Source organism: Rhopalosiphum maidis, chromosome 2 (genome assembly GCF_003676215.2).
Source record: "Rhopalosiphum maidis isolate BTI-1 chromosome 2, ASM367621v3, whole genome shotgun sequence".
NCBI lineage: Eukaryota > Metazoa > Arthropoda > Insecta > Hemiptera > Aphididae > Rhopalosiphum > Rhopalosiphum maidis.
In genome coordinates this window covers 54,805,219-54,926,049 of record NC_040878.1, presented here as the reverse complement: position 1 = coordinate 54,926,049, position 120,831 = coordinate 54,805,219, and the positions used below count along the sequence as shown (strand labels likewise).

Here is a 120,831-nt window from a genome sequence, read left to right as displayed (position 1 = left end):
CGGAGATTATCGGATTATTCGCACCCGTAAAACACTCAGGTACTGCTGAATCTATAAATAAAGGTATTATTATTATATAGTATACACCTATAATGGTATACTTATATTATTATATGTTCACCAAACATACTCATCCCTATTTTTTCTTTAATAATGAATTCGTTTAAACTATTAACTATTTTGTGAACGTTGACGTATTTATTGTACATTGAAATTAAAACACGTAGTTTTTGAATCGTTTAACTTTAAGTTCTAGAGATATTAGATTCATGGTAATAAGGAGGTTGGAAGGTACATCATATTTCGTTTATTCGATTATTCTTAAATCTATGATGAATTTGAACACGTCACTAATGAATACAGTATTTATTTTTTAATTTACCTATCTCCTTTCAGGGTATTGCTAGGTAGGCATTTAATATTAGTAATTACAATTTAGATTATTATTATTATTTTTTTAATTTAGATTTATACTGATGTAAAATTTTAGACTAAAATAATTCACAAATCTTTGATAAAAAAAAGTATTAGTATAATTAACTTAATACACGATACACCCTACTCTACCTATTTTTTTCAATTATCTATTCATTGTCAGTTTAATAATCTCCAAATAATTGCATATTTTTACGCTAATTGATTTTATGGACATAATCTCGAGTTCAGTACAGTTTTGTAACATATATTCTTCTAAAATATATCTTTTTTGACATGTCCAAAATTTAAAAATTATAAATTTATTAAAATATTATGATTTATAAAAATTGCCTGAGTACCTATAAATTATAATAATAAGTACTAGAGTACTAAATATTTAAATGAAATACTATACATTTTTTGTATTCTGGTAAAATCATTTTTAAGGATAATTATCTATAGTACCTACATATATAATTTTTAATATAATAAACTCCTAATTCAAGTATTCATTGATATACATTAACATTAAAAAAAAAAAATCATTTGCTGAATAATATATTGTACTAAAAAAAAAAATTGTTTTCATTTGGAAATAAGAAGTTTGTAACACTACAGAATATTCCTTAAATTATATAAAACAATCTAAGTATTAGAAAATATTGGTCCTTAAGTGCATTTAAAAATATAAATTTTATAAAGGTTAATGTGTTTTAAATATACTATATTAGATATATACTAACGATTTGTACTAAATTGTTGAAGGTTTTTTAATTGTCAAAAAGAATTTTTCAACACAGCAAACATCTTTATACATAACAATATGCATAATATAAAACTATAAATACTATCAGTGGAAATATTCTGAATAAATATAAATTAAATATATGTAAGACAGTGTTAGTGTCTCATTGTAATTTTTTAATAATAATTCATTTTTATCCTCAATGCAGAATATTTAATTTTTTTAAATTAAAAAAATCAATTTAGGTAACTATCTCCTGTGATATATCATTAATATACCGGTGCTCCAATTATTATTATGTAGTCAGCTATCTCCCTTCGTCTCACAACAGGTAAATCATCTTAACAATCCACTAAATACAATTAATTATTAAACGTGATGTATGTAACACATTTTGACATGATTAGTATAAACTGCTGAAGGCTTTAAGTTTCAAAATCACTAATAGTTGTAATAATAATACTGGATATTATGATTAAATTGTGTTAAATATGTCTCAAATTAAATTTTTTATCTTTAAAAGTGTTTTACAATACCAATTAAATCATTTTATTTTGTAAACCATAAATTGCAATACGTATCATAGATTCATTAATATTATGTCATATAAATTAATTACAACCAAAATGCTTTAATAATTGATACTTGGAAACAATCATACTGAAATAAGTACAAACAGAAAAAAAAGTTCTTAACTAAAAAACAGTTTTTGCTTTTAACTAATTATATTGACTAAAAATAGGAAACAATAAATATTTGAGACTTATAGGTAAATTTAAAAAATATTTTGTTGTAGCTGTAATCTGTAGTCATATTGTATATTTCAGTATAAATTATAATGCCGTTGACTCACCCTAGAGACAATATTTAACTGAAATTGAATTCATAAATGTTGCAATTAGTTTTAAAAATTCCTATTTTTCAAGTATAGTTATGACATTTTTAATTCCTATGAGGTTATTTTTATAAATGTTCTTTAGAAATTATAACGTTTTTATTTTTAATTTTTATGTTGTGCACTTAATTTTATAATTTTAAATATTTCTTAAAATTAATGACTACTGATTACCAGAGCCGTGCCGTTAAGATTTGGCGCCCAGGGCAAAATTAAAAATATTCGCCCCCTATTTTATTTATTATTATGTATTTCAATTTTTTTGGCGCTCCCTTTAAACCATGCGCCCGGGGCGCTTGCCCCCTAGGCCCCCCACGGCACGGCTCTGCTGAATACATATCCACTTTTAAATAAAACAATGTCGGTTCGTATAATTTATAGTATTAAAAATTGTATAGTTCAGTATATAATAGGTATAATATCCATATAGGTTATATAACCATATAGGTAGGTATATAATGTATATTGTTATTATTTATACGCAATTTAAATTTTATTTTTACTACATCAAAATATATTATTTACTTTACCGTAAGTTTTAAAAACCATTTAGATTGATTGTCATAAACGCTAAATGTATTAATTAAGTTCGATGACAATGTGAGCCTGTGACTGGAAAATATTCATATTAACCCCTTTAAAATTTCATGAATCATATTATGCAACTTTAATATCTAAAAACAACAATAATTTATAATTTTGATCAATATAAAAACGTTTTGTTATTATTAAAATTATATCATAGTTTGGACCACGGTAGATTATAGTTTACCGTGGTTTAGAAATACCATAACAAAACAAACCTATTTAAATTTTAAACAATGATTGTAGAATACAAATTTATAAAATTATTATAAACTTAAATGTATAAATAAGTTATTTTAATAATTATATTGTGTAACTTAATAATTTATATATCCTCAAAAGTCAGGTTAAAATGCATAAATGATAGACAATTGTTTTATAATAATTTGGCTAAATATGATATTTTTTAAGTATTAATTTCAATTTCTAAGATCGATAAGTTCGTTGTTCAAAAAACATGTTTTTGTAATTATAGTTGAAAACAAATCTGAAATACGGCACTTGGTCTAATAATATATGTCCTATTATACTTTTAACAATCAACACCCACTTATTTCTTTAAGTATACGAACATACAGTTACAGTATACATCGGTGGGCAGACGATAGACTGTTATTGGCATTTAATTCACTATGTGTACGTCACTTGGGTAAATCTAGCAGGATTATTTAAATGCAATTAATGCCTAAAGAAGAACCCAAAAGCGATGTCGGTTCCTTAGTAGTGTTCAATTCTGTGGTACACCATACAATGGCTGTAATCCATTTGCCTTTTAAATCCGGATTAATCTTACAGAATCATTCAAGTAATCAGATAACTAAAAGTGCTTAATAATATTACGTATAACTAATTACTTGGTCACATCTTTTCTATATAATAACAAATCACTTCTAGCCAAACCGTGCGAGTTAGTGGCTAAAAACTATTTAGAAGCCATTGGTGTAACTGATGAGGGTTTGATGAAGTTAACTACAAATTATAATTGTTCTACGACCTTTATTCGTAGGATGGCTCTTTTATATGGCTTTACCTATTTGAATTTTATTCAATAATGTTTGATAATATATTTTAATAATTAGAAATTAGATTCATTTAGTCCCATAGTCCTATAACTTAAACCAGCATTGTAAATATTAGCATAATAGTCATAATACATAAAAAAAAAAAATTTTACTTACTACTAAAAGATCGTTTTTTTGTTATTTAATAATGTTGTCAATCGTTATACTCGCATAAGAGTATAAGACCAACAACGTATTATATTTCAATATGACAATATGCGTATATTTTTATGAAAAAATTAATGCATCAACGTAGGTACAATAATAAGTTTTGAAAAAATGAACTCGTTGAAAAACAATAAAATAACTTTACAGGAATTTATTAATTAGTAAGACCATAAATTTAAAAAATATTTCTTCGTTAATTTTTAATTAAATTGTTATCATAAAAAAATGTGTTAGTTAACTGTAACTAATTCGTCGGTACATATGCACGTATACTAGTTAATTCATAATATAATATTATTGGTATAGGTAATGTTTTTTTTAATTTAATTGAATAATAAATTCAAAAACAATGTTAATAATGCATTATTATTTAAATATGTTTTTAAACTTTATAATTTTTTAATAATTATGCTACGACGACGATGGTATAATTTTGAATACAAATTAAATATAAAAAGTGTATAACCTATTTACTTTGTAGGCACACATAACGTAAACACGTTAAAATTTGAAGATAGTGCAGACTATACAAAAGAATAAACATAAAATACACAGGTGTAATATACATGGGATATATTATAATAATTTCCCGTTCCATAAACCCAATTGTACGCAATGACAATTCATAATACTGCAATATTCCTACATACCCGACAGCTAAACAAACACGGAAAATCAAATTGTTCAGAAAAAAATTGAAAACCAAAAAAAAAAAAAAATCACTTTGTTCAAGATTTACGAATGTGATGTAGTGTTATCAACAAAGTAATTAAACATGATATCATTTGGAATAATGACGGTAAGTAAAAATCTTATATTTATAGTTTGGAACTTTGTCACTTTGACTTGTACTATTGAAATTAATATACGACGAACCTTAATACTTATTTTGGAACCACTGCGTCATTTTAGTTAAACATGGTCAGAATGTCATGTAGATAAAAACACATGTTATTAGGCCTACTATACCGCGCGTGGCGTGTCTATAGAAATTAGAAAAGTATAATAGGCAGTTACTTTTAATTGATTATTAATTGTTTTTATTTAGTTCATCGACAATTTTTACCGACAACTTTATATTTATACCTTGTCATTTTTATTTTACATTAAATAATATTAATATAAAAAGTATTTAAAATGTCGTAAAATAATAAATAATATATTAATTATATTATTGCAAACAGTAAGACATAGTTTTATATATATATATTATTGCAAAGTATATAATTATTTTATATTGGTAACAGTAATAAACCTTATAATTCCATTTCCAAAATATGGAATCAATATTTTAAAAAATTGTTTTCAAAAAATAATAATATGTAAAAGTCGTAATTTCAAATATTTGAACCAATATTGGAATACTGTGGGTTGATTTTTTAATAATAATGTTTGTCGTTGTTTTAAAAATAAAAACATTATTAGTGTGAATGATTGATTACAAGAAAACTGTTTTCAGATTATGCACAGTGTAATTGAAATAAAAATTACGTTTTTAATGTTTTTGTGTTTTTATAAAATCATACGCCTAAAATATTATATGTCAATATAGCCTAAGCTAAAAGTTTCATTTCGGTTTTAAAAATAATTATGTAGTCACTCGTCAAAGTTAAAGTATATAATATAAGCTAAATGTTACATTTATTTAATGTTTTATATTTGTGTTTTCTGCATGTGACCTCACTTCCCCTTTCTTTACCAAGGTTCTGATAAATTATTAACACAGTAGTTATGATATAACATATAACTATAAGTAATATAAATGTATGTGTGTGTGTGTGTGTGTGTGTGTGTGTTACCGTCAATAATGTAATCTAATTAATAACGTAAATGCCTAGAAATTATATAATAGACAATACAGATAATGTTGTAAAAAATCAAGTATTTTTTTTTTACAAATTAACTATGGTTAGTAAATTACTTCAATGTTAACTACCTACTATTTGTCAATGTTGATAATTTTTTTAAGCAATTAGGTTTTAATTAAAATTAGGTTAGAAATTTAAAATATCGTTGTACAGTGCATAGAAAAATCGATCATTTATAGGTATGTCTTAACAGAATATAGATAGATACTAAATTATGTTAATATGTTATACTATATAGTACACGTGCGTATCTATAAATAATATTATAACTAGGGCTTGGATATAATTGCCCTAAAAATACTGAAAAATGAATTATTTATTAAATGAATTTAAATCATTGTGTAAAAAAATAAAATTTAAAAAAATGAGTAAAAAATTGAATTACATTTGACTAACTGGATAGTGTAACACAAAGATATATTTCAGCCTGGTCTAATTTAAAACCCGATTACCTGATGTTAAATTCAAAATTAAAATAATTTAAATTGAGCAATATTATGTAGTTCTTATATTTCAATGAAGTCAATTGTTTTAATCGTAATACGAAAAATCAGTCAAAAATGTCCTAAAAATTTAAAAAATGCATCCAAAAAAATGTTGTAGTTAGAACACGGAGTACTTGAAACAAATTTATAGCTTATAAAGTATCATGTAAGAGATTCTGAAAAAAAGATGCAAATGCATTAAAATTCGAGCCTTAATTATAATATATGAGATATCCGTTATAGTTATTTATATTACATATCTATAGATGATGTAGCTAACAGAACAATACAGAAGGCTATATTTTACTTAATACTGAGTAATCATCGATATATTACTTAGCCCAAAACATTTTTGTTACTAGTATTAATAAGATAAATCGATTATAAAACACATCTTTATCTAATATGACTAAAAAAGGTCATGGTTACCAATATAAAATATTTCTAAATGCATCATTACCTGAAAAAATTGACATAAAGATTATTTTCCATACAATATATTGTATGCAGTCTAATTTGATCGGAAATATTGTTATTGGTTAATTATCGTTAACGCGTTAAAATCCCTTAATTTACGTCTTTGACAACGGTAATACAAACATACACTACACACACGCTTATGTATAATTAATTTATCCGATGTAAGTAGTTAAGTATAGTAAGTAGGTACATAATACAACCAACTGTAGTCAATTTGCACCAAAATTGACAATTGACCTTAAATATTTACAACATGTGTAATTTGCACCATCTTAGGAAGTAAGAAATATAGGAATTTTCACCAAAATCAAAATCGATTATTATAAGATAGGTACTATCAGAGTTTTGATATTTGAGTATAATATATTAAATATTAGATTCTGAGTAGTCATGTCACTCGCCAATTAACTATTTACACCGTTTTACGTCAGTATTGACGTACAATCTATACCAAGGTATATTGCTTCACTTTTACATAAAAAAAATCAATATTTGTTTGGCAAGAAAATATAATTATGTTTTTATCAGAATTATTGTATAAAATAAATGATTCCGCTTTATGTGTTTTAATATTTATAGCCAACAACAATGTATGAACTTTATTCAGTGATAGATACTGGATATTTTGGCAATATATTCCTCTTACTATTATATTTTATATCATAAATGTGTTTGGTGGTGCAAACTGCAAACATTAGAAACTGACAATTGTTAAGCTTTGTATTGCATTTCTTATAAATTTGGCTGATTTTTCATATGCTATTTCTTTGGTTTTTATCTTACATAATTAGTTCAATTTATAAATGTATAATTTTTTCTCATCGTAGTTGATGTGTGAACTTTCATGACGGGTCAATCGAATTAAATTACTATTCGATAGTGTGAAGTAGTCGATAGTATCCATTACTAATAGATATTCATTTTGGGGTAAATTACATACACTATTTTCGGCTACCTGCAGTGGTGCAAATTATATATCTTTATTTTGATATACAAATTACGAACTCCCATACAACCAATATCAAAACTAATGATAAATTAATTAAATTGTATTTTAAAAAATGTCAGAAATATTGATTACCTCAATAAACATTTTTGATATTCAACAATTAGATTTTTTTTAACAATTTTTTTCACATACTTTATTACATTATATCACTAATATATTATAAGATTTATGTACATAAAATATTAAACTATCTACAGACTAACATTATATCACTAGCTGTGATACGATTATTATCAGTATTGTAAGCTGTAACAAAATAAATAATAAATAAAATAAAATAACATCAGTATTTGGTACTAGGCGTCAACTATTATAATTAAACCAGAACAAAATAATAACTTTAGAAGTAAAGAACTTCATACTATATATATGTAATATGTATTAGTTATATTTTCTCTTAGGTGAATGTTATATTTTCGGAAACACAATAGGCACCTGCATGGTTGCATATATGATATATGATATTATAGTTTATATACATAGTGTATAATGTGATATACTGATACACAATATATTATTATTATACCTATATGGCTATATATATAACATAGAGTATGATCTTAATGCCCTCATTGAAATGTTACAATATACAATACGTTTACAGCGTTTATGACGTAGAACGTGTTCTATATATTATTATAAATTATTATTGTAATGGGTAAATGCCAAATGGAAATACATGTAATTAAGTCTACTTAAATAAAATATTTATTAAATCCGTTGTAATATAATGGTATGGGATAACTATAATGCCTAAAATGACTAAGATCTTTACAATTTATGTTCACATCAAGCACGAACATAAGTCAAAATAATAATATAATAAACCTCTCATCCACCACTATCTGTAACAATTCAATCATTTTTTATTTAAGTAAAATATTCAACAATTTTAATTAAATATGGAAAGTCTCTCTACTATAATATAGTGTATAGACATAATATGTTACGAGGTACTTATCTTGTCATTGACTATAGGCCACTGTAATGGATGTGCCAACTGTTAAGTTTGAATACAATGATAGATCATTGCATTCGAAAAACGATTCTGGGTGGAGAGATGTGTCAACCTCTATTTCTGAGTATGCATTATAATGTATCTATACTATTATATAATTAATTAATTATTTTATTCTATTAACTATTAGACTAGTGTGTAATTATTATTAATTAATATGGGAATGTTGAACTATTTTTTGTCAACAATAATGCATGTAATAAAATAAGTATTAAAAAAATAATTATACCTTATTGTTATCTAAAAAATAAATATTTCATTAAAATTGCAACCGATTAGATTCAATTTTCTACCAAAAGTCATCAAAGTTGAATATTGAAATATTTTTGTCACTCTAAAAGACGATGACTGGTAAGCATAAACAAAAACACACAAATCATTGTAAAACTAATATATTTATCGCTATACTCTATATCTACAGTATTAGAAATACGGGTTAATTTTATAAGTTGGAAGTTAATTTAGTTTTCATTTGAGTACTTATTGGAAAAGATATATAAAATATAAAGTAAAACATATAGAAAAAAAAATTTTAAAGTAAAAAAAAAAACGAATGTTGGTTATTTCATAAAAATATCCTTGAAGTATAGTATATCAGTTTGGACAACCCATTCAATCACGTATAAATCAGCCTTTTTATTAATTGTATTATATTAACACAGAATGTAAATATAAATTATATAATATTATAATATTATAAATCGCCAAATTTTATAAAATTAGTTTTTTCATAATTATTTATTTTAAGTAGTTTTAAATTTCAAAGTTCTTCTTTAAAATAGTTTAAATAATAAACTAATAAATGAAGCCATTACATTTTTAACATTAAATATTTAATTTTAAAATTAATATACACCAACTATTTTACTTGAATTCGATTCATTGTAAATTGCGATTATTATAATAATATTTCATAATAATTATGTGATAAATATATTTATAATTAAAATCATTGATTTAGAAATGGAATGCACCCCAATCAACAGGCTGGTAATTACGTAATTATTCATATAAAATAATATACGTTAATTAATTTTCAATTTATATTTATATACACAATATACGTACTTATCCATTAGATATATACCTATAGGAACATAATAACATATTAACTTGGGTCATAAATGTTTACCTACCGTATATGTATATTTATATAAATTATATTTAATTGAATTATCTTAAATCTCATTCTATTTTTGTAACTTTGTTATGAATTATTGTAGGTAGTTATGAAAAATAAAGTGTTGGAGTCTTTATACGTAGTTGATACTTTATTTTAAATCGTGCAATTTGTGCGTAGAATACAGGCACATCAGACTTCAAGTGTTCACTGTGTTATTCTACATCCTACAAATTATTTCGTAGTATACAATTAATAATATTTTAAAAATTGTAGCTTAAGATTTTAAAGTTGTAAGTGTGATTTATTTCATAATATTAAAAAAACCTAAACTTTTAGGGGAGGAGTTGACTGTTTTCCCTTGTACACAGGCTTATTCTGAGTATCCACTTATTACTTTTTAAAAGTTCAATAATGACTTGAATAACATTATTGGAGATTAAATATAACTATTTTACATATTATATTTATATAATACATATTTGTACATTTTATTCACAATTTACAAAATAATAACATTAATAAGACTATGTAAACACAGGTTATAAATTGAGTGAAAAATCACTTTTAATAATCCAATAAATTCGTTTTTCTAATTTTGGTACCTTTTAATGGGTCGATCGTTTATAAAGCCCGTTGATTGTATAATATATATAGGTATATATTATACATTAATATAAATTATAACAATAGTATTATAATATACAATATACACAGTGTTTTTAAATAAAAATATAATTTTTAAATAAATATTTAAATCTTACCTTTATTCAACTATTCTTTAAAACGAAATTAAAGTATGATTCGGAAATTTTGAAAACAATATATTATAATAAACTATATACATTGTGCGTTTATAAAGCTAAAAATAAAATATTCTTCCGCCATATTATAACCGATGAAATCGGTACTACAACAAAGGAAATAAAACGGGGGGTAAACTATCAAAGAAATATAATATTATATAGAGTGCTGAGTGATACATTTAATGGATATCTGCAACATTAATTTTCTTCGTTATGAATTTGTATAGTTTTTTTTTTTTTTTTTAAACGGCAATCAATATTAATTTCATATTATTTTGGAGCTGAATACTTTTCTAAGAACTTTGAAGTATGAATATCGAACATTAATTGAAATCCATAGGAAATGGGTAAATTGGAACTTGAGGATTATCGTGACTTCCAAAAATATAATTCAGATGGTAATACGTAGTTGAATCATATCATGTATTATGGCAGAACAGTTTATTTATTTTCACTAAAAGGTTGACAAGATTATTTTACTACCAATGTTTAATTGTTAATATTATTTTTAGATTCTGAGCTGAGCAATGAATGTATTGATTTTATAATAATATATTTTGTGTTTGGTGTGTGTGTATATACATAATAATTACATACACTTATCTGTAGTCGTCAAAAAAACTCATCGATTTTCAACTTTGAAAGTTATTTCAGATAGATAATTGAACATAAATGTTACGAGTATATAACAATAAAAATAAAAAATTCATAGTATTTTCTATTTATTATAATTGGGAAAAACACAAACAAAGAATTAAAGGAAAACGGGAATTTTACGCAAAATGGTTTTTTTTGTGTGTGTGTATTTAGGTAACTCCCGAATGCGTCCCAAAATGTCCCTTATTTAATGTTCCAAATGCGTCCGGAATAAGGTCTCGCCCGAGTTCGTCCCAAGAGAAAAAGGTCACTACATTGACGTAGCCCAAGTGCGTCCCAGTTCATTTAGAGTTACCCAGGGTGCATCACGAGGAGGTGAACTTGCTTACACCCCTATTTGGTTATTTAATTATAATATTATATTTATTATTAAAGTTTATTATTATATAAGATCATTTAATTATTTAGGCTTACATCTATTTTTAAAATGTTGGGTTAATATTTAAATTATTTTTTTGGTTGACTTTTCAATGCCATGATTTTCACATAATCATATCTAGAGATTTGTTCAGTTTTGTATTTTTGTATATTTTCTTCAATTAATTTAATATTTTTTTCATTGACTGATCCAATTTTTTTAAGTATGTGATTGGAAGTTTGTATCAAAATATTTGTGTCTATTTGAATTTTTGTTTATATTTCTAAGAAGGAATATATTATGTCCGGATGGGGTGTGTAAAAACATGAATTAAATTTGAAATGAAAGCTTTCGCACGCATTTGTTGTTCGTTCACTGCTACTGCTCATTTCTGCCCATGTGTGAGGAGGGAAGTCTGACTGTGGATCAATATAGTTTTCTATGAGATAATCCATAAACTGATTTAGTTTTTCATCATCAGGCTTGATAGACATAAAATCCTCTGTAAAACTTATTTACATTTATTTATATGTTTCTACGTATGGATTATAGTGTAAATGCAAATTAACACAGTGTAAAATTATTAATTATCAATGGATTTTATCCATAAAGATAAATATTGATAACAATTATATCGCGGACGCACATCACCCATGAGATATACCAACATTTTTAGCGATATTACCGCAGACGCAGTTGGGCTATAAAAAAGGTACGATATGATTAACACTCATATGTGATGGGACACACTCGAGCGATGCCCGTATATTTAACTCAGAAACGAATAAACATAGATATTTAATATTTTCACATGTATTTTTATGTTCAAATTTCCTACATGAATTAAAGTTTTCAAAATATTTTGACTCTTTTTTAGACACCAAAAATGTTTGTTTTTTTTAGATTTTTTTATAAATTCCAATAATATTTTTTTGCTAGGCAATTATGACTAAAATTTTGATGCAAGGTTCTTCATAAGTTATTAATTTACTAATTTACTAAAAATCAATAGTATTTTAAGGGTTAAAATTTAGAATTTTGAAGAATATTTCAACACTTGTAAAAGTAATTAAGAAAAACAAAATTATAAAAAATGAAAATATTTACACAAAACCAATTTTCGACAAATTGATTTTTTATTTCAAGAACTTAAAGTTTAATATATATAGTACACTTTTTTTATAAGAATTAAATTGTGAATTCTTTATAAACATATTATGTGACTTTCGACCAACCATTAACGCTAAGAATCGCTATTTCGTATTTCATACAAAAAGATTTATCATATCATTTATATTTAACATATCTTGTACAGTAACCACAATGACTTAAGAACGAAGTACACTCGAGTTTTGGTGCCTAATAAACAGCGGAGCGATTTTCCAGATTGTTAAAAACAATAATTTTTTGTAAATCGAATACATCATGCCTACATATTATTTTATACCTCTATATACAATATATACCCATGTATTAACTAGGAACAAATCAATTTTTTTTAAATAAATAAATAATTAGAATTAAATTCTGTAAGTCGATAGTTTCTAATATTTAACTTAGAGAAATAGATAAATAACGAGCTATTACAATAAAAATGCTTTATTTGTTTTAGTAATGAATTAATCCGGATTTGAACGTTAATAATCAAATTTTGGATCACATCTTGATCCTTGTTACAAAAAAATTACAACGCAATATGCTCATAGTTGACATAAACATATTAACTCGTGCATATTTTTATGTTCCATAGGTATTACTCATGGCAATGACATGCGTAGTTCACTATGACCTATTGGGCTTGTTTCGGATTCATCCATACCGACAGCGCATCGTGTACACTGACAACGAACGACACCAACACCGGCCCACGTCCGAGTTCGACCACCTGTGGATACCGAGACCCGGCACGGACCCGACCATATCCTATTCGCTGCTGCAGCCGATCATCGTGTACGATCATGGTAGCGACGGCGATGGCTATTGGACAGACTCGGACGACAATAATTATGACGACGGCACCCATAGTAATCGTGGAACCACCGGTAATAGGCGTTCCGACGACCAGGTCCATCGACACTGGCCTGCACCAGATACCGAAGTTGCAGAAAGCATTCTCGCGACTAGCACGACCGAGGTACCGAATGTCCTCGAGGACGACGACGAAAACGACGACAACGATTACGTCGCTCCCGGACAAGAGTGGGACGATGACATTTTTTGACGTATTTCCACAGCGTATGTGAGAAATATTCATGATTCACACTGACGTTCCTATACATCGCTATAATTTATTAATATCGATCCAGTAGTTTTTAATACATATAGGTGAGCTGTACAACATATATTTGTGATCCCCATAGAAGATACGATATTGATCTTAAAGAATTTTCCGCAAATTTTGTATTTTATGTACACATATTATATTATAATAATTGTATATTGTCTACTTGTGCCGCTTATTTTTATAATACTCATTAATAATAATAAAATACATAGGTATAGGTATAAAATATTAAGTAAGACCAGTATAGGTTATTAGGCGAGTTATTATATTTATAAACGTATTCAATCTTTATATATGTATTTATTGACTATTGAGTTCTGCTTAATATGATCACTGGTTTATAAAATCAACCGTTTATTTGAATCAAAATTAAAATTCCCAAATCAGATCTTATTATAATATTACTAATGTTAAATTAACCTTTTATTAAAATCACCAAGTACTGGATATTTGAATCATTTTTAAGAACATTCTTATCGTTTTAATGGTATTTAAAACTTTCACTAAAAAGAAACAAGAATTGTTTTGAAAAAGTTAAAAGGAGTTATTCAAAAATATAGCCATTTAAATAACGATAATTTTCAGTTGTTTCAAAAGTTATACTTTATTATTTATTTAATTTTAAATAATTAAAAATCATGTATAAATTATATTAATTAAACATGAATTTTTAATTTCAGGCTAAAATGAAAATGAAATTAGTGGATTCTCAAGCACAATCAAAAATAGATAGTTTCTTTACTTTATTTAAAATGTATTTTATTTTAATTTAATTTTAAACATTCATTTAAATATAAACTCATCAATAAAAAAAAAAATGTTTTATGGAATCAACCGGTTAATAGAATCAGAATAATCTGAACCAATGTGATCACATAAAGCGGAACTCACTGTATAATAATATTTTCATTCATTCAATACTGAATTGTCTATTGAAATTTTATTTGCATGTTCTTGTACTTATGTTGTTCATATAATATATATAAATATATAATAAATTATTATATATTGATAATTATAACCTATATCATTATTAGGTTGTAGTTTATAAATTTATGAATATTATAATTAAATAATAAATACATCGCAAAAGACTGTATTGTTTTAAGTGATTTCAATGGTTGATTCTTAAATCAATTGCATGATAAAATATTATAATAATTATTATTTTCTAGTTTTATATAAGTTATTATATTTATCATTACATATATAAGTATGTTTGTGAACTTATAGTGGCACACGTGTAACTGTAAATATTATTGAAACTTATCAAACAAAATTGTTATTACGTTGTTAGAAAACAATTTCAATTTGTTTGACTTGCGTTAAAAAGATATTAATATGTTTGGTATATATACCTAAGAACGCCAACAGCCAATATTTCAAAAAAATCGAACTAAATTATCCAACAATATGTACTAGGGGTTTAAACGTCGTTAAAAAGGTCTCATAATTGATTTGAATTAGATGTTGAGATTTAAAGTGGAGTGATGATAAATGTATTGTATTTTACAATGATGTATATTTTTTTCTGTCTATCTTATATGTTAATAGTTAATACCACTGAAAAAATACTCAATAATCAACATTTTTTATTTACTTTTTTTTATTATTTTTAGTAGTTGTTCAAAATCTTTTTTTAATGTGCTAACTGTTTCCAATTACTATTTAGTTATCCTATTGTTCGGATAGGGGAGGGATACAAATAATAATCGATCTTATCGAATAATGATAAAAAATGATTATATATTTTAAATAATGCCATATAATTAAGGCTTTACTTCATATGACATTGATAATATTATGTTTCAGATAAACAACGTTAATAAAAAATCGAATAGAAGAAAAGTATCATAAATAAATCCTATATATTTATTATATCATACCAGTCAAATTAGATAATATAAACACACATCATCCAACATAAATATTTTTTCTACTTGCCCTAGGCAGGCGGGTAACACAATTCCGCACAACATATCTTTTTATCTATAAAAAAGTGAAGTTTGATGAAAATTGATTGAAATAAATAATCAAATTTGTGCTTAAATGGCTAAAATTATTTTTAAAATACAATCGGCAACATCGTAAATTTATATGCACTTAACATAACTAGGCATATATATAATATTTAGAATGCACCTGCCACCTACCACTGTGATTCACGATTCCGCTACCTATATCTTTTATTCATTCACGCGATTTCGCTCAAAATTAATTTTCGACGTTGCCGCTTGTAATTTTTAAATAAAATAATTTTAGATATTGAAAGGTTTTACCCAAAATTCATGTTTATATGAATAGTCTACAGTGTTGTTTATAAGAAGTAGGTTCTAAATATCAAGGGAAAAAATGTAATGAACTTTAATTTAATTATATATTTTAATCAATATTCACTAATTTTTACCATTTTTTTATTATATTTATTTTATTTTTGCGTTTGGAAACAAATAATCATGTAAATGGACAAAAAGGTATATTGTGCGGAATCGTATATCACCAACAATACGTAATCAAATACATAAATATATTCGTATATGCACGATGGCTGTGAAGGAAATCGCTTACTATATAAGCTATTCTAATGTATTCGTATGATAAGAGTACTTAACAATAATACGTTTTCGAAAACATAATGACTATACTATAGGCCCGTGTTTAATACAGGTTATAATAATTTATGCTAATTTATTCCATCACGCTAACGAATGGTGCGTCTGTGTTAAAAATGGTTCAGGTGTGTTAAAATGGTATGGAATGCATTAAATGGTGCGGGGGTGTGTCCTTTGAATGGACTTTTTTTGTCCTACTGAAATATTTATACGAAACGTTTACGTCTTGATGAACCATGAGCAGACAAAGCAACAACCGTAGTATAAACACATCATGAAATATAACGGATATATCTCCTTCACGGCTTTTCTCACCAAATATGCTCCAGTGGCGGCGCCAGATATTTTTTAATCGGGTGAGGGGGGGGGCGATACTGCGCAATCATTTTTTCTGGTGGGGCATTTATGTATGGCAACTCGATCACCCATTCATTTGTTTATACCATATTTTCAGAAAAGTATTGCTAAAAATGTTTTGGGTAGGTATGATATGGTATATTTCTAAATAAATAATCAAAAAGTATACCTAGTTTATTATAATTATCACAAATTTATTACAGTAAAACTTCAAATTTCCTCCATTTGCTTTTATTTATAAGTTACAATACATAATTTTTTGTTTTATAATGTATGAGATTTTAGAAAAATGTGTCGTTAGTATTAACTTAATTAAGTATATTTATTTCTAAATGTGCAAAAAAAGCATTTATATTTTTAAACAATTGGCTCAACTAGGTCTAAAATATTAAAAACTTAAGGATATATCTGTTCGGGCCGGGAGCATGTAGCGGTACACCGCCCGGACATCAATTAATTCTGCGCATCAATAGATAAACAAACATTGCAAATTATGAACAATTATTCAAAATTAAAGGAACAAACGACAAAATATACTATTAATATGATAATCATATTTGAATTTGTTAAATCTTTATTACTTAAGTTTTCACCAAGAACATAATATTATTAAAACCACATATATATTAATTTATACCATTTATACAATATTTATACCATAATTAATTATAAAATTTGACGTACTATATTTAATGTACCTACTAATATTTTTTCCAGGACTCAATTTACCAATCCCGCTAAAATATTGTTCCTGACCTATATCACCCATTTCGTTAAATAGTTCAAATACCATATGTAATATGCCACGGAGACCAGAGGATTAACATTAAAAATTATCTGGCTATAGATCCTATCACACAAATCTAACAAGTAAACGATTGTAAGGTTTCATTGCGGGGTAAACGGCGGATCCAGAAATTTTCCAAGTTCGGGGGTGCATATAACAAAAAGTATAATATACCTAGATATCCATTGGCTATTAATGACTACAGAACCCCTATATTCACATTTCATTTGGGGAACACACGAAAAATATATTATAAATAGAAATTTAAATATATAATAAAATATACTTAGAAATATGGATAGACAGATCGTATCCGGGCGTCTCCTCTCGGGATCGTTTTCGTATGCAATTATTTATGATAGGTAAAAAAATGGGTTTAGAACATCAAAACAGACAACGTATAAGTACTCACCCATAATAATAGTTTATTAATTTCATTAGGTATTAATCGTTTTTATTAATTGGCCAATAGTATAACGCGTTTTAGTGTTTAATCAATAATGATACTAAGACAAATAAATTGAAAACCACCGTCGTTGTGAAAATAACTATTATCAAACTAATTTTTTAAAACTTTTTTAACACTATTAACCAACAGGATCACGGAATTCAACCATAAAAGTGCAACTCACCATTATACACACATCTAAATATACATATTATTATATAATATAGACACCTCTACATACACGCCAACAATCTGACAAGGCGACGTAATCTTCGCAATGAGCCGCAGCCGGTCGAATTCCAGGTCCACGAAAGACGTACTGGTCGCAATGTCGACGGAAGCAAAAAGCGAAAAGTCGTCGAAAACCTGCAACCCATTCGAGGGTAAGCGGCCGCCGGTGGACTATAGCTCCGTCACCGACGACAGGCACGCGGTGGACGCGAAGCCGAAGTGCGTGCAGCCACCTGGATGCTTGCCCAACGGGTGCATCAAGACGGAACAGCATTTCGCGTGCGACCGCCAGCTGGTGAAAACGCTGGCGCAGTATGTGTCGCCGGACGAGCGGAGGAAGGTGTTCATGTGGCTGGACGTCCTCGGTGAGATGACGGTGGACGACGACGAGCTGTCCGACCGGTCCATGTACGTTACGTGCCTGATGCTGCTGCTCCAGTCCGGCCAACTGGTACCTCCGTTTACTAGGGTGCCGCCACCGCGTCCGCTCAAGACGCTCCGGGACGTGATCGACAAGCGGCTGTTCAAGAAGGTCCAAATCGAGTGCCGGAAGCGCAGGCTGTACGAGCGCGTACAATACGAACATCCGGACCGCAGCATCGTACAAAGGCCGTCCGACTTTTACGACCACATGCCGACGCCCAAGGAAGGCATTTTTTGCTACGGGGCTGCATTTAGTACACTGCAATAAATTTTAGATTTTCGAAGTATAGTAACTATATGCAACGTAACAATAAAAATAATATAATGATTTTTACATTATCGTTTTCGTTATATTTATGAGATTGAGATCATCATAATTTTTAGTTATCTATTCCCTATATTATTTAATGTATCTATGCGATTTGTTTTTGGCAAAAATTAATTCAACCTCCATAAGTAGGAGTGCACTTGGTTAGGAAGTCAGAATTTTTGACGACACAGTCCATATTTAATTATTATTCTATATTTAATATAATAATTTATAAATATCATTCATAATTTAGAATTGTTTTACGTAAATTAAATACCTATAGTTTATCATTAAATATTTAGATTCATATTTTAACACCTATTACGGAGACTTATATTTAGGTCTTAGATCTATATTCAATGGTGACTGGTGAGGTACTGCCGGTACCAGCAACTAGACATTTTTAAGTATGTGGGAAGAAGATCAAAAAACTACAAATTTATAAATAAATATTATCGTAATTATAAAATATAAGCTACTTGTATAATTTTAATTGTGATGGTTATAGTATAGGATGCGCTATACTGTCCGAGTTTACACAAAAGAATGGTTTATATACTTATATAAAAAAAAAGTGGACGTATTTTTTAAGTGACGAAATTAAAATCATTTAGTCAAAATGTTTTAATTAAATTGTATTATCTAGTTAAGACATTTTAATAGTAGGCACATATATTTTCTCAAATTTGAATAAGTTAGTTCTTTCATTTATGCTTTGCAAATATAAAAATTATCTACGTCGAATATTCCTGCCTCCATTTATTGGATTCACAAAACTTTCTAAATGGTACGCAACATCGTGCACAAGACTTTACCTGATCCGTTGTAGCCTACTCATCCACCAAAAAGAACTATTGAATCTTTTAAGTACATAATATACATTTTTTAAATACTCCCTACAATTTTAATTTATAAACTAAAATAATTAAAATATAGTATTGCATTACTAACCTCATTTTTAATAATATTGTGCAATGTGTAATGTTTCTTTTTTGTTGGCAATGAAAAATCTCTACTTAAGTAGATACCTAGTTATCATAATAAACCTAAGGATAATATTCATCTACGATTTCATTTGGACATTTCAATTGAAAATAAAAAACTATGTATATTTATAAACATGAAAATTATATAAGCATTTAAAAATGTATTTTATTTTTTTTATCTATACACAAAATCACTTTTATTTTTATACTTCTCAATAAAATAACTTTTTGTTTAAAAAACAATTTTAATAGTATACGTTATTTTTACATTTAAATAATAGTTTTACTTAACATAGTCAATGAAAAATATCCATTTATAAATTTATTTAAAAAGTAGCATTTACTACCTACTATTAATTTTTTATAGTATATGTTATTTTTTATATATACTATATGTTATTTTTTGGTCCTTATAAATAAGTTTGTTAATAATTTTTATATTTATTATTATGTTAATTAATTTGTTTTAGTTTTTGAAGTACATTAGCTTCTTGTTCTTCTACCAACTTTTTTTACATACCCATATCAAACACTAGTTAATTTTTTGTATACATTTTTTTACTTTAACCAGCTATCCTAAAGTAATATTCTATATAATTATACATTAATGAACTAAAACCCAATTTGTATTGTACAGTGTTACTATTAACTTTTTAAAGTTAAACATTAATATAGTGCATTATTATTTTAAGAACAAAAACTCTAATACATCTTTTTTTGACTATATAGTATTTTTATACATATTATTTACTTATTGCATACTGTATATGGCTGTGGTAAATCAAGAGACTATATAAACATTTAATAAAATTATTTAATATATTCTATTATAGATATGCTATAGTTGTATAATAAGGTATTTATCTAAATTTTTAATCATTATATTTTTATGTTAATAAAATAGTTACAATGATACACACTTTCCAAGCTTCTGATATTGATAATTATAAATAATAGCATAAATATTATAACATTATAAATGTCAAAATATAATGATTAAAAATAGTATAAAATACCAAATTTACAAATATCTAATGATAGCATAATTAGCAACATATAATTTTAAGTCACATATATTGTATATATTATATTAATTTAAAGTTAAAATAAATAACAAATACAATATATCGAATGCGTCTAAACACTGTATTTTTATAATAATATGGTCTTTTTAATCATACATTATACATTTAAGATATATCACAATAAAATAGATTAGATTGGGTCTTATAAATATAGTTGTAAAAATAATAATTATGTTAATGTCAACAAAAACCAGAAACATTTTTTTCATCTTCGGTAAACATACAATTACATATTACATTTTATATTAGAACAAATTAAGAAACAATAAAACTTAACCAAACTAAAATTGTATTTGTTAAGACTTGCATTATTGTTACAACCCTTTGCGTTAAAAAATAAACTTACATATATAATTATAAGACACACACTCACCCACTCTCATACACATTAAATATTGTTCTTGGTAAGAAAAAAAATTGTATTCTTTAAAATGTTTGTTCAACATAAGTTCACTAAGTTTTTATTTATTTACTTCATGATTTTTACAATTTATAAATATATAGGTAATAATTTATCAAAATATGATGGACTTGGAGCACGCATAGTTAAAGCGGGATAATAGTTTGTAGCACAATAGCGGTTTACAGAGCATTTCAGTTACCAGCCATTGTAGCTAAGTGTGTGCAACCTATAACAATATAGTTGAAATGGCAATTGGGCATAAGGGGCCTGGGGGTAAATGCAACTTGATAAAATCAATCAAAAGATTTTCATTGTTGTACATTGGAGGTTTTTTAAACATTTATATAATTATATTCATATTATTGGTTATACCATATTTCATACAACATACTTCAAGTTTAAAAACAAATTTACATAAATAATACGAAAATATTAAATAAATTGTAAAAAGAGCAGCCCCGACTAAGTTACAAAAACTATCCATGATCAGTTATAAAATTTGAAAAAAAAATAATAATAAAACAAAACAAAACAAAGTTACAATGCACCGTATGTAAATTAAAAATAACGACAAAACGCTTAAGTATATTTAAATTTTCATACAATTGAGTAAAATTAAAATAAATGATACATTTTACTGACCATCAACAATATGAAATCAGAAAAAAATAATATAAAACATAAAATTAAAACTCTGGAATAGCTATATATATATAAGTATATATATTTGCTGATTTATTCGGAACATTTATAAAATATACAATAACAACTTTATTTATGATCAGTTTACATAATATACAAAACATTAATTTAAAACTCAATCTATATAGAAAAGTTAAGGTAGAAGTTAAAACATTTATGTTATGATTTAGTAGTAATTTTTACTTCAAGACATGTAAATGTACCGATAAAAAATTGAGAGAACAAATCTAAAAAAACAAAAAAACATAAAATGATATGTACAGTTTTTTGTATTATGTAACACGTCAACTATATAATTATGTAGTATAAATAAAGTTTAAAAAAAAAATATTTTTTATTATATTTAATAATTTATCTCAACCGAATATTGCTCAACTTTATACATCTTATAAAGCATTAAACAATAAATAAACATTTTGTATGAAAAAAAAATTTCACAATCAAGAATAACATTTTAAGAGTGGTTTTGTAAGTTAAAGTATCATTTTTATAATCAATAAATAAAAAAGATCGAGCAAAATCTGACAATTAACGGTAATATCAGCCTTTGTACACAACCGAATAGCAAAATATTGAAAGCATATTATAGACATAATTTTGACGTTATTTATTTGTTTTTCGTGCACATAATTTTAAATTAATTTATATGTATATATTTTAATATTGATAATGGTAAATGGTAATAGTATATAGTTCGGTATTAATGTTTCAAACTTCTCGTTCTCGTAGTCGTTAAAAAAATTAAAATAATTAATAACCATAATATAATCATTATTAATAATTATTATCATAATAATCATTATTTATAATATATATAGCTGCGCAACAATTATTTGTTACATGTATTATCTTATATTCCCTTTTTCAAATTTTGTTCGAAGTCTGTGTATAAACGGTTCAATCTCCGGGATGCTCAGGACACGATCTGTTCACTTCAAACCACCGATCTATACATCTGAAAAAAAAACAAACAGAAATAATTATTTAAACGTGTCGCACTACAGTATAATTGACGCAAACCGTTCCGTGTTAATACTTAATACATACAAAAAATCCTGCATTAAAAAGTGTTTATAAAATAGATTACAATTCAAAATCAAAAAAAATAAAATTTTTATATTTAATACAAATTTTTATAAAGATAAACAATTATAAACAAGGATTTGTTTGTCTTTTTCTTTCTACTGTTTTCTTTATACTAAAAAAAATAAATTTCTGTCTAGCCATGCAACAGCTCAATTTACGTTAAATCCAATCTATTATACTCGCCACAATATCAAAAATATTGGCCGGCCATTGAAAGACACCGGTGCCGCGAAGTCTTGTATAGTTACATCTAACTAACTACAAACAATAATAAATGTTATCTATTATCCCTCAGCGACCAGAGTTATCATTAATTCTTGTAATAAATGTGACTGTAACCAAATAAAAATGACATGTTTTCTTGTATTGATTAAATCGTACTAGAGCCGCTACCAAACTTCTAAACATGTTATCTAAATATATTGTACGAAAATAAAAAAACCTTGAAACTCTGAACACTTAACATTACATGTACAAACAATATAATATCTTCCCCCAGTTAAAATTACTGCGTATTAAGCTCATAATGAACCGAGCACTTCCTAGGTCAACAGTCTTTTAATTTAATTCAAACTACTACTTAATACCTGTAGGTAGGTACGCAAAGTAATCAAAAAAACAACAGAGACGACATCGTCATACCTTATAAAATATGATAGACACAAACATAAGAATCACAAGTTAAAATGTGTAAAACCTTGTCTCTTTTGTATTATACGAGTACTATAGAAAAAGTTAGTGTACCTAAAACTTTCGACAGATAAACAAAAAAATAATAATAATTTATTAAAAAATGTATAGGGAGATGAGAAGGGAAACGAATGATTTTCAAGAGACATGTAGAAAATTTGTTAAATTGAGTTTGATGAAATTATTTTTTATTATATTGTTAAGATTTTCATTTATTGTAATAAAATTGTATTTTAGTTGTATTTCGTTAGTCAACGAAATATCTGTGTGTGGCTATATTATTTTTAATAGTAAATTGAAGTAGCACCTATATGTGAGTTGTACTTGTACATATATGTACATTCTTAGAAATTTTACTTACAATATTAGGTATATATTTTTACGAATTGTGTTGTTTAAAATTGTGAGTGAAGTGATGCATGTATTGATTTTATAATGATGTGTGTAATTTGTGCATGTATGTGTGCGTGTATATACACTGTACACGCGCGATAAGTAGTTGATAAAATGTTTAGATCTTCAATACATTTTGAGAAAGTTTTCTGATAGAAAATTTTATCCACTGTGTATTTTTAGGGGTAAAAAATAATAATTGAAAAATATAAATGTTTACGCAAAATTAGTTTTTGACTAAATTGATTTAGTGTTTTGTGTAACTTATAAATGAATAACATTAAATTTTTGAAATTTTCTTCAAATGTTATGTCAGAGTTTCCTATACAGTACAATCTACATATTCGACTTTTTTTGAAATACTTATAGAGATTACAAATTCGCAATTAATTTAAGTTTTTTTTCTATAAATCGATAAAAAATGTAACGCAAAGTAAATATGTTTGAAAATTAAATTTGTAGTTTTTCATGAGTTGTTCATAAACTAATTAAAAATATCAAAAATTTGTAGTTGCAATATTTTTTTTGCTTGGTCAAAATTCTTAAAAATTTAATAAAAGATTCCACATACATTGTTTCTATATTTGTATAAAAATAATAATATACATAGCCACAATTGTTTTTATACACATTTGAAATTCAAATTCTTACAAAATTGGCGTGTATTTTATAGTATAAGATTTATAAAATATTCAATTTTTATAGTTTAGGTTTGAAAATGTAATAAAATGTTTCTTAATCTTCATAAGCAATTTAAAATGGAACTAAAAACCTAAATAATGAACAATCAGACCTATTTTTTGTAGACACTTGAAATTCAAATTTGGACGAGATTATATATTTTAATGATGATGAATGACGATACTAATTATTTTGCTTATAATTTAAAAAAAAAATGTTTGTTGGAACTTAAAAAATGTACGTACATTATGCATTTTATTATAGGTATACGTAATTAAATTTTCGAAATATATTTATTAATTCTAATATATTATCTATTTATACTATAGCCTTATTCACACTATTTTACGGTATTTACAGTTAAGTATAATTAATTCAAAAGTTAAAAACAATAAAACAATAAATATAATACCAATAGTAAAATGAATTACATTAATAGAAATATCATAAAAACATATAAAATTAGCTGTGATATAGGCAAAAAACGATTCTGAGCAAAGACTGACAGACTGTCTTCGTTCAAAATCCTTTTATATATACAATGATATATCATTGAATTCAAATTTAACACATCCATTACAAAAGACCTACTCGACACCTGATGTACAGCAGAGCGTTACTCACTTGACCGCCTTATTGTTTTAAAAATTATTAATTTTATAGGGGCACACTGACCAAAAAGAATCAATCATAATATTTATTTGACAAGCAGAAACAAAAGGTTAGCCACCCTAGATTATCGTATCAAAAAAAACATTATTTTTAATATTATGAACAATCAATTCTGTGTAATAATGTTGTTTCTAAAAAATTGTTTCCATTTATTGTTTAAATAATTTTTTTTTATTTTGACAAAACGTAGATTACCCATTTTATTAATTATATCTCATTGATTATATATTTATTATTTTTAATCTAGTATTAATCATAAGTCACAATACTTAAACCTGATATAAAGATAATATTTCAGTCATTTCAGATAAAAAGTATGTAATGATTGGAGTATTCTTCCTATCAAAAAACAGAGTCAAGCATACACATACTTTTCTGCTTTTCTCAGGACCAAAAATATTTAATTAATATTATTTAAATTAGGTAATAACTTTTATTGAATAATATAAAATATAATTGTTAGAGTATACATATACGATACACAATAAATTCAGCATTTTAATTTAACTTGTGTATACTCTATTGATTTTATATAAATGCGTCTCATTTATAAGTTGTGGTTTAAGATTTTCACATTTCATTTTCTACTAATTTACATATTATTATGTCAATTTGCCTTTATTTAAGTGGTCCTCATAAAATAATGTAGTAAAAGTCATATATTTTAATGATTAATTTATTCTTCTCAGGTTCGTTTTAATTATTCTTAGTCAACTTAATTTAAGTCAAAGTCCAAAAATAATACAAACATTACATGCGGTTAGATAATTATAAGTATTTCATTATCGTCTTCTGAAATTTGAATTTACTAAGCCAACTAAACAACAAAAATAATTATTAACCATCATTACATCTATGTGAAATTGTAATTTAAAACATTTACTATTATTCTTCAACAAACGTTATGAAAATTTTAAACAATAATATATATATATATAATTTATATTTAATGTTTTGACAAAAATACAATAATACTAAGTACCAAATAGTTCATAGACCCTATAAGTATACACATAACAAAATTTATGGATGAAAAAATTAATACCAACGAAAAAAAAACATAAACAAAATATAAGCGGACACAGTTTTAAAGGACATTTTCCCCATTTTTAGAGAAATTTGCTTAAAATCGTTTAACAAAATGATAAATATTATCATTACAAAAAATAAGTTACACATCACGTTAAAAAAAAATCACGGAAAGTTTCGTTCTCAGTAGCCCAGACAAATTCTGTATTTTATTTTTTATTCGTGTACAGCTTTAAATACACATTTAATCGAGTTATTGACTTAAGTTATAATTATAGTATTATACCAAAAATTAATTTTATAATAAAAAAAATATAAACAGAGATGATTACATATTAAGATGAGTTTAATGACCCGGAAACTGAATCCCTGTTTTATTTAACCTTGACTTAAGAATGTCAAAAATTTTAAATGAAAGGAACTCGCTGTACTAGATTTTGGAACATTCATTGAGTTTAAGCCAAAACCAAAAATATCCTTAAATTTTAAGAGTTAAAGAGTAGGGTTAGGGCATCGATCCAAAATAAAATAATTGTTTTTATTTACTTTACTGTTTTCTTCAAACATCTGTAATACATCGTTTATATTTTATTGCAGTAAAATTATTACGTCATTCAACTTTTATTATCAATGAAGCTTTTACATAGATTGACAAATAAAGTAGGAAAATATGTTTTAAAATTATAATAGTCAATTTAGAAAAATCAATAAAAATAATTATTAAAATGAAGCAGTGGTGTACACCTTGGATGCAGTCTCCTCGACTATAAGAAAATTTAAAAATGCTTTCAATATTTTGTGAACCTATTATACATAATATGTTACTATGTATTAATTGTAATTTGCTTTAAGGTTGCATCAAAAATCTAAACATAACTAGAACATCAGTATACCAAACTTATGAAGGATAGTTAAGCCTTCCAAATGTCTCCCCTGCCTACAAAAAAATCAAAATTCTGACTAGGCGACTGAAATGTGGATATATTATTAAAATGCTATATACACCACAGTTTTAAACGGACTCTTGGGATAGGAGTTATTGTAGTCGTAAATAAATTGTGTAAATTTTAAATATTGTATATTATGTAATTATGTTTTTTAAACATAACCAAATCAAATAAATAATCGAACAAAGATGAACAACGATTGTGAGCAGATATTGGAAGCTATAATAAATGTGTTTGGAACTATTTCGTCAAAATTAATTTTCTTGGGAAGTTTTTAAATTAAATCAATAAAAAAAAAAGTACTCAATTTAAATTTATAGTCCTGGAAAATTGCTAGACACCTAGTTTTGCGCGTATTAATTATAATTCGTGATTAAGAGAACGCCATACCCACATGTATTGTCTTTGTCTTACTAACGTACATCATAACAAATTTTCGTTCAGCAGAATACATTTTGTGACGTTAGCTTTCATATTAGAGAAAATTTACCAATTATTAAATTTAAAGGTAAGAATATTATCTAGACAATGACACATGCTTTTAATGATAATATTATTTTAAAGTGATAGTTACAGCTAAATAGAATATAATAACTTTAAAATGTCCATATAATAGGTAAATTTACTCTAATATTAAAGCCAACGTCACAAAATGTATTCTGCTGAACGAAATTTTGTTATGATGTACGTTAGTAAGACAAAGACAACACATGTGGGTATGGCGTTCTCTTAAAGAATAATGTTATATAATATAACATAATAATACCTAATATATAGGTAAGTTGAATTCTAACGTGATTTCAAGTGTTTGTAAGAAAAAACCAGTTATAAAGGTAACGATAATCTAATGTTTTAAAATAAAAACTATTCAAATCTTAATAGGTAATACATAAAATTATGAATTCTATAGAAAAACATAAACTACGTAGTTTCTTGACATATTTAAAATGGTATAAATAACATAAATAAATATAAATTGTAATTATGCTTACGTTTTGTGGTATACGCAAAGACAAGGAAGCCTGGCTATGGTATCGCCTTGTATCAGTTCTTCCAGACATATGACACATTCACCTTTATCGTCTTTTAAAACATCTTCTGCAAAATAACATAACTTTATCATTAACAAACTCTCATGAATAGTATTATCAAAAAGATAACGCCACATATAAATTATATTCAATTGTAATAAAATTATTAAAACACGCACTATTTATTTGTTAATAATATTTTATTTTATAAATATAACAATATTAACTAATAAACATTTCACGACTTACCGTTGTAAATCAGTCTAGGTTTGGTCAAGCACATAACCAGATGAACTTCTATCTCGTCTGGTAAAACAAACTTTGAACATACTGGACACTTAATTCCTAGACAAATAAATAATAAATTATATTATGTGATAAAAATTACCTATAAATACTTATTATTGTCCAATTATAATATATTTTTTTTTTATTGTAATAAACGATCTACACATTTATTTTTATTTTTTATACTATAGGCATTTGGCATGCATATTTATAGGAGTATTAAAATTTATATTATACATTATTATTATATTTATTATAATATTATAAAAACTTGAGTTAAATTAATATAAACATAATTAAATATGATAAGAAAACATTTTTTACTGTCACTAAGCTAAATAATAAATATATAATGTATATTAGGTAAGTACTTAACTATTAATTATAAGTTTTAATTACTTTATAAAAGAACTACCTAATCAAATGTGTTGTAATAATTTCTAAATATGAATTTCAAATTGGAAGTAGAATAATTATAAAACAACTTTTGTAAAATATTAAGTACAATACATAATATTTGATCCAGCCGTATTTGATAATATAAATTTAATTATATTTTATACCAATAGTTTTTATCAATAACTTACAGTCAGATTAAAGTGATTTATTAAATATTAACCTTAACGTTCATAAACTAAGAATGATTATCGAATCCAAAATTGTTATTTGATTTTTATGAAATGTAATTAATATCGATATAAAAACTTAATATAATATAAAAAAAATATATTATTAGATTTATCTTCACACGCCCCTAAACAAGCATGCTTGGTAGAGCTCATTAATCTGTAGAAATAAATTAGAATAATATTAAAAAAATTAAAACATTTAATTTATACATTGTATTCATTTAGCAATATAAAAAAACAACAAATTATTATAATTGAATAATTATTATTATCTTTTAAATATAATTATAATTTTTCTTTCAATTTTCAATCTATTAAACAATTTAAAGACATTTATACATTATATAATTTAATAATAATTGGAATGAGTGAAAATGTTCTAAAAATGTTCTATTAAAATTATAGTACGCAAATACTAAAATACTAAATTCATACAAAATAAATACTGATTTTTTTGTGTAAATAATATAAAAAAAAAATTGTTATAGTAAAAAGTAAATTCTAAAAATATATTTCAGTTGAAGTTTTAAACATAATTTAGGTATGTAAATCTAACATTATTATTATATAAAAATTAAAAAAAGAGTTTTATAATACTACGATAGACGATGAACTTATGAAGATCGTCTATAGTCTATAATTCTATACAATAATACATATGAATGTTGTTTGCAATAAGTAGGTATATTATAATATTTGAGAAACATTTTAGTAACCTATATAAATATAACTTAAATAACTATTGGTGTGTTATTACTCAACAACAGTCTGGTAAAGGTTGTATAGACTAACCAAATTATAATCAAACATTATTTAATAATTTAGTTTCAAGACAAAATATAGAATAAAAATTAAAAATAAAAATAATTAAATAATATTCCAAAAATGAAAACAGACATTTAATCGATCATAAACATAAAATATTATATGAGATTTATCTTAACATAACACTTTTGAGATTAACCATTTCTAATCAAACAATAAAAAAATAAAATAATAAACTAAAAAATATTTTATTTGAAATTTATTAATTGGCTGATTAAAGAGTATAACACTTTTAACCACAAGAACTACCAAACTATACCAATGAATTTGACTTCAGAAATATTTTTATGTCTCGACAAAGCTACAGCCTAAATTTAAGAATGTGTACGGTACTATGGTATACGATGCGTGTGTTACTAATCAATAGACAGCAATCACTAAATAGATGCATTAAAATACTTAATTATTTTGTATACCCAGTTGCTGTAATATAAAGTATCGCTATTCGCCAATACAACTGTTGGAGGACGAAGGAAAAGACGATTTTGAGTATATTATAATTTATAAACAACAAAGAAATCATATTTTTGATTGGTTCACAGCTAACTAGACGTCCTTGTTTCCCCTGTACACGAAGCGTAGTGATCATTCTTGAAAATATAATGGCTTATCGATTCGCCTTTCAAGGCCTCGGCGACTAATAAAAATTAATTCAATATCGCTAAATAGGAAATATTTAGGTATATGTACCTACATTTAATAATAACAACATGTGATGTTTTTAACAGTATAATAACATTGAGAAATTATTATGGGCGAAAATACAGACTTATAGTTGTTTAAAGTGCACAACCACCCGTTGATAGTGGCCACATACTTATTTACATTAGAAAATAATATAACCGCCACTTAGAAAAATGCAATATTGTCTGTTCTGAACCCGAAAACACTACATAATATTATATAATGTATAATGCATATTAACTATCATATTAGTATACACAATACACGTTTAGATTATACACGTGTTACCCATTATCACAGAACGTGTGAAACGATATAGAGTAGTGAGTTATTTTTGACACAATTAGAAGTTAGAACAATTATTATTATTGTTTGCGATTTATTAATTAGGTACCAACGAAAATTAAAAAGTACGTTCAACTATAAACAGAAATACTCGTACATGGAAAATATCATAAAAGTTAAAACAAAAATTTTGAGTAATAACTTAAATCATATTTCAAAAAGCATTTTAATATAGTTTACAATTTAATTATCATTACAGAAGAATTGTGGTAATATTATACTAAAGAAAGCTGCAAAAATAGGAAGTTAATTTTTTGTCATTATACAGCTTATTATTCATGCTATTTTTCTAAACTATTTTATATTCATAATTCTATACATACAGTAGATTACGAGCATAATTTAAATAACGATCTAATTATTAAGTAGCAATTTTATAATTTATTTATATAACTGACCACCTACTAGAGTTAATATATTTTAAACCTTCATTACAAGTATTGAAAGTAATAACTGGTCCAAAGTTCGTTAATTCAATTTTGTTTATAAATTAAAGATAATAATAATAAAAAAATGATAAATATCAACACGCAGTATTCAAACTAATTTATGTAATTAATAAATTATATATTGCACAAAAGTCAAAATAAAAGTAACAGCTAGGTTGTATATAAGTGGTTGATTATATGTAAAATATTTATTTTATTCATTTATCTTCAATAAAAAAATTAATAAAACTCTACAATAAAGTAAAGAAAAAAGTGTATTATTGGGCTACACAACTATTTTCCAACAGCAATTTTTACACGATTTTCCACTCTATTGTTATGTGTGTATGCGTAGTACCTATGAGTTATTTTTGAATATTAAATACTAAAAATTAGTATTACTGCAATATTAGGAGAACGTCAACCCATGTGTTATATGTGTCTTATTATCATATAACACACTAAAACTTACGCTCGGTAGTTTTCATTTTTTGTTGTTACCTTAAATACTAAGTAAATTGACCTTTTAACTGTTAAGCAAGATGTGTAAAAAAATTTAAGCTTGAATATTTTCATAACTTGATTAAAAATTAAAATATTATTAAAAACCAACAAAATAACACAGATAATTGTATTACCTTTAAGTTTGATAATAAAAGTTGGTTCACATTGATATTAAATCTAATAACACGAAATTGGAACTGTTGAAAGCAAATGTACTGTTATCCATGTGTAAAAAAGAGACAACATATAGTAGGACTGACATTCTTTTCAAAAATAACATTGACTAATTATCACCATTAATTAATTTGTAAACAGTAAACCTAAAAATACCGTACAAACCACAATGTTTACATAACACTTCTTCTTTCTTTGCTAACTTCGCTAAAAGAAAGTGGATCATTATTACTTAAAAGGTAAAATGAAGTATATCACTAGATATTTTTTTTTATTTTAATAAAACTTTTGAATAAAATTGAAAATTTACTTTGAAATTTGATCTTCGATAAAAGTAATTAAATTTAAAAAAAAATAGAAATAGTTATCACCCGTTAACTATAAAAATAGTCACTACATAAACTTTAAAACTAGCATAACTATTTAAATATTTAATGAAAATTAATAATTAAACTTTAAAATAGTCACATACATTGTTAAAATTTACTATATTATAAATTCGCTCCGAGATTTAAAATATATTAGAAAACATTTCATTTTTAGATTCTAAGCGGAGCCATGAATGTATTGATTTTATTGTGAGTCTTTATTTTTGTATACGTAATTAGTAGTCGAAAAAATGTTTCGATTTTCAAATTGAGGGTTGTTTTGGATATCAAATTGGATCTAGTTTCTACATTTGAAGTGTTAAATTGTCTAATATTTTTGAAAATAATCTAAAAAATTAATGAAAAAAGGGAATTTTACAAAACTAGTTTTTGACAGGATTGATTACCACGGATAATTGAAATTTGATAACATTATAGCATTGACTATTTTTGAGTTATTTATAAACTTTTGAAATTTTCATTTTTTTTCTCGATAAAATTTTTCGCTTGGTCAAAAAAGCTTGGTAATTTAATACAACGTTGTTATAAGCATTTAAAATTCAAATTTAGACAAACATCGTTAAAATTACCAAAATTTGAAGATTATTCTATAGTTAACAATTTATAAAATGTTAAATTTGTATAGTTAAGACTTAGGAATATAATAAAAGGTTGCTCATAAGTAGTTTATTTAATATTTATTATAAATAACAGAGCTCAAAAGACACATTTTGAAACATACTTAATAATAAAACCTAAACAAATTGTCTCAATTTAAAATCGTTTTTTAGATACAATTATTCAATAATTATTATTGGTATATCATTAAATTCAAATTTAATATATCCATTATAGTGAATCGCTCAACACCTACTGTACAGCAGAACTGTACTCACTTGCATACCTTTTTTTTATTTTGAATAAAGGTAAACCAAAAAATATAACAATTTATAACTAAAGTGAAATCGTTAATAAATTTCCAACAAGAATGTGAAAAATTCCTCTATTCTGCTATCATTAAGTATCTATATTCAAACTAGGTACTGAAATTCATCAAAATAGCTAATATCTACTTATATACATGGTATATAAAAGAATAATTATTTATCTAATTTTAAGCTTATCTTTAAATTTATTTTTTTTCAAAATTATAATTAAAAAACAAAAAAATATTATTGACTGACATAAACATAGTGAAGCATTCTGAATAATAAACATATTAAGTACCTATGTATAATTAGTATTTATATATCGTTGTAAAAAAATTTCTACATTTAAAATCGTAACGATTAAAATTCAAAAGACATCTCAAGAAAAGTAAATTAATCTAATACTATTTTAATATAAATATTAAGTAAAATATATTATGTCATATGAAAATTATAGTTGTTTTAGACTGTAAACGAGGCAATTAATGTATAATATTAATTTCTAATACAACAAAAATATATTATTTTACAGATTGGTTTATTGGTTTATTTAATTATAAATAATTTCACAATATTAGTGATATTTATTCTAAAACTAAAATCTTTCCGAAGTATTGCATGTGCTAAATTTATGACCTAGTATGTAATTTAACTTTTTAAGTTATTGAATTATTTGAGTAGGGGACATAAATAAAAATTAAAAGTACACGTCACTCTTAAACTAATAAATACAATTGTATCTGTGACTCTGCGAGTACTTAACCAAACGCAGGTTTGAAATCTAAAACAATAATGATGAAATACGTCAATGTAATTACGCAAATAAAGTAATATTAATTACGAATACTAGCAGCACTTGTATTGATAAGTGTAATATGATATAAATGGTATATATTCACATTTTAGTTTAAGGTAGTAATATTTTAAATCATTTAAATTTATCAAGAATTCATTAGCACAATGATAAATTGTTATCAGAATTTGTTATGGATGCAATATGACAATATTGATTTTTTCGTTACTGTTTTCATAAAAAGATAATTTTGCTATGGAAAAAAATACAGGGTGTTTAGGTTGTTCATACAAATTTTTATGATCAAAGTCAGAAAGTGGAATTGAAAATCTAACGTCCTGCGAATGCGGTATTTATTAGGATACTTACTATATTCATCTTGTTCAATTAATTTATTGCAACAATAATTAATATAATACAAGAATTTTCGTCTTCTAAAACCACTTTTTTGATATATCACTCAATTTTAGATAATTTTAGCCATCACTCAGTTCTTGTGAACAACAATTATCGTGATAAAATTATTATTGCAATAATGGGTTTAATTGAATGTAATAGTAATTAGTTACTAGTAATAACCTATGCTTAAAATTCTACATTCGCAAAATTCTAAATACGTTTTCGAATCTACGCACTGATATGAAATCATTTTCCAAGTTTTTACAGAACTATTTAAAACAATATAATAAAACAATTACCTATAACCTATATAAGGGTATAAAGCAATATTGTAAATTTAATAGTAACATAATAAGCAATAATCTCACCAAGTATCTATTTTCATATTTATTTACCAATATAAATTACAAATTGTTAGACATTTGAAATTCATCATCAAATCATCAAACAAATAATCAAATACAATTTATGTTCACTATATATTTAACTATTTTACTTGTTTACAAAATAACTATTATTACTGACCTAATTAATTTAAAGTTATTTTTGATGTTGATAAATTATTTTAATGATTTTCAGTTTTTCAAAAATATTTGAGCCAAATTTTTAATAATAAATCTAAGTTTATTGTATACTTAAATAAATGTGATTAGTATTACCATTCATCAATGGTATTACTTACTAAATAGCAAAATACTAAAAAGCAAAGCACAAGAACTTTAAATAGTATAACTCATAGTAAAAGTACATTGGTTTTATTCTATGTTCAAGTTGGAAATCTCAATATTATATTTTACTTTTTTTAAACAAATGTAAATAAATATAATTGTTTACAACGCTTAGAATTGAGTTTTTAATAGATTAATGAACAAATAATTACCACTAAATATTTAAACTGCTGTTCATATCTTAATTTATAATTAGTAAATAAGTGACATACACAATATTAACTATTCAACTATAATCTAGATAAATACATTTATGTATAATAAGTTAAACAATAACTACCTATAGCAGTATTATTAAAGTTATATATAGGTAGCTATTATATAATTTCAAAAAATCAATACCTACTTTTAATTTTTATGAAAAGTCAACATGTTAGTGAATAAATTTCTTTTTAGTTTTTACCAATGTTTATTTTATATACAATAGACATGTATAATGTTATAAATTAATAATACTATTTAATATATAATTATTAATTTATAACATATACATATTACATTGTCATAATTTATAATCAATAATTAATAACATAACAAAATTAAACAAGTGTAAAATATTAAAAAAAAAAAAAAAAACATTAAATATTTTATTTTTACTTTTAATCAGTGGTGGATCTAGGATTTTTTTATGGTGGGTGCTATGGGTACTATTTTGTTAATAATAATTGTACTAAAGTACTTATTTTGTATAATTTGGGGGAAAAAAATTAATAATTTGGTATTTAAACATAATTAAGCATTATAAAAATTTTAAACAATTTAACATACATTATTTTTTTTAAATTGGCGAATTATTAGTATTTTTTAAAAAATAGATCCTAAGCACCTCCCTCTCCTAAATCTACCACTGCTTTTAATTGAATCAAAGTCAGTCACCGATATTTTTAGGATTAATATTATTTTAAATTTGATATATTTTACTCGGGTAATATTACTTAAAATATTGTGGTAAATATGAGATACTCTAAGTGCATTAGATTAATTAGTAATTTAAGTTGTAACCACAGTTGTAGCTAAATATTTGGCTAGTTTGGTGAACTTGTGGGTTATATAAAAATCAAAAGAAATAATAAATTGAATATAGATTACACTTTTTTAAAAACAAATTACATGATTGTTAAAAGCTAATCTACCATCTAAATTTTAATTGAAAACTTTAAAACATTAATGATGACCCAAATCTAGGTATAAATATCATAACATTGAGTATAATAAAGTATTTAATATTAATAGGTAGTTACTATTATTATTTTTTATACACTTCCAGATCCCATCACGAACTACAGTTTATAAACAAAAAAAAAATAAAATACAAAGCTGGTGATTTTAATTAAGAAAGACTGTGATAGTAAAATTAATATTTTTTGTTAATATTATTAATAATGTATTTATAATTATAAATTATTATAAAAACAAGTGGGCATTTTACATTTCATTAAAATCTAGTAATTATAACCAATTACCATTGGTACATAATACATTATACTGCTCATAAAACACAACTTTGTTCTTTTTTTGATGAATTTTTAAGACATATAATATCATATGATATACATTAAGGAAACAATGTAATGTATTTTAGATATTTATAACATTAAATATGAAACAAAAATTATGTTATAATACCCATAAGTACATAACTAATACATATATATTTACATCACATAATGTATAATAACATAATTTTAAACTAAGACAACATAGGTACATTGAAAATACAATTAGTTAGATATCATAACTTAAAATAAGGTAAAACAAATGGTAGCTATTAAAAATTCAATGCCCAGTTTTATTAATAGTGATGTTTTAAATAAAATTCTCATGATATTTTATAACACACTAATAATTATAATAAAATATAAATTTTAATTTAACATAGATAATCAATTAGAAAAATGTTTGTAAAAAATAGTAAATTATTATATTGTTTAATATAATTATTAAATCAGATTATACTCACATATATATATATATATATATATATATATATATATATATATATATATATATATTATAAGTACCTATCTACAAAAACAAAATCTAAACTTGTATTACCAAGGTAATAGATTTATACATATTAAGGGTAGTATGAGAAACTTCTTGCCAATTTTTTTCCTGACTTCAATGAAAAAATTGAAGTAAATATTTTATAAATTACAAGGTATAGTGTTATTCAAATTTAAGATAGTGAGCAAAATTAATAATGCATAGTTTTTAAAATAATTTTCTAATTTAAACATGCACTATTTTTTGAAAAAAAAGTGCTTACATTTTTATGTATTCAAAACAATAAAAAATTGAAAGAAATTACTATAAATTATCAACATTTATCTTGAAGAAATTAATCACATAAAACTAAACTCTTAAATATTTATATTAAATGAAATAATGATATAAATATATAACAAGTGTACATATATCACAAGTGGCAAGTTACTATAAATATAAATACTACTCCTCTGGTAAGTTAATAAAAATTATTCAATAATATATAATATAATAAATGTTTGCTATAAAGAAATTCTCAAGGAAATTCTAAAAAATATTTAAATTAGTGGGAAAATGATACAGTAGAACCTCGATTATTCGTGTTTGCGATTAACTGTGCTCACTCTTCCAAAAATTTAAAAATAAGTATGGACTGTAGATGTATAACATTAATGTATATATTTATAATTATAATTAAACAAAACATTTCAAAATTTCATTATTATAAAAAGTCTCAATTAACCATGGTTTTCATTTATCCGTGTGATCCCCTCCCCGTCATTACCCCGGATAATCGAGGATCCACTGTAATCATTGATCATTGGTAATTTGGTAAAATTTCATAAGAATTCATTATGTAGTAACAATTATTTTATATAGTCAAGAAATCAAGAAACGTGAGAAATTAGATAGAGGTACCTAATATACTAAACATTTTTTATTCAAAATAATTCTCATTTAGGATATGCAAATGTTTAGCTTAATTTAGAATACATTTATTTTAAAAGAAAGCAGATAAGTGGGTATCACTCTATTGTACATTAGTTATTGAGTTAATTACTATAATAGATTTTGTTAAATTTGAATTCAGTGATAACTTATTTTATAAGATGAAAAACAATTCTAAATAACTGTCTAAATTTTCAAAACCATGGATACAAAACAATTATTACCTAATAATTATATTGAATTTGTGTAAGAATTCCTGTTTTTCTAAATAATAAAAAAAAAAGTACTGCAGATTTTTAATTTTGATCTCTTTAACCAGAGTACTAACTAGATTTAATTTACTGTTCAAAACCACTTTCAAAGTAAAAATTGAAGCATTTTATCAATTACTTATCATGTACACAGATATTAAGAAAAACACATATCATTGTAAAATCAATATACCTATTTCTCTGCTTAGTATCTAAAAATATGCATATTCATTAAAATTAATCTAATTAGCATCACAGTTAATATAAGGTGATTAGATGTCCCATTAAAACAGGATTGTCTCTTTTTGATCATCATATCTCGTCCCGACAAACTTCAAATGGAATCCTTTTTATCCCATTTCTAGATTCTAGAAGATGGTCTCTTTTTAATCTCGTTTTTACGTTTTATTACATTGTATTTTTAAAAGAAACCAATCTAGGAAACAAATTTAAAACAGTTTCATAACCAAAGTTATAAATAACAGATAACAGTTTTTGTGGGCCGATGCTAATGAACAACTAAATTAGCGATATAGTTTAATAATAAAAAGAAAATTTTCTTAAGTGTTTAAAAAAATTGTATTAATTTTAGGAATTTCCTAAACATTTGAATACTTTTATTATTTAGGTTAGGTTAGTTAATTCTAAAAGTGGTCACTCTAAGTTAAGATACTATATTTTACTACTTAGTAGCTTAAACTTAAGTGTTTATTAAAAGTTAATTTTAAACTAAAATTTCAAAAAGATAACTTAACAGATATTTTTTAATGCAATTTATAGGTACACCTAGAACTACCTGTAACTGGTCAACTAATAAATTAATCAACAATAGAAATTGAATGTTTCCAATTGTTAAAAACCAATACCATAACAATAATCTATAATCAATGCTAATCAAGCACAAAAATTGTGTATCTTATTATGTAATAATAAAAAAAAGTTAATCAAATAAGTATACACATTTTTTCTATTTAATTTGATAATAGAATTGTACTACTTAAAATGTAATGGTGCTTTTCCATTATCTTGAATAAAATCAACTTCAATTCTGTTACCAATACCTGATGCCAGATGCCAAGACCCAAGACTACTTGGTCGATAATAGTCAATTGTCTTTTTAAAATACATTAAGTTTTATGTTTTGATAGATTGCAGAAGTGATGTCTATTAAAAAATGTTGTGAAAATATTTAAATATGAATCATGGTACAGTAATAGATTAGAATATTTACATATGAAAAGTATACACAGTAGCTGTGATAAAAAATAAAAATGTAAAAAAAATGTAGACCTTAGACTCAATTTGTTTTCAAAGAGAAAAAAAATAATACTGGAAGAACATTATTACAATAATGGTCATGTAGAGATATTTGTCGCGAGTCATTTGTTTTGCAAGTGAATAAAAATTATAATTAAGTCAAGTGATAGTCAAAATAACGAAAAAGTACCACTTTAATGATTAAAGTCTAAGTAAGAAGATACCTTGAAGATACTAATAGGACATAGGTAATCTAAATTGTTTATATCAACAGTAGGTATCTAATGGTTGTACTAAATGAGTATTCAAATTTATAACATATTTTATTAAACAAAAAATTAATAAATAAATAAACTGTTAAAAAATTGTCATTGTAACAGTTTTTATTTGAATCCAATATCAACCCTATGTAAGATTGTTCAATGTTTTCTTTTTTCTTTTTTTATTTGTACAGTATGCATTTTTAAAACATAATATATCATAAAAATGTCTATAAAAATTATCAATTAGGTATTATATAGGACTAGAAAATTTATATAGTGAAAAATGAAAATTCTCTATAACAAATTTGAAGGAACCAAGAGATTTCTTTTGTTATAAAGTTTTCATAATAGAGAGGATATACAAATTATATAATAGATTATAAACTAAATCAATAGTTATAATGTAATATTTATGTTATATAGAGTTTTCTGTTGTAACCAGTTTTGTTATAAAGAGTTGTACTGTACCTACTTTGTTTCATAAAAATGTTAATAATCTAAGTCATATGATTCAGGGTTCTGGGTAAGTAGGAAATTTAAAAAGGATAACAATTAAATAAAAATAGTTGTAAACACATCTTTTGTAAGTCTAATATAGTTATATATGGTTAATATTGTATTGTATAAAATGTAGGCTAGGTACTATTTACCAAGTAGTTTTTTACCTTCATTTGATTTTATTCAAATGGATGTTCATGATAGGCTATGTTTATTTTATTTGAATGTAAGAATATTAAAATTAAAAATTCTATAGAATATATAATTACATAATATTGTATTACAACTTCAAACAACCAATATATGTGGTATGCAAATCAATTATTAAAAGTTCTTATGTTTATGATTGTGTTGGGAAGCAAAATAATAAGATTAATTTTGATTTATAAGAACTTAATTAAAAGAAGTTGCATAACAGGAGCAAGAGCACTTGTCATTCCCCCTCAAAAAATAAAAAAATAATCGGGTGCTAGGTATGTGTGTATGATTCTTAATAATTGGTAGGGGTTATGTACTTATAAAATTATATTTTAAATGTAATATTATACCTATAATTAATTAATAAAGTTGTAAATATGTTTAAACTTTTGATGATTAATGATGGTAAGGGTGGATGTAGGCTAGTAAATTTCTAGGTTTGATCTCCGTAAAAAAAAGTAATTTGTCTCAATGCTTGGAAAAATAGCAAGTACATAGGTTAGGTACTTAAATTATTCAAATACGCCATAAGCGCAATTTTAAGGGGGCTTAGGGGGCTAAGCCCCCACAAAATGGTTTGTATATATCCCCTTTCACCTTTATATATCTCGGGGAGTATAAACACAGTACACACAGTATATGCATGCAAATTATAATAGCCCCTTCAAATTTAAAACTCAAATTGCGCCGATAGAATACACTAAACCACAAGTTTTTCCGAGTAAACATCTACTACAAATATATGTATTACTATTATTCCTTAGAAATATCATATTGATCATTGTAAAAAAAAAAATAAGAAAACATACATACCATTGAATGGCCAAATATGTGCAGGTAACGAATGAGCCGAATAAACGCGTCCAAGACTAATATTAGCAGTAACTGTAGGACTGTCCAAGTTCTGGTCATCATTTGAGCTGCTGTCAGCCTCCAAGACATCTGTAATATCGAACCGTGGACTCGTCGAGTTGCTGTTGTTGTCGTGACCATTGGGCACACCGGACAAAGACCTGGCACGCTGTCTGTCGTTAGCTACAGCGCTAGGCAGGGAACGCAGAATGCTGAACCCAGGATTGCTGGCTGTCTGCACAGAATCCGGCCCATTGCCGTTAGAGAACGACCTGTGATCGCCATGACTGGCACCGCCGTCATCACCGTTGGCCGTGCTGGCCTTCGCTCCCATTTCGCATGCAACGAACGTTCACGCGAACACCGCCTCAGGACGACGCGGACGAACACGGACGGCGGAAGTCTGTTTTTGGTTTATCGCGCGCGTTGTACTATAAGCGAACGATCACCGAAAGAAGACGTTCCGTCACGCGGACGACGACGTCCGGAACATCAGACATCGATCGCAGCACCAAAAAACAACTGCGGACATGTACTGCTGTTGGCGCACTTCAAGTTGCAGCAGACGACGAGAATCCACTTAGAATTGCGCACAGAGAACAAAACTCGACCGTTCCGATGGTATGAGAACGAAAACAAAGAAAATTAATAATAATGATATGATAATAATAAATAATAATAACAATATCACGAAAAATACGACGATGACGATTGTCTTAACGTAATTACTATGATAATATCGATTAATTATTTATTTGTTTGATCATTATTTTTTTATATATATTGTATTATATTTTATTTCTTCTGTCCTAGCTTTTAGTCCGTCGTCTCCGATAGTAGTCTGGTCTAATGTCGTCGCGCAGTTACAAATTGGTAGTTCTGATAATGATGATAACATGGTCAACTGGTGAAGAAAAAAAATAACAAGTCCAGACGTATATCACTATAACATAACGACGAGGGAAGGGATTTCCTGATCAGCTGTTCATCGACGTAATAATAATAAAAATATTATTTAACGTGTCGAAGTGTGTGGCGAGTGTGATGGTCGTCTCCGTCGTATATTTATTACATAAAAGTATAAAGGCCAAAGTCCTGATTACGACCGTACAGACACACGACTACATAGAATAAAATGAATAGATAATAGATATTATGAATTATGATGATATTATGACAAACATGAAATAACTCACCTCGTCTATTGCAATGCCGATTATGATTGCGATACCTACCTATTATATTATAATAAACGTAATTTCACGAATCGCAGTTACGTTTTGCAATTCGACACATCCACATGCACATGCACATATTAAGCATATGCGTATGTCTATACTCAATAGGCTCCGAATAAACAACGGGAATAGTGCCCAATGTCCATTGTATTTGTTTCCACAAGACAGCGCGTCTATTTAAGTTTATTATACTTTTTTAATTTTAAAAAAATATTTCTTACACTTACAATAAAAAAATCATATTTTACCTGATCAAATACTAAACGTATGACAAAATTAATCAATTATCTACCTACATTTTTTTGAAATGTTTTATTTTATTTTTCACTCAAAACTATTTTAATTTATTATGAATAGAAAGGTTTTCAATATTTTACATCTAATGTTATTTTATAAATTTTATGTTATTATTGTAAGTACCTACCTATCCACATATTTTCTGATTTGTTTTAAGAGAACTTTTAAATGCAGTATCCGTGATTGATCAACGAAAAATTTAAAAAAAATTAGAAAAACCATCGTCTAGATAACATTACTAAATATTACGTATGGTTTTAACATCTATTAGATTAGAATAAATAGCAGGAATATTTACTACATAAATTGTTATTACGATTGAATAATTTGTATAATTAAATCATATTATTTTTATAAATTATATTGTCTGCTGATTATAGCCATTATAATGAATTTACAGCGTCATGTTTTTATAGAAATACTATTATAAAATGTAATATATCCATGTTAATTGTATGATATAAGTAGGGATATTTAGATTTATTTTTAGGAGAGGGGACTTGAGATTTATTTATTTATCAAGACCAGAAAGATGTTGTTTTAAGCTTCAGCAACTACTAACAAAGTAATAAAATTATATTACTGATATCTTACTAACAAAAAGTATCAACTAAAGATTTAAATTCTATCTTTAGAAAATAATTTTAAATTACTTATTATGTATACATACATACTACATAAGTATATATATATTTATGAAAGTTTATGAATAGATAATTTAAACTATCTGCATATTAAAAGACAACCAAATACAATATAAATATAATAATTTAACTGTTATCAGTAATTTTAGTTACCTAATAGTAATATTTATTAGTTAGTACCTATGTATAATATGTAATAAAAAAGAAGTTTAAGACATAAAAATATAGAAACGTGTAGAAAACCAAAATATTTTTTTAAAAAGCTACAAGGTTTGTGGGGAACTTTACTCAGAAGTGGAACTACAATGAAATCCTAGATTTATATTAACTATTGGCTATTTTATACTTAAAACCATCTTAATATATTCGTTAGATTATACAACTATAGTAGTATATACATTAAAAAAAGAAATATAACATTATCTCAAAAATATTCTCTTCTGCAGTCTACAGATTTTGTTATAGTAGATTTTTAAAAATTTCAAATAACAACCCAGATGCTAAAACTTTGATTTGGTAAAGTAAAATTTTGCTAAATTGTAAAATATCTTTTTTTTCACATGTATGCTATATTTTTAAGACAAGATAACCTAATAAACAATAATTTTTTTACGCGCTATATATATTATAGAAAATTAAAGTTTTTTACGATATCTTTTCATATTTTTTAATAAGTTATTTATATACCTATATTATTAAATTGTATTATTGTACAAGGCTAAATACCATATACTCATAACTCACTTAAAAACGTACGAACACTAATAATAATTTTTTACTTTTAAATTACTATAATCAAATGAGTGAAATTAGATCTAAATAGGACGAGGGACCATTTTAAATGAATGACCTTTGATACTTGGCCAACTATCGGATCTATCATCTATGGATTGAGATAGAGCACTGGACACTGAATAATTGTCGCTCTGTGTATTACGTCAAAACATCCAGGCGATAACTGCATCACCATCAACCAGTTTGATTATGAACTTTGGTGAACGGACATAGCAAACCACCACTCACTTTTATCGCTAGATGATGGTGTAGTATACGTAATTTTTAATTTTTTGGGAAACTAGCCAAGTTTAAACGATCTAAGCATAAATTATAGTACAATATAGTATATAATTTGTAATAAAAGATTAATAGTTTTAATGAATATTTTAAATTTGAATAAGAAATATAAAATATTTAATAAAGCGTTCGTTCAAATTTAGGTTTTTTTGACTCCACTCAGAAAAAATAAGTGAATTACTTATACATTTTATTGTATGGTTATAAATTATTATACTATACATAATACAACTATGTATTTACAGATAAATAACTTTTAAAAATTTGAACCCATTGTTAACTAAATGTGCAACATTTATTAATAATAAAGATTTAAGTTAACATCATATTTATAACATGACTATAAATTAATTGTATTCAAAGTTTCAATGTCTATTTAAAGAAATGCCATTTAAAATTAAAAATAGACAAAAATATATTTTCAAACTTCCCACTTTCTATTATTTTATTTTGTTCTTGTGATCACATTATTTTAGTGGAATAGTGGTCCAAAATCTTATGGTTAAAAATTAGTTTTTATTTAGTCCAATGTATAAATAAAAGTATTGGATAGGCTGTGATATTAAAAAATTTGCCTAAAGGCAATGATTTTTTTGTTGCAAATATGAAATTTAATTATGGTTGAATAAATCTAGTTATTATTTTATGTTTTAGATCTCATTTAAACAAAAAACTATTTATACATTTTGCATATAAATATAATCTCTATTATTTACCCTGATACCAGCCCAAATATAGTAGCCTAAATCTTAACAATATAAGACTATTTTTTAAATATTAAGTAGAATTAAAACTAGTTGTTTATATTTTTGAGATATAAACATTACCCACAATCTAACTTAGAATTACATTAAACACATCTTAACATTCGAATAATAAAATCACCACTAGTAATTCAATTTTTATAAGATATAAAGAGTATCATGGCAGATAACAGCTAACAACTAGGCTTAACATAATATTTTTTTGTTAACAATAAAAATAAAAGTATATTTTCTAGTAGTTAAAATTGTATATTAATTTATTGTTCTAAAATATATTTACAACAAAATATAAGAATTAATTTAAAATAACTGTATACACAAATTATTTAAGAACATAATATAAATATAGTAAATGACTTGTAATTTGTCGAAGAAATAAACTAAAAAATAAAAATAAACCACGAGTCTGAATAAAATATTATTCACATAATTAACTGGACCATAATTATCCTATTAGAATTGAATATTGATAAAATTTGGTAAAATTACTCAACCTTATGCACAAAATGTATCCTGTAAAAAAAAAATATATATATATAATACAATAAATAATTTGTAGACTAAATATTATAAATTATAATGCTAAGAATTTTAATTAACACAATCATTCGAGATTTTAAAAATCCAACATAGTATAATTTTTTAATTATGTGACACACAAATTTTATCATCCTGTTTAAATAAAATTGAATATTCAATTACAATTTAGTTAACGTTTATTACTAATTATTGGAAATTATTATTGCGATACATTAATGCTTATTACTTAGTATTAAAAAAAAATTCAAATTCAAATTTTATTTTATAATGAAATTCTTACCTATTAAAAAAATATAAATGCCTCAGTCCATATAATGATCAAAAAAATTCTCCTTTAATTTAATGCGTCAAATCAATAATGAAGTTGGACAGTTATCTTAATGTAATTGATGCTAAAAAAAAACCTGTAGATAAAATTACTTTAGTTTGTTTTTATATTTTATAGATTACACACTTACTTACAAATAATATTTTCAACAAATCACTATGAATTGTACAGTCATATTGAATTATCCTTGAATGAAGAATCACATTATACTATTAAATGTATTTTTTATATGCCAATGCAAATGCAATGATCATATTAATATGAATTGAGTAATTAAATATAAGAAAAAAATATTTGGACTAAATGTTTTGTATGTTGATGTTACACACAAAACAAATGTATGGTTAATTGATATGAATTTTCCAGTTGGTTCTTTTTAAAATTGATCCACATTGAATTGGTGTCTGCTATACTTTCTTCCATGATACATAGGTAGGATTTTCACAAAATTCAGCAACAGAGCACCTACTTACCTAACTCAAGTTTTGGCACAAGTGACCGCATACTTTCATTGAGCAAGTATTTTTTTCTCAATTGCAAGACAATTGAATTTTCATGTAGTATTTGGGACATCTCTTACTTACTCATGATTTAACAAACAATTGGGTGTAGATACAAAAATATCAGTGATTTCTTCATAACATTTTGTAGCCATCAGAAAAATGAAGGCCAAAGACAATCGACAAAAAGAAAAAAGAAAAAAAAAGAGAGATGGACGTAGAAAACAAAGCTGAATTGCGCAAAAATATGGTTAACATTTTTGTGCAAAGTGATCCATTCGAATAAATCGTGTTGAAAAACATATGTTAGTCTCCATGACTAACATACCTAATTTATTTCTGAGTCATAAAATAATTTTATAGATGTAGTTAGATTTATAAATAGAAGTAGAATTTTAAATTGTGGCCCATCGTGGTTCTTTTCTATGACGACAAATCAACGAAGACTTTCATATATTAGATATATACATATATATATGTGATTACGTAGATATGAGAACGAAACCATCTGAAAGTCAAGCTTCGGCCGAACCGCAGCTTGCTTTGCAGTCGATGTTTTCGTTATTGGAAGTAAATACAGCGCCTGCAGCCTTAAGAAAAGCCAAACAATCCTCACGCTTATCGAATGCCATTTGATCTTGAATGGTCGAGATTGGAATAGTTGGACGGTAACTGTTATATCATAATAAAATTGTCTTTAAAAAAAATTATACACTAAAAAAAGGAATATTAATCTAAATACATATATATAAAACTAGAACTGAACTTGAATTGAATACATATTCTAACAAGAACATGATTTCAAAACAAGGACATCCATAATTTTAATTAAATTATCAAAACAAAAATTTTTTATCAAAATAATAAATAAATATCAGTTTTTGAAATTTAATTTATAAGTATAATTATTATTAATTAATAATATTTAAAAATACTATAATATTATTTATGTGGTTTAAAAATATATATATTGCCACTATCTTAACCCAGAAAATATAAAGAGTATAAAAGTTATTCAAATTTATTATTGAAATAACAATGTACTGTTAAGAAGACGAAAAATTAATACCTGTACAAATTATGTAACACCCTGAAAAATGTTATTATAAATGATAAATTGTTTGTATACATACGACTTGGCAATAGCCAAATAGAAGTTATTGCGCTCTCTAGCCAGAAACATATCCATTAAGTATGAAGCCATTTTAGGAGCTACTTTGTACAAAGAAAATAGCTGAATATGGTTTCCTAACCACCACGCATCTTTGATTTTCAATGCAAAATCTACACTTTTATCTTTGATTTTTGATTCCTTAATACACAATACAATATTGTTTAACTCTGCGAGATAAAAATTATTTTCGTTAATTTAGTTATGATGCTAATAGGTACTAAAAATGTATATAATTAAATTTACCACATAAAGCTCTTGTATATATACAATATAATATACTATAACAGAGAAATTCATTTCTGTTTTTTTGAGCGGTAGGATTATCTTTCAATTCCTCATATAAATCACACAATTGAGTCTGACATTGATTGAATTCTCCCATATCACTTTTTTCTAAAGCTATTCTAGCATGTGTTTCATATACTTCAACTGTAAATGGATCCCTAATACCTTGCACCTACATTCAATAATAACTTGTTAATTAGAAAAAAAACAACAAAAACTATAATATTAAGTTTCTTACTGTTAAGTCTTGTCGAATTGACTTCAATTGATCACATGCAAAAACATAGTCGCTATTATTCATCCATTTGGACTTGACATGTTGTAATGAATTTACCAAAACCCTTAGTGGTCTTACAGCTTCAGCATCTGGTGCCTATTTAATTTTTAATTATAATTATTAATTAATATTAATGATTATTGATATAATGACACCTCACTGGTCAGGTAATTTTTTTTTACTTTTGGTTGCGCGAGGAATGATTTCTCATAGTATGAAATATATTTAAAATATTACTTTTAGTTGGTACTTTGTAAGTAACAATATTTATAATCAATTTACACAAATAATTTAAATTATATAATCATCCATGTATTTTTTAAAATGAGAATCAAGAAAAAATGAAATTGAAAAAATGTAAAATAAAAAATTACTTTTCAATTGCGCAGGGGTAAATATTCTCCAAGGGGAGAAATTGTTCTCGATATGCATGTACCAACAAACTAAAATAGATTTGATGAAGTAAATATCATTATAGAATTATTATTATTATGTGATTTTGATAAGCTAATCGGAATTACAAATCCATATTTCAGATAATTACAAAAAAACACATATTTATAAATATGCTGGGAGATTGCATGACCAGTTGCTGGTTAATAAAATAAATATAATATAAACTAACTGCAGTCAATCTTAAATATTTTTTTTCTAAATCAATGCATGTTCCGACAATATGGCAAGAATCTATATGAAATTCATCATCGTCTATAGAGGATAACTTTTGTGTATGATAATCATTTTTGATCATTTGACGAGGCTTTTTTTTTGGACTTCCTTGGGATGAAAAACGTGCAGCACGTTTGGTCAATACTTGTTTATCATAATTTGGTTTATTATTTATTGAACCATACTGTTGATATATATGAGCATCTTCATTATACAATCTAGAAAAAAAAAATACCAGTTAAAGAAAAAAAAACTATTAATATAAATCATTAATCTAACGAAATAAAAATAAAATTAATAGTTGTTTACTTTTTATTTTTACTAGTACATTTACTCTTTTTGCTATTACTTTCATCACTATTGACATTAAGGGGAATAAAATCATCACTATTTTGTCTTTTATTTTCGCGTAATGGACTGTTTTTCTTTTTAATGGCATCAGTATTAGATCTAAAAATAAAAAATATACACTTAAAATAATATTATAAATTACTGTTTATCATGAAGAACATTTAATATGATACAAACAAAAAATATATTAATTAATATTGTATTGACTGTAGTATACACATTTTGATTTTTTATACAAATATTTCAGAAATACTTACTCATTAGAACTATTTGATGAAGGAGACAAACAAGATTTGAATTTAGAAGTAAAGTAGCAGTTGACATAGTTATTTGTAGATTTTTTGAATGCAATTTTGATTATCGAATTTTTATTTTTACTATTTTCTTGATTTTGGTTAATTGTAATATTTTCACTTAATAACCTTTAAATAGAAAATATATTTCAATCCACATAAATTATTTATAATATAAAAATCAATCATTTTTATTTTTTTTTAATATACACAAGACAATTGCTTAATAATTTTATAATTTTCAAAAATAAATAAATATAAAACTTTTTAACTATAAAAAAATAATATCTTAAAAATATATACATTGGCATTGGTTCTTTAGCCCAGTCTTTAATCCATAGTGATCCATCATGATTTGCATTGGTTAATTTTCCTTTTAAAATTATATCCATTCTATCTCTGTCAATTTTATTTATACATTTATCTTGGCATTTTTTTATATAATCTCTGAAAAATATAATTCATTTTCAATAAATTTAGTTGTACTAAAAAAAATGTTTCTAATTACCTCAAACTAGATGGACAATTATCAGGCAAATCAAATGTATTTTGTTTTTTTTGAATAGATTGAATTTCTTTAGGTGGTGCTGGTTGTTGAGGTGGTGGTGGTTTGCTGGGAACTATAGGAGTAAATGAAAATAAAGAATTTGGTACAGTTTGTTTTGGAGTAGGAGGGGGTTGTGAAATAGGAACAGGAGGAACAAAATTTATTATGGGATATGTAGGAGGGGTAATTTGTGCCGACTGGTTAGCCATAGCTGCTTCCATTAAGTTCCTTTGTTTTTTTCTCCATTTTTTTCTACCATTCTTAGTTTGAGGCATGGGAGGTAAGGATGATATATTTGGTTGAGGTGCTAAAAACATATAATTAATAATTTAATTTAATAAGATCGAGAATTTTTTATTGTTGATATGAAAATATTTGAAATAAATTTAAATGATAAAAATATCTTTAAATAACTCAAAATGAGCTAAAAAATATTCTGAAAATTATACTAGTTTAATACTGATATAAAAATGTAATGAAAATATTAATTTAATTCAATTACAATAAAATAAGAAAATTATTTTTATACAAAACTAGTTTTGAATAAAAATTGATATTTTCCCAAGTATTAAGAAAAGTACTAGGATATTTTTATTTTTTACCCTTAAAGTTAGATTAAAAACTACAAACTAGATTTTCTTACCTCTGAAAAAAATATGCTTAAGTTTAATATTAAATTATATTTTCTAATAAAAAAGTTTTTATTACATCCACATAAAACAAAATTGATTACATGGATTCCAGCTATAGTTATAAAATATCAACAGATTAAATAATATACTTATATATTTTATAGATAGATGGGTAATACAAAAAATAGTTGTAGGTATTATGCATATTGTAATATAGCCAATAAAATTGTTTATTATTTAATTTAGTGCTTTCATTATATAACACAAAACATTTTGTTTGTGACATCAGCTATATAATACGACAGATATATGATGAATTGCTACTTATGTATTAAATAAAATATACTTAATAGAGAATTTGAATAAACATAGCACTGCACGTAGAAGATGTATTTTGCTGCATAAATACGTTTTTACAGCAATTATATTACAATGGCTTAATGAAATTTAAAATAAAATTATGTTGTAAAAACCAGTAATAAATTAAACTCAAACTTACGTAGAGGCACATCACATATTCCAGAAACTGGCGGTGGAGAACCAGGTGGTAAAGGTGGAAGTTTATCTAAATCATCACTATCGAATTGAGGTGGAGGTGGTTGTGAAGGAGCTGGTCCATTTGGTAGAGGAGGAGAATTTTCATGTGAAACAGATGCAGTTTCTAGTGTGCCTAAAAATATATTAAAAAATAGTAATATATAAACTTATAGTAAAATTAATACTTTACCTCCATGAACAAATGGTTTAAAATTAAAATTTAAAGATTGACTGGGAAAACTTTGAAATCCTTGCTAAAAAAAATATAAACAAAATGATGTACCTATGTAAAAATAAGAAAAAAAAGAAAATAATGGTTTTTAATTAATTCAAATCATACCGGATTATAACATTGTGCTCCATAAAACGCATTCATATTATACATTTGAGATCCCGTATAACTACAAAAACAAAAACATCATTAATATTTAATACAGTACATATCATAATAAATAAATAATTCATTTAATACTGCTGGTTTTTATAGTTATGATCATAGGTATATAAAAATACCAATACTATTATTTATTTATCTATGGTTATGGATAATTATTAATTTTTATTTGATTTAACTCATTTATTTTATTTTAATTAGTGAAAAATCAAAAAATTTTAATAAGAGTATACTTTGATCATAAAAGACACTTACTTTCCGTAAGACCAGTTCATTGGCTGAGGCCAGTTTGGATATTGATTACTAGTACTAGGTGTTCCAGGATTTTGACTCTGATTGGCCATAACTAGAATTAATATAATTAATTTAATCAAAAATAAAATATTTATATATAATGTACATATAATTTAAATTTTACTTTTCGGTTAATGTATGTTAGTGACAAACTGGCTATTGAATTCTGTTATAATCAGAATTAATTAGTACCAATTTATTTCAATTACAAACATAATTTTGCCTTACACTAAATAAAAAAAATTGAAAACTTAATATATGTATATGTGTGAATTTCTTTGGTGTTAAAAATATAAAAATAATAACTAAGTATTTAATCATATAATAAATATAAGTTTTGAATTAATGTGTTTTTTTTTAAAATAAGTTTGTTCCTAGGAACTTAAATGTTTACGTGTTATATTCATAAAAACATTAAATTCTAAATTTACAGAATAGTATGTATCATATAATATATACCTATATACATAATTAAATACTATATCATACATTTCATAAGGTATGGCGACACAATTAAGCAATTAATAGCACAAGTATGCTGAGATCAGGGTGAATAGTGTAGTTAACATTGTACTAATCTTGATACTATTTTAATCAAAGTATTAAAGTATTGTCTCACGTCTCTTCTCAATGTCCATGGATAAGAATACAAATCAACCAGAATACTAAATTATGTTAGAAGACCTCAATATTAGCATTGTACAGAAAAGTTGCCATCGCCACCACCATTCTTAATGGTAACATCACATATAAAGGAGACCATCACAAAAATTCAACTGATGGTTTGGGTTTTAGGGATATTCAAGATGTTCAGAAGCAGGTTATAATACCTCACATAGTCTTAAATATAATTATTTAACATTCGTAACACTGCTCGCTACTTTTAGCTTACTATTGTAGATTAAGTATAAGTTCAATAGACTTTATTCATCACATTTTCGTTCCTGTATTGATACATGATCAATGACTTAGTATTTAACAATAATATAAATGTATAATATTATTGAGAATTAAAGATAAATCAAAAATTAACATTGTTTTGTGTATAAATAATATAGGTACTTAGGTAAGTATTCTTCGATATTTTAACACAAATAATAAATGCACGGTCAACAAAAAAACTATAAACTTTTATTAAGTAGGTCATTGACAAAATTAATATTTTTTATTTTAAAATCTATAGTTTTTCTACATTCATAATATGTATGATTATATTTAGACCGTTAAATGTTAAAACTAATATCACAAACTACTTAAAATATTTCGGAAAAATATGTACAAACCTCTGTAGCGGTAAAATGTTTGATTTCGTTAGTGGTTGTTTTAAAAAAACCGATAGAGTTTAAAACAAATAACCACAAAAATGATATTTGGGTCGTTTAAAAATCTGTTAACAATGACGAACTGAATTAAAAAAAACTATAGACATTGATAGATCGTAAAATATTAAACAATAATACAATATTATGGCGATTTGTAATACTGTTAGTGTAATAAAATTATTTTCAATACGCGAAAGTATTAGTAATGCAAATAATGCGACGCACTGTAATGTTGTAGTTTGTGGAGGAGAATAACGTTCAGTAGTCCCTAGACAATGAATCAGATTTCAGGCGACCTGACAAGTGACGGCCACCCTATCGACGATATTCACCAAAAGCCAAAAGGTAAAAAGTAAAAACCCAATAGGCGCAATAATAGTAAAGCACTAAACACTGAGAATTAAGAAATCGGACATTCCAACAATCAGTACACACAGTTCACTCAACACCACCACAATCTACCAATGAACTCGTAGGCCGACTAGGCAACGTTGCAAAGCGGTGTTGCCAATTATATTATGTGTTGTGCTGTAGCCATGAGCGAGTTCTTTATCGTTGGTTAGGAACGCACGTGTACCTCCAACCCTTAATAATCGGCGTGCTCCGACCGGTTGTATATGGTGATAACATCGTGTTGCGTCGGTCTACCCATACGGCAAACAGACAACAATACCCTACCCATTACTCAGTACCTAGGCGTACGATGTACCCTTCATGATATTATCTATTTATTTATGTTTGGTTTATAGTATTTAATGTGTTTATACAAATTGTTCGATTAAAAATATAGCTGCGCTTTAATCAAACTATAATTGTATTCTATATTCTACTCAAGCACTAAATACAGTTTCATTAATTTACAATTTTCCAACAATATTCTTTGCCATCAATGCCATCCAGTTGCCACAGCGTCTAAACGCTTTACGATGTCATAAGAACAAATACTGAATAATAATTTAATTCATTCTTTGTGTAATAGAGTTAACATAACTTGTTTATCACCGTCAAAATGTTACGCACCACAAGATTCTTGAGTATTTTAGAAAAGTTTAACGCTGATTACCCTGAAGATAAAAACGTTCAAATCAATGATGAATTTCTAAGAGTAAGTTGCAATTGTCAAAATTTTTCAAAAAATCAAAACATTTTATCTAATAAAAACAAAATTAATCGCCATTTGAGGGTATATTGTACAATAAAATACATCTAATATCATATGTCTGTTTTATTTAATGTGTTTTTACTGCAGCATATGTCCTTAACTTAATAATTTTGAGCTAAAATATTTTTTATAGCCTATTTAATTTCAATGTAATTTTTTTTTGTTTAATAGTACTTAGATGATAAATAGATAAAAAAAATAAATAAACATACTATTAAAAATATTGGTAAATTATATTGACTTAATTATGTTGATTATTTCAGGTAATAGAAGAAATATGTGATGGATTACTTAATGTAGAGATTATATATACCTGTTTGACTTTAAATTCACACATGTGTCAAATTTTAAAAAATTTATCTTCAGTGTTGAAACATTTTCTGTATGCTGATATTGCTGAACCTGTGAGTTAAATAGTTAAATACCTAATACTTATGTATATAATATGATATATACATGTTTTGTTCAGCAGTATAATATATTTTTTTTTCAATTTCTTGTTACTTTATTATAAATGTAAAGTAAGTCCTTATTTAACGTTGAGGTTAGGTTCCTGAATGTTAACCAAAAAAATGTTAAGTAAAATACTATTTACATACACTCTATTATAATGGGTTCCTGCCAATAAAGAACAATGTATGTATGTATTATATATTTATTATATATATAATATATATTTATATATTTATGGTATAACAAGACTACTTAACAAACTTCCATTACAAATGTAACTTGGGTGTTTTGTTGCTAAATTTTAATTTATAAATTAACAAATACTATGTAATAGTACAAACATCAAAAGTGTTGTTGAACAACTGACTATGAATAAAATGAAAAACGATTACAAAGTACATATTACCTAAGATAAATAAAAATAGTATCTACGTATGATAGGTATGTCAATAACAGTAACAGCATCATTTGAAAAAGGTCAACAAAATTAAATTACTTATATATAATATATATATAAATATAACAAAAATTTGATGAAAACATGTATTACAAATAATGTTTTACTGAAACTGTTATAGTGTTTAACAAAACCTAAAGACTTGAACCTCTATGACGCAATAGTAAAATAATGCTAAAATGTTAAACAAGGATTTATTGTATTTTACTTCACATATTTTAAATGTCAAGTGGACTAGTTTAAAATTTAAAATAATTTAAAATATGATTTAACAATTTTTTTTTCTCAATTGTTAAATATATAGTGTTAGTACAACATACTTTAAACAGTTAAAATCCATATCAATATGATATCTGTACAATCGTATCTCTTATTTATTGAAACACTAGCAACCAGACTTTTAATTTTTTGGTGTAAATAAAATAATCTGATTATTGTTTTAAAATTATTTGTTTAATTATACAATTATATTGCTTACAAAAAAATATAAACATAATAAACGTTTGGTAGACTTAATTTATTTTAATTATTATTATAACAAGAGTAGTACTTAATGTACAAACCATGTTCACTATTTTTAGCTTTGATAAAATAATATAAAATATATATATATAATATTATTTTGTAACAAAAAAATGTTCTAGCTTGATGTCAAAAATTTCATTTTATTTACAAAATTAAGTGAACTTACTACAAGATTTAAAATTTTAGTAGCATCAGAATTAAATGATGACAATTTGGTATTACAAAATGATGATAATTTGTTTAATTGTGAAAAGGAAGAGTGTATTTGCAATACTTATAAATCAAAACTAAAAAACTTTAAAACTAACTCTGATAAATCAGAAATATATGAGATAAATGAGTATTTTGTAAGTAATCAAAATTTGTATATCCTTATAAGTAAAGAAAATATATTACGTTTTCTAATTTATAATATTTTTTTTTATTCATTTTCAGACTTGTTTTCTAATTGAATATTTGCTATTGCTATCAGAATTAAAAACCAAAGATGTTCTATTAGAAAAAAATATTAAGCTCTTATTAGATGTTGCTAATGACGAGATGTTAGCTAAAAAATTCCATATTATTTCAGATGTTCTTCCTCAAACAACAAAATTAATTATTTTGCAAAGAATTACAAATTGTATCATCAAACCAGAATTTAATTTAGAAGATTGTGAATTCCTACAGTCTAAAAATAAGGATTACAAGTAAAAGCTTATATTGCTATTGATTACAATTCATTATGTATAATATATTTATTCTAATTCTATCATCAAGCCCCAAATGGTTGTGTAGTGATTATAATGTTCAATTAAAATTGTAAATAGTTTGTAAAATTAATTTATAAATATAAATTAAATATTAAAAACATATTTTTACAAAGAGCTATGAATAAGAGCATTGAATTGTTCATAAGCTTTAGGCACTGTATGTCTTAATCATGTATTATTCATATGTATGTCTTAATCTTGTTTCATTCATATGTTAAAAAATGTTTATCTCAAAATTTGTAATGTACTTAAAGTGATATTTTTATTTTTATATCTTTAAATACTATAAGACTATACAACTTTTATAAGTTCTATATTTAACTTAAAATTTGTAAGAACATTTTACTAAAATGTTGTCCTATAATATAATACCTAATATTAAAAGATAATTTATTACATTTATGTTTTTACAGGTTAGAAATATGTGCAGTAACTTTTTTTACGCTTCAAAATATTTGTGAACATTTAGAAAATGAAAAAATCAATCAATCATCACTAATTTTATCCAAGTTTAATGTTGAAAGTATTATTTCTTTAATTGATTCACCTCCTGATCTTTCTTTTGAAAATACTTTTGAAGAATCTACAAATTGTATTACTTTTAAAAAATACAAAAAAGTTGTAGAAGTACCTTCAAATAAAATCAAAAGGTATGTTATTCTATTTAGTTTTTAATGATAAATTAAATTTAGGGTACTCATTTAGTATGTTACCTACCCAGGACCCCGATTCATTTTGACCACTATCCATTCCTGTTTTGTATCTATATGCTCCATCACTTATCATCAGAAATGTTGCTTACACAAAATTTAATTTTGTTTACTATTATTAAAATCAATTATATTAAACAATTCTTAATTTAGAAAAAGTAGACAAATTAGTACTGCTGTGCATAAGATCTTGAGTTGGTCACTATTATGGTTGTGTTAAACAGTTTCCATTTGAGTGTAAACAGTCTGTAAGATTATATCATTTGATGTATTTCATGATAAGGTTTTTTATATCATATATTAAAGTCACTTTTTTTATTTTCAATATTACTGTAGATTGATATAATTTTTTTTGGACAATTATTATAATAATATACATTTATACCATATTATAAGAGTTTATATAATTCAAACTTCAATTTCTAATGTTATTTTAAAATAAATCAAAAATATCATTGCGTGTAGTAACATTCATAACAATATAGTATACGTAAAAATTTTAAGTTTCCACAAGCAATGTTATGCGTTGCCCAGCCAAAATTCACCTCAGGTGAAAACCGGAGATTTTTTACATTATATTATTAATAGCTGACCCGGCAAACATTGTTTTGCCATATTAATTATAAATTTGATCTCTAAGGGGTTAAAGCTATAGATATATGTATTTTTATTTGTTTCATAATGTTTGTTATTTCTTCTAAGTGGTTGCTAGGATACTAAAAATATATCTAATTAATTTTGTTAGGTTTGACGAATTTCATAAAAATTCTAACTTCAAATGTATATATAAAAAAAAAATATCATTATACATTTATAATGGTACCATGAAAAAATAACCCCAGAAATTTAGTCCCCAAATAAAAAAAACCTTGAAAAACTAATCCTACATGATATTTTGTATAAAATTTTGCAAATTTATCTAAATATTAGTATTGTATCATTGCGTATAATACAATTTGTAACATATGTACGTATAATTTTTATGCCCCCTCAAATAATGTTAAATTTGGATTCAATGATAAATTATTATACAGGATGATTCTTTTATCATAAAACACTCATTATTTCAAAAAGTATTCATGTTTTTGAAAATATTTTTTTAAGTTTTTACTTTTTTAAATGACATCAAAAGTGTTTTAATTTCATATTCCAAAGCAGAATAATTTTCTGAGTATTTTGATACATAAAAATTGAATTTAGGACGAGTAGTTTATGAGTTATATGTATTTAAAATTTTGATGCGTGGTGTGGAGTGATATGGGTTTACTCCGCAAAATCTTTGTCCACTACTCCACTTGTCTAAAATTTAAATATGTATAACTCATATAGTCATAAACTACTCATCCTAAATTCGATTTTTATGTATCAAAATACTCAGAAAATTATTCTGCTTTGGAATATGAAATTAAAACACTTTTGATGTCATTCAAAAAAGTAAAAATATGTTTAAAAAATATTTAAAAATATAATTGTTTTAATAAAAACGTTTTATAACAACTTGAAAAGATGTAAAAAAAATGTTTTCAAAAACATGAATACTTTTTGAAATAACGAGTGTTTTATGATAAAAGAATCACCCTGTATACGAAAAAACGATTTGGAGCATGGTACCACAATCTGTTTGTCGTATCGATCAGATATATATTAATTACAGTCTTTTACTGTGATTGAAAATATTGACTATTTGTTTTATATTTATAAATTATTCACATTGTATTACACATTCATAATTAGGTATAATAGAAACAATCATTTTTACTATAGGGTTATAGTTTCGGGGTTATTTATTAGGCAAATCATTTATAATATTTTTATACAAATACAAGAAATCTTGTATTACATTTAAAGAATTTTGACCCGGCTAATAATTTTTTATTAACATTTATAAAAAGAAAATTATACTGATACTATAAATCCATAGTAAAAATTACAAGTTTTTGTGTATTGGTTTTTGAATTATAACTAAATTAAGGGGATTTGATGCCGATTTTTTCTGTTTATATCTTATATTCATGGGAATTAGAAATTTAGTTATTTTCTTTGTCAAATGTTCCGATTGATCAATTAAAGTGATAATTAATCTGAAAACTTTGATCTGATATACTTTTATTGTTACAAAAAATATACAATCTATACAAGGAACACAATAGTTATATGAGATGAGGGTTATAATAGCTGATATATTAGGATTAAAAATTCACCTATTAGTAACATTGTGCTATCTTAAATCTAAAAAAAAATTATATTAAAAAGTAGAAATTAAAAATTGTTATATTTAAAATTTTGAAGAAGTTACATACAAAGAAATGTGAGAAAGTTGATCTCAAGTAGATTTAACAACTAATTCAAATCAGTTATTTGCTTATCTATTTTTGATCAATTGGTTCATTTGGCCAAACCATGTCTAAATTTCTATATTCTGTGTGTATTAGGCAAAGACAAAAATGGTCAGTATCAAATCCCTTTAAGTAATCAACGTAGTCAACATTTTATATAATATATAGTATAAAAATTTTTGTTTTTCCAACGAAAAAGATATTGAAAAATAATTTTTATCTCTTAAGTACAAACTAGATCCAATGGCTATCCAAAATCACCCTCAAAGTTGAAAATTGAAGCATTTTATCAACAGCTTATTATGTACTCAAAAAAACACTCCATTGAAAAGTCAGTAAATATTTTTCTTCGCTCAGAATCTAAAACAAAGATTAGTTAAATTAATGTTATACTAATATGTCTCTAAACACAACCTGCTAACAGCCACAACTCTTATTTTTTTTAACTATATGTTTGACAAGTTAATTTCTTAATTTAAGATATGGGATAAAGGAGTTAACAGTTATAAGATTTATAATTAATTTCACATAGCCATCACAATTTTTTTTTTTTTTTGTAAATATTGGTATATGCTTTGGTTTCCAGGTCATCTTTTAACATTTCAGTAATAACCAACACACCCAGAAGTATCTATAGTTTTATAAATTGAAATTAGTTTAGATTTATAATATTATTAAACTAATAAATATAATTTTTTTTTCCAATTGTTCCAGATGTTTAAAAGTCTTAAAATTATTAAATATTTCATTAAGAGGGCATCAAACACAAATTAATAATAGTCCATTTTCATTGGTACTGCTATCCATTTTTTCAGAGTTTGTTATGGCTACTAATCTTGATAATGTCAGTATCACAAAGTTGATTACAATTATTATTGGTAATTATATTTAAAATAGTTTCAACATTTTAATATTTTAATCTTGATTATTTTTATTATGTAGACTTTTTAAAAATCTGTGGACTTCCTATGCATTTCCTTGCGGTATCTTATGCATTCAATATTTATCAAAAATTGAAATCTGACGATGAGCTAGAATCTAAATCAATAAACTTATTTAAAAGTATTTCAATCAGAATACATAAAAATACTTTACATAAACAATATATTACAAAGGATTTGGAAAAAATCATAAATGATGAAAAAAATTGGGTTGATACAGCAATTATAATGTCATGTTTCTTGGGTGATATTTCGGTGAGTTTTTTACATTTCTTGTGCTAATTACTTTTCTTTAATTGCTCTTTTGTAATTTGTATTTTCTTAAACAATATATTATCTATTTAGTTGTATAATATTTTTGAACGATATTATAAGTTTATTTAAAAATTAAAAATATATTATTAATAACAAAATTTTTATATTTTAGGAAACGCAATTGATTGCAAATACACGTTTTATTGATTTGTATTATGCTCTTAATGAATATGTAGTACTTTCTTCCAACTATATGTGCTCACAAAATCATCTATTAGTTTACCCTTACTGTGTATCGTTGAATTTTTCAATAGTAAATAAAAATAATGATTGTTTATTCAATAATCTAGCTATACTTGATGATTACATAACTATTTTAGTAAGGATATTTTAAATACTTATTAAATAATTATTGTATATATAATGATATTCTACCTGTATTATCTTATTTATGTTTTTAGTTCAATGAAGATTTAAAAGTGCGATTAGAAGATAAAAAATTTCTTTTAAATACCATTTTTGAACATTATGATGTTATTGCTCACTGTATACCAAAAAAGTTCTTATTAAAATGTTGGAAATATGTATTAAACCCTATAAACATGGATGATAATATTTCTAAAAAATTATTGGATTTGTGTTCTTCTAATGATTTAATACAGTTCATAAGTATTTTGAAAATTGAAACAGTAAGATATTAGATAATTTATAATTAATGCTGATGATGTCTACATCTTTTGTCTTTTCTTTTAGTAGCCTAATAATTTTTTTAACTATTTTTTTTGTTTTAGAAGTTTTAAAATATTGAATTTCTTATATTTCATATACCTAATGTGTTAATTTTAAAGAAAAATATTTTTTAAATTATTTTATTGATGTTACAATATCTAAACTTTTTATATAATGACATAAATTTATTATTATTATTATTATTTATACCTAAATTAAAATTAAACAACTTTTTATTAGATGAAAATCATTGAAGGAAATGAACAAGCTATAAATCAAGATTACTATAAATATATACATGAACTATGGTCTTTTTTACTAAATGTTTCATTGTTTAATCAGAAGAAAAAAATTCGCAAGGATAATATAAATCATTTTTGTTTTGTTTTGAATAGAACTTTCTTATTTAACACAAAAAATATTCAAACAGAACAAGGTTTGATTTTATTATTAAAACTAGTTTGTTCGTTACTTCAAATACACTGGGTAAGATTAATCAATTAGTTTATTAATACATACTAAAATAGTTAATATGTGCATTTATTATTTATTCAAAGTATATGTACTATACAAAGCATATTTATTTTATATCTTTATCACTTAATAATCTTTGGTTTTACTTACATTACTGAGTGTGCAGTTTTCTAAGAATAAAAAAATATGGAAAAATTAATATTTTTGAATAAAATATAAATAATCATTTTTATAATTTATAGTATTTATAATCAATGATGAAAACTCACTATAACATGGATAATGAACTTAATTTTACATTTTCATAGTTAATTTATAAATTCTAATATTTATTTATTTAAAGAGAAAAGGTAACAATTCTTGTGTATTTTATTATTAAAAGTATTAAGCATTGTTATTTGATCTTTTTATAATATCCAAGATTTATATAAATATAAAATATAATTGTGATTTTCCAAAAATATATAATCTATGGTTGGTTTTTAACTCCCAAAAAACAATTTAAGGTTTTCTTTGTAAATTATTTTATGTTGCATTTAACATTGATCTCTATTTATTTATACAATAATATTATGTGTAATATTTTATGTTTAATATAGATAAACAAAACTACAATGATAAATTGTTCATTGAGAATAATGACTTTTGTTGAAAAAAGTACAAGCAAAGCAGCACAATTACTGATAGAAGCTTCTGAACTATTAATAGTTCTTTATAAATGTCCAAATAATTCTATAAAACCCTATTTAGGACTATACGCTACTACATTTGCCAACTTTTTAAAAAAATGTTTGTCATCTGTATGTCCAATGGACACATCAATAGTTGATAAAAATTATTATATACCTTTCCACAAACTTGAAAAGTAATGAATACATAACACAATTAATTTCTATAAAATAATTAAATTTCTAATATTTATTTTATTGTTTAGATGTTCCAGTTTATTCAAACAAAATAAAAGCGATTTTGATATTATATGTCGTTATATAATAGAAGACTTAATTGAACTTGTTTCTACAGAAGTAAATTTTGTGGGAGTAATTATGGTAAGAAAAAAGATGTTCTACTGTAAATCATATTAATATTATATTAAAAATTTACAGAGACATTTTTTTAATGTAATCTTCAATATGATGGATGTTTGTTCGCCTGATGAAATGAAAAAATTAATGTTGAATATTCATGGTCCCTCTTTGCTGATGTTAAGAAAAGCATACATAGAATACAGATCAAATGTTAGATTTACTGGAAGACTTTAAATTGTTTATTGTTTATTATCTTTTAAATTTAAAGTTTTTGTATCATTTAAATATTGAGTAAATATTTGTTATATATGTGTTCAATAAATAAAATACCTTTTAATATATATTTTATACTTTAAATTTATTGCCTTTTATATTATTCAATTTATAATTATATAGAAGTTTTTACATTACTATAATAAGATAATATTGCATAATTTTAACATACCTAATATAGTAATATTATTAAATTACATATTTTCAGATTTTGAACGAAGTGAGGAATGTATTGATTTTACAGTGATGTTGGTTTTTTTATTGTGTCTGGTATCACGTTTTGGAGTAGAAATAATACTTTGATTGTTTACTTCAGCTCCTCTTTGAAAAGTAATATTTATCTATTTGGTACTTTGGGGATCAAAAGTAAAAGATTTTCAGTAGTTTTCAAAAGCGTTAGGAAAAACCCTATAAAAGTGACGGAAAACGGGAATTTTTATGCATTATCAGTTTTTGACAAAATCAATTTTTTTATTTTTTAGTAACTCGAAAACGAATTATTGTAAATACTTGAAATGTTCATATTAGCGTTATCTAATTACGTTTAGACTTTTTAAGCTATTTATAGACAATTAAAATTTTCGATTTTTCTAAGTTAGTTTTTTTAAAATTACTATAAAAAAAATATCAAAAATCGTCATAATTTTTGTTTTTTAATCATTTAAAGTTCAAATGTTTACAAAATATATTAAAATCACAAAAATTTTATGAATTTTCAACTTCATTGCAAATTTTTGTGATTTATACCTAAAGTTATAAACAAAACCAATACAAGGTTATCCATAATTTTTCCTTCAAGTAATTAAAAAAAATTTAATTATTTACGAAATCACATAAAATAACAATATATTACAATTTTAATATTTTAATATGACCCGTAGCTCATGGCTACCACTGAATTATACAAATATACTTTACAATGTTATGTGGGCTCAAATTACCTATATGATAGATTATATCTATTTTATGGACAATGGATAGTATAGATAAATTAATTAAAAATTGATCATAAGTAAATAAAAAAAATCATGCTCAGAAGTCGGAAATAGATAATAGATAACACAGTTAATTTTTATTTTATACACAGATATATAAAATAAATTATATTTATTTGTTATAAAATTATAAATTATAATATTTATATTTATTTGTTTATTTTATGTATCTGTAGTTTTATATATTATCAAATAAATCAAATATATATGATAATATAAACTGAAGTGATATCTATTGATAACATATTAACATTAAATATAATTTTGCAAATATGTACACATCATTAGAAATGTATTATATTATATTATTTTCTTAGTAACTTATTTGGTTATTTATCATAATTTTTATTTATATTTAGATGTTTATTAATTTATATGTTGTATTTTATTGTAATGAACTAGATAGAATGTCTCATAAAATCACCTTTTAACAGACAGACATTTAGCAACAAAATATGAGTTGGTTTAATCAGTTTGATGCATCTGGGTTTGCAAGTCTTGCAAAAACGGCTCTTAAAGAAGCGCAAAAGACTATTGACAAAGCTTTGGACATTAAAGACGAAGATGAGAGTGATGAAGTATCCCAAGACCAAGAGTCTGAAACTCCAAGAGAAACGGATAATCAAGATTCTCAACAAAAAATTTCAAAATTAGGTTCAAGTTTATGGAATTCATTTACCAACTCAGTATTTGAAAATGAAGATGAGGTGGTTGATAAACAAAGTGGTGTGTATTTAATATATTAATAATAATTATTATTAATCAACTATGAATATTAAGTAAATTATCTATGAAATTTATTCATTGATGATCCTTTAAATGAGGTATCTACCTGCTTTTTATTTATGTTACCTAATACATTAGATAATTGTTAATAGGTATTATAATAATTTAGCTGTAATATGAATAAATTATTTTAAAATGTATTTATAAAATCTATATTTTTAATATTAATGTTCTTTAATTTTTCAATATTACAGAAATGAGGCAAAGCATGTCGTTAGATTTATCTAAATCATCTGCAGATAATGATTTAATTGTGGCAAATCAACCAGCTAGATCTACAGGACAATCGCCATCTACACAAGATGAACAATTTAATGTCATTGAAATTGATTCAGAATCAAATATTGATGTAGTTCGAAGGACGAAGAGTACAAGTTTTAACAATACTAATCGTCTTTCTGCTGTCAGTTGTGATAGTGATCGTAAATCTACAATATCTACTGATAGTGTTGAAATACTTGGATCAACATCAACTACAACACCCGAGTCATCATCTATAGAAGTCATAACATCAAGTTCAGTAGAAGTTTTGGCTGTTATCACTGAACCAAATAGGTTATTATTTTATTAATTTTTGGAATAAAGTACACAGGAGAAAGCCTAATGAATCAAAATTAATAAATTTGGTTGATAAACTCTACTGTTCTTTCAATAAATAGTAATTTAAATTTATTTAATAAAATAGGCTCAAATGTCAGCCTATAAAAGAGAGGAATTGGGAATAAAATATAAAATTCTTCCTTGTTGATAATTTTTATTAAACTTATCGTGCATTTTTCATTTTTTTAAATTACTTTAAAAGTTATTAAACATATTTATCTTTTTAATAATATAATTTTTAGAGCAAATGATGTACAATATTCACCAGATACAATAGAACCAATTCCAGAATTAATCGAGGACGATGATAGTCTTACTTGCTCAATATCAGATAATGTAACATGTATGGCTAATGAAGATACTTTAACACCACATCATGGAGGAATGTTACTGCTAAAATCTACTACCTCATCTTTAGATACTTCTTTTACAGAATTATCATCACCTCATGAGGTAATTATCTATAAATAAAATTATAAAACATTATAATTTTAAATTCTGAATGGGTCTGATGAATATATTGATTTTACTATGTATGATTTTTTTTCTAAGTTAAAATTAGCAAATTGGATATCTGTGCATAAATTAATGTTTTTAGTTTTTTTGTTGTACCTCAAAAAATATAAACCGTGGAAACTTGAAACACTCAACTATAACTTTAAGCTATTTATAGGCGTTTACAAATTTCAAATGATTTTTGTATTGATAAAAAATTGTAGACTCAGTTAAACCTATAGAAATAATATAAGATCCCACATAATAAATTTTTTTAGTAATTTAATAATATTTAAAATGGATGTACAGGACTTTTTTTTATCAATGTATGAAATTTAAATTTTAACAAAATTTGTCAAAATTATGAAAATTTGCAAATAATTTGGTAACTAAAGATGTAGTTAATGTTCAATTTGTATAGTTAAGGCTTCAAAAATAACTCAAATGTTTCTCATAAGTAGTTCTTACAAAAACTCAAAGATCTTTAAAAAAAAAAAAAAAAAATGCATGCACAATTTTTTTTTTGTAGATATTTGAAGATCAAATTTGGCCAAAATAAGATATTTAAATGAAAAATATGCTGTATAGTAGTAATTTAAAATATTATTTATGGATACTACTTGAAACTTTTACACATTTTATATTTTGTACACAATGAAATTTTTAAAATATTTAGAATTTAGATTAATTTTAAGCTATTGCTTATTTATACCATAAATAATTTATTTAATGTTGTTTTACGCTAAGTTCATATTAGCCCAATAAATAAAAATTATTTTATTTAATTAATAAATAAATTGCTATAATAGCTAATATAAATATATCATAGAATTTACTTAATAAATAATTATAGGCTGATTAACATACTGTTTTTGCTCATTTTGTTTTTTTTATATTTATACAATGAGTTATCATTGAATTCAAATTTAATACATACATTACAATGACTTGCTCAATGACAAAGTACATTATGTACAATAAAGTTGTTATCTATTTCCTCCCTCTTTTAATAATATGATTAAGAATTATTTTTATTTTTAGAATTCCGGAGGATTAGATATACTAGAAGAAGAGTCTATTGAACCAAGTTCTAATAGAAATAGTGTTATATTACAAACTGATTACATAGAAACATTTGACAATTTAAAGAATGTCCAAAATAGTATGAATATTATAAATACATTAAACACGAGTAACTCATCAATAGATTTGTTAAAAGTATCTGATACTACTTTAGGAAGCAGTAGTTGTGATGATGGTAAATATTATTTTATTAAATATACTTAAGAACTGAAATCTAGTTGGTATTGAATTATAATATGACATAATTATAGAATATGTGTTAATATTTTGTTTTGTTATAGAAACCATGGTTGGTAGCACAATAGATGTAACATCTGTGAATGAACAACGTGAACCATCACCACAAGCTTCTACAGATAAGTAAGTTAGTTATTAATAAATACGTAATCTCTTAAAAACTAATATCATTTTGAATTAACTATTAACATTAATTTTAAATTTTAAACTGTATAAAATAAAAAATATCTGTACTATAAATTAAAATTTTAGCGAATTTCATTATATAGTAATTAATAATATGTTTTAATAGTATAAAAGCTTAAAACTATTACAGTATTGTTTTAATTTTATTAATTTGAATAATGTTTGTTGGAAATTAGACAATTAATTTATATTAAAACCTATAAAATTTAAATAATATTAGCATAAACATAATTTTTGTTTTCAGCAAATTAATATTACAATTATAATATTCTATTTTATTTAGTCATTCAGATTTCGTAAAAATTGGTTCAAGCGAAACAAATTCTTGTGATGAACTTGAAACATGGACCTCATCTGATATTGAAGTAATATCTAGTCCTGCTACTAATGATGACAGTGAAAGTAATGCATCTCATCGACATAGCCCAGTAAAATATCATCCTGACCATATACCATCATTTTTATCTGGTTTGAATATTATTATTTTATCATAATTATAATTATAATAATAATATCTACTACAGTATTAAATATGTCATGTATTGTATTATTATTACTATTTCACTATAATATATCTACCATGATTAAAATCAAAATAAAAGCAATTTTTTTTATTTAAAATTAAAATTATATAAAAATGCATTTTTATTTTTATTTATACAGGACAACAATATGGACCAAAAGACTTTGAAGATCTTCTAAAAGTATTTAAATAGAAATAAAATGTATTTTCTAATCAGTATTTAATAATAGTCATAATTTTCAGAAAATTGTTGAATTAAACTCTACAGTTAAATCAAGAGAATCAAAATTAATTGATTTAAGTAAAAAAAATGCCGAATTAGCAGCCAATAATTCAGAAATGAAAAGGTAATATTTATTAAGTTTTTAAAAAATAAATTCTATGATTTATTTTTTAGCCAATTAGATTATTTAAACTCAAGTAATTTAAATGAAGAATATACTCAAAGATTAGCAACAATGGAGAAAAAGTTTCAACAAGCTATTAGAGAAAAAGATCAATTACAAAAACAACTAGATGTAAGAATTTAAAAACTTATATTGAAATAAGTATATATATTAAAAGCTAAAGAAGCTAAATTTTTAAACCAGTAACAAATGTAAAATATTGCTATTTAAAAATGTTGTATCTCATTTAAGATAAAAAAATATTATAAAAATCAATATACATGCATGAGTAATGTTTTTATCTTTTAAGTTTGATATAATAGGTTAATTCAAAACTAACAACACAAAATTAGTTCTCCTGAACACAAATTTGATATGTTGTAATTTTAAGATAGAAACTATACTAAAAGCCTTGTAATGCATTGGATGAAATTTCATGACTTATAACTTTCCTTTATCTTATTAAATAAAATAATTTATAATTTCTAATACAAGCAATACACATTAATAATTATAGTTTTAACATTTTTGTGTTATGTTCTTCTTGAAGTTCTTATATTTTATTTATTATTTATAGCAAAATAAAAATTCTGCACAATTTAAAGTTCTTATTGAAGATAAAGACTCTCTAATTAAAGAACTGAGAGACGAAGGAGAAAAATTGAGTAAACAGCATCTTACATTAAATAATATAATAAAAAAACTACGAGTAGCTGAAAAAGAATCATTGAAAACTATAAATAAGTATAAGTTAGTATTTTTAAAAAAATAATAATCAATTACCATGAATGTTTCAAAATCTTATTGATACAATCATCATTATTAGAGATCAACAAGAAAAATTATCTCAAGAAGTAGAAAGAATAAAAAAATCATTAGCTGCAAAAGAAGAGATGGAAAGAAGTCAAATTGAAGCTATTCATCAGTTAACAAAATCTAATCAACATTTTGAAAAAGAAAATATAAATTTACTGAGCCAAGTTGATAATTTAACATCGACTCTAATATCACTTCAAAAGTAATTATATTTAATTTATTATTATTTTTTCAGCCTAATTGTTAATTGTGTAATCAATTTGTATTTGATTGTAATTTTAGAACAAATTAATTTCTCTGCGCTAATCTTTTAAAATATTTATTTTTTTAACCATAATCTTAATTGAATAATTAAAATATATTCACTTTTAATGTTTTTTAACAATTTCATTTAAATAAATAATATTATTGTTTGTTTCACTATTATTAAAGTTATAAAAAGAATTAGTTTTAATTCATATGATATTATTATATACTATTTTATTAAAATTTACTTTTTAATTAATAGAGAAATTCAAGGTAAAGAAACTGCTGTGCTAGAATTAAAAAAAGATTCCAATGAACTTAAGCTAATAGAAAAAGACAAACAAGATTTAGAAGAAAAATTATTAAATAAAAATAAACATTGTGAAGAAATGAAGATTGTAATAAGTAACTTAAAATCAAATCTTTGCAAAGTTGAAGAAAATAATTATGTGTAAGTTATAGTTATTTTATAATAAATTCGTATGGAAATTATCATAACAATGCAAAAACAGTAGTAAAAAAAAATACTATTGTTAATTTAAAAAACCTACCTTTGCTTTATTTAAGTACTGTTTAAAAAAGTAAGATTTTTTACAGATATTCCTAATTTACTGAAAAACTATTCATAACATTATTATTATTTATAAATAATTATTTTCATGTATTAATAATTTATATAGATTGATGAATGAATTAAAACAAGAAAATCTTTCACTTATTAGAAGATTAGAAGAATCTGAGAGAAGAAGAGAAAACTCATTACAAGAAACTTTAAAAGCTACACAACCTTTAGTTAAAGAACTCGAAGAAAAATCTGCCTTAGTAAATACATTAGAACATGAATTTGAAAAACGTGAACTGTTAAATTTAAAAACAATCGGTAAAAACAATTAAATTATTAGTTGCAGTTGTGCTATTAAATAAATTATTTTGCTTATTATTTTATTATTGTAAATTTTATAAAATGTCTAGATGAACTACAAACTTCATTAAATAATGCAGAAAGTAAAATAAAATTAATCGACTCTAAAATACACGAAAGTAATATTTTTGAAAAAAAATGTAGAGAGCAAATTGATAGTCTGTTACAAAATGAAAATGATTTAAAAGTTAAATTAGAAAATTTAAAAGAAGAAAATGATGCATTAAAATTAAACTCAAATAAGTATGGAATTAAATTATAAAAATAAAAAATGAAAACCAAATTATAATTTTTTTTTTTTTTTTACTTTAGTCTAGTAAAACTTGAAAATGAACTTGCAGGAAGTAAAAAATTACTTGCCGATGCTACATTAAAAATTAATACTCTTGAAAATGAGTTGAAATTTGAAAAAGATAAACTAAATGTAGAAATTGAAAAAAGAAAAAAATTACAAGTACGTTGCTTATCGATTTAATAAATTTAAATTAATCATTTAATCATATTTCTGAATAATTTTCACTCTCAACAGCATAATACATCTCATCAATCATCTCCAACTACAAGTGTAGGAGTTCCCTCAGAAGAATCTTCGTTTTGGCCATCAGTATGACTTTTTATTTACATTTTTATTTTTTTCTTGTTAAAAGTATACAATAAAATAAAAGATAAATTTAAAAGCTACTTATTTAATTACAGTTTGCAGATGATGATAGAAGCTCAGTTACAGAAAGGGCTTGTAGTATTTATGATCCAATGAGAACATCATTTAGTAACACAACTACAATTTTAGAAAATTTACAGTCACAAATAAAATTGAAAGAAGGTAGAGATAGAGAAAAAATGTTTTGTTCTTAGATTTTGTAATACTGTATTATTATGTACTCATAGGAGAAGCACTCCAATTGCAGTGGGAATTATCAAGAAGAGATCATGAAAGGGATCAATTGACAACTGGATTAGCTGCACTTACTGCTAAAGTAGAAGAACAATCCATTTCACTAGTGGAACTTTCTGACCTTCAAAAACGATATGATGCATTATTACAACTATATGGTGAAAAACTAGAAGAAAGTGAAGAATTAAAACTTGATCTTCAAGATGTAAAAGACATGTATAAAGCTCAGGTAAATATGAAACATATTTAAGTTATTTAATAATTAATTATTTATAAACTATTATTCTGGTTTTATATTCAATTTATAGATCGATGAACTACTTAAAAGAGATAAAACAGGATAAAATATCTTATTAAATATTATAAATTATTTCTTAAAAAAATTGTAATAATTTTTTATCCTTCAATTATTATTTTTATATTTGTATATAATTTAATTAACACTTATATGTGTGATTAAAATATATGTAAAAAACACGAATAACATTATTCTATACTTAAAATGTTAAGAACTATTATTTCTGTAATCAATATTATTAATTTTCTGTCAAGCAACTATTGTATCTTTATATTTAAATTATTATAACTGTTACCAATTTTTTTTTTTTATTGTTTAATACAAATTCTGAAAAGTATTATCTGTAGGTATTTTTATTTTCTAGTGCAATTTGTTCTTTATAATATAATGATATTATTTATTACTGTATGTTATGTATGTCTGTGATAATAAATATTATTTTTATTGTTAGCATTATATATTTATTATGTTCAAGAAATTATTGATGTTTAAACAAATTTGAGTTTTTTGTAAGCATTTATTTAATAAATTTATTATATTGTGCAATTTTTATTTTTATTAACTTATAATACTAGATTTAGTCATTCAAACACTAAAAAATATGAATAACCTTATCCCTAATCGCTAGAAAAGCTTAACTCAGTAGTTGACACACATTACCATGTGTTAAATCAGATTCCCCTAATAAATAACTACATAATAAAAATGTTATGAAATTAGTACAATTAGTCAATATTTAATATTTTAATAAACAATAGTATCTAAGCTCATAACAACAGACATAACAGATAAGATTGGTAATTATAACTTTATTTTTTACCAAGTCACTTATTTAAACTTAGCCTAAATAATCTTCCACTCTGTATACTTCATTTAAATTTATGTGTATGTGATCTTTCCTATATTTTATTTAATTGGCCTGCACTGCTGAACGCCAAATTTTAATAAACTCGCTTAAAACTCTCAATATTTCTTTTAATCTTTACTTCATAGTTTCATACTCATAACTAAATCCATAATTATTATTAAAATTTTAATTTCTTTTATATTAGATGCTGACTTTATTATATAATATCACAGAATATAAATATAAAATATTACATACCTATATAATATAAATATACTGTAATTAATATTTTTTGTTTTCACTTTTTTTAATTGTTGAGCTATAATAGTTTTAATACTCATAGCTATAACCTATAAATAATCTTAATAAAAAATTATTTTAATTTTATGATGCTAAATGCTAATCTTAATACATAAAATCGAAAATTGAAACCTTCGATGCTAATGTTGGTTCTCGAAAACTACTGTACCGATTGTCTTAATTTTTTTTAATAGAAGATTATATCACGGAGAAGGTTCCTATCGCAATATCATTTGTTTAAGTTAATAAACAATTGAGTTATCTATTAATTAATAAAACGTGTAAATTGTATACCTATGTACATAATTGTGCAGCCCTCGGGTTTCCAGCTACCTGTAACCTGACCTTTTTATCAGTGTATAGATATGAATTGTTCTGAGAAGTTCATTGATAAAAATAATCTTGGACATCACGCGTACACTAACATGTTGTATGTATTCCGAATATTCGTATAATAGCATTTGCCTGTTACGCACCAGAGGCGACAGACTTGATTCAGTGTTGGTGGCTTCTACATTATACTCACACAAACACAGTGATATTTTGCCAAATTAACAATTCATAAATTAAAATGATATATATATATATTATTTCATTATAATACCCCAATTGTGTCGTTTGTCAATAATATTCAATAAAAATTATAAATACTTTTAATATAATTTTATTGTTAATATAAGTAGAAACAACTAACTCAGAGTACCTTAAAGCGGTGGCTGAATGGAAACCCACAGGAAAAAGACCAAGAGGACATCCAAAGAAGCGATGGATAAATGGAGTAAAGCAGGATTTAGAGAAACTAGGGATACTAAATTGGGAAGAAAAAATACAAAATCGAGAGGACTGGAAGGCGTTGTCGGTGGCGGCAAAAACTCTTGAAGAGTTGTAATGCCAATGAAGAAGAAGATAAGTAGAATTATTTTATATTTCCTCTATTCACAAATTATAATTCATTTGTTATTTTTAATTTATTATATTAAATATTTAAATATGGTATGTATATAAATATTTAAATATATAAAGAGAATGAATTACTAAAAAGTATAATTTAAAAATACCTAACTAAGATATTTATATATATAAATATTTGGTGTATGACGAATATGATGTTATTGATGCATTCCGAAACTACTTAATAAATTTTCATGGAATGTGATCAATGTGTGTAATTTTGTCTTCATCATAAGATACGTAGAATAGTTTTTATTTTTTATCCTCACGCTAAATGTTAGCATTAGGCAACCAAACTTACCATGGATGCATTTTGTACGGGCAACGAAGTGCATGGGTACAGCTAGTATTACATAATATTAAGTAGAGGTATCTACTATGGTGTCTGCTATGCACGCAATACCTACTGCAGTGTGTGTTTTTATTAATCGACACATTTTAATGCAAATATATTATTATAAGTACATGTATAAAATATCAATCAAGAATTTTTTTATTTTTAAATATTAAAAATAATATGCAATTTAGTAAAATTTCATATGGGATTATTTTTTCGGGGTCTACATTTTTTCTAGATGAAACACGATTACGTAGGATTTTTATCTGCAACTTTGAAGCACTGTTGCCATTTGATTTGAACTAATAGAATGTACAATTTAAAATTAATTCGAAAGTTTTCATCGAACTTATAAGTTATAACGCTCAATTTCATAGCACCTATTCTTCTAGAAACGTGTCCGAAAATGCAACCAATAATTAAAGGTCGGATTAAAAAAATGGAAAATGCTAATTTAATTTGTATAAAAGAAACCATAAAAGAATATAATAAGTACAGAATTCATAAAAATATTATAACTTTTGTCAAAGATTAATTATTTAAGCAGTGGCGTGTCCAGCATATAATAATTGGGTAGGCCAGTTTTGTTCTGTAGTGTGTAAATGTGTTTATAACTATTAGGGAAGGTTTTTCCTAGCACATGGAACCAAACAGTCAAATAAAAATTGGGTAGGCCCGAGCCTAGTCGGCCTACCTTGTAAACACGCCAATCTATTTAAGCGGTACCAAGATATAAAAATTTTAATTTAATACGCATTTATAATTCATTATTTTAACCTTTATTTTTTTTAAATATTTTAACTTAAGTCATTTTTTCAAAATTTAATTTTTATTGGTCATAAATAAAAACTTAAATGTGCTAATGTAGCACACTATAGCAATGCAAATCATACGCAATCGTTACTTAAAGTCTCAAACCCTCATTAGTCATTGACGACTCGAAAACTGTATATTTATTTTACTAAATTATTTATTTATTTGAAAATTAACACCAAACGGCAGTTATAGTGCGTACAATAAAGAATAAATTATGTAAAAAAGTATTTTCGTTAATTTTGTACTTAATACTTAGGTATGTATATTATTCACAGATTCTTGCGGGATATTATATATTAAACACCCATACTATATTTTATCTATAGTTGTGCCAATGTTCTTTGACTTTATTCTTGAAATTCCTTTATATTATACAATAATAATAAAATACTGTAAGTACGTCACCTATATAGACTAGTAGTATAGTACATTATTTTCTGCTCCTGTTGACTGTTATTGTTAATACAATAATTTCAAATTCAAATGTATTGTATTTTTAAACTTACGAAGTTAATCGTCAGTGACATTGAGGTCATCTTATTTGTTTATATTTTATGCTTTTTGTCAAAATATATAGGTAAATTTATAAATTGAAACGATAAGTTTAAATTATATTCCTTTAGTAATATACCTAAATATAATAATCAATGTGCTTCTAGTTTGAGACTAGTTTAGTGGTAGCTAAATTGCAATTGCTCTGTTTTATGTTATTATGTGTTAACTTAAATAGTTAACTAAATACCTAAGTGATCATCTATTTTAGGTAATGAAAAATTGATGTCTTGTTAACATAACAAAATATGTTATATGTATAACTATGGCCTGTGAGTATAAAATATAGATAGGTATTCGTACTTGGTAGATGGTACTATCTATAAGTTTTGAATGTTTTTATATATTTTGTCATACTTGTTAGTGCAGATACGTAGCAGAGCAGACTATATCGTTGTTGTACTAACCTAATACCTAACATTAAATGATTAAATAGACGAACAATTAATTTTAATGATTTAGTATTATGAAATTATACCGTTAAGGGATCACGATGGTCGTGTTGTAAAATAAATGATCGAAAAAAAAGTTTTAAGAATGAACAATTTGCTTACTTGTTCTAAAGGGTAGATGTACTATTAATACATATTATAGTCCATTTCATATTATTGGATCCGAGAAATGACTTTTCTAACATTTTGTAAGCGTGAACTAAAAATAGAATACAATTCTTTGAACAACTGAAACAATTATTTACGAAAGGTATTTGTATGATAGTTAAATAATAATCATAATATTGAAATTTTCTTCAACATAAGTTTTCGTATTGCTTTCTTCTTTTCCAGAAATCACTCCCTCTTTCAAGTACCAATCCACAATATATCCAGTAGCGTAACTGAGGGGCCACAGACCTCGCGTTGCGGGGGGGAGGGGGTCACACGATAGTTTGGGGCCTTTAGTTAAAGTAAATTTAATTCCTGTGAAAAAAAAAATGAATAATTGCTTTTTTCAAATTAAATTAGTGTTAATCATGATGCGAAGTTTAGATATAAACATGTTAGTTGACAAATTTGCCCAAAAAATGATAAAAGATCGCAGAAATTTAAATAAAATTATTCAGTATAATTTAGTTATTTATACATTAAGTAATAATTGTGTAATATTAAATAAATATTGACAGTATTGTTATTTTTTATCATATCATAACAAAATTTTAGTAAAAATAAGTGATTTACCTATATCAGATTAATGCTTTTCAACTAATATACCTACCTAAACAATATTTAAGGCCCATTTTTTATTTTTGCGAGGGGGCCCAAATTTTTTTGTTGCGCCACTGATGAATATATCGTAACTATGGACGTAACCATCCCTTACAAAGAATGCTTATCTAGTAATTTAAATAGTACATATTTGTTTTGATTTTAATATAAAAATACATATTATGTTAGTTATGAGTTTCTATAGAATAGGCTAGTATATTAGCAAATTTATATCGAGTTGCCAGTTGCGCCAACTTATTATTTATTCTGTGTTAATGTATATTATATACCTATTACTATTATTGTAAATTTAACTTATTCTGCAAACCATAAATTGCAGAATGGCAAGTTGTTGGGCATGTACGATGACGTACTAACTATTACAGCAATGGATTTTCGGATTTCATGTTAAAAAACCATAGCGTGCTTTTTAATAAACATGAATGATTGAACAGAAAAAATATAGCTAGGTATTCAATAAACTATAACAAATATTATTATATAAACTAAAAGTTTTAATGAATCATCACAGTATATCACTGTTTATTTTTTAAAGCCTGTAAATGCCTTAAATGTATTTACACTTAATACTTGTGTAGAATGTGTACATAAAAACAAAGTATAATTTATTGGATTTGTAGTTGATTCTAGATTAAAGTTATGTTTTCTGTGATTGCATATTTGTATTATATATTTATAAAAAGTTCGAATATCGAGTGCAACTATAAAAACATGTTTAATAATTTAATATAATGATACCTATATATAATATACATTTATATACTCTCAAATACTTTGTATAGTACGAATTAATTCAAATACGACACTCGTTGTATAATCAAGAATATTATACCCTACCCTCTTATTTTAGAGTTCTTTTGATACAATATAAAACAATATAATATAACATATATCACGAATATGTTCCCACAAGTTTTATCTTTTATTTTAGTTTATAATAAGTAACAACTACTTCACATTTTCATGCGTTCAAGAAAAATTCCCTGACATCTATTTGTATTTATTTGTAAAGAACTTCATACAGATTACAATTTTAATGGTACACATTTCTTATGAACATTATATTTTCGAAACTTTCGAACATCTTGCTGAATAACAATAAACATTGTACCTACCTATAAATTATATGACGTTTATCGTAAATAAAAAGGTTAATGTTCACTAATTGCCTGCAACTAGCCTAAATTTATTTTTTGACAGGGGCCCATAATGGGCTACATTATTATTTTTTCCTAGTTTTTAATTATTATCTTATTTTATTTTTGTTTTTTTTTTCGAATTAAAAAAACACGACTCAGCGCCACAAGATAATGAAAATCTTATTTATAACGTAGTTATTAACAAATTCAATTTAGACGTCCGAAATTGTCGTGACCAGGGTTATGATAGTGCCGCAGAGATGAGTGGGGGCTTATTCAGAAGTGTAACAAAGAATATCTTCTATTGTGTCAAATGCGCATTATGTACACTATACTGCGCATATAACTTGGTGATTTGTGATGCAGCAAAATTGACGCAAGTTGCAACCAACTTTTTTACAACATTTCAGTCTATACTTAAATTTTAGTTCAAGTTGTCCTAGATAGGCATGGATAAATGCAAGTATCTATCTCAAAAGTACAAACTATATCCAATTTTTTTATCAAAAACTACACTCATAGTTGAAGATTAAAACATTGTTTAACTACTTGTCTTATATCATGTAAACCTATATACATATCAATAAATTATTGTAAAATCAATACATTCATCGATCCTCTTAAAATCTAAAATATGTGTGTAAAACACTAATTAAATAATAACTTTATTTAGATATTTCAATTTAATTAATTTAAGACTTTTTATAGTTAAAAATATAATGTATAGTTATTATTTACCAAGCATGATCACTCATTTTTTCCATAATAATGCAGTTATAAAAATTCGATTTTATGAATTTTTAAATGTATTTAAAGACCAAATCTATGAATTCTTGGAACTTTTTGTACTGCATAATGAGTGTCTTGTGGAGACTGAAGATGCAACCTAATATTTTTCAATTTTACAACTTTATTTTTTGTTATTTTAGAACTGATAAAAATTTGGGATTTTTTTTATAATGGAGTTTTAATAGATCAACAAGTGGTTAATGAAGTAAAAATGTGAGAAATTAAGAAGGTAACTTTAATAAAGCAGCAGAAATATGATCAGGAATGAAAAGGAAATTTAGTAGATCAGTACTTGTTCAATCGAACAGATTATTATGGAATTATTATGTTTAATTTTTTTTATATTATTTTTTTTTTATGACAAAAATACTTTAAAGATATTAAAAAATTGTTTCACTATTTACTAGAAGATCTATATATAGGTACCATTTAATTTTATATCTTAGTCTTAAATATTATATTTAACTATCAGTTCTGTATTGAGTTACATGATAGTACGATATTTTTTTTACAGTTGATTTTATTAAGGCCATTTTCAATAACATATATAAATAAATCATCCAATATTTAGATTATCTAATGATTGCTGATAACCATTTAAACTTAGGTCTTTTTATTCTAAATTCCACGTTTCACTTAACAAAATAACACTAAATCTATTCTGAATAATTTTTAGCTTTTCTACCAGCTTATAAAAATTTGCATTTATACTTCTTATATTAATTGAAGAAACCGAAAAACTAACATTCGAAATTTTATTATTCTTTAAACAATGTACCTATTTCGGTACATAATAATAATGTTAAAAAATTGTGAGCTAATCATAGAATAGTTCTATTAAGTAATTATTACTGAAAAGTTTCAAAAGTATTTTATAAAAAAATGTAATTTAAAATAGATTCCATGAGCCTAAAATATTAATTTAACGGTTTTATTTGATTTATATTATAAAGTACATTAAATATATAAATTTAATTATAGGTATAAAGTTGTTAGTTTTTCTTGCCGATCACTTGAATTGATAGGTACTTAAGTTAATACATGAAAAATAACAGTTGGTTACTACAGGTGTTTTTATTATAATTTTATAAATTTAATTTATTGAGGTATTAAATATTATGATTACTAAACATTTCCTATAGATACATATTTTTTATTTACATTGGATTTTATAAAAATAATATAATTTTAGATTCTAAGCGGATTGCGGAACGAGAAACGTATTGATTTGAACATGTGATTTTTTTTTGAGTTAGTGTATGAATATATGATAAGTTATCGATGAAATGCTTCAATTTTGAAAAAATAGGGTTGGATATAAAATTGGATCTTGTTTGTACTTTTATGAAGTCAAACTTAAAAATTTTCGGTAGGCACTTATTTTTATAATTGGGAAAAACAAACAATCTATGTCTGCAACATTGGCTGCATGTTAATTGCGTCCCAAAAAAAGGTATACTTTACAGGTAGTAAATTTGACTAGTAACCTGAGTACCGTTTTGGAGACGCAAGTTAGTTGTATAATTATTATCGATATTATCTACTAAAAATCACTAAAATCGATAGTATAGTGTCACTGAAATAATGAAATAAAAAAATTAAGGAAATCAAACACGTCGTAGTTTTTTAAACATGTGTGTATAATTTTATTGTCGATGTGTATTCATCTCATTCACAAAACAATATACGCATCACGCGTAAACTCTATCACGGAGTTTCCGTTCATTTTCTATTCCCGCCAAATTGGAATCAAAAATAAATTAACGAGCCAAACGTAGTGACGTATCGTGAAACGTTTCGCTTTTTAATATTTGTTATTATTTGTTATATTAAAATGTTATGTACAAGATTAGATATATAATATATGACGTATAATAATTCGAATCTGACCAAACGGACACACACGCGATGACAAAGCACAATATTGAAAATTTATTGACGAAAAATTCTACGTTATTAATGTTCTATACTATGTACTCATCGAAGTAAGTGAGTTGATTCCCGAGACCTACTTCATGTACCATTTGATTCCCGGGTCATTAAGAGATATGTGCGAGTTGATTCCCTATTGTTGTATATGTAGTGTCGCAATTATCGGGAGTGTTGGGTGTGCAATTCACAAATCACAAGGGCCCCCGGTTTCGAGGGCCCCTAAATTAAAAAGCTCATGTACGACATTCCTATACTATAATCCATTAATCTATAATATAAACACATTATAATATTTGTTTTAATATAATAAATAATTATGTCTTTACTCTTTTGAATTACCTATGTGGCTATTACGTGTCTGACGATAATAAGACAAAAAACTATCTATCCATAGAATTTTTGTATTACTATCTAATAATAAGGAATTGGATACAAATAAAATCATTAATGATTTTTCTACCGTAAAACAAGAAGAGTTAATTTTTGTTTGATTTTATAAAAAAAAAAAAAATTTACCTAATTAAAATTAATTGTATTAATTAATTAATACTATGACATGCGAGAAAACAATATTTTTTAAAGTTATAATAAGGTATGACTGTTTTTCATTTTTATTATTAGGTAAGAGCTCCGGTCTGGACATTTTCACATAGGCCCCTTATTATCAAGTTGCGCCACTGTGTATATGAATAGACTGAACTGTTTGAAGTGCATTCGAAACATATTATATTAAATGCAGGAGCAATGGGACTAGAAAATCTATGAAAATCCGAGAAAAATAAAGTTTTTTGAGAGAAGTGATGTCACTGTATACTGGTATAACCTACGCTAATAGGCTGAATATTTGACTAAATATTGAAAAAAATGTATAATGACCCGGGAATCAACTCAACGGTATCGGTGTATAGGTAAACAGGTACCCGGGAATCAACTCGTACGCAGCCGTACTCATCTATTCCTTTTGTTTGTTTACATATTTTGTACACACGCATTTGCGCGAAGGCGGGGAGGTGTTCGAGATCAAATATTTTTATTTATGTCAATATTACACTTATAATTACACTTATATTATTACTTTTCCATAACTTGTAGTCAAATTAAAATATTAGGAAAAGCTAAAAGAGGGCCTTAATAATATTTTCCCTTTCAAATTTGATGATATAAGTAAACTTAATTTCACTATAATATTGAAAATAACAGTAGCCGTCAGTAGGTATAAAATGTATTATTCTGAACTTTAGTATGATATGCATTACTAAGATAGAGATAATAATATACACACATACGACTGCGATGTCATCTATTAAAACATATTTATAAATTTAAATATATATTTTATAAAACTCGATTTAAAATTTTAGAACTATATGGATTGCAAAGACTGAGTATTATTTATACCTCGAGTTTTCGACCTTACCCTCCTACAAATGAGTCTTTCGTAGAAACGCTCTTGCAGATTCTATTATAGAATACTGTTGTAATTATACTTTTAATGCAGCATGTTTCATTATAGTTTTTGGTCGTGGGGAAATACTATATATATATATAATAGAGATGGGTACGTTGGCTAAAAGTTTACTGATGCTAACCATCAGTTAATTATATAAAAACAAATCGCTTGACCGACAGTCCGAATATATATTGGAATGTTGGTAATTCGCCATACAATATATATCATGACGGGTGGTGTGGTATGGGTTATACCCACCTCACCGACCACTGTAAAATAAGTCCCACTATGAATGTGCCTATACGCGTCGTGCAATGTATGGGTATTACGCCGCAATTCCGCAAATCAATTAATTCGCAGTTCTACCCGTGAATTATTTTACGCATATATACATTATTTACTTCCTCTTCCTGAGCCTGGTCGTATAATACATTTATACTGTCGTCCCTGTTTATTGCTGCAGCAGTCGTCACACAGTAATTTGTTCGCGCGCGGCTGATATTTGCGCGCGTCGTACATTATTGATCGGTCCAGGCCGACCGTCGAGCCGGCGGAAGAGCGCGGTAATCCGCGGAACCGTGTAGCGCGCGCTGTCGTGGCGGGCGGTCGCCGGGGAGTGGGGTTGTCGTTCGCGGAGGGGTGGCGGCGGCGTCGTCGGTTACCGAGCACAGAGCGCACGCCGCCGCGCGGACAACGACGGCGGAGCGCGCGAGCGAAAGTTCCCCGCCGCGCCGTTTTCAGTGTTGACGGAGCGTCCGACGCACCATCACCACCACGACGACGGCTGCGGCGCGGTGACGGGCCATATTTGCAGCGGTAGTGTGCACACGGTCGTGACCGGGGCGACATCACCACATACCATCATGACCAGCCAAGGCGTCGTGGAACGTGCCAGCGCCGAACTGTCGAAGCGCATCAACGGACTGACGCTGCGAGCGGCCAACAAACCGTCGCCGTCGGCTTCCGGCGGCGGCGGCGGCGGCACCGCGGCCGGCGTGACCGGTTCGCCGTCCCGAGCCCCGCGAACTGGTACCAGTGTCATGGAGCGAGTCACCAACGTGCTGTGCGGTGGCGGTACCGGTGGCGGCGGTGGCCTCATTTCTGGCGGCTCCGGTTCCGGCGGCATCCAGTACCCGCGGTTCCGCGGCCGGACGCCCGTCCGCAACCGCGTGGCCGCGTACCGGATCAAGCGGCCGATCACGTGGCCAGAGTTGATGCGCGACGAGCAGTTTCTCAACGGGTTCTTCATGTACTTCTCGGCCGCGGAGCGCGTGCCGCTATCCCGTGTGTGCGTCCGGTGGCGCGACGTGCTGTATAGATCTCCAAAGTTCTGGTACAACGTGCGGCCGGTGATTCGTTGCAAACAGCTCAGGTCGTACAACTACGCGGACAAGGCGGCGGTGTTCAAGTCGTTTGTGGCCAGGGAGATGACGGCCATCACCATTTACGGCGCCCAGGACCAAGACACGGTCGAGTTCGTCAACACATACCCGTTTCCCAACAAAAACATATTGGCGCTATGCTTGCAGTCGTCCAGCGTCACCGATAGGGGATTGGAATCATTCTTGGACCATTTGCAGGTGAGTCTCAACCGCTGATTATTTGTTACTGTTATTGTTATATTTTAGCACGCCGCAACCGATCAATCGGTTGTGCTTATTGTATGTATTGTGTCCTGTGCGCAATATCATTTTCCTCAATAATGTTGCGGATCGTTACGAAAGGGGAAGGAGATCCGGTCCATGATTTTTAAAATATCAATTTCAAACCAATTGTTACGCGTCTCTCAAGTATCAGGTAGAATTTGAGAATATTTCATTAAATTAAGGTACAAAGATTCTTCGCGGCTCGCATAAATTAAATAGTATACAATGTACGTGTATATCAGTATTTCACGTGTCAAAATTCAAACACACATAAGTATTTTAGAAGGAATTACTTCAGTTGATTTCAAATTAATATAGATTAAGTCAACTGATCTGCAAGTCCGAATCTTTGAGCCCACCGCGATCTCTCTTCATATTATTTAACGTTTAGATAGAGAGTACATTTGAACTTTGAAGCATATGTTGAGGGCTGAGGCATGCACTTTATGTCACTTCCCGGTTCATATGTTATTCATTCATTGGGCTTATGTCAATTTAGTTTTCATTTTACTTCACTGCTTATATCACTGTGATATTTGTAATATGTAGTATATATAACTGTACCAGCCTAATTTATTACAATACACCCTTATAATATTTCATTGTATTGGCATTAGCTTACAATAGCAGAGTCCGTTACATCATTTCTTAATTTATAACTTTTGCCCACATTCAATTTTATCTACTATACTAGTACGAGTAGTCATATGCATATTATAATGTACGAGGCACAAGTTTTTTTATATCAAATTATGTTGTTGCTTCAAGTAATAATAATAGGTATACCAATACTATTCTTGTTGACCAAAATAATATGCTAAATTTCTAGAATAATTGTATTTTGAACAACGACCTAAGTATAATAAATATTGCCATACAATGTTTAAGTTGACCATTATAATATGTTATAATAAGACTGTAATCTATACCTATAATAAAGACAGTGATAGCTTCTGTCCTAAGTAACGTATTAATTGTATTTCTACACATCAAAGTACTGCTATAATAAAAATAAATAAAAAGGTATTATTACTTTATTATAATACAAACAGTCTGCCGTGCCAATGTACCATAGTTTTGTAAATATGATATGGACATTGAGATAACGATTATATAGTGTACTTTCGAGACCGCATCCCGCCGAAACTGACCTTCACACCGCAAAACAATACAACAATAAAATTATCATGGTTTACTATTATTTGATACTACGATTAGTGTTTTTATTGTTCATTTGTAAATTTTATGTAGCACAATTATTGTTGCTACTATTTTTGCTACTATCGTCATACAATGTTTTTCGTTTTTTACATTTCAATTCCGATTTTTAATGTATTACATTATAGCAAATGCTTTCAAATATATTGTAAACATAGCTTATACTTTCTTAATTAAGTATTTACATTTCCTGAATCAATCTAAATATCTAATAATACAGAACATGAAATGAATAAACGTTAAAAATTATATTTGGGTATGTCTTATGTCCGATGACATGTAATAAACATTTTACTACAATAGAATTACACAAAATTTTAGACGCGTGTAATATAACCGTTCAAGTATATTATTCACCAAATTGTGTATAAAAATATGTCTTGTTGATGGCATATAACACGAGGAAAGACAGTTAAGTATTAAAGTACCATAAATTCATAAAATGTATCAGATAGTTCGTAAAACTTTTAGATTTCACTATAATATAGTATAATATGTATATGTAATTTCGTTCTATGTATTTTATACCCGTATAGAAAATAATATACATAATAATTAGTATTATACAATTGTATCAATGTTTAATCGCTTAAAATACTATGATACATGGTCATAAGGGACATGGGTATAAGGTAATTAATAAAAAAATGTAAGCTCCTGATAGTTAAATTATAGCTGTTTATTACAGCTCTATTAACTATAAATACATAATTATTTATCATACATCACGTTTAATGTATTAATATAATTATGCAAATTATAATAATATATTTTAACATAAAACCCATATAGTATACTCTTGTAATTTTAAATTTAGTGCAATTTTATATAAAATGTCTTTATTTCCATTTACGTAAATACAATAATAAAAACGTCCAACATAAAATAAAATGTATAAAATTAGTTTTAATTAATATATAAAATACAAATATATATTAAAATATATAATTACAATTACATCCCTATGCGATAAAACTATAGATGGACATTTAAGGTTCTTTAAATCGTCTTCCGGAACATCTATAATGTAGTATAATCTATATTTATGGACTTATGGTTATACATTATACAGTATGTACACACATCACCATCAAAAGTTATTCGATTTACCTATTTTAATCATATTAAGCTACATCCTGACCAATTGTGCACTCAGTTTCTTAAACTTACTGTCAATTTTAAAGTATGAAAAATTTAAACGCTAAGAGTTCTAACATCAAAGCATTATTTATCTAATTAAATTTCAAAAGGTTTATATTATAGTGAAATTCCTAACCATTTCTATAATCAAATTTAGTTGTTATTAACTTATATTTTATTGTGACTCATGTTATCAAGTAAAAATCGTCACTTTAGCTTAGAAATTCATGGAACTATATTTAAAAGAAAATGCTTTTATAGATAGGATATTTAATTGTTTTTTAAATTTCCAATTATCTAAATTAAAAATAAATACATACATACATTCAGTCAAAATTTAAAAAAAATCTTATATCTTATTAAAACCTACAATAAATATTGGAATTTAAAATGTTGATTACATTATTTTATTTGTCGGTTAAAAAATAGTCTTTTATCATAAAAAAGCGAACACATTTTTTTGTCATGCTTTATGATTCATAGCCTTCCGGTGCCTAATGATGGTTCTTGACTTGCTAGGGTTGAAGGCACGAAGTAACGGCACGCAGATATTATAACAGTATAGATACTCGTGTAAGTTGTCACTCACTTAGGTACCAGCTACGATTGACATAGTTTAATTTCCAGTTCACTGCGATACAAGTATTGACATGACTCTATTGTATCGTGTGACATTTTTTGGGATGCAAAAAATATAACATTTTCAAAAAAAAAGTTTGTTTGGCTTACTTTTTTTTACATTTACTTAAATTATGTTGGAAAATAATTTTTACGATAACAGAATGAATTCTACAATTCCTACCTGTATAATATTTTAATATTTTATTAAATTTGATCATAACATATTGCTGTGCACATTTCTATAATATGTTTTATGCACAGGCATTTTTAATAGCATATTTAAAACGTATTGTCAGCATGACAGCCACCGATTCATGTATTATAATTTATAATATATATAATAAAGAATTCGCAAACAATTTACCAGCACCTTTAACGGCTTAAACGGCTTGGACGCATTTATACAATACACAGATTTATCGAATTAATATCGTTAATAACATTTTAATATATTCAATGTATACACGCGCTTAAAGAGCACTCCAATCAATTATATATTACATATAATAATATACGTGAATATATACCAGCATTACCAGTTATATGCCTATATATATTGCTGTGTAGACGTGTAGCATTTTATTCGTTGTCAGTTGCTGATGATGGAAGATGGACCGTTCAGGTCGTTTAAAGGTTGTTATTATATACGTTAAAGGATGAAGCTGTAGAAAAAGATGAACTAAAAAATGTGTGTCTTAATCCTAACAAACTCTAATCAGTTATATACTTGTCACCAGTTTTCTATTAACCCGTTAAAAAAGCAACAAAAACAGATTGAAACGTTATATATATATATATCAACTTAAATTATTTGTGCCTACATAAAAACGGTGGCGGCAGAAATAATTTTTATTTTATTCCAATTATTTATGTAGTATACTTTATTATGTAGACCGGATAGGTATATGATGAAGAGCTGGTTTCCTATACCGATCCGTTTACTCGGGATAGGGTTATGTTTTATAATTTCCTGTTATTACAAGGGCTAAATCGGCATGTCTTTTTAATTAAAACAGAAATTTATTCATTTTTCTGAAAGATATTGTTTTCGTTTTATATAATTATTTCATGCATATTAATTGATATTTATTTTAACTCTGCAGAACAATAGCTGTGTATCTCGACTGAATATATTGTGCGAATAGCCTAACCTATAATAACGGCTATAACAATCACGTATATGATTTATGTTCGTTGAAGTTAAATCAAAGAATTTGTAGATTATTTAATCTTCCATTCTTTTCCCACAAGTATTAACTTTTTACAAACTTTAATTCAACAATAAAAATAATTCAGTTATTATATTTATAGAAGCATATACAACCAAAGCTCTAGCTGATCAAATATTGCAATATATTATTCTATTTTTTTATATTTTTATAAATCACTATATATAATTAAAAATAATAATTATAATTATAAAATAGGTACCTGTGTTACTAAATTTATGATATTCTTCAAATTATTATTATTTTTTTGGTAAATTCATAACACATAATGGTTAAATCTTATATGAACTATATTAACTATATTTCAAATATTTAACTACAACAACTCCTACATACATCAATATATATTTTGATAAAATTTTAAAGTTGAATAAGTATATGTTTATTGTTTCTATATACACCGTTTAAATGTTTTAAGTACTTAAATGTTTTAAATTAAAATCGTAAGTAGGTAAACTTTTTTTATTTTATTTGTGCTGTTAAAGTTCCTTCATTTTTTACACTGATACAAAGTTGCGTTCCATGTGGGTCAAGCGTGCACCAAATTTCAAAACTTTTAACTGTGCTGGTTTCATGAATTTACACGTGAGTGCACAGAAATGATAGAAAAAAAAATCCATATTATATATTATATTGTTCTCGAATATCAGATACGCCGTAAGGTGAAAATATAACGTAGCTGGAACTTGCGTCAGTCGGAGAAATGTTTTTCAGTTCCATTTTGGCACCCGTGCCATAACACACCTTATGCATTTTAAATAACCAGAAAAACCATCAGACACCAATAAATTATAAAAATGTGTTGACCGACATTTTAATATTTTAATCTTATACTTCATTTTCAATGCAATTTAAGTTTAATTATACATAAAATACCGGTTTCTAAATTCTTATTATTTAAAAAGTAAAAACGTTTAAAAAAAGTATGCTTGAATAAGTATAGTCTTTCATTCTTTTATAACTATTTTGAAAGCATATTTTAAACAGTGCTTTTATATTTTATTTATTATATTATGTTTCATTTCAATATTTAACCATATAGTTTTAGATTAAAAAGAAAAATATTGAGTTTACCTTATATTAAGTACAATACTCAATGCATACTGCTTATCGAATAAATGTTTTCAGTATAATTAATTAGATATATATTACACGCGACACGTCATTACGAATACATTAAAAAACTATCTCACAGTTCTCGGAAAATATATATTTTTCGATCAATTATTTTAAAAGCACAATTATTATTTATATATAATTATAAAATTATTATTTTTTGCGTGGAATAACGTTGTATAATTAAGCTATGAATGTTTATACTTTAAACATTTTATAAATTTTTGCTTTTGCAGCCTAAATAAATCGTATTCGTTATTGTAAAAACAAATATAGTTTGTTCGAATTTTTGAAACGAAATAGATACAACAGTCACGTCTGGAATTATAATAATGATAATATTATATATTATGCAATTCAGTGATATTATTATGTTCGAATATCATCGATGGTCTCCGAGAGCGCGATCAATATAGCTACAAGGAAGTGTGACAATGATCATTATTTTATCTTTGGTGGCTGCTACCGACTGCTAATTTTATGGTGATTGTACATGTGTACAACGCACACACAGTCTCGCGGCTGGTTTTTAAGTGTAACCTTTGTTTTTCTAATGGGAATTGGTCGTTTAAAATTTTTTTAATTAATAAAATTCGGTCGCGTGACGTCGACCAAGCTCACATTTTAGTCTAAATGGCGTTTTTATTATAATATAGGTATAAGGTATGCGGAACTTGTGATGTTTTTAACGTCATAGTTGTACGGGGAAATCGGCCAGCCCTGTAGGCTGTAAGTTATACATATTGTAGTGTAGTGTACCATGGTTAATTGAATCAACCGTCACTAAACGACAGTTGTACACGTGCTCGACGTGCGAGGAATCAGAAATATATGTTGCTGGGGTACAAACACTGTGGGGGATAAAATACAACATTACTATCATCATGTTTAAATGAAAAATACACACTAGTTTTTTTTCGTAATACGACTTTTTAATCAGCCCGTATTAAATTATATACCGTATGCACTTTTGTAGTGATTAATTTAATTATAATAATAACTATTATTATTCCTGTGATATATTATTAATTTTCACTCTTTATATATTTTATTAATACGTATCAATAAACGTTATATGCTGGTATTTAGAAAATATAGCTGTATAAAATATTAATATATTATACTATACATTCCGACACTCGTACATAGTGTACTAGAACAGAAGAGTTTTAAATTATCAAAACGGATGCACATAAGTATGGGAATTGAGGAGAGGGTTGTGTAAGTCGAAAAGTTAAAAGCTCTTACTTTTATCGTACTATATTAGCGCCTCAAGTTTTTAATGATGCACGTGTGTGAACACAATACACATAATATGCTTGTTCTCGATTAATCGATTACTATTTCTACACGGCTGATGCACATCAATATTTGATAACTTGCCGCTATTTTTACCGAAAGAAGATAATACTAGTAATACTACTGCTATTACGATCGTAATTACGGCAACGGACGAAAATCTCATAAGTCACTTTTATCAAATTTTTCAGGAACAGCAAAAAAAGTGTGACGTTTTGATATTGACTGATATATTTCGATAGAAAAATTTTGGTACGCCCTTTACTCGTCCACTTTCAATTTCATTGACGATACGTGATTTTACTAAAATTTTAGTTTTTTACGGCCATTCATGTCTAGACGCACCCAAGCCCCAATCATTTTCGGGTGTATCGTATATTCATATTCGACGGGCAGTAACGATCCTTACAGGTGGACCGCCGACCACGGGTAACGCTTCATAAAAAAACCTATCGTTTATGCGCGTCTGCTTTTTACAATAAATGCCCGAAAATATATTATTAAATTGTTATCCAAGGTTACCCCGTATATCCTGTACATGCGGGTCATCTGCATTACGCGGGGACATGCTTGGACAATAGTAAACACTAAATAATAACAATAATATTATTGTTATTATTATCAAAATACCGTTCTAAACACGACGCGTTTTGTAATATATAGGGTGCTTGGAAACGTCCAATTAACTCCTTGCACTTGACTTTTCCACGAGCGCGTGTTTGCTACCGTGTTGACGGACGACACTTAGTAAACTGTCACTCACGAATACTTGTATGCGGTATGGTTGCCAAATCGATTTATTTTTTATTTTTTATTATTAATGCCTATACGGACAAAAGTATTTTTTTTTTTTTTGTTCAGTGTTAAAAGTGTTTCGGTGGTTTTCGTTCAGACACCTGAAGAGGTTCACCGTGGTCCACCGGTCGAGAGAAGTACCTATACATAAATTACATAGGTAAAGTGAGTGTGTACGACACTACGACATGTATATATTATTACATTATATTATGTGCTATACCGAAGTCACGAACCGTTATTTTCTGCGTGATTTGTAATAACGACGACGTAAGATTTTTCGTATATACTCGCCACGAATAGAATATCGATTTCGTATAGGTACATAATATTAAATCTCGCAGCGAGGTGTTGGCATTCGAGACACACACGCGTTCACAATTCGATAAATGAATAATGATATCTCACGGCACGCTGAAAGTTTTTATTGTGTAAACGCCTTAATTAATATTAATAGGAGTACCTACAACTTACTATGGACAGTTACTTAATTGTCGCAGTAGGTTATCAAACTACGATTCTGAATCACCCTATATATTTTAATCCATTTGATTAATATATATTATTTGTCTTTAAGTCTTTCATTCAAGTATACATGACTAAATGTTTTAATATGTTTGTGTGTGCTACATTTATTTCGGACAGCACTCGTAATTCGTATAACAGAACTGTTTAGAATAGCTTAATAATATTATATATAGCTACACGTGTTATTATATAATATACATACTACACCGTAATGGTACGCGTGTGGCATTTTACAAATGGGTTTATAAAATAATATACGATATACCTATAAACCTACGTCAGGCTTTTAAATATTTTAATGAGAATAGAAAACACATATATACATAATACATGTACTATAATATACTATATATATCCATACTTACCAGTTACCAGAGCCGTTTTTTGTGTGTGGTACCTATATATACACATAATAAACTGTCTTGCAATATGGAGAAATATATTACATTCGTTCTATATTTAAATATTTTTTAAGTAAACGAAAATGAAATATACAACTTCTATATAATATTATAATGGTATTATAATGTATACATTTTAAGTATGTTTATTTTTATTTAAATTCACATATACTCTGTTGAATAATTGAATGCCTTAACCGTGCTTAAAACTTAAGTTATATTCTCTATATTCTTGTAAAATATACACAATTTTAAAATTATAATAAACATTTCATCTATATTTTTTTTAATTTCAACGACCTTCGAAAAAATGAATTTATGTATTCAATAATTTGATCTACCAAAGTTCGAAATCGTGCTTGCCAAGTTTAATACATGCATGTAATAAAATTTAATAATACAATATTAGAATATACATACGAGATACGTCGTAGATAGTGCATATTCTACCTTTTATTGTGGTCAATTCGCAATGAATCTATAACTTGATTTATTTAGATAATATTTATTGTATTGCTAAAAAAAAAGTTATAGACAAGAATTGATATGATGGAAAAATTCATTCAGTCCTAGGGTTGGATTAGTTTCTACCGACGGTTGGTCATTATAGGAAAAAATTTATTTTTACCTATGAAAAAAAAGATTGTTAGTATTACAGTCATATATGGGGCCTTATTCATTCGAGCTGTCACCGCGTATAATATATGATGATAGAAATGCGAAAACGTATATTGTAAATAGTACATGTATTATCATAATTCATGATAATATGTTATAAACGTAGTACATATTTAAATAAACGATTTATTTTGTCACGGATGAGTTTATAGTAGCAATATTCGTAATAGCTAGTGAATAAAAAAGTTAACATCAATTACTTGCGAGGGACTAGAATTAGTGGTGGGTATATTTCCCCTCTCCTCACCTGAATTATTATTGACTAGAATTTAAATACATGCTTGATAAATTATATATTCTAATCAAAAATAACTATTTATTGTATGAAAAAATATACTCAATAAGTATCTCTATAAGTGATTTATTTAAACGCCGATATAAAGGTAGAAAAAAGTATACTATACACATCAGACATAAATCAGCATCCTGTAGATCTTAGATATTCGACAATGTATCCTAGTCTAAAATAATAATTGGAAATCAGATCAAAAACCATCACGAAACAAACAGTCGTATTGTAGCTATTGTTACTGCCCAGATAATAACTATACTAACCTAAAAGGTCTAGCAGCTAGACCCTAGCTAAGTACTATAATAATATAGTTATTGTTATTATAGTCCCCGTAAAGCGGAAATCGATGACGAACAAACCATGCGTTTGCTTTGTATTGATATATTATTATTTATTATCTATATATTGGTTTCTGTTTTTATAGACATGGTAACTTAAAATTTATTTATTTATTTTAAACTAATATAAATCCACATTTCTTATCAAATATAGATAAAGACGACTATACAATATTAATTAAGTTAAACATTTTTTTAGATGTATTGTATTATTTAAAAAAAATTATGATTCAAACCATTGGGCGTTGGTCATTCTAAATCTAAACGGTACAACTGTGGGGATATCTAATATATAATTGTATTAGTATTGAACTCGATTATCAAGTTTACTTTTGGGCTGCGTAATACAATTGATCTAAATATCTAATGACCTTACAATATAATAAACCTAAAATCCACTAATTATATAATGTTTGCAGACCGTACTAGTGATTATTTAGAACAATTGATTGATGATGTAGATATCCAATACATTTAGTTTATTAATATTATCGAGGTGATTACTTAGGTCTTAGGTATTAGTGGTATGTATCGTGAATCGTGATGACCAAGTAATAATATATATTTTTCATTTTCATTCCCGTATAGATTATATACTTTATTACTTGTCACTCAGTACTTAGACTAGTTAGACTATTAAATAAATAGTAACGATTAAAGAATTCATGTTTTTTCATTGGAAAATTTATAATAACATTCTTCTGCAAATTTTTTTGTATGAAATAATGTTTGATAATCGCTTACTAAGAATAAAAATGTAAATACTTCTTAATTATATTATTAATTTAATTGATTTTAATGTTATAATTGTTTTACAATTGTCTGGGATTAGGTCATATATCAATTTATACTAACTGAAATAGCTGATACAGTCCTATTTCTCAGTCTTCAATATCACTTATCATTGATCAGCCAAAGTTGTTACTTGTTTATAATCTGAAATTCTAAGTCTACTAATATTTTTCAAATGTTTGGTAAAATTATTTAAATCTACTTGTATATAATACATGTATATTATACTCTAGAGCAAACCATGAACGAGTATGGCATTTAATTATTAAGGTAAAGCTGAAACGCTAAATGTGTTTTCTTACTTATTTAGACAAATCTACGTCGAGTAAGTTGTAGATAATTTATTTAATATATTTCTTTAATTACCTATATATACATACTACAGTTTATAGCATATGCCAATTTAAATTGAAGGTATAATACACTTTAAAACAAATAATATGTATATATTTTGATTTGGTAGTAGCATTATAAATACAAAATAAAAACAACAACTTAACGCATATGTGGTATATGATATTGCTGTACTTCATATATATATATGACTCTGAGTTCTGAGCTTATGGTTTTATTAAGACCGTAACTTTTAACATTGCAGTATTATTACATAAATACGCATAGTAATTTGTAGGAGTTTACTTTTTACTTATAGAACTCTTTGATGATGGTTTATTAGTAGGTACCTATAATAACGTATGTAACTATGTAAGTTTCGTTAATATATACTTAAGTATTTATACTGTTATTCTGTTTTAATTACAAACTAATTTATAGCAATCGGCAATAATTCATACTTATACTAGCTGTTAGCTATTAAATAGTTTATGTTTGAACCAACAGCCAACCGATACGGATACCGTACATTTTATAGGTATATATTTATAAATAATATCATAGGATAAGCGATAAAAACTAGCCGATAATACTCAAATATTAATACTCATAATACTCAGTTATTCTGTAGAAATAAAACTATATAGCTAGTATAATATAGCTATTATAGTATATAATAGTGGATGACTACCAAAAGCTCTCCTTTAGTCAATACCATTAACTACGTGCAGACCTTTTCTGGCGTCGCCGTCGTCTTGCTAGTGTGCGGTGTGCACAGTATATGAGCATATAAATAAGTATATTATTATTACTATTATGCACGCATATGTATATATTTTTCCAACGTCTCGCCCTTTGTACAAAGGTCCATTATTTAGTCAGCTGCAGTATACGATAATGTACAATATATATTTACATGGTGCAAGCCAGTGTGCCGTCGTCTACCCGTTTCTCTCATTGCAGCAGTCTTACTATATATCATCCCTGCCTTGAGGGTTGGGCGCCGGCGACATTAGATGGTTGGCACGCGCGCGCGCAAATCGCGTGTTCGAACGATGCCAATAAATTTAATTATCCGTAAGCGCATTTCATAGATTAAATAATATATATATACACGTATACTTATTTTGGCAATGGCGATGAGTTCTCTCGAAAAACACGGCTTCAAAACTCAACAATTTCGTATACTATTCGGCCAGATCTGTCGACTACAGCTATACGTATATGGACATTGAACATAATACAATACAAGTGTGTATAATTCATCTTACTGTGGCAAATTGTGTACCTACATTACAAAACCACTCGCCTTTCAGTCCATGTCCCTATTTTTATATGAAGCCAAGTTGTTGACTATGACACTCAGTTCATGCACTCGGTATTAGGTGTGTAAGCGTGTTCGTACACGTGATCTAACTCAGTGTGTTAGATCAAGCGTATCTCTTCGAATACCTGGATTAATGCCTAATGATTAGTACTGCTCTAAATATAACAAAAATATACAACATTTGAAATAAATGACAAAAAAAAAATGCGAGGTGTAATTAATTACCTACCTATGTGGCTTGTAGCTAATATCAATATTGCTTGTATGGCTGTATGGATAATGTATAAATAGTATGTCAATATTGTATTATTTAAAATTATACTGTTTTTGGCTTAATTAAGTTTAAAACAATAAAATTTAAATTTGGATAATATTATAATTTGTACATTAATATATTATATTCAAGCAATGTCTATATTAAAGGTTCTGTAGATAAATTATATAAATATTTTCATACGATTTAAGTGAACTTGACTATAAAAATAAAAAGGAAATATAGTACCTAAGACATTTCTTGAAGAGGCATGATTATGAGTTGTTAAGAGATAATTCATGGCCCAAGATCTTATCGGAGAAAAAATAATAAGTAAAGTAATAATAATGTTCAAATCATCCAAAACACTGTTAATAAAAATCAAAAACTTATCAGAACGCTAATAATAATCATTTGCATTACAAACAATATTTGATAACATTAATGAGAAAATTAAGCACGGTGCATGAATAATAATGAAGAGACTATTCAGTAATAAAACCTCAATCATCAATCGTAAAAAATGTTAAATACTGGAAACAATGTTCAAAAAAAAAAAAATTGTTTGAGATATAAATTTATACATTTATGTCATCTATAGTTTTAATAACTAATTTATTATCATATCAGTTGTGTTACAATTATACATACTATTTATTACGACTAATCGATTATGTTTTATATCAACTAAAAATCAAAAAAATAAATCTTAGAATACAACGTCACAGTTATTATTTACCAGATCATTCAGATCAAGAGTATATTGATAATTTATAGTACTAGGTATATACTATTGTAGTAAAACTGTAAAAGCATCGTGTCATAAAACTTGATCAAAATAAATTAGTATTCAACATACCTATAAGTACTATAAAATAACGCGAAACTACTAATCGTTATTTAATATTTTGTTAATATAGTTTTCACTATTTTTCACTAATATATACCGTTATTACTAATCAGTCCACTTCTGTGCAAAATTAAGCCCACTTTACAACCACATTCATATAAAACGGATTGAGGGAAAATCAAGGAATGCATTATTATTCTAAAATACGACAGAATGGAATTTACCGAATGAAACCCTTCAAGTCCAATGTATTCCTAAGCGAATTCTTATTGCTATGTCACATATATTGCTGAAACAAATTCCTTAAATCCATATACATCCTGTGCAAATCTCGTGACAACAACAACAAAAACACAAACAAACCGAAATCGCACTTCTGAGACAAATATCCAGTTAAACGATTTACATCATTGTCGTTCACTGCAGTAATATTGAAACTATATATATGTATTACGGATACGCGTGACTGCCTGGGATACAACTTGTTATTCGACGGGTGTTGTTTGTGATCAATAAATGTTGTTATTTATTTTGAAGCGAGAGTATTATTATAGATTATATTACAAGGATTTATACCCTAATTATTTATTCGGATAGTGGGCACCAGATGTATTTTGGGTAATATTATTATTAGATAATAAACTACCTATATTATTCAAATCAAGATGGAATTTAAAAATTCTAAGAGAAATTTAATTTAAAAACTATTAACCATTTAGTTTACATTTATGACTAGGGCTATGAACTTAATGTACTAAAAAACCTTAAAAATGCATTTAAAATGTTAAAAACTTCAATATAAAATGCACTTAAAATGCAAAAAATGTATTTAAAATTTCAAAAATTATAGAACAAAATGCACTTAAAATGGTTTTTAATTTAATTTTTATATTAATATTAGTATATTATATGCATAAAAATGTATTTATTTAATAAAAAGTTGATTTAATTTTAATTTTGATTTTAAAATTTATTGATTCTTTAATAATGCTTTTTACCTGAAACATTTTTTAAAAGATTTTCAAAGATGTTAATTAATGGAATTTAATTAAAAATATGAAATCATGAACTAAAAAAGCAAAATATGACCTAAAAAGGCAGAAAAATTAGCCAAAATATTAAAGATAAAAAATGCAAAATAAAATGTTCATAAATTGATTTGTTCTTACATAATTCAAATTATATATTTACAAAGCTATGTTTCACAACCACCAAAAGAAATTGCACTTTCCTTCAAATTCACAGCCCTATATTATGATATTAAATATTAAAATATTATTTTAATTTATAGAAAATACAAAATTTATTACAATTGCTAAATAGATATGATTATTGTTCAATTGGATATTTCAATAGTTGTCGACCAAAAACAGTTTACAAAACATATGTTATAAATTTATACCTGTGAATAATAATTAAATTAAAAAAAAATGTACATACCAAACACAAATACAGATCACATTACCATACAAAAGTTTAATAGTAAAAAATCTAAAGCTTTCGGGTTAACCCGAACGTTTTACTCAAATTTCAAATTTCGAATTATTCGGGTGTTCAACAAAAAAATCTTTCTAGTTATAATATGGATTTTAGCCGTTTTTAGTATTCATATTGTTAAGTGCTTTTATGGGCGTTGAGATTAATTCAGGTGCAAAGCTCTGCTATTTCAAATTTAAACGTCATGATTATATTTTTTATTATACTTGTGCGTACTATATAATATAGTATATATTATATTCTATCATCATTCGTTGACTACTTTTTAAGTACTCTAAAAAATATTCTGATATGGAATAAAGAATTTAAAATGCATATTATCATTAATAAATAAATTAAAATAACATTTTATTTTTAAACGATAAAAAAAAATTTTTAATGGACGGGATAACACATTTAAAACATTATAGTTACATTCAAAATTATTTAGCCCTATAGAGATAAATAACCTATAAAACGACGTTCCTATAGCTATAATGTGTCATTTATGTAATGAAAAAGTTTCAAAACAATGTATAAAAATTTCCCTCACGATAATTCTAGTATAGATTTGCGTTTACGCGTCCATTGAGGATTTTTAGATAATAATATACGTTATGTATGTAGTATGTATATTTTTGGAGTATATGTGAGTGTGTGTGTGTGTGTGTGTGTGTGTGTGTGTAATGTATATATAAGTACTCTAACATAATATATGACGGATAACCGATAGACATCTACATGTGTATCGATCACTAAATATAATATTTTATACGATTAAATAATTTAAATATGTTTTGTATCCCATGCAATTTTCCTAGTATATATAGCACTATACCACATACACGGTATGTACTAATATTTTATATAATATATATATATAAATAAATACTATATTATAATCAAAATATCGTTTCGTGCAGCGTTCCAATTTATATATTATCCGATATAATAGGTACATTATATAATTTACATGGCCATAAATTTCAGTTGAGTCAACATATTCAATTAATATTTAATGCGCTTACACGGAATAATATTTAAAGTCGTTGAACTATAAATCCTAACGCTTTGCTGCAGCGTTTACGTCCGTCGAATTAGTAATACCTATACGTATACTTAAATATATTGTATCACTTAACACGGCGATTTGGACCCTTTTGGACGTTTGGTCGGTCGTTATTCGTATATTTATTTAACATTTTAACATCCTATATAATAACCATGTCCTTTTATGGACATTAATTCACAGTTGCTACGTTGTTTTAAGTTAATATACGTCACCCGCGCATCATTACTTTAAACATTTTATACGTTTTGCAGGACACGCTACGCAGTATTACACATTACACATGTGTAAATATAAACATAAATAATGCGACCAATTAGGTACCAATTAATATTAACCCAATATTATAATAATACAATTAATTCAAGTTCTATTATAAATTATAATATTTAGTTAATGCACATGGCACATGTATATTATATTCTGTGTACAGGCTGCAAGTTACGCGTTTTTATGAATTCAATCGAGTCAGTAAAATAGATGTTCGTTACCCCAGCACCTACATAATATTTTCATAATTTTTTTTTTTTTTTTTGCTAATATTAATATGGAATTAGTACGAATTTGTATGCCCATTTCCAAAATGTGTACAAAATCCTGACCAAATACAAATAGTGATTATACACGACTCGTGCTATATTCGTGTATTTATTCAAAATATTGTGAACGATAAATGAACCGTATAACAATGCCAATTAACAATGACCTTTGTAGTTAATGAGACAGTTGTATAATAGTGTTTTCATTGGCTAAAATCAGAAAACCTGTAGAGTAGATTAACGCGTAACTGATCGTATAATTTTTTGAATGACTTCACAACGTGTGCGCATGCAGCTGTCGTAAGGAAAATTATAGTGCAATAAATTATTACGAAAAAAATTCTTATATATTATATTTTCAGAAAATTTCAAGTGAAATTACACACGTTAACAATATTTTAATTAGAAAAATGTTAAAGCTCGTTACAATAGACGTCATGACTATAAATATAACATCGAAGATTTTCATTAGTTGTACAACACTACCTACTCTATTCCTTTGGCATTTGATTAATAAATGTGTAGGTAGTAAAAGATTTTCTATTTAAACGCGTTTGTTTCAAGAAATCTGTAGGCGCAGACGATGACACGCGGGAAGTATCAAGTCACGTCGTGGGCTTGTCGCTTAAATCCTGCTTATTATAACATGCAGATGATGTAGGTACCTACTCGAATTTTCCCAGTACAATAGTATATCGTTATTCCGACAAAACCGTTAATATTTCGGCATTACATAAAAGGGAGAATTTTAAACTTTTATCACATCAATGCGAGAACACATACCATTGATTACGACTAATTTTTGTTTTATCGTAGAAAGTAATAACCAATATAACTGCATGTCTATTATACGCGTGGTTAATCTTCTTCTATACATGATTACATGAATATACGTTTGAATGGGGCTATAGACTTGAAAACTACTGAATCAATTGGCACTGAATTTTGCACAAAATGTTCCTTGATAACTCGTGACATGTTCTTTTGCTTTGTTTTTTAACATCTATAAGTTGCTACCTAGTGTGATTAACAGACAGATTTTGTTTAGGCTCACGAAAATCGAATAATTTTTTATTTACATGTAATATATATATACTTATAATTGCAATTGACTACATCATGCAAAAAACTAATTTTAAAATAAATGTGGTAAAAATTGACCACCCTACAATCATGCTATATGAGAAAACAGTGTATGATTATTTGTTTATTGTTCGATGTACATCAAAAGGTAATATCCGTATGTTTGTAACCTATAAGTAATTTTAAAATTACTCGACTAATATTGTCGTAAATTTCAAATATTTTGTCATTGAAGATGTCAGAAAACTTTGGAGAGTAGTTTGAATTACGTACGAAAATGTACCAAATACTATATAATATAACCAGCCTACCACAAACTCATGCCGGAGAATTAGTTTACAAAGCGACGTCATCGATGACGATTTTCCCATGAACTGAGATACATTAAAATTGAGATATACACGTACGTATTGATATATAGTATTATAATGATATATTTGATATGGTCGTTTATTTTTACCCGAGCAAAGTCAGGTTATACAAGGCGTACATCATATAAAAAACGTATACCTATATCAAATGTGCCGCTGGTATGCCACTCCTGTCCTATATATACGAAACAATCGAAACAATGATACCGATCGAATACATAATATAGACGAAAGTCGTTCAGCTGCGTGTAGTAAATCCCGCGCGTGTAATAATACGTATTATATTATATTATTCTACCGATTAGTCTACCGAACACACGATGGCTGTCGTCAGACTTTCGTAATAACGATAATATTATTAATCGTACAGGGTGTTTGGCAACTGGAGCTGGTCGGATGCAACGAGATCACGGAGGCCGGCCTGTGGGCATGCTTGACGCCTAGAATCGTGTCGCTGACCCTGAGCGATTGCATAAATGTGGCCGACGACGCTGTCGGCGCCGTAGCTCAGATGCTGCCAGCCCTCAACGAGTTCACGCTGCAAGCGTACCACGTCACCGACGCCGCCTTGGGATTCTTCTCGTCCAGGCAGTCCAACAGCCTGTCCGCGCTAAGGCTGCATTCGTGCTGGGAGCTCACCAACCACGGCATTGTAAATATTGGTGAGTGAATAGTGCCAATAATTATACGATATAGCACGTGTATAATACTGTACTGCTAACATAATATTATAAATTATAATAATATCCGATACTATTTTTTCACCGATACTCGAATTTGAGATTATATTTTACATACGATATCCGAACGGTCATTATGATGTCATTCAGTAAGTCGCTATCCTAACTTTTTTCAAGTAATTGCAGCAAAAACTGATAACCGATATTTTTTTCCGTGATCATTTTACATATACGATTTTATTTATTTCTCGTATCGGTTAATATATATATATATAGATTATAGATAATATTTAGTATTGTGACTAATGTTGCAGATTCGCCCCTTTCTATAATTATAACTATGAAGGTGTAAATTCAACACACTCTCGCCGCAGGTTTTATAACATTTCGTATAAGGAAAATTTGGTCTTGTCGAAATTCATTTCGCATATTGCTATTTGTTATCATAGATACACAAACCTATAAAGTAATAGACTAATAGCAGAAAGAGATGTGCGAGAGTAAAAATTGCTAGAAAAAGATAGCGTATAACTTTGTCTATATATAAATACCCATTAATTTACTAAGAGCGAGAAAAAGAAATTCAACAAGAACAAAGATTAAACAAGCTTAACAAAGATAGCAAAATAATAAGAAAAACGTAGTATACACTTTAGGTCCCATCATATTATGTACGATCGATTGTGAACTCCACCACAATACCGGTTAGATAAAAAGATAATCAAAAGGTCTGATGTAAACTCCACCAGTTTCATTTTCTTAAAAATGGGTATATTATCTTGTAATGGGTATATGGAAACTTTGCCAATGTTGAGACCTTCCTACATTTAATACTCCGAAATCCGTTGCGATGATATACGTCAAAATAATTACTAAAGTTGATATTAGTTTAATATAACACACCTACATATTTTATAATTATTATTATTTATTAGGATTATTTGACGTAATACACATAACAATTTGTATCATTGATTTGTTCAGACAATTATTATTTTTATTCTTAAGTTTTATATATTTTTTAGCATAATACACATATCTAACTATTGATTGTGTAAAATTATTATATTATATTAAATTTATACTGTTAGATTATTAATTTTATATTTTTAATTAACTTTTTATTTTTAAGTTTTATACATTTTTTAGTTACGCATAACTTTTTTTTAATGTGGAAAATTATTAATTTTTTTATAGTAGTATACTATAAGTATTAATTTTATATTTTTACCTGATTTTCTTTCCTAGAAGAGTTTACACTAAAAAAAAGGTACTTGTGGTGGAAATTACATGCATCCCATATGTACAGTTATTAAATATTTCTTTCTAACAACGGTAGCACTTACCTTTATCAGGATATTTATGGGACGTGCAATCCTTATAATATTAATTTAGGCCTATGCATTTTATATATTACCTACACAAAATATATTTACCATTATTTTACATACTTGAAATTTAGAGTTTAACAGATGCATTATTGAATTTTTTATTTTATTTTGTGAAAGATCTGTGTTATGTCATAAAGAGTAATGGGCAAGGGCGAAGAAGGTGTTCGGTGAACATTTTAATATTTAACAACATTTTTTCTATAACTTAACAGATTTTTTTTAATCTTTAATATAATAATATTTATGTGTAGGTATATAATTATATTATATATGAACTCATTATATAGGTATTTATTTGCTTGTATTGCAGTCGCATAAAAGCATAACATATCTAATTACTAAAATACAAAATATGTTAATAATATTAAATATAATAAAAAAGCGTCGATATTTATAGTACATAACTAAATAACTTAATATTTTAATATAAAATAATCTTTCAAAGTTTACAATTAATAATAATGGAAATCATTATAGGCTCGTTTTAATAAAAGAATAATATATAGTACTACTCGGATATGACATGCAAATAATTTATCATTTAATAATGAGAAAAATCATACTTCAATAAAAATTGACCTAAATAAAAACGTGATTTTTTTGTATTTATATAACCGCGAATTATTACAGTTCTACAAAAAACTTCTTAGAGATCGACAAATAATAGTAGTATAATAATTTCAAAAACAAAAAATAAAAACGTAGGTTCAAAACAAGAAAATGAAAACTACGATCATTATTATATTTAATGGTTGTATAGAATAAAAATGTTACCAGCTAGCTGGTTTCACAAAACTGTAGTCGACTAAACTAGTAATATGTACGGCGAACGACAAATAATATCTGATTTATTCGATTAAACAATTTGCGACGTCTATAATGCGTGTGTTGGAATATATAACAGGTATGATTACTTTTTTACTCGCTGAATATTACAACAGGCTGTCGACACCAATATTTTTATGTTGCTAATTGCCATACGATCATTATGTTCACGAGTAAGACTACGCGTACTGTTTCATTAATTATTATGTCCATGTATTACATATAACTACATCAAAAACTATATAATATTTATTAGGTACACGATTTTAAAATCGTTTAATATTGCGTCTTCTATCACTCGCAGAAAATAACCAACGTATCATTATTTTACACAAGACGGTTGCCACAATAGTAGTATATTAGATGAAAGTCTTTATGGGCAATCGGTTTTCCTAGGAACGAGAACGGAAATTACCGTGTAGTGGAGGAATTATGATAATTGGTTTGCAAAACAAATTATCATTACGAGTGAGGTGGCGAATAGGAAATTAAATAAACTGTTGCGACAAAACTTACACTACAACAACAGTCTACGATATTTACTTTTCACGTGGTACAAATCGAAAGTCCCATGATTTTTCTTTTTTTATTAATACTTAAAAATTTAATTACATTCTATTTTGAACGTTTCCCCCGTAGCTAATAAATTAACGCTCTGTCCAAACTGGTTAATAGCCTCTAAATTCCTTTTGAATAATTTCAGATTTATGGTCTATTTTATACTGTTATGATAGCTCAGAATCGAGGTATAGCAGTGTTACATTGATGCGTATATATTTTTTATGTAATGCCTTTAAAGATTGGAAATGTAACATGGAAGTTGAAAAAGGTCATTTTTTACATTCTACGTCAATTTATAAGAAAATTGCAAAAAAAAGTTTGAAAATAACTCTGTAAAAACAAAGCGTTGTCTCTAACAAAATCTTTAAAATATTTTTAGGAGTGCTTAGCGTTATATTTTTCTCAATTGATAGTTGTCGATTTAAAATTTAAAAAAATATAATTATAATATGATTATACATCATTATTTTGCAGCGGCGAATTTTTTTAAATTGAGTTTACTGATTCGTTGCGAAAATCACTCATTATTGCTATTATTTAACAGATATATTATTCTTGGTCTAATAACTATTTTTTACACTTAAAATTCAGTTTTACGTAGTATGAAGTAAGTTGAGTAAGGTCTGTTGTTATAATTGAGTTAAACACTTTTGTAGTGTTTTAATTTTCTTTTAATATGATTTCATTCTTTTATATACGTTATATGTATAAATTAAAAGAAAAAATACTATCTACAATTTGATGATTAAATTTATACCTATATACTATAAATTATAATTTCAATACCTTTATAATTCTTATGATCTTACGTATATTTTACATATTAATTTTAGTTTAGTTTATAACAGTAGATAAACCTACTTAAAATTAGTAAACCCATATAATCATAAATAAAGCAAATTTTGTATCAAAATATTATGTAAATGTACCCAATGTTAAAGCAAAATATACATTTGTAAAGCTTAAATATTAATTACCTAGTTATTAAATTATTATCGTACAATAATTTATACGCAATAACAATCGTTCGGCACAATTTTTGTATTTAATTAATTTGAATGTAAACATAGAAGCTCTTATCCTTATTTAATTTTAATACATTATCTTATATAATATAATATATACCTATCAAACATCAGCTATCTATTTATCAATCTACGTGTTTAATGAAAAAATATAATCTATGTTTATAATGTAAGTATAATGGAATACTTAAGTGTAGTATGGTAATTGGGCTGTCTACAATACCTATATATACGTATATATCACTATGTAATGACTTAACATTCAGGGTTAACAAAGGTTCAATCATTATTTAAGAAATTTACATATTTCACATTCAGACATATTGACTCACTCAATAAATATTAAATATATATTATATAAACTTTATGTCATAGGTTTTTTTATCGTATACCTATATACCTATATTGGCTAAAATAAACATTAAATAATGGCGAGAGTTCAACTTTTAATTGAAATTATGATGTACAAAATAAAAGTAATAGTTAGTTATATTTGTATTTTTATGCATATAAAAAAAAAATATACGTTTTATATAGAATACGTGTACAAAAAATACTTCGGAGACACCAAATTAAGTACCATTTAAGTAACTGACTTTGATAAATTATATATTATATAAAAAAGAAATATTCGAAATCCTTAAGTGAACGTGTAAAAACTACACGCGTTTATTGTATTTATTGCTGAACAAATTTATATAGTACCTACGTGGTTAAAATCGGTGTCGTGTGTCTACTGTCTAGTCATGTAATGTCACACGGCACAAAGCTGGACCTAAAGGGTGATTCACCAAGCATGCTTATCTCCATTTGTTCTTTATTTAAATTCTAATTTTTGATGTTTTTTAGCTCATAGAAATTTAATTATTAATTAGTATAATTATGGATTTAATTACCCGAATTGCTGGGTGACAACACAAACTTTTATTTAAATGAGGACTTCTATTTTTATTTTATTTTATTATGAATTATTATTTACCTATTAAGCAATGAATGTCTTAAAATATTGATAGGTACGTTAAAAATCGAAATTTAAACAAGTAATCATTTCTTAAGTTTTATTATACCAAATAAATTTTAATATAATATGATAGTTAATTTATCCATAGAATATTTGAATAATTGAATATATTAAATATAGTATTAGAACATTATTTTTAATGAAAATAATGTTGTTAATTACTTTTTTTTGTCTTAGTTATTTTGTGATTATCTATACTCTATTTGTAACCAATTTACATATATTTGATATATAATCTTTAACCATATTATGTAGGTTCTTAACTCGTTCTTAATACAGGTACTCAAATTTATAAAATTAACTGCTAATATTTGTATTCTGTACTTCGTAAGACATCAAATATTGTACCACCAGGTTCCCGCGGATTGAGCAAATGGCCAAGGATGGTTAAACGGTTAAATATACACTTTGAAAAGTTTGAACACAGATAAATAATTCGTTTTGTACACGGGAACGGGTAACAAAATAACGATAAAAACTTTAGATCACTATCGTGCGACAATACTAAATTAGAGAGAATACAGTCGAGCACAATTCTAAAATTTAGAAAATAAACTTAGTGCTTAGTACTAATACACTCATTTTGAATATATTATACAACAATAATTTTTAATTAATTTAATATTTATGATGAACGCCCAGGAAAATAATAATAACACTAAATAAATACAATGATGCACAAGATCGTTGTTTCCGTGATAATGAGTAGACCCATGGAAAAAGACCACGGACTAAGATATATTAACTCTTCCCAATCAAAAGGGAAATAATTCGAATCTTATCATTCTTCAGTAGAACGATTATAAGGTTAAATTATAATCATATTTTGAATGTTTTGTTAAAAATTTTAATTTTTACCTATGTTGTTTGGTTAAATTTAATATTATCACCATCATTTTTTTGTTTTTTAAACTTCCACAGTAGTTGTATAATGAAGAATAAACTCAACTTTTTTTTTCACGGGGAAAAAAGTTATTTGAAAGAGTAGCTTGAGTTACTTATTTTTTCATAGGAAAATTTATTTATTATGAGGAAGTAACTCGAGTAACTTCTTTAAGCGTGGGACTTCTTAACTCGTGTCCCATGAGTAAGACTATGTGGATTGTGGGGTTGACAATGCGTCAGCTGCTATAATCTCAGTCATTGTTTGAAAGTATACGTTTCAGTATGATCAACTTGATTTCCCTGGGTAAACCCGACGAAGACTGATTTAAAGGATTAAATCTGCGTACGGGTTTTTATTTTTTTATTTTCGTACTCTCGTTTTCCTAATAATGTGATCTACAGTCCTACAGACACGACGGTATACTCCAACGTCATCAATACTCATAGGTGTACTTCTACAGAAACTATACGATACGATCGTGGTAACCACTCAAAAGTCACGAAAAGGAGTTCGTATGTGTCGTTGGTACTGACACGCGTGTACTCTGACGACGGCGAACGAAGTAACGAAAGGACGTCAAGCCGCAGTTTTACTTAAAACGTGGTCGACCACCGCTCCAAGAGAAGCAACATAATAATAATGTGCTCAAAGACGATGGTGGTATACGTCGACAGAAAACTAAGGATTGTTACACATCGGCAAGTGAGAAAGCAAGGTAGCTGCTGAGCATCCGAAAGCTTATCGTGAATAAAGGTCGACAAGCTCTGGACGCTAGATGCTAGATAATAGAATAGATAATATTATCTCTTGAACAAGTATATTACTTATAAATTTATCACCATAAAAACTATACTCAATCAAAGTTTGATTTCGATACATACCTCGAAAATGGTTTGTACCATTTTTATTATTAAATGCCATAAAAACCAAACAAATTCAAAAATTCTGTACGATTTGAATAAATGCATATTCGAGAATACAAAGAATCGATACTACTTCATAAAAACTTTGGCATGTAGATATAATTTTAATTAGTACAAATAATGTTCATAAATACTTGAATCTTACATTTAAATAACAACAAACCAATGATCATGTGTATACCACAGTGTACGCGTTTATAATAATCTGCAGTGATCTGACCCGACTCGTATAGTCGTATGTAATACTAATTACATTACACACTCACCCCGGACGCGTGCCGAATGTAACTAGTACTACGTATACAACACCTATATGAGGATTTCGAATATTCGTGAATTGTACATATACGTATAGTCACTATACATCTATATATTCTACACTTATATAATATTATTATTATGTACGTTTTATCGAAGACTTTTTTTTTAACACTGTATAGTATACGACAAATTATACGAAATCCTCCACATGATGTATAGTAATTGTAAGTCGGAACCACCTGGCCCCTTATTTTTTTTTTTTAAGGAAGGGTGGTTACAGGCTTATAGCGACTGTTTTTATTCGTCCCCCTCGTGTAGGTATCGTTACTAAACATCACTCGGTCGTGTGTTGGCAAGGGCACGTGATTCAGCGCACCAGGAAAAGTATATAATATTATATATATACGCACACTCATAGTCACCCCAACACATTAACAGTGAAGGGCTGCGTGCAACGCGTGATACATATCCCGTCGTATATATAATATTCTTATCGATCCGAAATGAATATTAAATCTGTATACATACGTACATGCATAAAAAACGCAATTCCGCTGTGTATATACTATAACCTATGATACCTATTATATATAAATATTATAATATACAGTAAAATGCCTGTATATATATACTTAATAAGCTATATATAATATTAAATTGGTACATATGCGAGTACTTCAGTGCGAGAGTAACAAAACGGGTATACGTGAATAATGGTAATTGTATTATATTGTATTTTATGCTTCCTTAATTAGAGTCTACCGTAGCAATGCGTACAATGTACCTGTTTTTACATGTTATACACCGCAGAGTTTCGGCTTATTAATGTGAGAATCTTGAATTCTTAACACATATTTATAATATTTAGATGATATTAATTTGTTGATCATTGTAACAATAAGTAAATTTCTGTCGTAAACGAATTATTTGTAAAGCACGAACGATCTTACAATATAGTTTTTAATATGCCTAAATTATAATACAGGTAATTCAAATGTTAATAATAATAATAACTTTAATTCTGCTGCAAGCTGCAGTAGCACACTTTAATTATTTTTTCGCAGGCACCATCTAATTTTCATTTATTATAGTATGTCCCAGAAATACCAATCTACTTAGCTAGCTGCTGTACTACCAATGTTTATAATAAATACCTATTATACCTATAATAAAAATAACGTTATATTCATAATACATAAACAAATATTTTAGTGTAATGAAAAAATATCTAATAACAATATTATTCATAGTTAATTATTTATGATGTATAGCTACTTTTAAGTAGTTTAATTTTATCTAATTTTGTATGTTTGAATAATTTTAAAATATTATCAAACTTTGTCATGGAAACTATCCCTTTTTATTGACCTTTGTCGACAAACCCTTTATCCAATATTAATTGTTCGTAAAATATTTGTTCACTCTTTTAGGTAGTTATATTTAATTCAAAACAAATAAAAACAATTTATGTACAAAGACAAATAATTTATTTTACTTAAGATGTTAGTTATATTTATAATATAATAATTTACATATTTCTGTTTATTTTCAGTTCACTCACTTCCCAATCTTACTGTACTAAGTTTATCAGGTTGCAGTAAAATCACTGACGATGGGATCGAATTGATTGCCGAAAATCTGCCAAAATTACAAATCTTAGACTTATCTTGGTGTCCTCGTGTTACCGATGCAGCTCTGGAATACATTGCTTGTGATCTAGTTGGATTAGAACAGTTGGTCTTGGACAGGTAAAACATTATAAATTTAATACGATAAGTGATAACCACAAATAGAAAAATTATCAATGTTCAATTTATTACGATCAAATAAAGTGAAAAAATAAAAACTTGCTCTGCAGTATAAGTAAGGGTGGAGTCATGGAGAGGAGGTCACTATAATGAATGTGTTTAATTTGAATGCAATGAATAGGTATCATTAAATACGAAAAACGATTCTGATCGGAGATGATTTGTCAGTCTAGGATATATTACTCGTATATTCTTCTTTCTTTATTGGCTTTTACAATCCATTTAGATCTATTGCCTCAACATCCACTCGCCTCCATCTATCTCTATCTTGAGATATTTCTTCTCTATCGTTTACTCCCAAACTCGATACATATTTTGTAATCCTGTCTTCCCATTACTCAGTTACAATCATGAAATAAGACTTGAAGTGACTTAGACTAGAAGTGAATAATTATAATTTTGAAAGGGTGGCAAACTTCAAATACTTATCAATGAAATGCTGACAGCCACAAAGAAATAATACTAAGACTGGAAGCAGCGAATAAATGTTTCCTTGGATATATTATATTACTTATATTTAAATTGTAATATATTTTTTTTGATACGAGTAATTTATTTTTCAAGTAGGATTGAATAATAATCAATAAATAATTTATTTCACTTAAATAAAACGGTGACCTTTCTTCCAAGGAGTTTCTCGAGTGCGTTCTGAAATTACCTTTTTTTTAATGTTCCGAATATGTCCGAAATAAGGTATCACCCGATTAACGTCCCGAGAAAAAAGGTCATATTTTTGACATAGCGCTAGTGCATCGCAATTATTATCGAAGTTAAAATTAAATGCATTTCCCCACCATTTCCAGTACTTCACAATCATAGCTGAAAAAATTAAACATTTTATTCAATAATATAATTTGTTGATATGCACTTGAGCTATTCAATATAATTTGTCAATAACACTGCGGATGCACTCGGGCTATGAAAAAAGTTAAAATTAAAAACGGGATACACTTGGGATAGTATGTGAAATTAGTTTTACAGTTTTTAGATGGTAAAATATTTTTAACTAGATATATAATTAATTATATAAGTAATTATTTTTTAATATAAAAGTATGAAACAAATATTGAAGTAATTTATTTTGATAAGTAACTGAAATAAAGACTTTTGAACTAATAAATAAATTTATTTTTTATTGTTATTTAAACTTTATTTTAGGATTACATAATAACATGAAAAATATCGTAATATATAATACCATGTTAAAATTATGTCAAATAAATACATTTTTAGAGGTTCCATTCTAACAAACCGTATTTTATGATATGCAATATATTATGTATGTGTTATAACCAGGGTCGTACGCAGAAAAAAGTTTTGGGGGGTGTTTTTGAAAGTCAGTTATTGAAAAGTAGAACTTTCTTTAATAAGTACCTATACAACATTTTTTTATAAAAATTAGGTATACTTAAATTACTTTTTTTAAATACAAATATTGATATAACAAAATTAACATTATAATAGTAATATAATATAAGTAAATAACCATACAAAAACTCAAGTATTTTGGGGGGTGTTTGAACGCCCAAAACACCCCCCTGTGTACTTGCCTGGTTATAACTATTGTTTAATCATAATAAATTATTTTAAACTTATTCACGTGAATGATTTTTATATTATATTTATGTTTATGACTATAGGAAACTTTTTAATTTTTAGAAAATGTATAAATCATTTTGTTTTTATTTTTTAGGTGCATACACATTACTGACATTGGTATAGGGTATATATCAACAATGATATGTTTACAAGCGTTATTTCTGCGTTGGTGTTCACAACTACGAAATTTTAGCATACAACACTTATGTGGCATGCGTCATTTAAGGATACTCTCACTTGCTGGTAAATAATAAGTAATAAATGTGCTACGTTTTAAGACATATTTATTAAAGCATTTAAAAAATGTAGCTAGGGAGGAGAATATCAATACCAAACAAATTTTCGATCGATAAATTTAAAATGTTGTAAGTCTTATTCGAGATAAACGTGAATAGTTTTGTTTTAATGCCGTAATATTAGGTCATAATAATGATTATACCACAAGACATTATTTACTATATTCATAATTTAAGGTCAGGTGTGGTACTGTAATAAATATTTTTACGGGTCTACTTACCCTTACAAACATTTCGGTACTGGTTTGTTATAACCTGCCACTCAGATTTGTTATCTCCCCGACATCATATAAATTCAAAATAATGAGTTTTTTTATTGATATTTATGAATCTAAGAATTCTAATAATCTAATAATAAATTTAGAAATGTATAAAAATGTTTATGCTTCACGGCCACGGTTCATAAAACTCTGCTATATCTTTTAAAATCGTTTCAAACGGATCACTATTATTTAGTTTTGATCGTCACGTAAATTCCGCGCATGAGTCTAAAAAAATTCTGTTCCTCTACGTTTTTTGTCGCCCCATTTGGCTGAACCCCACATTCTCTCAACATTTTGTAAGTGGGCTCCTAAGTTAGGATCCACGAAGTTATATCTATGATCAACTTGATTTTGTTTAAATCCACGTATTTATTATTACTATGGATGGCGAGGAGATAACAAACCTGAGTGGCAGGGCTATAAAGTTTTCACTCGTCGCGGCTAGGGTAATAAACCAGTACTAACATTTCTATGCATCAAATATTTTATAAGGTGTTTAATTTCGCATTTTTATTAAAAACAGTGTAAATTAACCATACATAATTTATTAGGTACTTAATAAGATTTAATATTATAACTGAAATTTATTATTTTTAGGTTGTCATTTGTTAACCTCCAGTGGTTTATCCAGTTTAATTCAAATGCGACATTTAGAAGAATTAGAACTGACAAATTGTGCTGGTGCATCACCAGAATTATTGGAATATTTGCATGAGCATTTACCATCATGTTTAATCGTCAGATAAATATTCATAGAACGTAAACACGACAATAATGGAGAGTTGTTAATTATTATTTATTCCTTTTTTGATTGATTGATTGTTTATTTTTATTTTTTTTTTTACTTTTTTAAACATCCTTCAATTTCAATTTCCAGTAGGTGTTTTGAGTCTGTTATACTTATAATGTCCGCACACATATCATACATCCCACAATACATTTATTTTTTAATTTAATTATTCTAATTTATAAGATTGTTGTTTTAAGCATAATTTATTGTTATTTCAACTTTTGGAATTAATTGATTTTGGGTTAAAAAATTTAAAATTACAATATTGTACACACCTACTATTAAGTCATTCTTGCCTAAAATCCCTATTGTGATTAGGTGTTTAAGTATATATTAATGGCCTTTTCCAAACTTGACTAACTGTAATAAACTAATAAGTATGTACGAAATGTGCAATAATTAAAAAATATAATATTTAATTTAACGGTTTCTAGTAAACCATTAACTTTAAGTCTATGTCAAGGAAAAAATAAATTGGCTGATCATAGAAAAAAAATATAACAAAGTTATGGTATTATTATCTTAAGACAATATCATAAAGCATTTACGAGTTTGTAGTTGATAAAAAAAAATAGTTTATAAATATGAACCAAATATAGATAAAGAAAAAAGTATTAGTCTTCAGACTACTATACAATACATTTTGTCTAGGTTATAATGATTTGGCACTAATATTTAAAATGTAGGTACGTGTGATAATTATTTAAATTGTGAAATAATGAAAAACTGTATACTTAGATAATACAGATTTCAACGCTTAAATTTTGAATATAATTTATAATATGTAATAATAATTAATTAACTTACCATCCCAATAACCATTTATAAACTAAAATAACTAATACAATATAATATAACCTATATAGGTATTAATATGTAATTATTAATTAAACTATAAATGTGCAATTAGAATTAACGATTTACCAAAGTTGTAAATATGTTTATCTTTAAGTTGATATTTGATAATGAAGAATTTTAGCAAAACAAAATTTATTATATAATGTATGAAGATGAAAAAAAAAATGTTTTTAACAGACTCGCTATACATGTAAAATATCTAATATCTATTATTTCTTCGTTTAAATAAACAATAGGTATATTTATTGAATATTCAACGTTAAAAGACTATAAGATAAAAAAAGTATAACAAATAACAATAAAGTTCCTGGTGGATTTAATATGAATAATCATATAGAGAAAAATAAAAATGTCTATTCGATTCGTTATCGTAAATTGTAAAATGTCAGTCATGTATACATCAAGTTAGGTTTAGTTTTGATTATTCGCGTTTTAAATTTTACACGTGTTATGAATATTACTAAATTTATTTAAAGCTATTCGTTTTGGTTAATTACTTACACAATGATTTGTATACTTTAAATGTGTATTTTAGAAAGTTAAAAATGAAGACTATTTTTCTTTATGAAATATATATTTTTAGATATATCTAAACTGTTCTAACCACCTTCGAAGATCAGTTATGTACATAATGAAAGACTGATAATGCCTTTTTAATAGGTAACCTAGTATTAAAAATATATTAAACAATTGTCATGACAATGCAAAAATAAAAAATGTAATCTGTGTGCGACATATAAAATGTTATATTTTGAAAATTTTCCCCAAATTTAGTGTTTAGAAAGATTTTTTTGTGATTAGTTTATTTTATAGTGTTGTGAATATTATTTATAATGATACTAAAATAGTATATAAAAAAAATACAAATATAATTATATCTGTTTAAGTAATTTAGAGAAACTGTTGGTTGTACATTTAAAAAAAATAAAAGACTTGAAAAATTGTTTTTATTGTTTTTTATGCAATACATTGCAATTTATTTTATTTTGCTATAATGATAAAATCTGACCTAACCATTATTTTTTTTTCTTAATACAGTTTTACATTTATGAATTGTTTTAAGAAAATTTCTTATTTTATTTTTCAATAAATGTGCTCAGTGAAATAAATTATCTTATACTTACTTTTTTAATTTTTATACAATTTAGTATGCAAATAAAACTTTAGAACATGTAAAACAAATAAATTATATGTTAACATATACTGTTTGTACTTTAACATGTCTCCCCTTTTAATTATTTTATTTTGAACTGTAATTTTTTTTTTTTTGTAATTAATTAATTTAATTTATACTATGTACTTAAGAAAAATCATTTTTTAAATATAATATAATATATAAGTAACTTGGTAAACACTGAGCCGAAAATGACCAATATAATTAATATAACTTAAATAAGAAAAAGTGGCAATCTTATTGAAATTTAATTTGTACGTTTAAGTTGTAGTATATGTGTACTGATACAATGATATAATGAAAATATACTAAATTAACTGATATAATAACCATTTTAAGTTATGACCTATAATCCTGCAGATAAATAAATTAGGGTTCGTATTAGAGTTTATGCAGATTATGTAAGTAATATACCTATTAAATAGTATCTAAATACTATTGTAATATAAACATTATGGTTGCAGCTGTTGTAAGTTATAATGTTATAAATAATAAGTAGGTAATTTAAAATTTAAAAAAATAATACAATGTAAAATTATCATAACTTGTTTAATACTAAAATATCAATAAAAGCTTAAATATTCACAAGACCCTAGATAATGCTATTATTTTTAAATTTAATTTTTCAACTATGTAGATTATCTAATAATAAAAAAATAAAAACAATTGTTTTTATTCTTGTTTACTTTTGTTAACACGACTAAAAATAGTAGGTATGTGGATCTTCTGAACGAAAGATTATTGTCATATAATTATGCATTAGCTAGACGGATAGAACATAATTCTATTATTATTTGGGTACGCTTCACTATAAAATGTAAGTTTCTATACTTACTGGTGAATACTGAGTACTGACTGTAGTGTCTACGGATGTAATTTATTCAGTTAATATGGCTTTACTTAATGTGCAAAGCTCTACACCTAGAATGCTATCCATTGTTATTTGAAGTCTTGTCAAGGAAATTTCACGTACATCGTATCTTACTAACGTAATTTAAATTTCTTTTAAACATATATCTGTATTCTGTATAATATCACTATTTCAATTTAAATTTTCAACTGAAATATTTCTGTGATTTTATTCCTTTTTTTTTTTGCAAAATAATTTATGTATTGTTACAAAAACTAGAACACAGTGAGCATTAGCCACTGCGAAACTACTGATGCATGACTATTCGTCATTATTATAATATTTATAATTTATATAAGCTATAATATTCTTATTATTCTTAATAAATAGTAGGTAATACCTATAATTATATAGTCATGAGAACCATAAAACTATTATACGGCAGTTTTATAGCTATAATATTGACATAAGGCATAAAAAATATAATGTCCTCTTCACGTCTCTGTCATAGTCACTATAATTAGCATACTTTTCCATGAAGATCGACACGACTCACTTCACACGCAAATGTTTTTCAAAATATCGCTCATCTTCGCAAATACACAAAATAATATGTGAACGGTTCGCGTAGTCGCGTTGACATTATTAATGTGATCCATACAGAAATAATAGTGCAGTGATCACTAAACCACATTTATGTTAATATGATTCGTCAGCCGGACACCGGTAACATCTATACGTTTACCTATATAATTACATTTATATCGATTGCGGAATTATAAATAGTTATAACACTCTAGTTTTATTATACAGTGCAATTCGCCAAGCATGCTCACCCCCAAATTTGTTATTTAATAATAAATTTATTTAAATTCTGATTTTATTAAATTTAAATATACTTAGGTTATACTTATATATATACTAAAATTATATTTTCAAAATTCTTTATACTAATTGATAAATGTTTTGTAATGATAAAAACTTCTGTTTTTCGAAGAACAACCTCTTTTTTTTTTTGTGAAATTCTAACATTAAATTATTATATCTCAACAATTACAATAAAACATAATACCTATATATTATAGTATAAAAGTATTGAAACAAAATAAAACGTATAAAGCTCATACTATAACATTTTTAGACCTGTTTTCAGTGTAAAATTAAGAATATGTTTCATTTTTTATTACCTCCTTTTTCTACTGTGAATATAGTATAATTTATTTAGTGGATAATTTTTCTTAAATATTTACGTACTATAATCAAAATTAGAACAAGTAGATTTTAGTTGTTAAAAATTTATATCAAGGATAATAATCATTAAAAATGTAAAATAGATGTAATATCGAATAAGTATAGATACTATACCTATTTATTATACTTGAACCATTTCACAAATTTTAAATATTGATAGATTAATATAAATTACTAACATTTTCAAATTACCATAGCCTCATATCCTTATAACCTTATATTGTAAAAAAAATCAAAAACTAAAATTTGATAATGAATATTTTAAATATTTTCGAAAATTTATCGGCTAAATAATTTGCCATAGAATTATAGGTAAGTTGTCATTTGAAACAAACCGAAGTTTATATCTCCACAAGACACTTCTTAAGGGGTACAAAATATCTCAACAACTTAAACCCATAGTCTTTAAACAACAAACATAATTCAAAATTTCAAAATCAGGTATTGAATAACTGAACTGTTTTAGGAGAAAAGGGGGGGAGCGTCCGCTATGATAGAAGACGTGATATAAGACTCGTCGTATTTAAAATGTATGATAAAAATTATTTATCAAATTTTATTTTCCAATTCGCTATCCATTTCTGCAGTTTTGTGTTATCGTATAATAACTGTGCTGTCATAGAGGACACCACGGTAAGTCTGACACCGACTAAACGTATCTAAAGCATGTCGCTAAACGCGGCTGCATAACAGATCGTACCGTCCTCGGGCATCGGTTGACGTTCGTAAAACGTTTGTCGGGTGGTCGATGTTGCTCGTTGCAGTGCCGAGTCGGGTCGACTCGACAGCTGACCGGAGTACTGCCGTGACAGTAGCGCTGAATCGGCATCCCGCTGGCTGAGCCGTCTGAGCGGCCCGCAGGGCGGAGGTCGGCCCCAGAACGGTTCGACGCGCATACTCCCGCCGGCCACCGCCCTCAGCAGGAATTCCGCGTACTGCGACCGGACGTCAGAATCGCTACACTCGCCCAACTTGTCCAGCCACGCGTCCACCGTGGTCCGGTCACCGGGTGCCAACTGCGTGTGCGCCAACGCCTGCACCGTTCCCCGGTCGCGTGCGTACGATTCCGCCGCCGCCGGGATTTCGGCCGTTTGTCCGTTGTCGTTCCCGGTAGCGGTCCACCGCCACTGTGGTGTACGCGCCGAAAATTCGTCGTCCACTTTCGCTCCGTCTGCAGAATCGAAGATGGCGGTGGCGTACTGCAGAGTATCCACTACGTCCCGTGACTGTTTCTCGTTTCCATTATCAGGTCTAGAGATTTCCGAAAGAGACTTCTCCGCCGCCGCCGCCGCCACGTCCGATCGCCTTGGACCGCCGCCACCGCCACTGCCACTGCCGAGCTCGGAGGATTTCCTGCTCTTCTCACTCGTCATCGAAAACTTATAAACACCATTTACGACTCTGCACACTCGTATATTTATTTTATACGTTTGTCGCAATGACACCTCTGATCACTGCACCTTTCGGCGTACGATCGACGACGTGAAAAACGTAATGTGCGCGCTGGTAATTGAGTCAATACACGCACACAATATTTTTTTTATAACACTGCGTCTGTGCTCTTTGTACGGTACAAGAACCTGTATATACTATATTATACAGTTTTATCACTGAACAATATTATTATGACGTATTTTGTAACGACTATGACGGAAAAACTAACATTTATTATTGTTATGGTTACAGACATATTGATATTGTAACTATTTACCGAGCAGAAAATACTTCAAAACCACA

General features: G+C 26.2%; 6 protein-coding genes across 11 annotated transcripts; 4 read left to right on the top strand and 2 right to left on the bottom strand.

Moving 5' to 3' along the window:
• Window positions 1–4,553: 4,553 nt before the first annotated feature.
• On the top strand, window positions 4,554–14,299 carry LOC113554488. The gene is made up of 2 exons (XM_026958370.1): window positions 4,554–4,670; window positions 13,423–14,299. The coding sequence occupies exons 1-2, from the start codon at window positions 4,647–4,649 to the stop codon at window positions 13,891–13,893; spliced, it is 495 nt and encodes a 164-aa protein (XP_026814171.1). The 5' UTR covers window positions 4,554–4,646; the 3' UTR covers window positions 13,894–14,299.
• An 8,861-nt stretch (window positions 14,300–23,160) lies between these two features.
• On the bottom strand, window positions 23,161–43,256 carry LOC113554388 (E3 ubiquitin-protein ligase ZNRF2). The gene is made up of 4 exons (XM_026958209.1): window positions 42,141–43,256; window positions 29,079–29,174; window positions 28,791–28,896; window positions 23,161–23,255 (listed from the first exon to the last, which is right to left on the bottom strand). The coding sequence occupies exons 1-4, from the start codon at window positions 42,511–42,513 to the stop codon at window positions 23,198–23,200; spliced, it is 633 nt and encodes a 210-aa protein (XP_026814010.1). The 5' UTR covers window positions 42,514–43,256; the 3' UTR covers window positions 23,161–23,197.
• A 3,298-nt stretch (window positions 43,257–46,554) lies between these two features.
• Window positions 46,555–54,783, bottom strand: LOC113553499 (leukocyte receptor cluster member 8 homolog). Of its 6 annotated transcripts, none has more exons than XM_026956859.1 (17): window positions 54,565–54,783; window positions 54,301–54,404; window positions 52,979–53,069; window positions 52,670–52,730; window positions 52,520–52,583; window positions 52,292–52,462; window positions 51,122–51,467; window positions 50,917–51,060; window positions 50,578–50,742; window positions 50,279–50,419; window positions 49,926–50,187; window positions 49,262–49,396; window positions 48,982–49,195; window positions 48,698–48,905; window positions 47,199–48,236; window positions 47,017–47,140; window positions 46,555–46,709 (listed from the first exon to the last, which is right to left on the bottom strand). In XM_026956859.1, exons 3-15 carry the CDS (start codon window positions 53,065–53,067, stop codon window positions 48,080–48,082), a joined length of 2,157 nt encoding a protein of 718 aa, XP_026812660.1. In that variant the 5' UTR covers window positions 53,068–53,069; window positions 54,301–54,404; window positions 54,565–54,783; the 3' UTR covers window positions 46,555–46,709; window positions 47,017–47,140; window positions 47,199–48,079. The 6 variants fall into 6 exon arrangements, with proteins under 6 accessions (XP_026812660.1, XP_026812657.1, XP_026812658.1 ...); XM_026956856.1 differs by having other exon boundaries at window positions 47,195–48,236; window positions 54,565–54,749; XM_026956857.1 differs by having other exon boundaries at window positions 47,017–47,128; window positions 47,195–48,236; window positions 54,565–54,749.
• A 179-nt stretch (window positions 54,784–54,962) lies between these two features.
• On the top strand, window positions 54,963–64,502 carry LOC113551991. The gene is made up of 13 exons (XM_026954621.1): window positions 54,963–55,444; window positions 55,765–55,905; window positions 57,056–57,283; window positions 57,372–57,625; window positions 58,102–58,338; window positions 61,449–61,612; window positions 61,677–61,930; window positions 62,103–62,309; window positions 62,392–62,619; window positions 62,900–63,145; window positions 63,733–63,998; window positions 64,068–64,182; window positions 64,240–64,502. Exons 1-13 carry the CDS (start codon window positions 55,349–55,351, stop codon window positions 64,393–64,395), a joined length of 2,592 nt encoding a protein of 863 aa, XP_026810422.1. The 5' UTR covers window positions 54,963–55,348; the 3' UTR covers window positions 64,396–64,502.
• Window positions 64,503–65,710: 1,208 nt separating this feature from the next.
• Window positions 65,711–72,982, top strand: LOC113552901 (TATA element modulatory factor). Its single transcript, XM_026955917.1, has 19 exons — window positions 65,711–66,155; window positions 66,410–66,770; window positions 67,058–67,268; window positions 68,352–68,568; window positions 68,675–68,753; window positions 69,100–69,284; window positions 69,480–69,520; window positions 69,583–69,686; window positions 69,737–69,857; window positions 70,303–70,475; window positions 70,552–70,743; window positions 71,050–71,238; window positions 71,468–71,667; window positions 71,760–71,952; window positions 72,022–72,163; window positions 72,239–72,313; window positions 72,406–72,532; window positions 72,598–72,833; window positions 72,913–72,982. Exons 1-19 carry the CDS (start codon window positions 65,885–65,887, stop codon window positions 72,946–72,948), a joined length of 3,153 nt encoding a protein of 1,050 aa, XP_026811718.1. The 5' UTR covers window positions 65,711–65,884; the 3' UTR covers window positions 72,949–72,982.
• Window positions 72,983–83,945: 10,963 nt separating this feature from the next.
• LOC113551878 (F-box/LRR-repeat protein 16) lies at window positions 83,946–115,792 on the top strand. Its single transcript, XM_026954430.1, has 5 exons — window positions 83,946–84,818; window positions 103,003–103,294; window positions 111,758–111,953; window positions 113,707–113,855; window positions 114,769–115,792. Exons 1-5 carry the CDS (start codon window positions 84,102–84,104, stop codon window positions 114,915–114,917), a joined length of 1,503 nt encoding a protein of 500 aa, XP_026810231.1. The 5' UTR covers window positions 83,946–84,101; the 3' UTR covers window positions 114,918–115,792.
• Window positions 115,793–120,831: the final 5,039 nt, after the last annotated feature.

Bases quoted from the DNA above. Each gene is read 5' to 3' on its own strand.
- LOC113554488 (XM_026958370.1), top strand. From the start codon at position 4,647: ATGATATCATTTGGAATAATGACG. The intron at 4,671-13,422 runs GTAAGTAAAAAT...TATGTTCCATAG, and splicing joins TATCATTTGGAATAATGACG to GTATTACTCATGGCAATGAC.
- LOC113554388 (XM_026958209.1), bottom strand. From the start codon at position 42,513: ATGGGAGCGAAGGCCAGCACGGCCAACGGTGATGACGGCGGTGCCAGT. The intron at 29,175-42,140 runs GTATGTATGTTT...TTATTTGTCTAG, and splicing joins ACATATTTGGCCATTCAATG to GAATTAAGTGTCCAGTATGT. The intron at 28,897-29,078 runs GTAAGTCGTGAA...GTTATTTTGCAG, and splicing joins ACCTAGACTGATTTACAACG to AAGATGTTTTAAAAGACGAT.
- LOC113553499 (XM_026956861.1), bottom strand. From the start codon at position 53,067: ATGGCCAATCAGAGTCAAAATCCTGGAACACCTAGTACTAGTAATCAA. The intron at 52,584-52,669 runs GTATGATTTGAA...TATTTTTTTTAG, and splicing joins GAGCACAATGTTATAATCCG to CAAGGATTTCAAAGTTTTCC. The intron at 50,420-50,577 runs GTAAGTATTTCT...TTTTATTTTTAG, and splicing joins TCATCAAATAGTTCTAATGA to ATCTAATACTGATGCCATTA.
- LOC113551991 (XM_026954621.1), top strand. From the start codon at position 55,349: ATGTTACGCACCACAAGATTCTTGAGTATTTTAGAAAAGTTTAACGCT. The intron at 61,613-61,676 runs GTAATTATATTT...TTTATTATGTAG, and splicing joins GTTGATTACAATTATTATTG to ACTTTTTAAAAATCTGTGGA. The intron at 62,310-62,391 runs GTAAGGATATTT...TTATGTTTTTAG, and splicing joins ATGATTACATAACTATTTTA to TTCAATGAAGATTTAAAAGT.
- LOC113552901 (XM_026955917.1), top strand. From the start codon at position 65,885: ATGAGTTGGTTTAATCAGTTTGATGCATCTGGGTTTGCAAGTCTTGCA. The intron at 66,771-67,057 runs GTTATTATTTTA...TATAATTTTTAG, and splicing joins GTTATCACTGAACCAAATAG to AGCAAATGATGTACAATATT. The intron at 68,569-68,674 runs GTAAATATTATT...GTTTTGTTATAG, and splicing joins AAGCAGTAGTTGTGATGATG to AAACCATGGTTGGTAGCACA.
- LOC113551878 (XM_026954430.1), top strand. From the start codon at position 84,102: ATGACCAGCCAAGGCGTCGTGGAACGTGCCAGCGCCGAACTGTCGAAG. The intron at 84,819-103,002 runs GTGAGTCTCAAC...TTAATCGTACAG, and splicing joins CATTCTTGGACCATTTGCAG to GGTGTTTGGCAACTGGAGCT. The intron at 103,295-111,757 runs GTGAGTGAATAG...GTTTATTTTCAG, and splicing joins CCACGGCATTGTAAATATTG to TTCACTCACTTCCCAATCTT.